Source organism: Protomyctophum bolini (assembly GCF_963924005.1).
Source record: "Protomyctophum bolini genome assembly, chromosome: 21".
NCBI lineage: Eukaryota > Metazoa > Chordata > Actinopteri > Myctophiformes > Myctophidae > Protomyctophum > Protomyctophum bolini.
Window position 1 is genome coordinate 23,893,678 of NC_137882.1, and position 125,422 is coordinate 24,019,099.

At 43.6% G+C, this 125,422-nt stretch overlaps 1 protein-coding gene across 8 annotated transcripts; it reads right to left on the bottom strand.

Annotated features, from left to right (window-relative positions):
* Nucleotides 1-17,630: 17,630 nt before the first annotated feature.
* On the bottom strand, nucleotides 17,631-114,157 carry svila (supervillin a). Of its 8 annotated transcripts, XM_080793906.1 has the most exons (43): nucleotides 114,029-114,157; nucleotides 109,712-109,780; nucleotides 76,019-76,082; nucleotides 73,938-74,026; nucleotides 72,535-72,598; nucleotides 71,410-71,555; nucleotides 69,486-70,236; nucleotides 63,968-64,873; nucleotides 63,265-63,435; nucleotides 62,230-62,264; nucleotides 60,189-60,253; nucleotides 59,589-59,725; nucleotides 57,592-57,681; nucleotides 56,524-56,857; nucleotides 56,077-56,151; nucleotides 53,411-54,050; nucleotides 52,128-52,275; nucleotides 47,626-47,758; nucleotides 45,250-45,303; nucleotides 44,286-44,360; nucleotides 43,652-43,708; nucleotides 42,905-43,076; nucleotides 41,665-41,751; nucleotides 40,194-40,280; nucleotides 39,019-39,196; nucleotides 38,281-38,453; nucleotides 35,819-35,974; nucleotides 34,187-34,323; nucleotides 32,948-33,095; nucleotides 32,168-32,313; nucleotides 31,841-32,016; nucleotides 30,897-31,050; nucleotides 29,796-30,075; nucleotides 28,756-28,910; nucleotides 27,438-27,543; nucleotides 26,046-26,253; nucleotides 24,989-25,122; nucleotides 23,885-24,040; nucleotides 23,456-23,599; nucleotides 22,819-22,940; nucleotides 20,523-20,678; nucleotides 19,748-19,771; nucleotides 17,631-18,505 (listed from the first exon to the last, which is right to left on the bottom strand). In XM_080793906.1, the coding sequence occupies exons 5-43, from the start codon at nucleotides 72,540-72,542 to the stop codon at nucleotides 18,419-18,421; spliced, it is 7,011 nt and encodes a 2,336-aa protein (XP_080650032.1). In that variant the 5' UTR covers nucleotides 72,543-72,598; nucleotides 73,938-74,026; nucleotides 76,019-76,082; nucleotides 109,712-109,780; nucleotides 114,029-114,157; the 3' UTR covers nucleotides 17,631-18,418. The 8 variants fall into 8 exon arrangements, with proteins under 8 accessions (XP_080650032.1, XP_080650033.1, XP_080650026.1 ...); XM_080793907.1 differs by lacking the exons at nucleotides 109,712-109,780; nucleotides 114,029-114,157 and adding an exon at nucleotides 97,721-97,860; XM_080793900.1 differs by lacking the exons at nucleotides 109,712-109,780; nucleotides 114,029-114,157 and adding an exon at nucleotides 81,746-82,124.
* Nucleotides 114,158-125,422: the final 11,265 nt, after the last annotated feature.

The following is a 125,422-nucleotide window of genomic DNA, read 5'->3' on the forward strand; positions in this document are numbered from 1 at the left end:
AGAATGCTACGAATGGCACTAGGTGTCACATGGACGGACCGCATCAGAAATGTGGACCTCTATGGGGACCTACCACGGGTCACGGACAAAGTCAGAGAGAGAGAAGGATGAGGCTGGCAGGGCACTGCGTCAGGCACCCAGAACTTGAGGTAATTAAGTAAATTGACTCTATGGGAGCCAACCCAGGACAAAGCCAGGAGGGGAAAGAAGTGTACCACCTATATGTCAGCTTGGCTGACAACACTGCAGAGCTCAAGAACCTGATGTTGGATAGGAATATGTGGAGGGCAGCGAACCAGGAATCCCGAGTTGGTGTTGGCTAGAACTCACTCTCACAGCAACTACTAACTATATATATATATAGTTTAAAAATGGTTCCATGACCCCAAAACGGGTCTCTAACTATTGTTTGGGAAGCACTGGATTAAGCTGCTGGGTCGGATGTGGTCACAGCGAAGTCAACAACACCCCTAGTTGCTATGCAGTGACATGATGACCACCAATACGTTCATTCATAGTCATGTAACGGTACACGAATGCCAGAGATGCCATGGCCAACATAATTATGCTATTAGATTCACACACAGGCCGTAAGTCATGCATGAAGAAAACCACACGCACACGCGCGCACACACACACACACACACACACACACACACACACACACACACACACACACACACACACACACACACACACACACACACACACACACACACACACACACACACACACACACACACACACACACACACACACACACACACACACACACACACACACACACACACACACACACACACACACACACACACACACACACACAGCTGGTTTAACCCAAACCTACAGCTTTCCGTTCGCCCCCTCATTGTGGACCCTTTGCCAGGCAGACCCTTGGACGGAGGTGGTGTCGTCCATAAGGTGTGTCTAAACAGAGACGACATGTGGATGTGGACGTGCTGGCAACGAGGACACAGCGCTCAGAGATCCACACCGCGGCTAACCCTGGCCAAAAAGACTACCTCCACACCGCGGCAAACCCTGGCCAAAAAGACTACCTCCACACCGCGGCTAACCCTGGCCAAAAAGACTACCACACTTGTTTTCCTTGACCCTCCACCCCACCCACCACCCACCCCCAAACGAAAAGTAGCTCTCTGCACTGCCTTCTGCCAGAGAAAACAAGAATTCATGTTATTGTTATTCCATTCCTCTGGTCTAAAACACAACCTTTACTTACAGATGTACAATATATACAGCATAAAGTCTACATACAGCGCTAAAAATGCACGATGGATTTGACAAATGGATGGAGTCAGTGACGGTTACGTTATAGTTAAGGGTAACGACGTTGCTTCTCCTGCCCGTGGGAACTTTCTCTGTCATTTCTCATTAAATAGCTTCGCTGCCCGATTGAAATATTTGTGGAAATAATATCCCCCGGTGTTATTCCCCTCATAACATGACACCGTTGTGTTTATATAATGTATCACCCTAAGATCACTCCCAGGCTAAACACCTAATTACACGCCGGGGGACGTGTGCAATAACAAAATACCGTACCGTAAATTAGTGGGAAAATGTTTTAAGACAACATGCAAGATGTTGTGATTTCTTATTGGCACGCAGAAAGATGAAATAAAGGCACGTCGCTGTGTGTGCATGAGGTATGTTGAAACTGGCTGGTTTCCCCATGCGGGAGGAATGATTTGTGAGTGACACCTTCCTGTCAAACAGGATGTCTGCGTTAAGAATGTGAGGTATAAGCAGCAGACACCACAGTTCACTAAAGGCCAAATTCCAATACCCAAAAATCTCGTCCACTTGCTCACTCACACTCGGTCACTCACACACTCACACTCGGTCACTCCAGCAAGGCGGTGTTACGGTGAGATTGGTGACCTGCCAAAATATGTGACCATCTTGTGGACTTCAGATGGAGGTCTTTAACCCATTTTGGACTGAAAAAAAGGCTTCTAAATCCTAATAGCCATGTTTCTATGTCAGTTGTGCTCAACCTTTTTCATGTCAAGGACCTCCAGAATTATCTCTATTGGGCCACGGACCCCCATCTCAAAATATGTTGTTTCAGGGATCCCCCAGAAGCCAATATTTTAGTTAAAAATGTTGAAATATATATTCAGAGATTTGCACCACATTTTCACAACTTTTCAAAAATAGCAGGTGAGCTTGTAGATCTGCTTGCTTGTAGATCCGCCCAAAATGGGTTAAATATGGGGCCTAAATAGCGCTAGATTGAACTCGGCTAATAAAACAAACCACAATGATTTACGTTCGGACACTGACGTTATGTGATACATGTCTATAATTATGATTGTCACATTATTTCAGCAGGTCACCAATTTCACCGTCCGTAATAACACGGTGTGAGTGAGCAAGTGGCCGAGGTTTTGGGTATTGGAATTCAGCATTATATGATCCTCATTGCTCAGTGATCTATATTGTCATGAGCATATTCACCCAGTGGCCATTTTATAATTACTGCATGAAGAGCCACTCATCGTGGAACGAATCCATTACTTGCGAGCCTTATATATTTAAAAAAAAAAAGAAAAAACATTTCTTGTGCACCGACTGAAGGTCATTACGCTACACATCCTCTCAGACTCTGTGGCTCCGCTCATGTTTAGAATATTCACAAAGATTAGTTTTAAGCCCTTTCTGCTCCACTGAACTGAACGCCACAACAGCGGAGAGGCGGGAAGGAGCGAGCAAATAAGAGGGACGACATCGACACGCAACACAGCTCTCACACAGCCGGGTTCAGAACCGGCCGGGATAGCATCATTATGAAAAGCACACACAAACCAACCAGGTCGACACAAACGGTATAGTCATTATCCCATTTTGACCTGGGAACGATTCTGTAAATGTCTTCTACATCCTGACAGTTTTCTGAAAAAGCTATGTTTCTACGAATTTCAGAACGAAATTAAGGAAGGATCAGCTGTTTGCGATCACTTTATAAATGCCGTGGCGACGTGGGTGTACTACGAAACCTTCACTCGAATTTGGGGCAGATTTTACACTCAATTGATAAATGAGGGCATATGTTTCTATGTCAGTCGTTCTTCGATTTAAAAAAAAATAGCAGACCTACAAGCTCGTAGCGCACCACTCGGAAAGCATAACATAAACACCAAAAAGGGGTTCCCGCCCAGAATGCGTTATTCTGATATGAAGAAATTAATCTCTGCTCTTCTCTCTAGGCCATACCACATTTTTTTTAATCCAATATTCTAATGCGGAAAAACCACTTACAGGGTTCTCCACCAGTGGCTCGACAAGTGGGAGCGACATGGCAACACGGTCCTTCAATTTACCATTTAGGCGTTTAGCAGAAGCTTATCCAGAGCGACTTCACCCACTTACAAGTGCGAGATGGGAGTAAGCATGAACTGTAGTGAATAAACAATAAGGTAGAACACACATGAGTAGTAGTGCAGAGAGAGAACAAGGTAGTGGGGGATCCGGAACAAATAGATGACCCCTAATCTAAGTGGCTGCATATACCCTTAGAGTAAATAATGTCTATTGTGTAGACAGATGCTATGCCATTATTGACTTGGCATCCTATAGTGTTTATAGTTTCAATGCACAAATAATTGACTTTCTTTGATGATAGTTTCTTCTTGATTGATGATCCTAGATGACTATGTATTTGATGTATTCTTGCTTACTGTAAAATAAATCACTCTGGATTAACAGCGTTGGCTAAATGTCTAAATTGTAGGTATAGGCACAATATGTCTGAAATCCCAGGGCCACAGATGGGTTACAGTAACATGGAGTTAGGACACAGTACAGAAGGCCCCCTCTGCAATCTATTGTGTTGTATGTACAGTACTCTACAGTCCATAAATAAATAGTCCAGACCCCACAGGTACTGTATGTATACACATAATATCCAGGCCAAACGCAAAAGGGATATCAAGTTAGTCACAAAGCTCCTTAAATCCATTCCCATTCTGGTTTTGATTTAAGGCATCCCTGGAAGGCCGCGCGGAACATCACCTGCATCTGGTTTGCACAAGCAAATCAAAGCCAGTCGCGGGAGGGCACCGAGTTAACCAAAATAGGCACTTTAATCATTTTTATGGATGGTAGGAGTTTACAGGCATTAAATATATTATTCATCTACTCTGGCTCCAAGGAATGGAAGATAAATCATTCTGGGCCATCAGCCTGGAAGAAAGAGAGGTTCTGACAATGCAGGGGAAGACTAACACCGGACCAGAACAATACAGGGAAGCGCTGACCAGGTACAGTATACAAACATCAAAACGTACAGAATATGGACATGAGGGAGTAGCAAACAAGAGGTCATCGAGGACATCAGGTTTAGGAAGGTTTGATTATAATTATGGTATTCAGGTACAAAATACTTTAATCTTTAAATTTAGATATATATTTATTCATAAATAATCTGTATAACTTTATTCAGAAAAGGTCATTTAAGGATTGAATATTGTATGTTCCAAGCTTTTTCCACTTTCTCAGCATGTCTCCACTTGCCTTAGAAGTCTTAAACTAATAAGGTCAGAAATAGAAAGTAGTTCCAAGTTCCAACCTTATCTTCATTATGCTCATAATACAATGACACAATTTCCGTCTCAAGGCTATGCACAGTTCATAAACCTACCCGAAGTTAATCTTGTTTGTTTGAAATTAACAAACCTTCTAATGATGTCACTGTAGACATCACCGCAATATATTATATATTCTATAACCTCACAAAAACTATGCCTAAACCTAACTCTAACCTCACAAAACCTATGCCTAAACCTAACCCTAAACCTAACCTCACAAAACCTATGCCTAAACCTAATCTCACAAAAACTATGCCTAAACCTAACCTCACAAAAACTATGCCTAACCCTAACCTGTAAAACAAGCGCCCCCTCAGCGACTTCCAGGCTCCACCAAAGACAGTGTCCTGAACTGACACTCTAGGATCCATTCCAAGCCAAGTTACTCAAGGCATAGCTAAGAGGGGAAAGTTGCACTAAATAAAATGATCGATGTATTGTCGATCGATGTCGAAGGACATCGACATCAATCGTCATTTTATTCTAAAGACTATGAAATCTAAATAAAAATGTGCTGTCAAAATCTACACTGCAGTACAAAATGTGTTATTCTAGAATGACGATCGATGTGGATCGTCATTCATCTGAAATGTTTTACCACAGTTGATTTACACTTGGTTGCATGCTGAAAATAGCCGATCTACAAGCTCACAACGCCTCGCAGCGCGACGTGTTGTGAGATTGTACTTCGGCTATTTTCATAGCACAACACCCGAGTGCAACCAAACATAAAATGACTTGTCTTTTAGTTCTTCTGAATCTCTTCTCCATTAGTCCCTCCCTGACATTTTTGTTAATTGTCAGTACATTTTGTCATAGTTTTAGTCATCATAGCTTAGTTCATTTAGTTTTTGTCAGTGAAAAAAAGGGAGTCGCTGAACATTTTTCGTCATAGTTTTAGTCGACGAAATCAGCACCGCTGTAGCCTACAAAGAATGACAATTATGCTACCACTCTCCACAGGGTGACGTCACTGCAGGGTGACGTCACAGGGTGACTGACACAGGGTGACGTCACTGCATGGTGACGTCACCCAGGGTGACTGACACAGGGTGACGTCACCCTGTGTCAGTCACCCTGGGTGACGTCACTGCAGTGACGTCACCCTGTGTCAGTCACCCTGTGTCAGTCACCGCAGTGACGTCACCCTGGGTCAGTCACCCTGGGTGACGTCACCCTGTGTCAGTCACCCTGTGACGTCACCCTGCAGTGACGTCACCCTGTGGAGAGTGGTAGCATAATTGTCATTCTTTGTAGGCTACAGCGGTGCTGATTTCGTCGACTAAAACTATGACGAAAAATGTTCAGCGACTCCCTTTTTTTTTCACTGACAAAAACTAAATGAACTAAGCTATGATGACTAAAACTATGACAAAATGTACTGACAATTAACAAAAATGTCAGGGAGGGACTAATGGAGAAGAGATTCAGAAGAACTAAAAGACAAGTCATTTTATGTTTGGTTGCACTCGGGTGTTGTGCTATGAAAATAGAGTACAAATTAGAGTAAAAAAGTACAATCTCACAACACGTCGCGCTTGAGGCGTTGTGAGCTTGTAGATCGGCTATTTTCAGCATGCAACCAAGTGTAAATCAACTGTGGTAAAACATTTCAGATGAATGACGATCCACATCGATCGTCATTCTAGAATAACACATTTTGTACTGCAGTGTAGATTTTGACAGCACATTCTTATTTAGATTTCATAGTCTTTAGAATAAAATGACGATTGATGTCGATGTCCTTCGACATCGATCGACATCGATCATTTTATTTAGTGCAACTTTCCCCTCTTAGCTATGCCTTGAGTAACTTGGCTTGGAATGGATCCTAGAGTGTCAGTTCAGGACACTGTCTTTGGTGGAGCCTGGAAGTCGCTGAGGGGGCGCTTGTTTTACAGGTTAGGGTTAGGCATAGTTTTTGTGAGATTAGGTTTAGGCATAGGTTTTGTGAGGTTAGGTTTAGGGTTAGGTTTAGGCATAGTTTTTGTGAGGTTAGAGTTAGGTTTAGGCATAGTTTTTGTGAGGTTATAGAATATATAATATATAACCCCACCCTACTAGTAGTAGCCGGCACTGTAAAACAAGCATCCCATCATCGCCCATCGAAATCACAGTAATCTATTCATCAAATTCTGACATTGCCCAAATCCAGCGTACATTACAGGCTGACTTTTGATGCAGTTCAAAGATGGTTCTATCTTAACAAGCTGATATTAAATAAAAATAAATCTGTTAGCATGCTCTTTTCCACAAGACCAACTTCTTTGCCTCTAGCAATTACATTTGCTGACGGCTCACAGCTCAAAAAGGTTGACAAATTTAAATACCTCGGGCTCTGGCTCGACCCTCAACTCACATTCGAGCCTCACATCACCTCTGTTATCCAGAAAGTCAATTTCAGCCTGAACATTCTCTATCAATCAATTAACTGTTTCACCCTTCAGGTCAGGAAAATAATCATCTCGCAACTAATTCTCCCTATCTTAGACTATGCTGACATTGTTTACCAAAATACCTCCGATACACACCTCTATCCCCTCAACGTAACATACAACAATCTCTGTAGATTTATACTGAGGTGTCCCTATATGACCCACCATTGTACCATGTATGAGTCCCTCAACCAAAAGCTCGAAGACACTCTCACTGGCTATTGTTTATCTTTAAATGCATATACTTTAATTACCCGGAATATCTAAAACAATATCTACGTCCCTTCAGCTCACCATACAACCTGAGGCACACAGACCATCTTTACCTTATAGTCCCCACCAACATCAGAAAAGTAGTTGGTCGGCGTGCTTTTAAATTTAAAGCTCCTGTCGACTGGAACAATCTCCCCAGTTCCCTCAGATCCATTAACTCCTTCAATATTTTTAAAGTGTCTATCATTACTCATCTCCAAACACCATGCTCCTGTTTCTAATGCCTCCGATTGTTCTCTCTTTCCTTACATCATGCGGCAAATTGACTATTTACTACTTACTATCTACTATTTACTATTTTCAAGTGCATGTTTGTACTCGGTCATGATGTATTGACAATGTTGTTAATGCATTGGCATGTCTGTCATGATGCTCGGCCTGATGTTCTTCCGGTGTATGTTCATCATCTTGTATACTTGTATCATTACTATATATTGACTTATTGATACAATGTTGTGGGTGAATAGGTGGGATGGGAGCGGCTAGTTTTGGGAGAGCTTTGTTGTTTGTTTTGTCCTGGATTATGTATGAATGTACTTGTATTGTCTTGTATTTGCTGTATGTTGCTGGACCCCCTCGAAAACGAGATGATACATCTCAAGGGGATATCCTTTCTCAATAAAGGTTCATATAAATCCAGGCTCTGCAAAAAAAATAGACTCCTGTGTCAGTTCACTCACCATCAGTTCCGGGTGCCTCATCCATCTCCCTTGTCCGTGACCCACAGGAGGCCTCTGTAGTTCTGTTCTGATGTGCTCCTCCCATGTGACACCATCCAAGGTCGTCCCTCCGCAAAATTCACAGACAAAAAAAGATTACTGAATCTGACTACTAAACGTGGGAAGTTTGGAAAGTTCCTTTACCCCCACAATATGGGTGTAAACAGCTTAGTGAATCGGGCCCAATGAGTGTGTGTAGGCCTACCATGATTATAGTGCATCTAATTTGATCAATAGCCGTTATACATTATCATTATTGTGGCCTCGCCTCAGCTTTTAACTGTAAAAATAATACTCAACATTTAAAATTACCATTTTAATGTAATCCCCTTTTTATTTTGTATAATGTACACTCCAATCTTCCAGGTAGGCTACTTGTAACTACAAACCATTAAAAAATAAGCAGAATTACCCTTTAATGTTTTGCCATGCTCCTGCCTGGTGCCTCAATAAACAAGGCAAGCAGCATGTTAGCATCTTGGTTAGCATCAAACTTATTCATAAAAACCGCTACAGTGTCGCACTAAAGTACAATTAAAACACCAAGACAACATATTCTCACAACCCCTGGTTGGTTTTTATAAAGTATCTGGACTCAAACAAGCAAATAAAGTATGTTATGACATGGTTAACATTAGCAACACGCTTGGGGCCTAGTGGTTTCACAAAAACACTAAACTAAACACTAAGCAATTCTCATTGCTTTAGGATCACAGTCTAGACTCCAACAACAGAATGGCTCATAAACCGTTATGTACTATGGAAATAATCAACAATAAATATTTATTCTGTGTATTCTTTTCATACCAGTGTCCAGTTAGTTGTTCACAGCTTGTTCTCAGGTGAAGTTTACAGAACAGGAAGTGGTTTCTGAATATATATAGTGTACAATTGTAGGGCTCCCTCCGGTGGGAACAACATGCAATGACACCTCCAAATCACAGCAATGATTAGGCTACTATCAGAAATTCACTATATAACTTTGTCTTTAACTTAATAAAAAAGAGGGAGATTAATCAAAAATACCACTTACAACTCCTTTCAAATAACCAATGTTGAAAGGAATAACTGCTACACACACACACACACACACACACACACACACCCACACACACCAGTAATGCAGTACAGTACAGTACAGTACAGTACAGTACAGTACAGTACAGTACAGTACAGTACAGACAGTACAGTACAGAAAAGTATGGTACAGTATTGTACAGTACAGTTACAGTGTGTGTGTGTGTGTGTGTGTGTGTGTGTGGGTGGGGGAGGAGACCTACTGTACCTGTGCCGCCTCCTATCAAGCTGGACCAATCATCAGAGGAGGGCTGTCCGTCATAACACTATTTAATAAGTGTAAGCACCTGTGCTCAGTAGTGCTCAGTGCTCACCGTGCTGTGCTCAAGCTGTCCAGGCCAGGGTGCTGCTGCCGTGTCAGTAAGGTAAGGAAAGGTACTATGTTTACCCAGGGTTATTACTTTTGTAATCTACCCCAGTATAGGGACAGGGCGAGGGAGACGATGGACACAGAATTTAAGGGGATATTTCACTTTCAAACATGTTAGGAGTCATTTGAACGTCTACTCATAAGCTTTTGCGTAGACCCGACGAGGCAGTTGCTTGTTGCAGTATTTAGATATTTGATGAATGGGTCTAATATGTTTAGGCTACAATTTGAAGTTGCAATGCGGGGGCTTGTCTGATACAATTTCTAAATACTGAAGCAACTTGAAATTCATCTGAGGGCTGGTGCACACAAAAGCCCGAATAGACATTTAAAATGACCCCAAACATGTTTGAAAGTGAAATAACCCTGTAGCTTTAAGGACAGCTCAGGCTGTTATCAGTGAATTCACACAGCCAGACTTTGTTGATCCCTCCCCCCCCCCCCACGTACACTTAATGTCATTATGGAGTGGCAAAGGTCCTTATTAGGCTGTTTTATTAGCCGCTAATTACGCTTCAGACAGCACACAGCTGTTGGCATTATCGCAGCAGCACCCAATCATTCTCTCCTGTTTTAGGAGGAGGGAGTGAGATAAAAATAAAAACTAAACAAGTCTGTTTGTCACCTGAGGGTGAACAGAACAGGGGTGGTAAACGCTGCGCTAAGCGTGGCGTGCCATACTTATTAGCTCTCCCCGCATCTCTTATAGAAGCCAGTTCTGAGTCACAGTCGTGTTATACCCGCAATTTGAGAGCGCATTATAACCTAAATTACGTTATTTTCTTTTTCCTTTCTCTAAATAAATAGGCCGTGGTTGGAGTTACAGCAACTAGAGAGGGGAGGATGATGTTTTTGTTTCCCTGGCTTTTGGGGTTTGGAGAGCGCTGGCTGCTAGGGAGGGAGGGAGTGATCCCAGCCTGAGTCACTCTCTCCTCATGGTTACGAAGCTTTGTGTTTGTGTTTGGATCTCAAATTGTACACCTGACTCGCCTCTATTCCCAGCTAACACGCTGCCGAAAGCCTTTGATGATGCCAGGCAGGCTCATTTGGGGAAACAGCAAAGATCATGCAGATGTTTTCTAAATGACACAAATAACCTCCCTCCCTCCTCGTCAAATCCTGAACTCCATGCAGGCTCCAGTGGGCTACTCTATAAAGAACATCCTTGCCACAAAATATTTTAGAGGAACAGAAAAGAACCCATGGGATGGGCACCATTTGTTTCCTTTAGGTTTTCCTGATAAATAACAACCTACATTGTAATTCTATAGAATTCTTCTCATCTTCACTTCCCCACATGCAACGATGTGTTGCACCCCACACACATCTAGCCAGCACCCAGCCAGAACCGCGGGGAAACCTGCAGGGTGGAGAGAGGTTTGGGAAAGGGTGGATGGATGGTTGAAGATGCTGCCTGGAAGACGGGAGGGGATCCATTTGGTTGTGTTGATTAGAGAATCAGACTCATCTATCTAATGATGCCAGGTGGCAGAGGGGAGCCTCTTGACAGGAGTCCAACGGGCTGGATTTAACCAAGTGCACATGTAACCGTTACAGTGTGCTGCGGGGCGCTCAAACACTGAAATACAAGAGGCACTGAAGCTGGACCTTGACAGACTTTATAGAGCGGGTTATTCTCAACAAGCTTGTGCTTAATAATGAAGGAAACCAAAGTGATGGTAGTTGATTCTGGGAGGAAGAAGAGGAGTGCAGAGGGGATGATAGAGTAGCTAAAGGAGAACAAAACTATACTGGGAATACATCTGGATTGGATGTTTGTCTCGGACATGGCATGTTTCTCGTCTGAGCAACGAAAGAACTGGAACTGCATGTATGCGTAACACGAGGGATTTTAATTTAGGCCTCCCGCATGAAAGTCCAACATCTTAACCACTAGACCAAAGGGATATTCCTATGGACCAGGGGAGATTTTGAGGCCATCAGGCAGAGGCTCTGAGCCACTCGACTACACATACACAACATACAATACATGCCAAACTGTGTCAGATTATCTCCCCAGAAGGATTTTAAATCAAGTATAGCCCAAGCACTAATACAAAGTCAAATGTGTTACCGCGCAGAGGTTTGGGGAAATGCAAGGAAAGGTGAAATAAAGAGGCTATAGTCACAAAATAAAGCTGCTATAATTGTGCCCATATTATGACACTCATCACGCATCATAATGCTTTCTGCTGGTCACCTGTTAGGGATACAATTGAATTGCAATAGATCTTCTACACAAACGTATTTTATCAAATTAAAATGATGAAGAGGACAAGACATTTGAGGTTTCACTTGGTGAGGAGTTGACACCATTATAGTCATGTCACACATTATATGCGCAGTCTGCGCGGGCGCACGCACACACACACACACACACACACACACACACACAAATTAAATCTACACTCCCATCTAACCTATCAGATATCATGACCCCATTTTCCACACACACACACACACACACACACACACACACACACACACACACACACACACACGATGGTGAAGTGCTTGACAGGGGTGCCCCTATGAAAGATGCATTCGATGGGTTTGGTAATTGGCACACTGCTGGATCAGGATCATTCACCCTGGAACCTGACTGGATGGAATCGAGCAGACTGTGAAAAAAACGTTCTTCTCTGTTCCATTCTGAAGCAGTAGACTGTTGTGCTCTCTAGTAATCATGTATAAAAATCGTTTTTAATTATTCATATTATACAGTATTTGGTTTTTCACAGTAAAATCTGAATTGTTTAATTTATCTCGTAAAGTGTAAGGACATTAAAGGGTGACTTATAGTTTGTTGCAGGTGTGGTGTCACATACTGAACATAGCACGTAGTGAGCCATTTTCGGTGAGCGACACGGCACACAATAAAGTAAGGCATAACACTACAGATTTTACTGTGTACATAAATAAAGGTGACTGCTTGTGTGTGTGTGTGTGTGTGTGTGTGTGTGTGTGTGTGTGTGTGTGTGTGTGGTCCCTTATCGTGTCCCGTCTGAATAGACCCATATGTCTCTGAAGCGAAGGTCCAAGGCTGAGCTGGACTAGAGACACAGAGTAACAGGGCCTGAGCCGCGCATGGAGCTATCCACGTATTATAAATCCACACCACTTTTATGGGCTCCTCCAGGATAGAAGACTAAATCTGGGTTAATAAGCACAGCTCACCGCTAAGAACTCAGGGCAGCAGAAAAGAGAGAGAGAGAGAGAGAGAGGGAAAAGGTCCCCTTTCCAAAATTCATTTCCCATAAATCATCAAGGACTGGGGCCTTTGAAGTGGCTTTCTTAGTTTCTGGACAGGAAACCTGGGGCTTAGGGCTTTTTCCAACCAGAGGAGAGAGGGAACGTGAGGTAAGAAGAGACCTGAGCGATGTGAGTAGAGAAGAGAAGAGAAGAGAAGAGAAGAGAAGAGAAGAGAAAATCAGGGAAGGAGAGAGAAGAGAAGAGAAGAGAAGAGAAGAGAAAATCAGGGAAGGAGAGAGAAGAGAAGAGAAGAGGAAATCAGGGAAGGAGAGACATAGCCCAAAACCCTCACAGTTCTTTGTGATGCCGAGCGCTAGCGATAATCCACACATAAATAGAAACTCATGAACAAAATGGATCCACACAGAAGAATATGTGCTAAGCCTTATTACGGCTCCCATTGTCCGTGCTTGTCATCTTCTCTACGAGGAGGAGAGAGGGAGGGGAGAATAGGTACACTCACTGTTAGGTTGGGCATTGGGCCAAATGCAAATACCGGTATACGGAATTGTGGATTTATTGGTGCTAAAGCTCAACGGTGTCACTGTTCTAAGCCTGTGTGTTGAATAAACACTGTTATAAACATCAACACTGACAGATGGTTGTGAGCATTAGGATGATCTATAGCCACTTTTCACCTTCAGTTTATTTGGCATTTCACGAACAAATCACGCTGAATTTCCTTTTTGTTCACAACTGAGCCGATACAAAATGACATGTGTACCTGAATAGAAGCCATGTTGCTTTGATCACTTTTTTACCTGAGAATTTGACTCTGTGAAACGCCCTAGGTGTATTGTGTACTGTGTGTGATTTTGCATTTGTGTCTGTGATGGCTATAACAGGATTTAAATGTAAAGAACTGGCTCTGGGCTCCCAGTCAAACCTGGCACACAAACCGTATGCTGTATTATGCAACTGGCAACCGACGACTGTACACCTTCATCTGTGTGTCTGCCTGCAACACAGAGATTGAGACACACAGGGAGAGGCGAGGGGGTTGAAGGAAGGGAGAGAGCGAGAGAGAGAGAGAGGGGTGGCAGACACACAGGGAGGTTGAAGGAAGGGGGAGAGAGAGAGAGAGAGAGAGGGGGGTGGCAGAAAGAGACACACAGGGAGAGGCGAGGGGGTTGAAGGAAGGGAGAGAGAGGGAGAGAGAGAGAGAGAGAGAGAGAGAGGGGTGGCAGAAAGAGAAGAATTACAGGCATGGAGGTTGAGCGAGAGGAGAGGGAGGGAAAGGTTGGAGCATCTTGCAACGAGTGGGTTGTGTGGAGAAGTGGAGAAGTGGAGAAGTGGGCGGACGGGTTCACGTTGTACTTGCACATCAAACATTACACCGCCCAGTCCAGTCCAGAGGGTTCTGTAACCTCATACCGCACCAGAAGAACCACAGCATCCATCCGTCCGCCTATAGCGTGCAACGGTAGCGAGGAGGAGGAGGAAGGAGAAGAGAACAGAGGAACAACAGCACAGCATGCAGCGAAAATCACACAACCTTTTGTGAAAGCAGCTTTCACAACAACAGCTTACATTATATACTGTAGGTACAGTTCCTCTGTGTAAGCTATCAGTGGGTAAAATGGTTAATTATGCATTTATATAGTGCCTTTATCCAAGGTGCTTAACATAGATTGTGCATTACATTCACGCACACATTCATACACTGATGGCGGGGGAAACCATGCAAGGCACCAACCTGCACATCAGGAGCAATTAGGGGGTTCTTGATCAGAGTCTTTGCTAAAGGACACTTCGACACTAACTCTGGCAGAGCCTGGGATTGAACTGGGAACCTTCCAGTTGCCAAACGGACTGATTCAAAAGTAATGCTGCCATTATATTGATATAATGATATTTGTTTGCAATGCATACAAATAGCAATTATTTACAACCTCACAAGGAATTTTGAGCTTGGACATCTGCTATTTTACGTGCACAACACTGGCTGGCAACCAAACATAGCATTCAGTCAGTCAGTTTAACAGGCTTAATGTTCGTTCAAACAACGCCCAGACTCTTGGATGAACACAGCATGTCCCCTTGTGTGTGGGGAGCAAAACCATGCGGTGTATATTGTTCTTCTGTGATTGCATGTAACTCCCTTCTAATTGCCCTGGTTCCTCTCTCAACACACAGTCCAGGGTGATACTGAGAACATCTGAGAGCTCTCAGTAGTTAGTGTGAGTGTGTGTGTGTGTGTGTGTGTGTGTGTGGGGGGGGGGGGGGGGGGGGGGGCGGGGGGAAATGGGGTCATGAGATCTGATAGGTTAGATGGGAGTGTAGATTTCATTTCACCTGTGCGTGTGCGTGCGCGCGTGTCTCCACACGGTGTAATTGACCTTTTAAATCCATTTAACGGAATCCATACATTTGCCTGGCATATGGAGGTCACGCAGACTGCTTGGTGGGACTCTGCTAAATGTAAAAATCTCAAGGGGATCCAGTGCAAATGATGTTGATGCACAGATTGATTTCTCCATCTATAAAGGTACTGCTAATGGCAACGGCATAGCACAATCACAGCCAGCACCTTACTCCATGTGATTGCATATATTAGGCAAGTAAATGAGAACTAATAGAGAAGCATTTTACCTTGGTTGATTGTCGGCTGACCCATGGGTGTTCTTTTCTAATGTTGCGTTTCATATTCATACAGTGACATTCATTAACTCTATATAAAAGATTCAAGAGGGTTGCATTTGTTGCTCACTCACTCATTACAGGTGCAAGCAGTGAAATGTTGGTGTGATGTTCTGCAAAACAGAAATACAAGATAATAGTGGAAATACTGGATGTAACAAAAACAAATAGGTCAATAGTCCAGGTAAAATAACATTAGCATGCAGATCATTTTATTTAAGTTGGCAGTAAGTAGTACAGGTAAGCTATACCTTACTTGCATTGAATGTGCAGAATATGGGGGATTTGTAGAATGTGGAGTTAAAATGCTACACAGTACACTATAGTCAAAGTGCTTTTTCTGTCCTTGTCCTTGATCTCTGACAGCAATTGATTGAGGCATTTATTGAAAAACAATGCATGAGAAAATACATGAATACACATGAAATATCAAAGGGATAAAACACAACAAAGGCCCAAAGGCTTATTAATATTTCCATTGTGATCCCTTGAAAAGTGGAGAAAAACCTCACAGCTCAGATTCTTGCCAGTTACGTCACACACAGTTTTCTACTGGGGTGACGTTTGTCCTTCATAAGCCTTTTCTCCCGCATCAAGCACCTATTGTCCTATGCTTCCTCTACCACTTTCATCGGGGCTTACAGGTCCTGGGAAGAATTACTGAATAGTCCCATCCCATACCAGGCTCCCGTCAGGATGCTCTGGGTGGTCGCAGAGTAGAATGATTCCAGGACTTTCTCGGAGACTTCCTTTTCTACCGAAGCCAAGGTGAACATAGCCTATAGGAGTTTTCTGGCATTCTTTGCCACCAGTGTCTCTGTGCGCATGCATGCATACTGACTCCAGGTCAGGTCCTCTGTGATGTGCACCCCCTGAGGTACTGTACATGTACTGTAGCAGCATACTCCAGGTCAGGTCCTCTGTAATGTGCACCCCCTGAGGTACAGGTACATGTGGCAGCCTCAGCCCCACAAGTCACCACTGGTGTCCCGTTTATCAAGAGAGGCGTGAAGACCTCCACAGAAGTAAACACTCGTTTCTTTATTCTTTCCGACATTCAGGGTGTTTTCCTGGTTGAGTAGAGTCCCTCTACTACTCAGTCACTGAGGAGCTCAGCTGGAGAGAGGCTTTTAATGGGCTTTTAGTGCCTTGCGCAATACATCCGTAGTGGTTGTTTAGTGAAGTTGTTTTATGTTCTCAGCTGGTCTGGTCTTTTTAGTTTAGCTATTTTCTGGATATGCAGTAGGGCTGAGGGGACGTTAGCACCCATCACTTTGCACTAAAGCATTGGGTGAGTTTGCAGATATATGCTATAATGACATTTGAGCTCAGCATGTTGGGGTTGGAACTTTGTTGCAGAAGCCTGCATCATACATCGTGGTCATAAAACGCTGGCACAGATTAAGGTGGGTCGAGTGTAATATATACAGGAATTGAACATGACTCAACTATGACTCAGTCCATTTCATCTCCCATTGCGGCTGTCACATCTCTGGCTCATGGAAAAACCATATTTGGTACTATAATGACCTCTAGAGGATGCTTGGGGAAGTACTTCAATTGATGCAATTGTACACTACTTCCAAAGAGTACAAAGGGTACATTAAAACAATACTTATTAGGTTATCGTTATATTATGAGTTTCACAAAACCACAATAAAGCATGAATCACCTGAATCAGAATGAAGCTGTATGGTTGTCTGTAGATTTTTCATAACTAATAAGCGTGAAGATGTGGCGCGAATATTTGAATATATATTCTTTCAGGGCGAGCGTTTTTAACTCAAATCTTTGCTTCTGGGGGTGCATTACATTCTGATTATAAACAATGTGCTATTATGTTAGCCTGGAAAGCAGACGAATGTGCCAGTGCAAAAAAATATATATAGAATGATATTAGTCTGGCCATGCCAGACTAGAGGCTATTATCGTGTTGCCATGTACGTATGTCATTAAATTGAAGCTGCAGTGTTCAAACACGCGCACACACACACACACACACACCCCCCTTTGTATTACTATATTTGTGAGGACATCAACATTTTAGGACGGTGATGCTATTCTTATGAACGCCACAACGCGTCGAGCGTGCAGATCAGCCATTTTGTCGGTGTGCGAAAATGTACTTAATAATTTGTACTCTTGATTATTTACTTGAGTATATACTGTGTCCGCCGCTGGCGCTGACTCGGCAGGACGGCCATCGCACCACTCGGCTCATGCCTGGCTTGGCCCGGCCCACTTCTGCCTTGTAAAAAAAACACATGCTTTTGTTGAATTAAAAAACATTCTTTATTTCATCCAATATTTTCATGGCACATGATATGGGGCACATGTTATGACATGATTGAAATGTTAGCATCACTGGTGTATTACAAAACTAACGTAACTAAAACTCATGAACGTGCAACTCGGAGCACGTGTAGCCGAGACGGCCATGACGGATGGGGCTCGCCGAAGCGTACGCCCAACGATGTCCTGCAAAAACCACGCCCATCCAGGTGAAAACACCTGGTTTTTAGGGAGTCCTATAAGGGGCAATGGTTGGTCTGTATAGTATACACATATGTACAATATGACATAACTACAGTCGATTCAAAAAAAGTGCCACATTAACACACTCGCACGCATTCACAGTACACACCCCTCCCACACACATGTACATATTTATAAGAGCATCCATTTACAGCTAGTCCTACGCAGAGAAAACCCAACACAAAAATAGGATAACGATGGAAAACCGACACGAGAGGTTCACACACCTCCGCTTAGTGACCGCTTCTCCTCTTCTCCTCTCCTCCTCATCCCTCCATTATTAGTTTGTTTTTTCTTTTCTCCCAGCGTTTGTTCAGTAGAGAGGCAGAACCCCGAAGGCTCTTGTTCAACCTTTGCAGAGGTTGAACAAAGAGGAGGGAGATCCGAGTAAGTCCAGAAGCGGTGGCCCGGCCCGGCCCGGCCCGGCGAGTCCTGCTCCTCCAGTCCAGACAGAACATAATCTGCACATCAGTGGTCTGTGATGTCGTCATGGTCAGTCTCGACCTTTTAGAACAACCCTTTGACTTTCTTCAGCTTACCCTGCTTCCAGCTGGCCAAACTTTCATAGTCCTCTCTCGTCATCTCCAAAGCTTTCTGTGGGAGCAGAGACACACGGGAGATATTCAGAACCCGCTGCACTAAGACACAGGGTCTTAACCCATTTTGACCTGAGATCAGATTCTAAAAATGTCTTAAATGTTTTCTGAAAAAGCTAAGTTTCTATGTCAGTCATTCTTCGATTTTTCAAAAATAGCAGACCTACAAGCTCGTAGCGCGCCACTCGGTGGCGCGCTATGAGCTTGTAGATCTGCTATTTTTCAATAGCTAAAGCATAGCATAATGCTAACACCAAAAGGGGTTCCCGCCCCAAAATGGGTGAAACGATTCATAGGATAATCCATAAAGTATTTGATCAACTAAACAATCGGTTTAGTTATGCATTATGTAAAGAAGAAGGTTCACCAAAATATGAACGCTTGTCTGCGACTCTGCGTTAAATTATTCTATATAAAATGTATTTAGGTTTTTGACTGCTGGGTAAAAAATATTAAGCAATTTCAAGATGCCCATTTGGCTTCAGATTACTATAATTGTGTAGTTTATAACCAGAGTTTATCATCATTCTATGGTCTACATAATGTACGTCGTACGATAATATCAGATTCATTGATTACGTTAAAAAATAGAGTTAATTACATTACACAATAACACAGGTGTTATGGATGAGTATAGTCTGTCTTTTTAATACCGTATTTCACAAACCTAATTTGGGGAATGCTTCCCAAAACTTGTCTCTCATCTCCCAGATGAGAAATGCAATGATGTCTAGTGTCTACGAGAATACACTCATGCAGATGAAAACCAACACGTCATTCTTTCCAACAACAACGTCCCGTCAGCTTGGACCAAATGATCACACATTCAAAAAACTTAAACCACACAACTTGTTTTGTAGCCTGGCTGTGAGTGAACAACATGCCGAAAAAACAACATTCACAAGTGAGATGTCATAACCAGTAAGCCCTATATCTTACACGTTGTCATATGATGGTGGTGTTGTTTGGCACAAAATACCCCATTTACAAGCCCCAGCTTGTAGATTGGCTATTTTTGCCATATTTATGAATATTTTTTGAAAATGTTTGCCTATAATGACATACCCAAACTAGAGACAGCAGGTTGAAAGTGCTTAAAGGTGTTTTATGGCAGAAACGTAACGAGTACGTTAAGATTTGAGAGAGAAAAAAAAAAGAAGAGAATTATGGGTAATGTAGTTGAATGACTAGTGCGGATGCTTGTTGTCGGGCCTGGCCATGCTCATGTCAGAAGACTCACCTTCCCATCAGCCCCTACAACACCCTGGAGGGTGGAGTGAATGGAACAGGGTTAAGTATCAGAGAGACAGGCAATGGAGAGAAGATGGCTGAAAACATAATGAAATGTGTCACGTGTGAGGTGGTGTCCCATGATCCGACAAAGACAAGAGGGAGTCAGAAATGAAGAGAGAGAGAGAGAGAGAGAAAGGGGATATTTTTGAGGAAAGGGTGTCCAGTCCACATGAGACAGCAAAGACATGTTCATATCATATCATAAACTGTTATCACACGTTTGACACATGTACACAGGGAGCCAAAACCACACCAATGACTCGCCACGCAACTCCTTGCAACCCAACGTTTGCGAGTAGTTGCAAGCTACCACAGTGCCGGCCCACCATATATGTAAACTACGCGACTACCTACGTAGGGCCCCGGCAGTTGCTAGAGGCAAACATGTCCTCAAAAACAAGTTTGAACTGAGCAGATTGGACTTTCCGTTCCAGAGATAACAGCCACCTTCACAGATATTTGAATGAGTTCTGGACGTTTTTATTTAATAACACAGGCTAAGGTCAGACGGTGATAAACTAGATACCCGAGTAATGTTCACTTTGAGCACCCCCCCCCCCAGCTTAGGGCCCCCAGATGGGAAGGGCCGGGCCTGTGCAACCATTATCCCCAATGGCAGTTGCAAGGAGCTGCATTGGTGTGACATGTCCTTAAAACATTGGTGTGGTTTGGGCCTTACTGTAGGTTACATCAGTATCAGTCACCAAAGTGCTGAGTCTCACCTGAAAGTCCTCGTCGGTCAGATAGACCTCCAGGCGGAGGGGGTCCACTCCCTCAGGCAGCGGCCGAGCCAGCAGGTCTGCCAGTGGGTAGGTGGTCTTACACAGCCTGGCGAGGACGTCTTCTACCAGGATGATCTGGTTACACACCTCTGCCTCCTGGTAACGCACATGCACACACCATTGATATACAGTAGCATACTTCAGACATTAAAGACTAAAAAGAAGAAAATAAACTATTTACACGCTTTTAGAGCATATCCATGGTCATAATGAATATATAATTAATTAACAATGTATGTCACTTTTTTCTTTAGCAGGGACTTAATGCTGATTTTGATGTTGCACTTCTGATGGTTCATTCATATGGTTTCAAACTAGAAAGCAGTTCCCTACGGAAACTGTGTGGGCTCGCCAAAAGACGCAATGTATATAATGTACAGTAGAAAATGTATTAAAGCTGAAGGAAAAGTAAAAAAAAAGAATGTATAAAAATGTGTAAAAAGAATAAGCATAAATAACTGCATAAAGCGGAATAAAGTATGTGGAAGTTGTAGAAGTGTTTTTAAAAGTTTTTCTTTAAATGAAAAAAAAAAAATCTTTATTAAAAAAATTCAAGTTTTTTCTTTTAAGTAAAAAAAAAAAAAAGAGGTTAAAGTTTTTTTTTTTTTAAGTTTTCATTTTTTTCAAAAAATTACTTTTTTTTCAAAAAATTACTTTTTTTTCAAAATACTTTTTTTTCAAAATAATACTTTTTTTTCAAAATAATACTTTTTTTGGAAAAAATACTTTTTTTGGAAAAAATACTTTTTTTTGGAAAAAATACTTTTTTTCATTTTTTTGCGTGCGTGCGTGCGTGCGTGCACTTGCGAGAGCTGTGTAAAGGCCAGCCAATAGGAAGACAGGGTGTGTGTGTGCGTGTGTACGTGCGTGCGTGCTCTTGCGAGAGCTGTGTAAAGGCCAGCCAATTGCACAAATAGCAGACCTACAAGCTCACAAGGTATCGCAGAGCAACTCATTGAGATCTTGTAACTTTAATGTCAGCCCTGTAATTAAGCCCTTATATGTCTCAGCTGTGGAAGTAAAAGACTTCCAAGTTCTATGCCAGTACTATGACTGGGAGATTAGAATGGTTCTGAATGGGGGAAAACTATGCCCGAACAAATTGCTCTATCGCAAAAAGTAAAAGTCGAATGCAAATATTTTTTTCGCTGTGAGTGGCCTGAGATATTGACGTACACCATGTGCGATTGTGGTGTTGGTACGATTGAAAATGTGGTTATAAGAGCGAGTTAAGAATTGTCTGCGCGATAATATCCTCGTAAGAATTATACAATGGAGGTCAATGAGCAGATTTGCTGTTTTTGTGTCACTTAAAAGGCCGTAGTTCACATTCTGTATGTCTCTGTGCTTTGGTGGTCACATTGTGTGAAAGAGGACATGTGTGGCTACAAAATGACCAAAGAACATGCGTGTAAAATGAATACTTTGGCCGGGACGACAATTTGTTTGGTAAATTTTCAAGGAAAGAATTTCAGTCTCCACACTCTAGTCAAAGAAGGCCCGCACTCTAAAATGGCACTAATTACACGAAACGGCCTGCGATTGAACTGCGATTTCGGAAAAACCGTTTAACGTATTCGAATATGGTTTGAACCACGGAAAAGTCCAGAGTCGTGTGAGCGTTCTAAAGTTTAAATCACGTTTCTACGACAAAGTATGCCAGAGTAATGAGGCTGCAAAAGTGAGCTTGATTTAGAGATAAATCCCATACATTGTCAATGGGAGGGAAAAACTATGAATAAAGTTAAATATTTTAAAAAGTATAAACTTTTTCAAAACAACTTTTTCACCAATGAAAGTTCAAAGATAGATGAACATTATAAAGTTTGAATGAAGTTTCAAAGTGAAAGTATGACGGAGTAATAAGAGCTCCAAAAAGTTAACTGTGAAAAATGGGACCTTTCTTCCATCGACTCTCATTATAAAGGATGTAAAAAAAAAGTTAAAAAGTTAAAAAGTATAAAAAGTATAAAACTTTGTAAAAAGTTGTATGCAAGCACACATCACTGCAAAGAGCTGAACAGTTTGAAGTTTGAACTAAATTTCTAGCATAAAGTATGTGGAAGTAGTAGGGTGTCAAAAAAACGGCGGAATAAAGAAGTATAAATATAGGCTGGCAATAACTAGTGTGTGCTCGCTGTAGCGAGCCCACAATAAATCGATGGACTGTTTACAGATCACCTACAAGAGAACACATCCAGTAGGCTATAGCCTGCAGTGTTAGACACCAACCTACCCTTTCTGTGATCTCGGCGATGTCCTCCCTGTGCTCCCAGCAGGGGAACATGTTGGTGAAAGTCAGAGGTTCAAGACCAGCATGGATGAGATAGGATTTGGGAGGCTTCTTCTCGTTCTTCTCTGTGGAAGATAATAACAAGGATTGTATATAGCACATTAATTGAATGGCAATTCAAAGTGCCTTACAAAACAAAACAAAACTGGGGGAAAAAAAAGAAGCCGACTAAGACAAAGTGCAACAGAAACACATTATAAAAGGAAAACAAGTGCATATTTTTTTTGGTCTTAGACGGAAACTGTTCACTTTAACCTTTCACTGTAATAATCGACTATAACGTTTCGAAACATTTCAACATTTCGAAAAAAATATTTTAGAAAAATCGAAGAACCACTGACATAGAAACATAGCTTTTTCAGAAAACTGTCAGGATGTAGAAGACATTTTGTTTCACTGCAGTGTTTGACTCAAACATGTCATTGTAACGTATCAACTGTGTGTTACAGTGACTGTATTTTCATTTTGTCATGCCTGCCACAGACAGCACGTCTCTTGGACAGTAGTGTGACCCACAACGTAGTCTCTTGGACAGTAGTGTGACCCACAACGTTGCCGTTGGCCATGTTGCGTACTGTACCTCTGCAGTACTGCAGCACGGTCTCCATGGCACACTTCCGGTCCTCGTCCCAGCGGATGCGTGCCGATCCCGTGCTCTCGCTGTCCTGAGGCCACCAGCCCTGCCACAGGTACACCTCATGGTGGTTGTCCACCAGGAACAGGGCTGGACACGGAGAGAGAGACATGGAGACGATAAGATCAACCTGATGATGCATATATACGACTAGGCTGGTCAGCATTTGTGACCAAATTTGACTGAGAGACTGCCATTGCGCAAATTTCAGCTTTTCACCAGAGGAGAAAAACTTTTTTTTTATTATTATTGTGTGTGTGTGTGTGTGTGTGTGTGTGTGTGTGTGTGTGTGTGTGTGTGTGTGTGTGTGTGTGTGTGTGTGTCTCTGCGTGTGTGTGGGTCTCTGTGTGTGTGTGTGTGTGTGTGTGTGTGTACCTGGTTGTGAGGCTGTGTACAGGTCTTCCTGGAGGTAGGGCAGGGAGTTGACCAGCTGGGGGTCTCTGGCCGGGTAGAAGAACTCCACGGCTGAGAACTCCCCCGAGCTGCTGCTCAGCAGGAAGAGGCGTGGCGTGAAGTTGAACCTCCCGGGGTCTAAAGGGTCAAAAAGGTCAGATTTTCAAATGTATTTTTTTCTTTATGACCAGATACAGGGAGACACTTAATGACGCACTGACGGACTGTAATGGACACAATTTGTTTTGTTTTTTACCTTCGTTTACCATCGCAAGAGACATGCAGTCTGTGGCAGGCATGACAAAATGAAAATACAGTCACTGTCTGTAACACACAGTTGATACGTTACAATTACATGTTCGAGTCAAACACTGCAGTGAAACATTGACGGTGAAATGTTGCAGCGAGATGTCGCTGTGAAACGATATAGTCGATTATTACAGGGAAATGTTAAAGTGAACAGCTTCGGTCTAAAGTTTGCAATGAATCACTGTAGTGACACATTTGAGTTTTTTGACAATGTGTATAGCAGAATGCACCCAATCCCAGCCAGGCCACAAGACAACAAAATATGCACTTGTTATAATGTGTTTCTGTTGCACTTTGTCTTCATTGTTTTACCCAGATTTTCTTTGTAAGGCACTTTGAATTGCCATTCAATTAATGTGCTATTATTATCTTCCACAGAGAAGAACGAGAAGAAGCCTCCCAAATCACCCATGCTGGTCTTGAACTGCATTGTATGTAGTCATACGTCATAGTACATATGACTATGCCTAAATTGTAAATTGTAATTATACACAACAGTACTTTTTCTTACTCTTACCTGGAAGCTTGTAAACTGTGCGACGCGTTGTGAGCTTGTAGATCGGCTATCGGCATGCAACCATGGCCTGTGTATTTTACTTATACTGTCTGGATCTCTTGTCCACTAGTCCCTTCCTAACATTTTAGTGTAGTTTTTATTTGTTGATGAAATTGTCAATATATTTAGTCTTAGTTAAAGAGAGTCATCATAGCTTAGTTTTCATTACATTTTCATCAGTGAAAGAATGTAGTTTATAAATCCCCAGTGGCTCCACCCACCTTGCAGCATGCAGTCGTAGGCCTTGCGGTCTCTCCTCCCCAAGGCCTCCCAGAAGCCAGAGGACTCTGCTCCCTCGTCAAACTCACGGACGGTCACCTTGCTGCTGCTGTGGAAGCCGGTTTCTAGCGGACAGCTGAAACAAAGACAACAGCGTCACTCACACTGAATTATAATAAATGCTAATAAAAGACATTTAATCCTTATCATCGTCATAAAGGCCCCTAGACTCTGGAACAGCCTACCAGAGGAACTCGGGTTAAACAGATCATTAACGAGTTTTAAGTCCCTCTTCAAATCCCATTTCTACAGGATGGACTTTTATCTCCTTGATATAGTTTGTAAGTTCAGACACAAGATATATCTTAACATTAAAAGAAGAGGATCCAAGGCACTCCGTTCCAGTGAGGTAATTTAAGAGGCATGGCAAAGAACATTACAAAACAAGACCAACGTGTTTCGGCATTCAGCCTTATATCTTTGTCAAGATATATCTTGTTTGTTATTGTCCTGTTGTTTTTCTATTATTATTGCATTATTGTTGTTTTATTACCGTTTTGATTGTTCAAGCACTTTGTAACTTTGTTTGTAAAAGTGCAAAACAAATAAAGTTGTATTATCATTATTATCAGTTTCTCACCAGTAGATACTTTTAGAAGTCTGGATGGATGACAGTTTTCTAACCCACACCACACAGTGTGCACGTCAAATATGTTTTTCTTTTTTGCAGAGGGAAAAAAAGTATAGCCGTGTTCTACTCTCACTGCTATACTACTTATTGGCTGCCGTGCGTGTCCTATACTCACAGTTCTTTGATCTTATTGGCTGCCGTGCGTGTCCTATACTCACAGTTCTTTGATCTTATTGGCTGCCGTGCATGTCCTATACTCAGTTCTTTGATCTTATTGGCTGCCGTGCGTGTCCTATACTCACAGTTCTTTGATCTTATTGGCTGCCGTGCGTGTCCTATACTCACAGTTCTTTGATCTTACTGGCTGTGGTGAGTGTCCTACTCACAGTCCTTTGATCTCATTGGCTGCCGTGTCGTGTCCTACTCACAGTTCTTTGATCTTATTGGCTGCGGTGCGCGCCACCTCCCGTGTGTGCGCCTGGGACTTGCAGCCGTGCCAGACGTAGATGAGAGCCTGGCTCACACTCAGCAGCAGCATGGAGACCCGCGACCGCAGGCTGTTGCAGTGACACGCCACCTCCAGCAGGTGGCCCTCTACTGCCACCTCCCCCCGCACGCAGTACAGGCGCCAGTCATCTGCAGAGGGACGGAATTTAATATGAATACATCTCTGAATTAATCGACCAGACAGATAAATGATAAAACTTATGGATCAAACAAATCATTAAAAAGAAATGACAGACGATCATAATTTTTTTTGCAGATCTACAAGATCTACAAGCTCATAGTGCGCCACCGAGTGGCTTGTAGGTCTGCTATTTTTGGAAAAATCGAAGAACGACTGACATAGAAACAGCAAACTGTCAGGATGTAGAAGACATTTTTAGAATCTGATCTCAGGTCAAAATCAAATGAAGTGTCTCACCTAGATGGGGAAATAACATTCTGCTGTTGTCACGCTGTTCAATTGTGCTTGAAATGTAATCATGTTAGGAAGTGCAACATATTGTGTGCAGGACAAAAATGAACAGAGGGCGTTCACCTCATAGAGTACTTGCAGGCTAGATTGTGCATTTGTTCCTTCCTTCCACAATATATGACAGACTATAGGGCCATATTGTTTTCTATGTCTGCGGACTCTGTGCTCTACGTACTGTAACCTCAACACAAACATTCATAAAGCACAATTACGTCGACCAAGGTCAATTTCAACAAACAAACTAACGAGAATGAGAGAAAATATTCAAACATGAAGAATTGAAAGAGGCTAACACACGTAAAACATTACACAACTGGAGTATAAAAAAAGGCTAGGGTTTACACACAGTCAAGCAGCGATAAAGCCTGGGGTAAAAATTGTTGTGAAAACAATTATCTTTATTTAAGAGAGTTCCAGAGTCTCGGTCACCTCTGGTCTTGTATCTGGTTCTGGCCAGTCGACCTCAGGGCTCTGGGCTGGGGTGTGTGACTGACTGTATACATTCTGATTATGGGGAGGCAGACCATATTGCTTTAAAAGTAAACATAATAAAATCTATTCTAAAACAGACCGGGAAGCCAATGGTGTGATGGGAGGACCGGGATGATGTGGTCGAGCTTTTTCTTGCCAGTGCGGTGGTGGGGGGGCAGACCTACAAGTTCGTAGTGCCGCGCTATGAGCTTGTAGATCTGCTATTTTTCAACAGCTAAAGCATAACATAATGCTTAAAAAAACCAAAAGGGGTTCCTGCCCAAAATGGGTTAATAGCGACACACCACTGCTGAATTGACAAGTCATAGCCTTCATAAATCCATGCATTCAAATCATGAGGTGCTCTTACTCTGGGAGCTGTCCTCCTCTTCCTCTCTCTTGCCCGAGTGGATGACCATCCCTCCTTTGAAGCACTGAAGATAACATGGTGGCTCCTTGCCCTGCAAGACCTGCACCTGAAGGAGGTAGAGAGGTCACACACATGTTCATGAGAGAGACACACAAACTTAAACAAAAATTATAGACAACTTCCATTTCAGTTTATTGCCACGTCACAAGTAAGTAAGTAGCCTTGCCGAGCCATGGGGCCCATAGGGGCAGGAGCCTATATCCTGTTTCTGTAGCGTGAGGCAGCTTGATGTACAAGTACACCCCCTGGACATGACGCTAGTATGTCGCAGGGACTTACCCCCCAATCCAACCCTTGATGCTGAGTGTCAAGCAGGGAGGCATTGGGTCCCATTTTTACAGTCTTTGGTATGACCCGGCCGGGGATCGAACCCCCGACCTCCCAGTCTCATGGCGGACACTCTAACCACAAGGCCACTGAGCTTTCACACAAAGTGAGTGTGAAACTATTTTGTCCAAGCTTCCCATTAATTGCAGTTACACTATATACAGTGTAAGAGTAAACATCCGTGTGTGTCGACTGTACGTCTGTAATCCACGGAACTCGAGAAACGTTCGCCCCACCTACTTCAGATTCGACACACGCGTTCCACACGCCCCACAGGGAGTGCAGTGCCCGTTGTCGAGTCGGTCGGACCCACGGTTGCTCTAGTAATATACCAATATGAAATGTAAAAGAACAAATCGAATATAACGTTTGTGACAGTGTTTCACAGTAAAGTAAGTTTGTAAAGTATTTAAGCCTTGCCGAGCCTTGAGGCCCATAGCAGGGCAAGAGCCTATCTCCTGTTTCTCACGTGTCTCAAGTGTGCATGGGAATAATAATTCATGGAGTAATTCCATGAATTATTACTTAATTGGTAGTTGAAATGAGCGAGTACCTGAGATTGTGCATGTAAGACTGACATCTAGTGGCCACATTCAGTAACATAACAGGTTTTAAAAAAAGTAGTAGAGCAGTACATTAGATCAGATATGGTTCCTTCACCCATTCTGGGCGGGAACCCCCTTTTGGTGTTAGCATTATGTTATGCTTTAGCTATTGAAAAATAGCAGATCTACAAGCTCATAGCGCGCCACTCGGTGGCGCGCTACAAGCTTGTAGGTCTGCTATTTTTTTTAAATCGAAGAACGACTGACATAGAAACTTAGCTTTTTCAGAAAACTGTCAGGATTTAGAAGACAATTTTAGAATCTGATCTCAGGTCAAAATGGGTGAACTTCCTTCGGTCAGAAACCCTGTCTGTGCAGCTCTTTACCTGCGCTCCCCTCTCCTCATCCAGCTCCACTGTCATCAGAGCCGACGTCCCCTTCTCACTGACGGTGGAGTTTCGTCCTTGCCAAAAGAAATAGCAGCACTTCTCCTTGCCGGCTCCCGCTGTCCTCATCTGATCTGGATTATGTCTCTTCCCCACTGAGAGAGCAGCAGGAACAGGTCATTAGCAAACATCAAAGAGCATTGACCAAAAAGACAAGAAAGAGACAGAATGAGAGTGCAGTGTGGTAACAAGAGAGATAGTGTAGATAAAAAAGGAGAGGTGATTGACGTTACTATAATCGCTAGCCAAGCTCTTATATGGGGACTAGATCACAGGAGGATAGGTGCCTGCAAAGACCAAAACTCAGAGAGAGCATCTGGTACACGTCTGTGTTATCTGATTTTCTTATATTTTATATATAAACAGCAAGCTTTCGGTCATCAGAACGGCCTTTTAAAGAAATATTCTTTAAAAGGTTATTTCCCAGCGATTGTCCTCTGTAGGGAACTCCGGAGTACATTTACATTTTTTTAAATGGCTTTCGGCAATGTGACCAATAAGTCCCAGAGCTACAGCAGAGGGGTCAGAGGTCACAGATGGGGCTAAGATAGGTCAGGTAGGTACAGGCAATGGGAGACATTTCACTAAACATAACATAACTCTACTTCACCATGTGGGAGGTACAGTATATCCCTCAAACTGTGTCAGGCTATGGTAGACGTACACTGACCTACTACACTTTACCATGTCTTGATTAAGCAGTATTGATACCTTTACTTTAGCTATTGAAAAATAGCAGATCTACAAGCTCATAGTGCACTACGAGCTTGAGCTACGAGTGTGTAGATCTGCTATTTCCTTTTAATCGTGAAAATGTGGCGAAATCCGTAAGTTTTTAACTCAAATCTTTGCTTCTGGGCGGGGCCGGGGGGTCCCCGAAAAAACATATTTTCAGATGGGGGTTTTAGAAGACATTTTCTTTTAGAATCAGTCCTAAATGGGTTAAGGAAGTACTTCTTCCTGGTAGCCGTGTCACTGACCTGCGGTGCTGACCATGTACTTCCACTTCACCACGTAGGTGTCTCCCTCGTGGAACTGGCCGATGCTCTGGCGCGGCAGGCGGCTGTAGTCAAACTCCAGGATGTGCCACACCTCCACGGCCAGCGTGCTGATCTCGTAGTTCCGCCTCTCCTCGCCCTCCACCAGGCCGTAGCCCCGCCCCACGTTGACCCCGTCCAGCACGGTGCGGACCGGCGCCTGGCGGACGGGCAGCATCAGGGAGGCGTTGTAGGCCCGCGGCTGCTCCGAACACGACTGCTCCTGATGACAGGGCGAAGGATTTAAAAACGTGGTGGATATATTGACCATATTACGTATATCAAGACATAGGAGGGAGAGGGAATGAAATGTCAAATAGTGGGGAGAGAGAAAGTTTTTTATCCAATTCTGTTGCATCCTGTGTCCCAGTCAAGAAGACGTCTACACATTATATTATTACATTATTTCTCCCCAGGGAAGAGATACCCTTTTCATTCTGTTTGTCAATGATGCTCCCTAGATCAGTGGTTCCCAAAGTGGGTTCCGGGGACCCCCAGGGGTACCTGAGGGAGTTCCAGGGGGTCCCCAGCTAAATGATAGTTTGGAACCAAATGGTCCATTATGGGTCTGTAACTCTGAGAGTGTACAAATGGACCCGTTACACTCAGAGTTAAAATAACAGTTATTTTACAATATAAATTGGTCCCAGAGATAGACATGCCATTAAATGGAGGTTCGTAGTCCCGTAGCCTAATGCATGTCAAACTGGGGGTGGTCCTTAAAATTTAACGGGTTGAGAATCACTGCTAGAGGCGTTAAAAAATCTTCTCTTATGGGGGTCGCTGGGATATCTTTTCAAATGGGGGTCCGCGGGGCTAATAAATGTCAATTTGGGGGTCCTTGACATGAAAAAGTTTGGGAACCACTGCCCTAGATTACCTGGTTAAATTCAGTAATTGGGTCAAGGTCACACAAAAAAAGGCCAAAATCGTTCAGCCATAACCTAACTTCTTCATAGATCGTCTAACTTATGTCAAACTAAGAACTAAATGGGTTCTGCCCCCACATCATCACCTATACTAGGAGAAAAGTCAGAATTATACCTTCTGTTCATTCACATGGTCGGTGCCGTTCTTAGTGGGACTGGGTGTCTTCCTGGAGTCACTCCAGTCCAGGAACTTCTCCTTGAACAGGGTCGTCTCGTTGTGTTGGGTTAGCCTGCCGAACACGGCCCAGTCGGGACGGCCCTGGCCTTTCCTACAGGTACAGAGAAAACGAGAGAATGGTTACGCAACTATACAAATTCATTCAACAATTCAACCAAAGGGGTATTTGATTGAAGCACCAGGCACACAGATAGTGGTTCTGTGGTGTGCATAAAGTAGTGTATCTGGTTACTGTTAAATATACATTATTGTATTGTTTTCTTTTTCTGTAGCCAACTAGGAGCTACGGACCGGTACAAGTTTTATATGGATCTAATAAGAGAGAGACAGTTTTCCTCAGTGGTGAGATGAAGCCTGCCCATTTATAGCTTGTGATGCTGTACATGCTAAGCTGTTTACACAGCAGCTGTTGTACAGCCATGTACAGTAGTAGATGACCACCGACACTGTGGGAGGGAAGAATGTAACATGGGAATGCACAGCCTCTGCTACTAGCTGCCCTTGGAGTAGTTGATGGAAACTTACTGTATGCATTTCTCCAAGTAATTATGACTTGACATAAAAGGACCTGGCATGTGTTTGGGTTAACTGTATGAATCAATTAATGCACTTGGGAATGCGTGTGTGTGTGTGTGTGTGTGTGTGTGTGTGTGTGTGTGTGTGTGTGTGTGTGTGTGTGTGTATTTTTAGTATGGCATGAATGACCTTCAGTAGTGTGCGTGCGTGTGTGTAATGTAATGTAAGATCTGTTGTAGTTTGTGTCTTTCATACTTCGGTATGAGCGAGTTGCATTCTCCAGGGTGTGTAATGTAATGTAAGATCTGTTGTAGTCTGTGTCTTTCATACTTGGGTAGTTGCATTCTCCAGGGTCCAGTACATACTTGGGTATGAGCGAGTTGCATTCTCCAGGGTCCAGGGGGTTGATGTCACAGTTGGTGTAGTCAAACGTCCCGTTCCACAGGTGTTTGGCCAGCTGGAAAGCCACCTTCCTCTGAGCCAACGTCACTTCCTTCCCATGCCATATGTACATCTCACTGCCAAAGTCAAACACCAAAACCTGCATAGGAAACGTGTCAAAGTGTCATGTTGATTAGGTGATGTAATGGCACTGGGTCAACCCACGTCTCTGAACCACTTATACAGTACGAAATTAGTGTTGAGACCATTTGGGTCCAACCTGGGCTTTTCCTCCAGAAGTGTAACAGTACCTCTTTGGAGCTGAGCAGGGAGCAGCGTGGGACCTTGGCCCAGAAGTCATCGTCAGGGACCAGCTTGTCGTCTATCAGACGGTATATGCAGTTTGTCTCCATGATGGCTACCTCGTACAGTTCATCTTCGTCTGGTGTTCCTGCTGCTACAAAAGGTGCAAAGAACAAGGGTTTATTGATTGATTTGCAAGAAGACAATTTCTGTAAGGTACACCTGGCCGCACACTGTATTTGCTCGGTACACGAGTAGGTTCTTATTTAATTCCTCAGGCATGCCTGAGGAAGTTCCGGAGGGACCGAAACGTTGCTTCATTAAATAAGTAATATACTCATGTAGCGAGCAAATACAGTGTGCGGGTGTACCTTATTGCTTGCTTTCATTGATGTCCACTGGCCTACGCACTTGTTGTGCATGTACGCCTAATTTCTGTGTGCGAAAGTTTTCTCCTAAAGAAGACAATTTCTAAAATTTGGTTAATATAGCATCAAAATCAGTTTAACCACTTTAACCATTATGAATGGCTATTTGAAAATAGTCCATCGACAAGCTCAACGTGTCACAATGCAATATGTTGATGATGTAGATCCATTAAAATATTTTCAGATGGGCATCAGTGGCCAATACTGTATGCCCTTCCCAAACATTAATTTGGGGGTCCTTCACATGAAAACGTTTGATAAACAAAGGTAGAGGCGTCTAGAAAATTATAGTAAAACAGCGTACTTGTTTCAAGCATGTTATGTCTATACTGTACGTCTGTTACAGGCTGAAATCCTTACACTGGTAGCTGCCCTGTCCTCCCAGAATCTTCCAGAACTCCTTGGAAACCTGACTGTGTGTGTTGATTCCCTCCTCCATGACCTGTACGTAGTTGGCACGGCAGCCCAGGTCCCTTTTGGTCTGGATGAAGTTGGCCAGTTCTTTAGCCTACAGAAGATAAGACTAACTTTATTATACATTCCTCACATAGTCCTCCTATAGCTTTCTCTGATTCCATTAGAAGTAACTTCAACGTAATTACTTAGTTGAGTAATTAATTGATTGTCTAGCAGTAGTAAATATTCAGACATGCATTTGGAAAAGCCTTTGGAGTGATTTCCCACCGCAGAGCCTAAAACCAATAATTGAATACCAGATCGTTAAAACACTTAAACCCTATACATAAAGTTGACCGGGTTCCCGACGGCTCTCTATACTAGGCCGTCTCTTGTTTTCACTCTACACTAAATATCTTTGCTGAATGTTAGCCCCCAGAATAGCCATGCTGGGGTTCATTTGGCAACCGGTGTGTAGATAGAAATACAACAGTTATTTAGCGTTCTCAGAACCATTCTATGGTGCAGTGGAAAAGAGGCTTACGCTCAGATAGAGGTCAATGACCCTCTCAGTCATCTGGGGGCCATCGGGCCAGCCAGGAAAACTCTGAACAATAGCCTTTGGTCACTATGACAGCGTAGAGCTTCCTGCAGCTGTTCACTTCCCTCCACGAGAGACAGACACACACACACACACACACACACACACACACACACACACACACACACACACACACACACACACACACAAAGCCCACCCACACACACACACACACACACACACGAAGCCCACCCACACACACACACACACACACACGCACACTTCCTGCACGTGAAGCCCACCCTGAACAACAACAGAGCATTTAAAGCAGTGTCAGAGTGGCTCGGCATTGAACACACACACACACACATGGTCACAAGGCTGTGAAGCAACGTTAGGGCCCTTCACCAACATCAGGGCCCTTCACCAACGTTAGGGCCCTTCACCAAGTGTGTTGGTGAACCAAATACAAAGACAGTAATTATCATAACATGGTGGGATGTCTGTCAGTAAATGAGGTGGTATTAGGGCGTGTTTGTTTGTGTGTGCCTCGATGGAGCACGGCGGTAGAGTATCTGCTATCTGCGTGGGGGTTGTGGTAGGTAGGCCGGTCTCGGCCCAAATGTCAGGGCCGCATTATTGACTTCTATAGTCAGACTGACCTTGTTCTTCTCGATGACGTTGGAGAACTCTCCCGTCCAGACGAAGCAGTGGTGCGGGGTCAACAGCAGAAAACAATCCCCGCTGTTCAGGGACGACGCTCTGGGCTCCACTAGCCTGGTCTGGACATGTCGTCGGCCTGGTGTTCCACAGACACAAACAAACAACCACAGAGAGACAGACTTAGCACTTGATGGATCATCATCACAAGTCAGGAGGAACTGTTTACTACAATAGTTAAACCCCCCACAACAAAGAGGTAGCCCCCTCCCGATTTAGTGGATTTCATCTGGGATTATAGATAGCAGGGAGGCTGGATCAGCCAGGATCCAGGAGTGGTTGGGCATGATATATCGGACTGCAGCTGTCTGTCGCCCACAGAGAGAGAGAGACACACAAATAGACCGTTTCTCTCATCTCCCATTTTAGACATTCCTCTGGAGAGCACACCCTTGAAGCAGCATCCTCCACAGCTTTGTAAAAAATGCCAATTACCAGGTTTTGCGACAAGTAGCTCGATGACCCCTATAAGCAACAGGCCCAGTATGATTTGCTATAGACTAGCTTGGGTTTGCCAGACAAGGGGAATCCTTGTAAACATCCGAGGGACATTAAGCTGATCCAAAACATCAGCATTAAGTGAACAGATAATCTGATCTGCTTGGTTAGATTTACAGAAATCTACTGATCCATACAGCAAACAACAAGATGCCCTTTCTAGTATGTCTCTTCCAGGGGACGGTCCTCAATTTCCCTTTTCTAGGGCAGTGCAGGAGATATTTCTCAGCAGTGTGTGACAGCCATTTATTATCAGTATGCTAACAGATAATTAGCACTCGGTCCTCTGAGTGTGTGTGTGTGTGTGTGTGTGTGTGTGTGTGTGTGTGTGTGTGAGCGTGTGTGTGTGTGTGTGTGTGTGTGTGTTGCAACAACAATCGGTATAAGGCGTGCGATCATGCACCACTGCTTCTTCAAACACTGTTCATTATCCATGACTGAAAAGACAGCCTATCTTTTCCAAGCAAAGCCTTGGCAAAGATAGAGAAGAGGTGACAACAGTTGGAATTACAGTCTACTCCTAATTTAGGAGTATACTGTAATTCCAACTGTTGTCACCTCCTAAAAGGGATCACGCTTGTCATCATGGACTGATTTATGCCCACAGCAACAGAAGGAATAATCCTATCCTACAGTATCTTTTATCCTGAAGCAGAGGTTCTCAACCAGTGGTCCTCGCGGAGTTCCAGGTGGTCCCTAGCTAAATGATGGAGTTGGTAGAGATCTCTAACTATTGAGCGTAAAATGAAACCAAATATCATTATAATGCTCTCAAGAGTGAAATTATTGTTAAACATCTGCATTACTTAATTTACAAGAGGTCTACACAATTAGAGAATGTAGAAGAATTGTTATTTTGACCAAAGTTTGCCTGTGATCTATCCTATACGACATCAATACAGCATGGAATTGTGGACAAAATCTTATCTTTAGTTTTGGGTCTGCGAGGCTAAATCCCATCAAGCGGTGGTCCGTGGCTCAAATGTCAAATAAATAATAAAAAAAACTCACTCACTCGCTGTATAGACAATACCCACTATGGATCCCTGTGTGTCTGTTAAGTCCCGTGGACTGACCTTTGACCTGCAGGAGCATGAGCTTCTTGTAGGGCACGGCGCTGTTGTTGGACATCTGCTCGGAGATGTTGACGCTGCGCAGGTTGACACTGCTGAAGTTCTCCTTACTGGCCAGGCCCGCCAGAGCCACCTCGGAGAACCCGGAGTTCTTGTTCACTGCAGCACAGGGAGAGAGAGAGAGTGGGTCATGCACAGATCAAATGACACACACACACACACACACACACACACACACTTTTCCAAGGTCTTTCTCAGCCACATACAGAATTGAACTGGAATTAATTTTAGTACCCAAAAGACACGTTGGGCCACATTCCACATTCTATCACCTCTACACGATATAAATAAATCTGTATGCATAATAATTTATAATGGAAGGCAACAGTCAGCCAACAGATAAAACTTTGCACAAAAGTGTGGTAATTCACAGCCAGCACAACACTCTCTCAGGCCAGAAAGCTTCGGCCTTCATTTTGTCAGCGAGAATCACTGGCAGAGTAGTTTGTTTTTTATTGCTCTCACCGGAGATGTTAGAGGAAATTGTGAGCAACACGCCTTTGACATTAGTGACTCTAGTGATGATGTCACTCTCAAAACAAGCCCACAGACCATGGTCAGCTCACAATGGTAGAAAACCAAGGGCAAGCTTTTGAGTATTATGCATAATGCACTGCATAATAGCAGGAAACTGACAGCGGTCCCAAATGTAGGGCAGTTTAGCAGCATTTATATGGGTTTTACTAGTACAGAGAACACATTTAAAACAATGTGCAATGTTCAGTATGATAATGAATGTTGAGGCCTGGTCCATGGCAAAAAATGGCCAAAAAAAAGAAAGAAAAAAATAGCCCAAATGCATATCTACACATGTGAGCTTATACGTATACAGTATCTACCATTATCATCTTTTCATCTTTTTATTTTTATTGTCAGGTTAAAATTTATTTAAATATTTTATATTTCTCTCCTTTCCAATAGGCCCCTTGGCCACACTCTGAAAACGTTTGTGCTATACACACAGTTACTGTATTTAATGATGCATGATTCTGAACCTGATCAAGGGAATTATTACACAAAGGCTCTCAATCATCTTATTTGTGCTGTGTCAAATCTCTATAGCAGACATTTAACACATTTTGGGCGGGAACCCCTTTGGTGTTAGCATTATGGTAGCTATTGAAAAATAGCAGATCTACACGCTACGAGTGTGTAGGTCTGCTATTTTTGAAAAATCGAAGAACGACTGACATAGAAACATTGTCAGGATGTAGAAGACATTTTTAGAATCTGATCTCAGGTCAACATGGGTTAAACAACGCTTCCAAATGCTGAGTAACCTCTCACAGAACATCAGAGAGCAGCAAAAAACGGAAAATGACCGACTAAAAGCCAAATGCAAACAAAACATCTGTTACAGTTCATTGAAAATGTGTAAATTCTGTTCCCTTTTGACTGGAAATGAATTGAATGAATGAAGTAAGAAAACAGAATTATAAACAATTATTGTGTGATTTGGCCAGATTCAATGAATTGATTAATAGTATGTGACTGTGAGGTATTCATAGAACGTATATTTCCAGGTTCTGCTGTGGCGGGTGATGTAATTGACAGATGCAATAGCTGTAAACAATCAAAAACGTCTCTCTAATTACACAAGATTGCTTTTTGCCAACTCTGGCAGTGATTTCAAGCAGTTTGAAAAGACTGCCTGCTTTTCATTTACATTCCTCTGTCAAAAAATATTATACAAAACAAATAGCAAATTAAACGTAAACTTGAGTATTGCTACTATACATGAATGAACTGTGTGAGTTCATTCATAAACATTTTCTAGACTTGATCTTGGTGTCATTACATCCGGATGGCAACCGCAAGGTTGCCAGTTTGAACCCGGGCTCCCCCAGAGTTAGTGTTGTTCTGTTGTCCTTGAGCAAGACACTGAACCCCAAATTGCTCCCGATGTGCAGGTTGGTGCCTTGCATGGTTTCCACCGGCATCGGTGTGTTGAATGTGTGTGTGTGAATGGGTGAATGTAATGCACAATCTCTGTAAAGCGCCTTGGATAAAGGCGCTATATAAATGTACCATTTATTTACCATCCAATAAAGAATACGTCCAATCGAGAATACAGCCAATTCATCCACACCATAATCCATACAGTCAAGAATCCATCCCCCCAATTTATCCAGTAAAGAATTTGTCTACTCCAGAATACAGCCACTCAGCCCAGTCCACTCGAGAATCTAACCTGTAAATAATTAATCTACTCCAGAATACAGCCACTTGGCCCCAGTCCACTGGAGAATCTAACCTAGAATACAGCCACTTGGCCCCAGTCCACTGGAGAATCTACTCCAGAATACAGCCACTTGGCCCCAGTCCACTGGAGAATCTAACCTGTAACTAATTAATCTACTCCAGAATACAGCCACTCGGCCCAGTCCAACTCCATCCTCACTCACTCTTCTCAGCCTTCATCCTCTTGCTCTCCAGCAGGCCGACGTTGAGTCTCTGCTCGACGTACTCGTGTCTGATGTCCTCTCTGGCGGCGAGCTTCTTCAGAGGGTTCCTGGACGCCTGGACGTTGCGGGACGGTCGCACCGCTCGCCTGTGCTGCACCATCTCCGAGGTCAGCCTGAGGACGGGGTCAGAGGTCAAAGGGTCGGGTGAAGAAGGTCATCATTGACAGAGAGCAGGTTTTAAGGACATTGACTTATAACCGTACGCTTGGAATACCTCATGACGTTGAAAGGAGCAGAGAAACTCATAAACTTGAAAAACCGAATGTTAAAACAAGTCAAACATTGTATTTATTTGTTAACCCATTGAGACCAGATTCTACAAATGTTTTCTAAATCATGACAGTTTTCTGAAAAACCTATGTTCTTATATCAGTGGTTTTCAAATTATCTCATGTCAAGGTCCCCAAAGATATGATGTAAAAACGTTTGCTATGAAAGAATATATTAGCCTAAAAGATTTGCACACGTTTTCACGATTTCTCAAAAATAGCATATCCAAAAGCTCTTAGCGCGGCACACACATGAGCTTGTGGATCTGCTATCTTTCAACAGCTAAAGTGTGAAATAATCGTTAAAGTGGTCAAACGCTAAGGCGACACAGATGCGTTCCAGATCTTAATGGTACTATAGCCCAAAGCATGCGAGCACATCTTCAGCTTTTAGTCCCGGAGTACTCACTTTGGCATCTGAGGACCGAAGATAGCATCAAAGTCATCGTCTATCTGCACCTTGCTGGTGGGGGTGGGGAGCTCGTCCACGTGGCGGTAGAACTTGGAGAAGGTCTCGTCTTCCAGGATCATCACCTCCTTCACCTTCTTCTCAGTCACTGTGATGGTGGCCTCAGGCAGTCCTGGAACTGGAGAGAGAAAATATACGGTTAAAACAGTGGAATGACTGTACTGTACAGTGCCTGTACTACCACCACTAGTGCCTCTCAGTAAATACATAATTTTGCACAACCATTGCTGTGTGTGTGTGTGTGTGTGTGTGTGTGTGTGTGTGTGTGTGTGTGTGTGTGTCTCGACATGATCCTAATCTCAGTGACAAATCATTAGTTGTCTAAAGGGCCTTGCAAACGTGAAGCGAGGAACGCAGCCGTTGTTGCCTGGATCAACACAGGTCTCCTCCAGGTCTGTTGAAGAGGGGCGTGACAACGCAAGCGTAAAAAAAATAAAAAAGCTAAACTGAATCCAAGTCTGGTGAGACGCGCAACAAATTCACGGGACCGCGCTCACGTAAATACGCTTGCGTTGTCGCACCGCGACTTCTCCGAGCAAAAACGCAGGTCTCATTGAAAATGAACTACAGTATAGGCGCGTTTTATCGCTCCCCGTTTGCGAGGCCCTTTACACCAGATGTATAAGTAAGTAGCCTTGGGAACCAACCGAGCCATGGGGTCTTTAGGTCTAGAGCCCATCTCCTGTTTTTGTAGCTTGCTTGAGGCAACTTGATGTACAAGTACATCCCTTGGACATGATCCTAGTATGTCACAGGGACTCAATCAAACCCTTGAAGCTGAGTGCCAAGCAAGGAGCATTGTGTACCATTCTTAAAGATTATTATAGTCTTTGGTATGACTCTGCGATGGAATCCGACCTCCCAATCTCAAGGTTGAGACTGTTCAGACTGCAGATGGAAACAAAGTTTAATGGTGGTCACATTCTACACGTTGGCACAGCCTGGACTTGAACCAAGAACATTCTGCTCACCAAGTCCACATGATCACAAAATGTGGGACACTCACCATCACATCCTTTCCACCGCCTGACAAATGGCGTTGTGGAAAATTGAACCAAGGGTCACCTTTCCAGCGAGGAGCTCTACAACAACTACACTACACAGACGTTACTGACCTGGATTGTTGAGCTTGCCCAGGAAGGATTCCAGTTTGTCCAGTTTTCTGTCAGTTTCCAGGTTTAAGTCTGGTATGGCTTTGATCTCTGCACGCACACACAAACACCCAGACACACGTTAAACCCACATTGATGCAACACATTGTTTTTTTCACTCAGACCTCACACAGGTATGATGATATTTGATTGTTTAGAAGTCATGTTTGACACTAGTGCTTCACCAAGCAATGAATTCTGAACAAGCATTGAGAATGGGTCGACTGGGTAGACTCTTCACTTACATTCAAATGAATGAGATCAAATTTTATCTGCAGGCGATTGCTTGATTAACTTGATTGATTAACTGTCACAAGCATGTCACAGTCACAGTTAATCACTTTCACTTTAATACATTCAATAGTTTGCTGGCTCATGCATTTTTATAGGCAAGACCAACAGCTTTAATATTCTATCAGACATTAAGTAGCCAGATAGAAATATCACTATTAGTGATTTATGATGTTTCATTACTTTAATGATGATGTAAAATGCACACGGTACAACACCAAATGAAATTAGAATACACCTTCAATTTGAGAGATCTCGTCCACGTCTTAAACAAAAAAGGGCAAAGACAACACATTACATACGTGCCAAAATGATGTTTAGGAACCACAAACATACTGTAAGATATTGGCTTCATTCACAAAATGCGCTCTGTTGCTATGGTGCTAATGTTTTTTAGATTAATCTCCGTCCCGGGCATCAAACATAATTAATTAATAAGGCAGAGACCTCCAGTCTCTGGCTTTCACTGCCTTGTATGGTGTTGAAAGGATGTCCACTAATGCAAATCAACATCAGCAGGCATGATGCGCATCCATTTTAGGAGCAACTGGCGTTCATAATCCGGTCCACCTAGGGTTCATACTCCAGTGCATGTTTCATGAATACTATGTTGACCTTCCGTGGGTTCTTTTATAACAAAAGTAACTAGAATTGAAAGAAATTGGTTTTCGTGAATGAGGCCCATTCAGTACATCAGAGGCACACCAAACCTGTGCACAATTATAAATGAAATTGGAAGATTGAATTAGGGACCCGTGTGTAAAATCTGTTCTGGCCAATGGTGACAGTGAAGTACTAAAGTCATAATAGTTAACCACTTAAACCCTATATATACGTAATTGAATTGTTGAATTGTTGTTCCATGAAATATTTGTCTATTATTAGAGTTCTACTGGTGACTAACTGTCCGTGACATTCCTTCAATAGAAAAACATGTTAAAATAAAAAGAGTTCAAGTGCTTAAGGGAGGGACAAGTTAACCTGTCCGCCTGTATTCAATTATCACGTGACGTAGTTGGACAGTGGCAGGAAAAGTTAAAAGTGGACAGTGGGAAACAAAAGTGAGAGGAAGTAAAAATAAATAAATAGCTACAAATAGACAGTGTGGGAAAGTTAAAGATAAGAAGAGAGAGATACTACTGACCATCCAGAGGCTTGGAGATGGCCGGCGTGTTGGTCTTGGGTTTGGATGGAGATGGAGACGGCTGGAGGGCCGAGGGGGCAGCCAACCCTGGTACACAAACAGAGAACTACGATGTGCTGCCGTGTATAACATTTCATACAATCATTCATTGATGACAAAAAGATCAATACCTGCAAAATTCACTCGGAATTAAGTTTAATGAATTAGGACGGACATGAGGGTCATTAAAAGATTGGGGTGACCCCTGACATTTTGTTGACCACGCACGTGGGTGGCAACAGTGAGCTGTGTGAGGTCGTTGGCCGCGCACATGCGCCGCCACAATGTGGTGCGTGGTGAGCTTGAAGATTTTTTGCAGATTTTAAATGTTTTTAAAACGTCAAGCTCCTTAGTGGATCCTGCCAGCCCGGAATTGAACTAGTGTGTCAGTTTTCCATTAGCCATGCATGTTGCTAATTCCTTTGCTAAGCCCACGAACCAAACACCCATACAAAACCCACCACCAGCTGGGCCTTCTCTCCTGGACCCTCGCTAATAGGATAACAGGCCAGCCATGAAAGCATTCACTGTCTGAGTAAAGACCACACAGTGACCACTTCGAGCTGCCTGTTGGAGGGGGGGGGCAGTTGATAAGGGGGTCTCTGGGTAATATGACTGATCTATGGACCAACGTCATGGTCACTAGTGTACTGCGGTAGTGGGTTTATTAAAAACAAATATATAAAAAATGATGTTGCTATGAGGCACAGAGGTAGCTCCCGGCATGAAAGGTATAATAACCTCCTATAGACAGCTGTGTGTGTGGCTGTGTCCCTGGGTCTGTCCCTGGCTGTGTCCGAGCACGAATATAGCGTTATCGCATTTGTTCACCACCAAGTGTCACTGTTGCACAGCCGAACACACAGTCAGACACAGAAACACAGGCCAGGGAGGAGGGCTTGTACAGTACAGTACAGTACAGTACAGTACAGTACAGCATCGGTAGATTGTGGGGCTCTCAAGTGGTCGGTAGGAGGGCATTCCACAGGCGCGGGAGGGCATTTGTTCACCACCAAGTGCCACTGTTGCACAGCCTAACACACAGTCAGACACAGAAACACACAGGCCAGGGAGGAGGGCTTGTACAGTACAGTACAGTACAGTACAGTACAGTACAGTACAGTACAGCACAGCACAGCACAGCGTGGGGGCAGTGGAGCAGATGTCATCAAAGACTGTAATGACTGACCACCACACTGACCTTTCTTGACCATGCGCGCGGCCACGGTGAACTGCGTGGAGTCGTTGGCCGCTCCCTTTCCCCTGGACTTCCAGGACTCCTCCCGGGCCACTATGAGCTGCTTCCGGTCCTGGATGGTCATCTGGGCCTCGATGTGCTGGCTCTCCTCCACGTCCTCCGCTAGTATCCTCTGCTGAGGTGAGGAGGAGCAGAGGAACAAGGCACTGTCGTTAGACAAAAACCCTCCGGAAGAGAGACGGCAACACAACACTTCCACAGTGCAGGGCCACGCTCACAGGACTCCACAGTAGCCAAGCAGCACAAGGGCATTAATAACATCTTAACCACATCTTTTCCTGACACAAACACAAAAGCATTCCCTTCCCAACATTCAGAGAGCATCACGCCTGGTTTAGAGTTCTCTGCCGGACGGTGATGTCATTCACAACACCAAGAGCCAGACGTGTAAAATGAAAAGCAATCAGTCACACCAATTGTACGAGTTGCTGTTTTATTGCTTCACGTCAAGTTTTTTAAGTGAGACAAAGCAGACAAAGTATGACACAAGCAGACGAGTTCTGACAAGAGTGACAATAACGTCATTTTAGTAACACAGTGTGAGCACAAACACAAATCGCTGAGCAGCTAGGGACTTTCGATTCATTGTATTAATAGGACTGCAAGAAGGGCGGGGTGTTAACATTGTTTAACTTAAATCTTGTTAAGTTAAATAACAGTGCTGCGTTTTGGACAGGTGTGGTCGGTCACCTTCCGCCTCCAGGGATGTCTCTCATCCACCTGCGGTTGACTGGGGGAGACGTCGGCCTTCACAACCAGAGGGAGGGACACGGGACGAGGGATGGAAGAGAGAGGGGTCAGGATAGAGAGAGATAAGGAGGAGGGATGGAAGAGAGAGGGGTCAGGATAGAGAGGAGAGATGAGAGAGCAGCCCTATATCGTTGGCTATATAGGCAATGAAGCCTATAAGTCATGCTACGTAGATTCATAGGCGTGTGTCAGAGCTTTGATAGAGTGAGGAAAGAAAGCAGTGAGCAAGGCTGGTGAGGAAATATAGTATGGGTGGTAAAATATACAAGAACACCCTATATTTTAAAGGAATCTTTGGCATTTCATAATATTTTGACCAAAGGAGCTGCTACGTGGATTCTTGTCACTATTTCTGTATCAGGAATGTCAAATCTATTGTCCTTGGAGTGTGCTCGACATGTGCCCATTATTTCAAATTCTACAGACACGCCTATACTAATATTTTGTTTCTTAAAATAAATAAACAGAGCATGTTAATAATAAGGGTGATGATCTATGGATGTCAGCTGTAAACTATTAGGGGTCCGAGCGAGCAGGCAGACAGCAGACAGCAACACCTGATCCAACTGCCTACCTGGCTCAAGGGCTCATCAGGGAGAGAAATATGAACAGGGGGCTCAGGAGAAAAAGTACAGGCAAAGACAGGCTCCTATTGATGCATGGCCATAGAACGTGGAATAACACACACCCACACACAGACACACACACACGCAAAACATACACCCACACCAAAATGGGGACGGAATAAACAGTAGAAGTGGCTGGAATGGAAACAGAACAGGAAAGAAAGCACAAGTGTGCCAGACTGTTGGAATTAGATGTCACTGATCCACAGCAGGTATAGGGAAGAAGGGCTCAGTCCTTGAGGTTTGTTAATGAAAGAAGGGAATGTTGCCGTCAGTGCATCCAGTCTCATACATTACAACAACACCCACATTCTTTATGTTTATCAAAGTCATGCAGTTAAGAGAAAATCTGAACAGAGACGGAGATGGCCTTGGCCATAGTAGGAGAGTTAAATATCATCACCACTGAAACTCTGATTTAAGACCATTTATTTCAAACGCACGCGCACACAGACACACACATGGATACAGACCACACACACACACACACACACACACACACACACACACACACACACGAGAAAGCCTTGATAAAAGTCTGATTTTGACATTTTGATTAGAGCACTTAAAAGCTCACACAACAAACGTCAGTGCAACACCAACACCACCATCACCATGATTGTAAGCCGGGACACACACACAAACACCATAGCGCCACGACTTAGTTGCAATACCTTATCTACAGACAAGCAAACATACACACAAACCACTGCCGGTGGGTATCACAACACCGTGTTACACTGAGGGTTGTATTTATCAAGGGATGTACTGTATATATGCTCTACAGAAAACTATTGATTGTGGATTGATGACTTTGAGCCACTTGATAAATACCCTTCCTCTGTGTTGAGTGAGGGTGAGAGTGTGTGCCTGGGTTCTGGCCTTATGAAACCGGTCTTCTTAAGTTCTTACCCAATGCTGATCGGACACATCATACTCATCGATCATCATGGGCACTTCATCGTCCTACAGAACCGTGACCAGGTGGGGGGAGAAAAGGTACATAATGTTCTGAAGAGCCCGGTCCAAACAAACAGCACCGAAGATCCGATCGGCCCCAAACTCACAATCATCATCATTCATCATCTCTATTTGCAGCTAATTAGTAGAACTTCAGGAGCAGCAGGACCACACCTCAAACACATCACTTCTGTTCTCCTATACTAGCCTCTCGATCTCCCTTCCGTTTGCTATTGCATTCATCTACGTTTCTTACAATAAAATCTACTAAGCGCATCTTGATCACTGGTGTGGTCCTCGCTAGAGAAACATCTCACTCATCTCACTGTGAGATTCCTTTCGTCTGAATGCCCATTATTACACTACTAGGGCAAAAACAACAGATGACTGTATTTACTGTAACCTCTCAGCATTCTGTTCCAGTCTCATTAGCCTGTCCTTACTGTCCTTTTCCTTTGATGCATCGCAGGAAATTATGGAAGTGATTGGGTTCACTGGCTCCGCTGAATGGGAGGATGAGAAAAGTAGAACAACAACTTCCTAATCTAATTTTGAACCCTAAGCCAAGCCTTGAACTTGATTAAGGAGACTTTTCTTATGCTCTTTGATTAAAGTATTGTGAACTATTCCCCCTGCACTTTTGTCTTTTTAATCATGGCCAGGAAAAGGACTGCTCCAAGCCCAATGTGTCTGATATTCCACCAAAGGGGAGTCGACAACAATACAAAACCCATCGGAAAACATGTTTCGGAGCCCAAAATTAATTACACAAAGTAAAAACAGAAGTTGGAAAAATGGTTGGAAAACAAAACACTCTAAGCTAAGCTGAACAAACTCGGATAATGAAAATGCCAAGCAAAACAGTTGTTGGATGGAAAGATACAGCAGGCGGTGTTGCGAATAATTCTAAACAGAGAGGTGTGTCATGTAGTCACAGTCCAACCCGCCCTTTCAGAAACAGAACCACACTCCACATGCAGGGATGGAAATGAGGTTTATTTTGAAAGGAGAAAAAAAGAACATGCAAACGGAGTAAAAAGGCAAACAAAAATGATGGAGAGGTTTACAGAAAACATGCAGTCTAATGAGATGTAAGGTTCAAATTATAGTCTGCTCTGAGTGAAAATATAGAGCTTAAGTTGGGTGAAGAGTTAGCCGTCATACAGTTGGTTAGCGAAAAACTAAACAAAAGCAAATTAAGTATATATAGCCATATCTTCTTATAAAGATATGAATTGAAACCAAGTAGGTAACTCAGAACCCACATTAAAGAGTACTGTGGACTATGTAAACTATTGAATGGTGCACTATGAAGGATTATCAAATCATTGCTGTTGGGCATTAACACTTTTCATGAGTTAAATATTCATAAAACCCTCGAACAGAGCTTGCAAATTGACTATTTTAGCTACTTTTCCACAACACTACCATACATATAAAAAGAAGGAATTAATTTATGCAAAAACACAATAAAAATATGAGATATAGAGAATCAACGCTTCTGCTCGACAGCGACAAAAAGCTACTGAATGCTGAAACCATTACTAGATACTACATTTCTGCTGTTCAAGAACATGCACATGACTTATGTAATACAACTGCAAGCACATGAAACAGGTGTTGCAAAAGGTGCAGATCAGAAGAGAGAAACAGAAAGACAGATCAGAGGACAAAAGACAACACAACCTCTCTGTTTAGATATATCCACAACTGGTTTGGTTTGAATCTACCTAAAGAACTATAATATATCCAACTATTTCAACAGATGTTCCTACAGCTCAAAAGGCAGATACCCTACAGAAAGCCAGTCTTTGCTATACACCGATGGTTCTCAAACTGAACCAGGGGGGTCCCCAAATAAATTTCAAGATTGTATTCTCACTCAACAGTAAACAAAACTACATACTGTACAGTAAAGTGTATACAATGTATCTGCACATTTCTAAAGTGACAGTTAAGGAGACCTATTCAATAACTCTAAAAGGAAACGGAAAAAAGAAAACAAACTATAACAAAGAATGGTCAAATATTGGCCAAACATTACTTATGAACGAGGCACATTTTCTTGAAAATGGCCGATCAACGCGCTCGCAGAAGATCGCCTATATTTTCACAATATTTATCTGTGGAACCGAGCCAAACGAAATGTTATGCCTCAACTCCTGCCTACGATTCCACGTGCTTGACCCGGGCAGGAGGTTCCCGTTTCAAATCACATTATTTATTATGAGGCCTGAAAAGCCTGAAAACTTTGAGAACCACTGCTGTTATACTGTACGGTACGGTACGTTCCCGGTCAAAGGCTGAAGGTGTGGATCAGGCGGTTACCTTCTTGTTGAAGCCCTGCTCCACCTCCCAGAGCTGAGCGTGGCGCTCGGCCACCGCCAGCTTCACTCCTTCCTGCTTCTTGTTGATCCTGTTCCTCCAGTCATCCTCACCGCTCTTCTTCAGCAGTGCCAGTCTAGACAGATGATGGAAAACAGAGATGTCGGGAAGAATACGTGAAGACGGAGACTGGAGAAATCTCACAGACAGACGGCAGCACCCGCATATTAAAAGGTGGTGTAAGGGATATAGTTTCTGTTGAATATTTATTCTGATAGTTATCATTGCTCTATAGAGTGTTCCGTAACAGCCAGGGGTCTCCTCGTCACCCCAACTCTTTAACAAAAAATAAACTTTTCAGGTGGGTCACCAATTTCCTCCAAATCAGGATGAATGAGACAGTTCTGGGAATAAGGAGTACGGACAGAGACCGGCGTTGAAAAGGGTAATTCGCTCCGCAGAGATCATCCTCGATGTGAGCTGCCTAGTCTAGGCCCTAGAGGACCTCTACATCCACGCTGCCTCTACAGATCACTGTAGATCACCAACGACTCCACCCACCACTACTAAAGCCTGTTCACCCCTCTACGGTGGAATACAAGAGCCTCAAAGCACAAAGGAAAGGAAGAGTTTTTTTTCCCCCACAGGCCATCAGACACTTACAGTAAATAATAGGAAAGAAAGAGTGACTGTGCACTATGCACTTTCGCTGTTATGTTTTCAGTGATTTATGATGTTTTATTGTAGTGGAATTGTGTATTGTGGAAGACTGTGTCCCAGGGATAGGGCTATACTCTCTCCCATGCACATGAGGAGCCACGCCGTTATAAGAGGAAACAACGGCTTGTGCTTGTCTACTCATCCATCGAATAGACGAGAGACTCTGTCATTATTGTAGTGGAGCTTAAGAGCCAAGTCTTTCACATGTACTATACTGTATACCAGCTGTATACCAGCTCAGTGGCCTTGTGGTTAGAGTGTCCGCCCTGAGACTGGGAAGTCGGGGTTCAATACCTGGCCGGGTCATACCAAAGACTGTAAAAATGGGACCCAGTGCCTCCCTGCTTGACACTTGGGGGTAAGTCCCTGCGATATACTATAGCGTCATGTCCAGGGGGTGTACTTGTACATCAAGCTGCCTCACGCTACAGAAACAGGAGATATAGGCTCCTGCCCCTATGGGCCTCATGGCTCGGCAAGGCTATTAACTTACTTACTATACTGTATACCTAACCAGTGCATCTACTAAGTGGCAATAAAGACCATCTAAAGTGAATCTAATCATTATCAGCTTCAATTTTATAGCGTTCCAATTCCATTTGTCTGCTCATTTGTTTCCCCGTTTCATCACTTCCTATTTCACTTGTTTATCCTGTAGGAGTTATCTTGAACGGATGAAATTGGCATCGTGAAACTGAACACGTACTTTCTGTTTAGTAAAGAGATGGAGAGACCGGCGCAAACCCCTGATGAGGAATCGTTGTTCTAGGAAAATGATTCATAACAGAATATAGACCTATTTAACGTGACATTTTAACAAAACAAGGTAATTTATGAGAGAGAAAACATTGGCTAGCCTTTGCATGCTTCTAGCACTAAATTGAATTTTCCCTAACCCTAACACAGTTACTTAGAAGTGAAGGCCAAAAAGATGTCATCACTTTGAGGGATGCACTCGTGTTTCTGTAAGACTGTGAGGACATTTTGGCCTCGATGAGGACAGGAGTACATCAGGTAATTTAATGAGAGAAAGTCACAGTACATTACCAGAAAACATAGACAGAGTCTATACTATAGCACACGGTTCATCTCTTCACACAGCTAGGGGATCTCTTTCACAACTAGGCTTGCATTTTTTACTGTAACAAGAATCTCTTTTCCCCCCATTAGCCTCTCTACTGTACTTCACTCTGTCACAACACTGAGGTGAACACAGAACAGGGTTTTCCAAAGTTTGGCTTCCAAACGAGCGTGTCCACAGGCTCTCTGCAGTGAAGCAACAGGACGCTAAACAGAGCCAGCAAAGCGTGTCATTTAGCAGCCACCACGCTTACAAATACTGTGACCGTCTGGAATATAGCTAAACACTAGTGACACATGAGCACGTTCATTCACACCAGACGTCACTTATGGGGAGATGTCAGTCAGTGTAACTGGAGCTGGGAGTAACTGTATGCCCTCAGTTCATTCAGGTCCCTTCATTATACTGTCCTGTTTCCTACACCCTGGTTAACCACATTAAGTACAGTATATCGACAGACACAGACAGACAGACAGACAGACAGACAGACAGACAGACAGACAGACAGACAGACAGACAGACAGAGCAGTACATTTAAGAATAGAAAGCTTTAACAGTAAAGCTACTGGTTAGTACTAAGCCTTATAGTTTAGTCTCTTGAGTCCACTACTATAATTATGAATCCATCCATTTATGGACATTTCAATATCCAGTTATATGCGTTTATAGAACATAAAGTACAGCACAGTAGAGTGTCTTTGTCCATTTGGGTCCCAGGGAGATAGATAACGGATTTAACTTTTGGCATCAAGCTTAAAAAGTTGAATAACTCAAGCTCTAAGAAGCACTACACTGAGATAATGTGATTAAAGCACTATAGTGGCTATGATTAACGCACGTACACTGGCAAAATGTAATTACACACAGTTATGCTGAATATGCACGATGAGATCACAGACAGTCATACTAAAACATGTTGCATAATTAAAGAACAGAGGTTCACTCATTGAGCACTAATTCTTAATAGTGGGAAGCAGACCAGCTTGAACAGAGAGAACCAGGGGAGGGGGACGCATGTTTGGATGGGTTTCTCTCTCTCCGTCTTACAAACCGCCTCACTGTGTCCCAGTGAGGGGACATGCTGTTCCGACCGGTTTTGTACCAAAAGACAGGATAAAAAGGAACATTGACTGGACATAGCCAGCTGTATGTCTGAGACAGAGCGCTGTGAGAGAGGGGGATTGTTGCGCAGACGCACAGAGAGATCTATTAACACATGAAAACGCCATGAAAGAATGTGAGAGATGTGAGAGCAGCATGTTACACAGACGTAGACATTTAGGTCTGCATCATGCATGCAATGTGTATTGGGCAGCAAAAAAAAAGGAAAAGAAACAGTGTCAGCGACGTGCGCTGCATGTGTGCGTGTGCTGCATGTGTGCGTGCCTGTCTCCGTAGTAGCACACACAAATCCATTACATCAATCAATTTGCAGCCAGAGTGTAGCTTAATAGCTCAGCCAGCAGACTGTGCTTGGTAACATTGTTGAGATGACATAACTGTACTTATGCAATCAATGCTGGACGTGCACGAGCAGCTAAATCCAGCACACCCAGTTACGGATTTATCGATTAGTATACTAGCAAACACGACAGAGATCATGGAACACATGCTGTACTGTAGGATTAAGCTTTTTAAAGCCCTGTTTTTAACAATGTACCACCTACGGTACCACAATTTGTATTTGAAGTATTCTGGGATAGCATTGCAGCAGATAAGGCAAATTGACAAACTAACCCAGATTCTCTGCTCCCAGCTGGGTGCAGGAAACTGGGACTATAGAACTATAATAGAAAAACACGATTGTCAAGCATGACAATGAAAAAAAGGTGAAAAGACCTGCATAATTACCAAGGGAACAACAATTGGACACAAAATGTCACAAATATAACGCTTCTTTCCTTCCTACTGTAGAAGCACAAGCAGCATTTAATGTTTGAACAGAAAAGTATGTTCCATCCATTCCAGTTCTCTACTATGAAATGCTCTGTCCTGCCGTCACTGACCACAATAGTACTGAGACTAAAACTGAACGGTTTGTTATCATTGTGATAAATCTTCTCATTCTCCTGCTAACCTACTTCTCACGAGAAGAGTTGAGGTGGAGGTTGTGGTGTGTTTTTCTTGGTCTACTGCAGAATGAACCGAGAACCTTAATTAATATAAACAGCTGTAATAACAAGGGAAATGATTGCAGGACAATCCATAGTCCCCCATCAGGAAAAGCAGTGATTGGGCTTTTAGGTTCACAGTGACCCACTTTTGGTAAAACACACACACAGTGCTTAACTAGATTTTAACCCAATAAGTTTGGTCATCTTTGGTATAGGGGCCCAGGATATGCTCTGTGAGATCACACAGCGATAGAAGGACGGAGGGAAGGCACAGGATGGGCGGGGGGGACAAAAAATAATGGTAACTGAAAAAGTAAAACCATATTTTTAAATACACAACTTGTCTGACGACCGAAACGTTGCTCGATAAATCTAAACTCAAGTGAAGACACTGTGCGGGATTCTTTTTTTCTCTACTTTTCAGTTCCAGTTATGCGACGCACCTGTCCATTGTAGGTGTGCAGAAGGACTTTTTCTTATAAATACACAACTTAAAATAATTCTCTCTCTCTCTCTCTCTCTCTCTCTCTCTCAAAAACAAACATGGAGCTGATTGAAGCCTTGCTGACACGCAATAAGAAGAGGCTCACCTGTCTTTGATGGACATCTGTCTGGCTGTCATTGCGTCTGTCGTCTCTTCTCCCTGTCCAAAGCCGTCGATGTATGTGTCCAACGCTGCAGGATGAGACACGCTTCTGCTGGGTGAACCGGACGCTGCCCTAGAGGACTCCTGCAGCTCTGTAGAGGGCAATACACAGAGTCAGAGAGAGGTGGAGAGAATTAGAGACAAAGATGTTAGTTAGTTTCAGTTATTGTCCACGTGTGGAAATGTCTTCGGTCTCAACAGTAAAAAACAGCAACAACACTTACACAATTATTTTCTCATGGCAAAAAAGTGCAGGACAACAGTGGCAAATACACCAGAAAAACAACAAAGTGAGACATGGTATAATGTAGTGCCTTAATGGCATTGAGACAGAATAGGGGAAAGAAAGATAATCAAAGACGGAAACAGTGAGAAATATAATGAAGAGAATAACAGTATAGGCTATCAATACACCTAGACTAGCAGCAGGTTGAAGCAGCAAGCAAGCAACAAACAACACCCCCACACCCCACACACACAGCTCAGAATCACAACCTCAGCAACATACAGAACAGCATGAGAAGCCTTTTCTCATCAAGAAGCTCTCAACAACTTCTTTTTTACAAGTCAAAGTAGGGATGCAAATCATGCAATTCACAGCCCTGTGAGACAGCAGCGGTGGTTAAAACTGTTCTCAACCTCTCTTGCTCTTTGTCCCTCCCCGCTTGCCAATGTGTGGAGGATAGAATTAGCCCTCTCTCTGGCGTGTGACATATTTCATCTGACTGTCATGCTTAATGATAAGCTAAAAAAGGGACGATGCACACAGACAAACCTAGGATGGGACTCTAGTCACGTCTGCCCACAGACCGCAACCTGACGTCCGTGTAAACATTACATTTCTCACAGAAGAGGAAATGTGGTTTCAAAAGAAATATAGTACAGTAGCTATTGTCTGTCATTTTCACTTGACAGCGAGAGTGATACTTTAGTTTACTCTAAAAATAAATACAGGCTATCTAAGGCTGCAGTGCTATTTTCTCTACTAATCAGATACACACAATTTTGACACCGCATTCTTTTCCCCCTGAAGTTTCAGGTGAAGATAATAAGATAATAGTAAATATATTCAGCTAGTTCAGTTTGTTCAAATTATGATAGCAAAAACAGAGAGGGAGATTAGAGAGATGAATAAAGTTAGCTGGTAGAACTATAGAACACAAATAACAGCAGACGTCACTGAACTCTGAATCCCTCCAAATCTCCCACCTGTCCCGATAGACTCACCTTCAGTGACCGCCCTGCTCCTGTGGATGTCTGGGTAATGGAGTTCCTGCGAGGAATTATACCTCTCCCTCCGATGGCCTCTCGGCTCCTGTCTGTCCACGAGAGGCTGGTTCTCTGAGCCATACACGGCCCCGTCCGCCCTCCCCCTGAGCTGCTGTTGCTGCTGCTCCTCCCCCACCTCCTCCCCCTCCTCCTCTCCTCCCCTCGCTCGTCCCGCCTGGGGGTGAGGGAGAGGGGCCTGCTTCACCGCACTCTCAGGGGAGGGCAGCCTCCTCTTGCCCCCTGCCAGGTCCCCTTCCTCCTCTCCTCCCTGAGGTAGGGCTCGGTTGACGATGTGGCCCCCCTGGTGGTCCACGGAGCTCCACCCTGATGGGCCTGAGTCTGTGGTCGTCTGAGGGGGTAGAGGCCTGCTGCTGTGGCCCCCCTGGTGCGCCACGGAGCTCCACCCTACAGGGCCGTCTGTGGTCTGAGGGGGTAGAGGCCTGCTGCTGTGAGGGGGGAAAGAGGAGGGCTCGAGCTGGGCAAGGTGGATGTCCCCGGCGTGGGCTGTGGAGACGGTACCTCCTCCTTGTCTCAAGGCAGAGGAAGAGGACGAGGAAGGGAGGTGGTGGCCAAGTCTGGCACCTGCTCCGTTGTGAAGCTGTGTAGTGTGTAGCAGAGAGAGAGAGACAGAGAGAGAGAGGGGAGAGGGAGAGAGAGACGAGAAAAGAGACAGAACGAGAGAGGAGAGTGAATAAAATTAAAAATTAAGAATAACAGTGTTAGAAAGAACGACTGACACAGACAGAGAGAGAGAGAGAGACAGAGAGAGAGAGACAGAGAGAGAGAGAACTGGGTCAGTTTGGGGAGGTATGGAAGCAGCCTAATCAGCAGGCCATCCTGTCGAACACAGAAAAGGGCCAGGCAAGGCAGACAGACAATGGCACAGAATCACGCTGAGTAATCGCTGCCTGACTGACTCACCGCACTTCCTGTGCATCAAAAGGCTGCCTGTTCACTCGGGTCAATCGTAGCCCACGTGACAAAAGCCATGCCAGCACACACCCCCCCCCCCCCCCCCTCTCCACACACACATAAACACAACTCCAACAGGCCACAATGCATCCAGATATAGCCAAATTACTCCAATGCAGACTCCGATAGGGTGCAAGTTCATAACCATTTCACTAGCAGTTCTGTTCTAAATCAAAACAGACTTTGGTTCTTGCATTCTGGGCACAACGTTTTGGAACCGATTAGGAATAATAAAAAGAAAACTTAATTATTTCTTTATTACCCAGCAGTAATTTGCCGTGGGTGAGGGTATGATTAGGTCGTGCTGAAGTGCCCACTGCCCAATCAACTGTCACCTTGGGGCGACGCAGTAGCTGTGGATAGTGTCTGTGACAGAATTCTCAACAGAGAAGATGTTGGAATTTAACTGGGCACAACGGAACCAAAAAACTGCAATAAACATTGACCTTCTACGGTTCACAGAATGGCTGCATACCAGCAAGGTCAAGGCATCGGCACCTGCCGTGTTCACGGCCAACTCCCTTCCCACACGGTTGGGAAATTCCAGTGGAAGGACATTGACAGTAATACATCTAGACTATAATAATACATTTCAGGTGTTGATCAAATGCTATTTTCTTGTTGCCTACATGTCGTGCAATAAAAAAAATCAAGCAAATATAATCTTGTCCTGACTGTCTCTGGAGTGTGCAGTCCCTTAGCTTCCTTTTACTGGGGAAGTTCTCTTCCACCTGGATGTGCTTGAGAATATATAATGTATATATATATATATATATATATATATAAATAATCAAATACATTATTGACGATCTGTATCTATACAATTGTGAAGAAGTCAGATTTCTTTATAAATCCAAAGTACAAATCCGTAACAATGTTTATTGAAGCTTTACAAAGCTGCCATTAAGTTCAACCATGCCTCCAAGCTTCTGTTTTCGACCTTCTCCTTTCCCACTCGCCGACTCAGACTGTGGGAATACCAAATAGAACACAAATACCCCATTTGTGGGCGAATGATGAATTACACTCCTCTTGTTCTCCGCTGCTTCAGCACAGAGGTTTCATTCATGGTCATGCCCAGCAGGCAGAAACACGGACAGCGGTGGTATCCACAATGCATCCACGATTCATCACGCATCACTCGTCCCCACCATGACACAGCAGGCTGATGAAGGACTGGCTTAACAGTACGTACGGTAAGCCACACGTGTCTCTGAATCACACGTTTAAAAGCGTGGGCCATGCAACGATTATTTTTTTTTGCAAAAACTATGCATCTCACTTAACCACTTGAGACCCAGCATCCATATTCTGGGGGGAGGGGGACGGACATAAGCCAAAAATAGCAGATCTACAAGCTCACAACGTGTCAAATTGCCAACACGTTGTGACATTGTAGATGGGCTATTTTTGGCGAAGAGATATGATTGTAGACGGAAAAAGCAGTCCCAGACTCCCAGTACAGAGCAAACGTATGTGCAATTAACTCTAGAGGACTCAAGTGGTTATTAAAACGGCCTCAGAGTCATTGCCTCGGTTCGGTTGTACTGTAACTGTACTGTAACTGTATAGGCCTCTGTGGTTCAGCAGTGACTTTGCGCCTGCCGGCCCGGCCGGCCACACTGTTGGCCCCACTGGGCGATCAAGCTTACTTGCAGGTGTTCTATTGGGCTGTCAGACTCAGACAGCTCCTCCTCATCACTGAGGTCCTCAAAGTCTGAGGCCTCCTGGAGCAGAGACAATCACATACACACACACACTGAGCCTTTGTTCAGACCTTTTCACTTTAAAATATAGACACAAGTGTTGAATCTCAAGCTAGCCTGAAATCTGTGCAAGTTGATTTTAATACAGTACCTTAAAAAAATGAAGAAAAGAAAAAAGTGATTTCACCATAAAGAAATAAAATAATGTAAAGAATAAACAGATCATCGATGTCATAATGAGATATATTGTATTTGTACATGTTTAGCATCAGTGTGACATACCAGTAGTGTGCAGAGTTCCAAGTTAAACAGAAGAAAACAGGAGTTGAAAACAGTTCTTTTTTTTGTCCGTTACTTGTAAGTAACACAATACAAGTATCTAGTTCCTCCTACCTGCTCCATATCGCCCAGTGTGATTGGCTGGGTCTGGTAGCGGGGGTTGGCCCTGCGCTGACGGAGGTCCCCTCTGGTCCGGGTGACTCTGATGGGGGGCTGCGCCAGGCGGTTGAACAGCGCCATCTTCTCTGCCAGGCTGAGGGCGCAGAGATCGGGTTCATGATCCGACACCGGCTGGCTCTGCTCCCGGTTGTTTCTTCTCTTCCCCTCCTCCACCTCCTCCTCCTCTTCCTCTTCCGGGGAGGCTCGCCTGAAGCGCTGGACCTCCTGGACATCTTGGAGCTGCCGGGCCTCCCGGGCTGCAGAGCTCTGCTTGGAGGACGCCTGCAGGCTGGGAGGAGGAATGACACGAGACACGAGACTTCTGGTAAAGAGTAAACACGGACAACACATGAGCGCATGCAGGCCAGCAAGAGCCATGCAGGCATACAGTATATGGGCACTCATTAATTAATGTGTTGCAAATCGGAGAACACGTGATCATCGGGAAGATGCTATTAAACAATACCGATGACATGCGAGGTGAGACATGCCCAATGCAAACAGTGTGGCATAAGTATGTTGCAATAGTAGATGGTCAAACACACGTGCACTGCACAGTCGCACACACAACCCTATGACAAGGCATTCATTATGGAAGATCATTCATAATATACATTATGCTCCACAAACACCATTATTAGAACAAGAACAACATCGCTGACAAAGATCCCCAACAGGATCAGAATGTGTCTTTTGCATTAATGAATGCAACGGTAAAGGGATTCAGTGTCAGTCATGTAGTTTCCTCCAGTCTCACACGAGGGCGCCAAACAGCTGTTTCCAAATCCTCTGAGACCTCATAATACCCAGTACTTTGAGCAGGACAAACAAAGCCTCAGTAATGCCATCAAACACACAAAGGCGTAGATGTGAGAACATATACATTCAGACACAACAACAACAACAACAACAACAACGACGACGACGACACATTCCAGAGTGAATGTCATCATGTTAGTCACCACTAAGGGTCCGTGGTGTGGGAGGTCTGGACCCTTCAAACCCATGCACATGTATGTATACCTGTATGGGGGCAGAGTACTGCTGACTAGCGTTGGACTAGGCACGCGTGCCACGGCAGTGTGCACGGTCACCGTTTGTGACACAGGCTCACTACAGGGAACGTAGTCGGGCACGGAGACAAAGTCACGCACACACAAACGATGACAGAGAGAGGACGACACAGCACAGGCGAGAAAGACATGAAGGATGGAATTAAAAAATATATACCTTCTTGCAATGGCATTCAGTTACTGTATGTACCATGGAGGCACAAGTGGTTTCTATAGCCGGACTTTACTGTACGATGGAGTATGAGCATAAAATATAGCCAATGTACTGCATACGCTCACAACGGTGTGACCGCTGTTAACTCCGGCAGATCTGCTATTTTCGGCATAAACTCTGTTGTACAACAAAGTATGAATCCATCAATTTAATCTGATAATGTAGTATTTTTTATTAAAAACACTAGAGCATTAGGTGAAATTGAACCAATTTGTTTCACACTTCATGGTTGAAGGACCCATTCATAAAAAATAAAATCACCCAGTGTAGTTCAGGGATTAAACAAACACCTGAAACCATTCAGATGTTCACTTTTACGGTTTGCAAAAAGTACAGAGGTAGTGTACAACAATCATACAATAATGATAAAAGGATAACATAAAGCCCTGAGGGCTTGTTTCCATTGTGGGTCCTATGAGTCTGTTGCAGCAGGCTACGACGACAAAAAGATTTAAAAACAGTTGGACAATAGATCCAAAATAATGTTAATTTCATTCAGATCCAGAACTGGAGAAAAAAAAAGCGATGGGATTAGATTTCAGGCAGACAAAGTGTGGAAACCGAAGACAGAGCTTTGAGCTTGATGACAGACATTTTAAATATTTACAGGACTTGAGGTGTGCTCAACATAACCTTCCAACCGCAATAGTGACTCACAGTTGATGAGGCCGTTCATAAATATTTATCGTGTGTGGTCAACTCTTTTTAACCCATTCTGACCGGGAACCCGTTTTGGTGTTTAGCATCATGTCATGCTTTAGCTATTGAAAAATAGCAGATCTACAAGCTCATAGCGCGCCACCGAGTGGCGCGCTACGAGCTTGTAGGTCTGCTATTTTTGAAAAATCGAAGAGCGACTGACATTTTTAGAATCTGATCTCAGGTCAGAATGGGTTCATCAGACCAGTGTGTGTCCAGTGGAAACCTCGTATGAATCTGATCTCAGGTCAGAATGGGTTAAAGACAAAAGAGAGAGTCTCACTCACGTGACACAGATGCCGTGCTATTAGATTCAAACCCGGGTTTGAATTACGATATAATATGTGGTCACATAATGACCATTCACGAACGGTGGAACAGGAGCGCACAGCTGTAGTGAGGAGGTGCTGACCACAGGAGATGTACAACAGCTCACAGCCATGCAATAACCTTTTTTTTATATTATATATATTATATATATTTTATATTTTTTATATTAATTTGACCAACGTTTCAACACAATATAAAACAGGTGTATAGTGTAGAAACGTTGGTTAAAAAAAAATACGTTACAACGATAATATGACTATTGACATCAATTCACACTTTACAATTTAGTGCATTAGGTATTTAGCAGACACTCTTATCCAGAGTGACTTACAATAAGCAAGTTAAACACATCAAATGCACAGTGTTGTGCCTAGAATCTGTCTAAACTAACTTTCAAAATAATACTCTGTACATTGAAACTATGTAGGGATACCAGGTAAACAATGAACCTAGCATCTGTCTAAATAGCATTTTAAGTTAACCCTTGCTGAGGTCTGCATGGTCGTCAAGACTAGGTCAAGTGCTAAGGGCTAAGGTGGAGAGTCTGAAGAGGTGAGTCTGAAGAAAAGAGACGAGACTTCAGATCACGGCAGAACATTGGGAGTGAATCTGCCGTTAGAATGAGTGTGATTGTGTGAAGGTGTGAAGGTGTGAAGGTGTGAAGGTGTGGCGAGACGAGAGAAGAGAACGTTGCGGAGGCTTACGTGGCAGCAATGACCACCTCCTCGGTGGTGACGGGCTGGGTTTTGGAACGATCCAGGCCCCGTCTCAATCTCCTCTCCACCGCCACGTTCTTGGACCGCGGCTGCGGGACTCCGCCATCTAAGCTCTTCTCCAACTCCTGGAGTGGGGGCGGTGGTGGATATGGAAAATCATCAAGAACGTCAAATCAATTTGCTGGCGTGGCCAGATTGTGAAATCCATGATCTCGACCGCAGTCGAAAAATGATGATGATGATTTGTTCATAATATAAAGTAATGTGGAGTATTAGGCCTACATATTATTTAGAGTAGACCCTTGTTGCTGTGGAACACGCCTGTATATTAATCAGATCGTTTTCTCTCATGAAAGTTTGTAGACGATCGGTCAATAGGGAAATCATACTTTGATGTGTCTTGAAGTGGAAAATTGCTGTGGGCTTACACTAACACCGTCTAGCATGAAGCATAGAGTCAAAGTGGAGGAACGTGTTTTTTACAGTGATCATGCACACGTGACTATGTGCGTGTTTGTGGGAGAGAGAGAGAGAGAGAGAGAGAAACTGAATGAAAGTTCAAAGGTTAGACCTGGTGTTGAATCTTACCCTGAAGAGCGACCGCTTGGCTGCCACACTTAGCTTGGCTCGTTCATCCAACTTCTCCTCATCAGCTACGGAGAGAATAGATACCACACAGTTAAGGACTTGGAGACACCAGAACATATACATGAAGCGAGGGTTCCCAACCTGGGATCCGGGAGACCCTCGGGGGTTGCCAAAGACCACAGGGGGAGGCACGAGGCCTTGTCAGTTGTCAACACAACATATTGAAAGAATCTTTCGAATATTCAAAAAGACTAAACATAAATAGATCCATTACACTTGCCGAGCTTGTAGATTCATTATTTTCACAATTCATCGTAGAAAGAAATATATAGTGTGTGAGCACACTTGTGGGGGTATCTCAACTTTTGTCAGATGTAAGAAGGGACGCTCCAAGCTAAAAAGGTTGGGACCCACTGCCCTAAAGCCCAGATGAATCCATAAGGACACTCTTTGACTTATGGGAGAAAAACACACAAAACCGTAAACAACCATATTTCTACATAAGACTATGCAATTTCCGTTGCAGAAATGTGGTTACAGTAGGTCTTGCAGTGACCATCATCTAATTTATGTTCATCATCCCCCCTAGCAGTGACACCTGGAAATATAGCCTCAAGCTAAACCACATTTCAACACTTGTGGTTGGAGTCACTGGGACCCCTGTGGACACAGACAGGTGACACACACAGACAGGTGACACACACAGACAGGTCACACACACAGACAGGTGACACACACAGACAGGTGACACACACAGACAGGTCACACACACAGACAGCGATGCTGCTGAGATGAGCTGATTCAATACAGTCTCATAATATCTCTTCTCTTTTGCATTGCATGCCCTATTTTTTACTGAAAATGCTAACATTTGGAAAAACGCCCACAATAAGGTGTTAAGTGTACAAGTACGTAAGAGTATAAAAAAACCTTTTTGTTTTGAGATGTGGTTAGGTATACGGCGCACATGGTTTCCAGTCGACAGCGACGATAGAGCATCCGGGGTCAGTGTGTGTTTATGAGAAGCAGATGAGACCGGGTCTGCGTTCAGCAGATCTGCCGTGCTGTTATGCTACTGTGAGCACCAGTAATGAGTCCATAAAACCTCTCTTCAAAATGTTGCGCTTTCCCATAAATTAACCACTTGAACCCCAGACCATCCATATTCTAGATTCAAAAATAGAAAAGGTACATACAAGCTCATGAGTCATGACAGCATTGTTAGCTTGTGGCTCACAACTCTATGTTTGGCAAAGAGATTTGGTATAGCTAAAGCTAGATAAAGCAGTCCAAGTACAGACTACAGAGCCAACTGAGGTTCAGTTTACCAAGTCTACTCTAGAGGGTTTAAGTGTAAAAGAGTTGAGTCTTGCCGTCTCCACCCTCATTGCGTCAAAGTTCTTGGAACTTTAATGTGAAACGACTGGAAAAAGAATAAATGTTAATTTACTTTTAGCTCAACTCCAATTTCGCTGAATCTCGATGAAATCATGCTGTTTTCATTGGCAAATATGACACAAAAAGCCAAACTCAAATTGACAGTCAAAATATTTTTTTGTTTAAGCAAGATTTTGATTGTTCCTAATGCCCAAAGCGCACCAAATGCAACTCCTTGCAACAAAACCGTTTTAACGACATGTCACATCAATGAAACTCCTTGCAACATTGGTGCGGTTTGGACCTAACATCCAATGTGTTAGGCCCATCCAAAAGTCTGGATGTTTCAGCCCTTTTCACTATTTTTGATAATGGGATCGATAATGGGATTGATGGATAGTCAATTATTATATTAAATGATTGATTATGTCCTCCCTTTTACTCCACTACAACACATTTCTATGCCAGAAATCGCCTTCAATAGCCGATCTAGCCGTGCCCATCTACAAGCTTGTACAGTGGCTATTTTCACAGAATGTTTGCCTCCAGAGGTGAATTACAATTATTGTGTATTATCAGTCTATTAAGTCTATACTCTATACTGTAGCTAGCTGTATTTATAAATAGAATTTCTATAAATTATTTGTTTCTTTGTCCTGCTTACCTTCAGTGTTGGCAAGGTCAGAGCTGGCACAGGACCTTCAAGATTAGGAGGAGACGGAGAACAAAAGACAATCAATTAACAAAGTGTTAACACACTAATAACATCCATGCAAACGTTACCTTATCTAGTGTATGGAGATGCCCAGCAGTTAAAGACAGTACAAAGGGCTAGTAGGTACTAGAGCCAGAGGTGATATTGAGCGTGAAATCAGTTCTCTCATAAGCAGAAAATGTGTATGTTGCTGATGTGACAGAGTCTTGTTAGATGGGGAAGTTACAAGCAGGAGATCTAGCGCAACGGCCTAATCTGGAGATTTAGACCGCATTACCGAAGAAGACCTCAGATTCTGTACACACCAACAACAGCTGATTCATTCATTCATTCAAACCCCACTGTGGTCAAGTGTGATGTGGTCAATGGCCACTGCTCAGGCCCAAATACAGAGACCTTTGGGCTTTAAGTTGCCTTCCCTGTTAGTTAGACCAAAGGATAAATTGAAGCAAAAAAAAAACAACTAAACTAAACCGCAGAGAAAGAGTTTGTGTCTGTAGTAATCTTTACTAGCTTGATGGTCAGACTCTGAGCCTCCAGCTCTTGTGTGCTCAGTCGAGTGGGCTGGAAACCAGGCTAACTCTTTACAGTACATTACATAAGAGTGTGTGACTAACTTTCTCACTGTAAGGGAGACGGAGAGAGTGAGAGATTGTTGAGTGAGTGAGTGAGTGAGTGAGTGAGTGAGTGAGTGTGTGTGTGTGTGTGTGTGTGTGTGTGTGTGTGTGTGTGCATGTGCGTGTGAGTGTGCGTGTGCGTGGCAATGCACACACTGCTGGATTGTATCCGATAATACTATGGTCTACCTCAGATTGCAGAAAGAAATGTGGAATAGCATGACGCTGATTAGCTTATTGATTAGAGCAGTTCATCATAAACCTCAACAGGATTTTCACTGACATGCATGGAGGTGATTACATTAACATAAGTGTTTCTCGTCCTCCGTTACAAAAAACACAGCCATGCATGTTCAGCAAAAAATACCTATCGGTCTCCTGGCGCTCAGCAGAGGTGATGGGCTGCGTCCTAAACCTCTCTGAGGTCTTTCTACTCTCCCCGGGAGAGATATACTGCCGGGTCCTGCGACCCCTCTCCCTCTCCCCTCTCCAGGGGGCCTCTGAGGGGCCCGCTGGCTCCCTGTCCACCTCAACATCCCTTTGGGGATCACCACCCAGGAGAGAGAGACCAAGGTGAACGGACAAGACAAGCCAAGGGGAAAGAGAAAAGACACGACAGTATGGTGAAATGGAGAGAACATACGTAGATCTTTAAAAAATAGAGGCATGGTTAGATTATTTTATTTATTAATATTGAACATTCCCAGATCCACTGCAACCACACCCCTGGTTTTTAAAATCGGTAAGCAGCCGGGGTCATGCTGATTGTTGGCCGTTAGAGAGCGGATTATTATAGTAGTTATAATGCCACAAATACACATGGGCACACACACACAGACAAACGTTTTGTTAACCATGAGACAAAGACCACAACCAACCACTGGAACGTGCTGTCTTAAGTGATGAACAGATTAGAGATCGTGCAGCAGAATCATTAAGTTCATGTTAAGCGCAGAGGATTTAGTCAATCATCGTTAGTCATTCATTAGCCAGGCCATGGTAGGCGACAAGCAGCGATGCGTGCTCTGTAGAAGCCAACCAGCAGGACATTGTTACTGTGTACCACCTACAGCTCAGGCTTGCGGGCGGCCGGTGGGGTGGTGGCGCTCTCGATGTAGGAATGCCTGAGCCGGGCCACGGAGATCCTGGCATCTAGGTGACTCTCCCCGTTACTGAAGCCATCATCACTGGCCTCTTTGTGGCCTGGGTCCTGGTGCTGAGCGGGTCTCTGTCTGGGCCTCCGTAGAACCACCACGTCCGTTGTGGACCCACTGGGCACCTTGTCGGAGACGGCAGAGAGCTCGTGAGTCTCTCTGGGCTGGACGTGGGTGGCGGCGAGGCCTCGCTGGACGTAGATGGCGTTCTCCCTCTCTCTGGCCCGGCTCTCGGCCGTCTGTAGGCGGGAGGTGTGTTCTACGGTTCTGGGTGAAGAATCGGCTTCATCCTCCCACCTGGTTCTGGATCTGCTTCCTCTCGTGAAGTCGTCCATCTCTGCTTCGGTCTCCCTGCCCTGGCCGAGGCTTCGGGCCCTCATGGGCGCTCCGTTGTCATCATCCCCCTTGCCTCTACGTGGGTCCTCTGTGCTTCTCTCTCTGCGGCGGATCTCTGAGGGCAGCACTGCTTTCCTGCTCTTTAGAAGGCCTGCTGTCTTTACCTCGTCTTCTTCACCTTCTTCCTGGGTCTGGGTCTGGGGCTGCTGCTGCTGCTGCAGGGCCTTGGGGCCGCAGCCAGTGGCCATGGACAGATAGCCAGGGTGGCCTCCTCCCTCCTGCACATCAGACTGCCCGGACAAGTGAGGCTGGGTGTGGGAGTAAGCCGACCGAGGGCTCGGCGGGTCCGGGTGGTAGCGTGTGGTAGATGTCTGGGGGTGGGACTGGTGGTGTTGTCTGCGGTACACGGGGGGTTCCATGGCAGGTTCAAACTCAGGGCTCCTCTGGTAGCCATCCTCCCTGGCAAGTCTCTCCCTAACTCGGATTCTTCAGGGAAAGAAAGAAATGGTTACCAAAATAAACATACCCCCACACACACACTAAGAGACCCACACACACACACACTAAGAGACCCACCCACACACACACACACACACACACACGCACACACCACACACCCCCACACACACCCGATAAGTTCCTACAGTAGCTGTAGTATCATTTGCTGGCAAACTTCCACATCTCTTTCATTTGTAGAGCCGTTACGTAAGGCTATTCTTCTCTCGCTGGCCCATTGGAGACAAGCCAAGCTGACTGCAGCACAACACACACACAATCTTTTTTAAGGATCTAAAGAGATGACTACGGGATTTATTCCAGCGCCCTTCCTTCCACACCCATTTTTAAACCATCTACCCTTCCTACTTCTGGGCAAGAGAGGGACCGAGAGAGACAGAGAACTGTTAGTGTAAGCACAGTAACCAGATACAAAATGTGAATAGCCTGGGGGGAAAATAATATACGAGTAGCACTGTGCAACATTACCACCCGTCTCCTGTGGGAGTGCTTTTGTTTAATATCACTTAAACATAGTCAGCGTACAGAAAGAGAAGACAAATTAAGATCAGTGTTAAATGGCAACACAGCAACGGGGGGGGGGGGGGAACTTGCTCCATGGGAACCAGTGCTTAGGGTGATTGATATGATGATGATGATGATGTCATCAGATGAGATGTCAGGTGAACACAGGTGAGTCTTGATATGCCAAACTAAAGCAGAGCTTCTTAAACTAGGACATGGTTTTCCTCAATGAACAGAGCCTATCCATTAGCACTGACAAACGACCCTTTATATAGCAGCGTCTTGTATTTTACTGTTACTTTCAGGGAATTTATGCTTTTATTAGACTGTCCAGTAGAGAGAGAGACGGGAGATTCAGAGCGAGGAGCATGTCCAAGGTTCAAGGTTATTTATTATTTGTCTCCCGAGGAAGAAATCTGTCTTAAGGGCCTGCATGCAGTCGTAGGCCTGGGGTTTGAGTCAAAGACTGAAACCCATTACGTAATCAATAGGACGCCAGCATTAGGGATGTAATACTGTGGCTGTAGTGCAGCTACATATAGTATGCGTACTGAAGACGTGACCTACAGTAGGTGTGTGCATTGGCACTGCCCTTACCATTCAATTCAATACCATTCACCAGCTAATCACAATTTTATATTACTGAACAACATGGCACATTTATCATAGAAGCAGTCAGAAATACTGAACAACATATATTTAGAATTATATAATATTATATACATAATTATAATCATAATATATATAATTACATTTAAGCTTTGATTATCGATTATGTCACGTTGCTGCATCGATGCAGAATCGTGCACGTCCAAATCACGATGCATTGCTGAATTGATTATTTTTGACACCACTAACGTCCGTGACCCACAGTTTGAGAAACACTGTACTAAGAGGCCGAGCCACCAGTTTGCCCCGTATACTGTAGCACCTTTAACAATAAATACACAAAGCCTGCATTTAAAAGCTTTACAATCATAGAAAATAATACGTTTCTTTTTTAAGGTTACTTTTTAAACAGTAAGGGCCGATTCATACTCCTATTTTACCGCTGTAGTGCCGAAATGATTCTGGCTCGTCAGAGCACCGAAGAGACGACTTTAGGACGGTACCCGCCCCCCCCCCCCCCCCGAACCTCAAATGACATCACAATGTAGGCTCTACAGAGCCGAACACACTTTTATTCGGCTCTAAAATAGGAGTATGAATCGCGCCTTAAATGAACTCGGCTTCACATAAGCCAGTCTCAGGCACCATCCCATACGTTTAAGAACCTCTGCTCAGAAGGGTCCATGATGTGTTACGGGGGGGTTCCAGTTGGATCATGGTGGAGAATGGTGGGTGATGTAGAGAGGGACACACACACACAACCACACACCGCTGTACCTGGATGGATCATGGTGGAGAATGGTGGGTGATGTAGAGAGGGACACACACACACAACCACACACCGCTGTACCTGGATGGATCATGGTGGAGAATGGTGGGTGATGTAGAGAGGGACACACACACACAACCACACACCGCTGTACCTGGATGGATCATGGTGGAGAATGGTGGGTGATGTAGAGAGGGACACACACACACAACCACACACCGCTGTACCTGGATGGATGAATGGTGGGTGATGTAGAGAGGGACACACACACACAACCACACACCGCTGTACCTGGATGGATCATGGTGGAGAATGGTGGGTGATGTAGAGAGGGACACACACACACAACCACACACCGCTGTACCTGGATGGATGAATGGTGGGTGATGTAGAGAGGGACACACACACACAACCACACACCGCTGTACCTGGATGGATGAATGGTGGGTGATGTAGAGAGGGACACACACACACAACCACACACCGCTGTACCTGGATGGCCAGTTGATAAGCGACTGGGTGTCGCCTTCAGCATCAGTCTGGAGAAACCAATCACTGCTCAGTTTCACTCCAGCACTGCACCAATGAAAACGTTGCAGGAGACAGCATAGGAGTTATTGTGTGTGGGTGGCTAACGTCAACGGACACTTGCCTTCTTGTGGAGTACAAGCAGCCAAGGACATACTTGTGAGTTCACATTGAGCTTGACCGGTATGATAATGGGCTTAGCGAATGGTTGACTACTCCCAAAATGGACGTTGAACTCTCCGACGGGCCATTTTTGTCGTTATTGCGGTACAGTACGTGGAGAGATGTCAAACGCAATGAAACAAGAGCAATAAATCTCCCATGGAATGTTCCATGGGAAGAAGAAATGGTGATGGTTACGAAAACAATGATCCCTGCTGCTATCGCTCGGTACGAGAATGCACAAGACCACCGTTCTGTACCTGCAGATAGCAGAATTATGGAGAGATGGGCACTGGTGGTGAGTCACGACAGGCAACTATACGCATCCGTGCAACAGCGGGGCACCATGAAGACAATGCTGTCTGTAGGCAAGGCCTTATCAGTCAGAGCAGACGCTCACTAGAAAGACCTCTGCCTCCAGCAGAGCCAGGAGGCAGGTGAGTCACGCTCGTCCTCAGACATTCAACAAAGAACACAGCTGTATTCTCCTCTCAGACCCAGAGTGATCTAAACACGGAACATGTCCCACACAAAGGGAGCATGTGTCAGAGCGAGAGGCATTCATCTCTTCCAGCGGAGACGGAGAGAGAGAGAAGGAAAAAGGACACAGGGTGGGTAGGTGAGATATGGAGGGAGGAAGAGGAGGATGAATGGTGAAGAGAGATGGACATACAGATGGAGGTAGAGAGAGGAGGCCTAGCTGGTTTTGATCAGGTCCAGCTGTGGTTTGTGGTCACAGTTTGAACCGCGGAGTCACACTGAGATGGCCTGCTGTAATAAAACACCCTCCCTCCAACACGCATGCATACCAAGACAAGTTATGAAACCTGAGAGACAGAGAGAGAGAGAGAGAGAGAGGGGGGGGGGGGGTGGGGGGGGGTCGGGAACAATAACCACATTACTGTGGTTATGTGATGCATAGTGTGGATTGAGCTCATTACGTAATCTTAATTATTTTATGTTACAGGAGTGCATATCATGTGCAATATGAAATGTAAGCTTACCATAAAACACAAAAATCATTGTTTATTTATCATCACTGAATTACCTAGACCCTATGTTCATGGGCTTGTCACTCCACATCAGAGTAGAGTGATGATGATTGTACATATACTTTACCCAGTTTACAGTTTTCGTTTCTAAGCCAAAATGTTAAGTCGCCTATTCTGGTAAATTATTTGAGTCAGGCGATGTGGGGACGTTGCCAAATTTGAATGAGGCATTATGCTGCATCTGTAGCCGGGAAAGCAGGGGCAATGGATATAGACAGAAGGACTGGTCGCCTGGTGGGTGATGGAGTCAGTCAAGTATGTCCAACTGATCTGTGTCAACATTTAGCACCAGCAGGGTGTGGAACTGTAGCCTGCATGGTCTCAGCTGGGTTGGGTTGGGTTGGGTATGGGTGGGATGGCCATACCCAAGTGAGAACATAACTTAAGTTCTATGAGTTACAGTAAACTATTGTCTTAGCTTGTCTTCTTGGCTGTACAAAATGTTGTGAGAAATGTGAGATATATAAAACGTTTACGTAATTCACAATTAAAATGACTCAACTCTCGAAAGGTCCGGTGTGTTCAGGGCATGACAAAACATGCCATTTTGAGTTAGATGAGATTGCAGCATGCATCCTGCTCTGAAAGATCATCCTAGTTACCTAGTACATGATGATCAGGTTGTTTGTCCTGGTGTAAATCTACAACATCAATTAAATACGGAGGAGAGAGATGGTCAGAGAGAGAAATAGGAATCATGGCAGGAAAGAATGTAAGCATAACTGATAACAGTTTGGTTCAGAGAATGACCAGAGTTGGACGACGGAGAACAGGAAATTTGATTTCCATGGAAGAACTACCTTTTTTCTTTTTTAAGAGTCTCTCATGAAATCAGATATACTATGTGTGCGAGGAGGTTCTGAGGGAAGAGATAAACAATCTCTTCTCGAGCGATAAAGAAAAGGACAGAAAGAAAGAATAGCACAGATATAAATCAGTGCTGTCCTCGAGCACTCACCCTTGTCTGCTGAGGATGTTGTGGGCCTGCTGTTCAATGAACAGGTCGCCGGGAGAGACTCCGTGTTTGGGCGAGGGGACGGACGGCTGCCTACTCAGCTTGGGTGAGCTGGACGGCAGGTCCTTGGAGGGCACCCTGGCAGACGACGACAACGACGGCACCACGTCCATGTAGGACGGTGGGTCAGACGGGAGCGCCTTCTCCTGTTGCTGCGCCCGGCGCTGGTTCTCCAGGTTCATCAGCCGCTCCTGCTCGGTGACAGAGTCCACCCTGGACCGGGACGTCTCGTGCCCCGGGTCAGGGAGGCTGTATTGAGGTGCTGTGCGGCCGGGCCGGGGGCTAGGGACGGGTGCGGTGGTGGTGGTGGTGGTGCAGGAGGTCAGGGTGATGTCTCTCCCCTCCTCTCCCATCGGCTCGGCCCTGCCGTGCCTCTCCGAGGCGTCGGCCGCCTTATTGCGACTGCGAGTATGGCTCGAGATATAGTCCCTGTCGGCCTCGTGGTCCAGGGAGATGCCGTAGCGGTCGGCTAGCTGCCGGCGCCGCTCCGCCTTGTAGCGGGCGATACGGGCGGCCTTTGACTCCGGTTCTGGCGCATCGGGGGCGGGTGCCGGGGCTGAGCTGTAGACGGGCTCGGTGTGCACGGAGAACTGAGGTTCGGGTCGGTAGTGGGCCCGACCCGACTGACGCTCTGTCGTGTTCAGATGCATCTCTGGGATCTCCATGTCCTCTGTGCCGTAATGTTGAAGGGTAACTAAAGGACAAAGAGAAAGACACACACAGAGGGGGGGGGGGAGAGATTAGAGAAATTACATTTTATGAGATTTATTTAAAACAATGGTCGTCGTGACTCGTGAGCCAGATTTGAAGCCACAACATTGTGGTTATAAAAATATTACAAACTTAAAGATGGAGTGCCAGGATTTTTGTATTTTTCATGTGTTTATGAGGTGACAGTACTTAACACTTATAGCGCCTTATTGCCGTAGATCTAGGTCAATTAAAGCCTATTATTTAATGCTATGCTTAACGCCATTGCCATAGATCAATGGCAATTGCGCTTTTATAGCACTTTCGATCGATCAAGCCATGATGCTACTTACGTATAGGGGTGCACCAGGTGGATCAAACCAGGCATACTTAATGAACTGGTGGGCGTGTCCACATAAAAACGTCATTTTAACAAATACTGATTTTTAGAAAGAATTCTTCCTCCTTATATAATAAGAATACCTGATGAACATGTTTTAGGTTGGAAAAAATCCTGGCACAAATAAAACAATTAACGTTATTAAAGCAAAAAAGTAAATAAAAGAAATAAAAGAAAACAGGGTCCATGTGTTTGTTGCATATACTGTATAAGTTATAACTGAGTAACTACCAACCATACAACTATGTGTCATTGAATCCTAAACATTTCCGATAATCTACCTGTAACTCTGTATGGTAATACTGACTAACGACTTGTTCCCACTAAGTTCTGTGGTATGTTCCTATTCAGTTTATTGTACAGTAGGCAATATTCCCTCTAGTGTATTTCATGCAATCAAATTTAAATCAAAGCAATCATTTTTCATTAATGTACGTATAGTGCAACAGCGTACCCTGAAAAGTGCTATATAAATTAATCCAGTTTTTATTAAACATAGTCAAGAAACTGAACTGAATGAAATAGCATGTGTCAGCACCGTTTGCTGGCACACATTGCATACGGAAATCCTCAAAATGTACTTTTTAATTCCTATGGGATCCTCTGTGATCTCCAATGTGTTATTTTTTAATGGACTAAACAGAATAACGGATATCACACAGAGCTTAGTGGAAACGAGGCATAAAAGAAGTCCAGTGAGTGCACTGGTATTCTCACCACCTCCACAGGGCTCAGAGGCGCAGGTATATAAAACATTGAGTGCTCTGGTATTCTCACCTCCGCCACAGGGCTCACAAGGGTCGGAGGCGCGGGTATATCGGGGTGTGTCTTCTTCCAGCAGCCGGTTGGCCACCAGGCTGGGCAACACAGACGGGTGTACCTCGCATTCTATCCCCTCCAACCGCCGGGCAATACGCTCCTTTCTGCACCAGGACAGACGAATAAAACAAACAAACAATTAATCTCCGTCCATGTCATCAACGTGGTAATGAGCAGAAACATCTGCGCCTCCTTTAGAGGCTGTGTTGTTAAGTGCAACAGTACGTTTTGGCATGCCCCAAAGAGCAGTGATGTAACTAGGTTTTCATTGTGTAATGAGTCCCGGGATACAGGGTCTTTTAGATGAGTCGCAGGGACATTTTATGAGTTCCACTTCAACGACGTTAAGTCATATTTCGCAATTTTTTACAAATTGCAGCATTTAACTCCCATTTCATTTTATATGGTTATTGATTGATTGATTGTTTATTTATTTCCGTGTCCTGCACACAATGTGCCCAACCCTCATGGGTTTATAAGACACCATTTCACAATTGCATTTACAGCATGTTTACATTACATAATTCACACATTTACAGCATGTTTACATTACATAATTCATTATATTACAACTCAGATTTATACACAGTACTCTGTCTTCTTTCCCAAACTTGACAGATAATGTGGTTATATTCATGTAGAAAACAGAAGAAGAAATGATTATTATAACTAAAGAATAAAAAAACAGTACAGTAGCACAGTAGTGCATTCCGTGAATGCAGAGGTCATTGTTTTATTGCATTCCCTTAAATATATGCACCCTATTTTAATCTCTGAAAGAGATTTTAAGTAAATCCCCCAGATTTAGAACGACTGACATACCGTAGAAACATACATAGCTTTTTCAGAAAACTGTCAGGATGTAGAAGACATTTTTAGAATCTGATCTCAGGTCAGAATGGGTTAATCATCAATCACGTCCACCTTCGAATGCTACTTAATGGAATTCCAAATAACAGGAAAATGCAGAGATTTCTGTCAAAACATTTGCCTACTGTTGTGCATAGTTGTGATGCAGACAGATCACACTGACAGCCATGCGTAAAACCCTGCATTGTACGACATTTATCCTCATCCTCTTACCTGTTCATCTCCCAATCGCTTGAGCTTGTAGTTATGCCTTCAAACCGCTTCCGTAATTCTGAGACTGGAAAAGAATCAAAAATAAATAAACATGTGCTGCTATAACAACCAGAAAGATAAATAGTATTTGTTGTATCCCGAGTCAAAATGTAGTACATTATACTATTGTATCCCGAATAAGCCAAGTACTACTGTACATCTTGCATTTTCTGTCCCAATATCTAAAGTAATCTAATCCAGTGGTTCCCAAAGTGGGGTCCGGGGACCCCCAGGGGTACTTGAGGGAGTTCCAGGGGGGACCCATGTTAAATGATGATTTGGAACCAAATGTAAACCCTTATGTAACTCTGAGAGCGTACAAATGGAACCAAATGTACACTCTCATAGTTAAATTAGCATTGATTTTACAAAATAAATTGTGGGTCCCAGAGATATGACAGAGAAATGTCATTAAATGGGGGTCCGTAGACTAATGCAGGTCATACTGAGGGGTCCTTGAAATTAAACGAGTTGAGCCATAAAAGCTAGAGCCATAAAAATCTTCTCTTTTGGGGGTCCCTGGCATATCTTTTCAAATGGGGGTCTGCAGGCTGATTAGTGTCAATGTGGGGGTCCTTGGCATGAAAAAGTTTGGGAACCACTGATTCTAATCTACTGTACTCTGAACTACACTGAGCTGTATAATTGTTTTACAGAGAAGTCACGAGTCTCCAGATCTGCCCATGCTGTGTCCACAGTATTTGTGTTCAGTAATGAGTAGAATTTGTCATGGGTGCTGCATAGCAACCCACATACTCAGCTCCTCAGCCCACAAATGCACGTTCCTTACAAATGGGGCACCATTAAAAAATCAGGACATCTCTCTCTCACACACACACACACACACACACACACACACACACACACACACACACACACACACACACACACACACACACACACACACACACACACACACACACACACACACACACACACACACACACACACACACACACACACACACACACACACACACACACACACACACACACACACACACACACACACACACACACACACACACACACACACACACACACACACACACACACACACACACACACACACACACACACACACACACACACACACACACACACACACACACACACACACACACACACACACACACACACACACACACACACACACACACACACACACACACACACACACACACACACACACACACACACACACACACACACACACACACACACACACACACACACACACACACACACACACACACACACACACACACACACACACACACACACACACACACACACACACACACACACACACACACACAGCATGGGTCATGTGTGAGCAAGCAGAACCAAAAAGCCCTTACTCACCTTTGGGGAGGTTGGTCAGGACACTGACATCTATATCCTTGGTGTTTTTGGCTGGATCGTCTTTCTCTTCAAATGAGAACTCTTTAAAGCTGAGGCAGGAAGAGGTGAAAATAAATTAGCTCTTACTGAAACAGTGCTGAGCTTCTGGGAAGCAGGATTCACTTATAGAATGAAAATATAAGCAATTATTGGTAAGGGCTCATTGACTTTTGACTCTTGTTTTAATTCCTGCAATCTGAAGAATTGTCATTAAGTCATTAAAGTCATTTAAAAAAAAACATTTGAGAGAAATAAATGTTTCTGGAAGCAGCTTCAGCTTGATGGATGTTCAAGAATCCACTAAATGGACCAGTTAGTTTTGGAGAAAGCCGTTAAAACAAGATATTACTCACTCAAATAAGCACACAGTGTTCACTTTTAGAAACCAATTGAAAGTATTACTCTATACTGCATTGAGGTTTTTGCAGGACACACACACACACACACACACACACACACACACACACACACACACACACACACACACACACACACACACACACACACACACACACACACACACACACACACACACACACACACACACACACACACACACACACACACACACACACACACCTTTGTTATTAACATTCTGACGCTGCTCCAGATTGGAATACAAAACCACAACCAGAGTTATTATGATACATTTATAAAACTCAATGAAACGATCAATTAAAGTAATGGTTATCGTGGTGGTGGCGAGGGTGCAGGGCATTACTTTGTGGTCTTAAAATCTGGCACGTGTAAACCCTATCTGATGATCTTAATATCATAACAGCGTCTACTTTAGCTGATAAACGTCTTACAGTCAGAGTCGTCCAACATCTAAAGCACAGCGTTTTGAGAGATGAGATGAGATGAGATATACTTTATTAATCCCCGAAGGGAAATTGAAGCGCTACAACAGCATAGAGTGACACATAAATCAAGCTGGACAAACAAAGAACAGTAATCACAAATAAACACAAGTGGACATAAACACACTAGACCAGGACCACACGCAAACTTTGGGGAGGCAGTTCTTATGCATTTTCATTATAGAGTCTGATGGCAGTTGGCATGAAAGAGTACTCTATACCGCTCCGTATGCATCCTCGGGGGGAAGGTGAGGGTTAGGGTGAGGCGCTCACCCTATTCTGCAGCATAACATGGAAGGGGTGGGAGCGTTTAGTTCCACCTCGGCTCACAACACCACCAACGCCAGGGTCGTTCAGTGTCGGGGTGTCAGTGCAGTTCTTGCTGCCGTGGGAGGAAAACCTTATATATAGCCGGGCTATAAGTATAGGTGGCGGGGTGGAGTATTTGACACCGAGCCAACAACGTGACGCTGCTGAACAATCCCACTAATGCTGCAGTATAGGTATAGCAAGCAAAGCAAGCAGCACCGTCCGTACGTGACCTTATCTCTCACTTTCTCACTAGGCTTGGACGGACGCCGGCCCTGTGTCTGATCATGATCCACTGTGGCTTTGTCGTCTGAAACCCTGGCTATGGCTGGATGAGCTCGCCCACACGCTGCACTCACAGCCATGCAAATACACTATGGGGAGGCGATTGAGGAGCTATTTATGGATGAGCAGAGAGACTGCAGTGTGTGTGTGTGTGTGTGTGTGTGTGTGTGTGCTGTATTAGTGCACGAAGTTAGGGTAAAGAAAACTAGGATCATGCCGTCGCTGTCGGGTGGAAACCTCATACTCTAGTTACTAGACTTATCGTTGCTCTCAGGCAGAAAACGTTGTATTTCCGTATGTCTTGTCTAGTGGCATTTAAGACCAATTCAGCCCTTTTGCGATCAAAAGCTGCTATGGCCAGATGGGGCTACAAAACCGGCCCGACCATCTGTGAATGTGGAGAAGAGGACCATATGATGCAGCACTGCCTCGTCTGCCCTCTACTACCCAAACCCTGCAGCTTAAAAGATCTCACAGAGTTCAACAATAATGCAAAAGACTGTGTAAAGAAGTGGGAAACTGTCATCTAACCACATGCTTCAAAGACACGAAAAGAAGAAGAAGAAGCCCTTTTTCTAAATGTCTTACCTTAGAGCTCTTTTCTGTAGTAGTCTGGGGTTGCTGAGTTTAATGGGGGTCTCACTCCCGAGTCCTGTGGAGAGAACAGAAGAGGTCAGCGTTCGTTTACAGGAGAGGTCACGGACGTCATGTAAAAAGGGTACAAGTAGAGGAGACAGGCAATCTCACGCACGCTGCTGCGAGTTCATTTAGTTTTTAAATGAACAAATTAAAAACCAAAGCGATGAGAGCACATTAAGAGGTCAAACAGACACTTTCTCCAGAGAAATTGGCACAAACTCACATTAATCAAGTAGATTTTGTCAAGAGAAATATATTTAAAAAAAGAAAGGCGGCTACACTGCCTGAATGAATCAGGAGGTGCAAAAATAAGTGACCGGCAAAATTGTTGTAACGAGAGCAACGTCTCAGCATGTTTGTAACTTTGTTTACATACAGACACCAGGTGAAAGTTCACAAGCAGCCTGTGCTGACTCACAGGAGCAGCCCGCATGCACGTGTGTGTGTGTGTGTGTGTGTGTGTGTGTGTGTGTGTGTGTGTGTGTCACACACACACACACACACACACACACACACACTCTGTGCAAGAGGCAATTGCAAACGCAGCGGACAGAAGAGGCCGTCTCTCCAGTGGTGGAAAAAGTACTCGCATTTATTTCTTACTAAAAGTATCAATACTCAATGTAGAAATACTCTTTTACAAGTAAAAGTCCGGAATAAAGAAATGTAATGAGTAAAAATACAGTATACACGGTAATACAGTATAAAGTATTGGTATCAAAATATACCAAAATGATAAAGTACTCATTGTGCAGAATGTGCCATTTAAAGTTTTCAAATGTATACGAATATTTTGAAAATAGCAGATCTACAAAATCACAATGCGTCACATCGCAAGTTTTCAAATAAATGTAGTGAAGTAAAAGTGCAATATTTGCCTCCGAGATGTATAGTGGAGTTGTAGAAGTAAAAGTATTTGATATTGGAAATACTCAAGCAAAGTACAAATACCTCAAAGGTGTGCTTAAGTACAGTACTCAAGTAAATGTACTTAGTTACTTTCCACCACTGACCGTCTCACAGCCAGAGACCGTCTGCTATAAAGTCCTGACCACATGTCAAGGTTGCGTTGCCGAGCAGCTCAGATGATGCCAGCGGTCACTGTCACAGAGGAGGAGGGACCCAACATTCACCGTGAATACAGTAAAACAGAGGCGACAGCATGAATAGAAATTATATTTAATAGAACGGCCGTTCTATTCTTTCACGGTCTGGTGTGCATTAGGGGAAAATGGTCAAGAACCAGTAAACAATGACTGTGTGGTGGTAAACACCTGCCCTAGGAGACATACAGTACAACCCCATTACCTCAAATGTGTGGCTATTAGGCATCATAAACATCCTTTCAGAGAATGTCACTTATCTGGAATATCCCCTTAAGGAACATCGGTGCCTGGCTGAGTTATTGACTCCAAAACCTCAAGCGGGCGGTTTTGGCTGCCCCCGCGGACCTCGGATTGGCCACAGCAGGCAATTCTGGGACAAACATGTGGTTTCACTTCCATCCGCAGAGAGAGAGAGAGAGAGAGACCACCCCTCCAAGTTCACCTCAGGGGCGCCTGACACACCCCTCCTTCAGAAGAACCTCCACAGAAAATTAACCTCCATTTCCAAGCTCCGTTAGTCCTTATTAGGGGTGTTTGCGTTGATGCTCAAATCCCTACGACTTAAGGGAAAAACAATAATTTGAGAAGAAGTGGGACTACGGTAATAGAGAAGGTTGTAGTGTGCTGGGATCTGTTTTGGATAGAGGCGTATTGTTTCAGCTGGGTGGAATTAACACCGGCTCATTCCATACATGTCTTAACTAATAATCCTGGTTATATGAGCCGATGCCATTATATTCCCTTGACAATTATGGACGAAAAGATCACACTGCTGTAACAGATAGCTGGCGCATACAATGCAATGCATGGATACAAAAAGTCTAAATAGACACGCGCAATTTACTGTAATAGGACAATTTGGACATTAAAGAATTATCGAAGATTAGAGATACATGTTGGCAAGGAAAAACCTCAAACTCCAGAGTCAGCTGTGAAATACTGAGAAAATACAAACATTTTAACAAGGTTCATAAGCCCCAGTGTACAATGTAAACGTTGCATTTAATAAAGTTCATAAGCCCCAGTGTACAATGTAAAACTAGGGCTGGCTATCATTCAAAAAGTTTCGATTAATCTTTTTAAATATCATTACAGCGACTGTACTGTATGTGTAAGAATGTAGATAATTAGTTTTCTCCTTTCCCTCCACTTCTTACCTTTATTTTGTATTTATCTGGAAATAACGATACAATGGGAACGAAAACTAATTTAATTTCTTTCAACCACGTTTTTGTGATGTGACAATAAATTCTGATTCTGACCAGTGGCTTCCAATGTAAAAGATACCGGATAGGATACAGACTGCAATGTACAATCTACAATATTGATGCACCTAAAATAATATAGCGTCCTGGATTGGCAGATGTACTGTAGTACTGTATGTGCATGATTCCGGCAGGATTATATTTTTGTTGTTATTGTTAAACTTAATTTTCAAATTAAAAAAAAATTGCCAAATACCGGTATTCAACTTCTATTCCAAAACTCCCATAATGATTGGGCTCTAATATGACCGGCATATATCTATCTGTCATACAGCATGCTTTAACCCAGAGCTGTGTGTTCGTTCCTCCAGCACCTCATATATAGCCCGTGAATACCGGCATGTGAGCACACGTATGAGAGCCCGTTAAGAGGAGTGACCTTTTGAAAAGCCGTGGTCGTTGCCTCCTCAACACATTCGTCATTCCAGACGTGCGCGTAAAAAACCTCCACAATGATCACAGATGTCGCTCAGCCCTTTGATGCCAACAGACACACTACGTATGGTCTAGCACTGTACAGCCCCAGGGGGGGGGGGGGGGGGGGGAAATGGTGCAGAGCCATTCTTCAGCACTGTGTGTGTGTGTAATGTGTATGTTGACGATGCTGTAAAAACAGCTTGACACTGTTAACGCATGGGAATATACGATGGTTTCATGACTCAGTGGAGCTTCACTCATCCTCTGAAGTGAGTGCAGTCTTTAAAGTGACATTATCACATTTCTTGAAACACCATAATGCGGACAGATCATTTTTAGGAGGCCCGTTTAATAGCCGAGTGTATAGAGAGGCCTTCTGAAAACAGGAAGTTTGACGGTTCGAGCCTCTGGCTATGCCCAGTCTACATGTCAAAGTGTCACTGAGCAAGACACTTTTGATTGATTGATTACTTTATTAAGTATGAAAACAGTACAGCAGAACAGTTGAAAGAAGCCCCCGGGGGGCTCGTTTCCATAATGTACTCAATTCATCATCATCATGCAATACACACATTAACAACACATTACAAATCAGCAACAACACTAAAAGTTTTTTTACAGCTAAAAGGGGTGGGGGCAGAGGATGCTCCTCCCATATGGCTTCTTAGAGCCATATGCCATTAGTCCGATCCAGCCGGGCAGCCATCTGCTTGGTGAAGCAGGAAAAGTAATTTCCCCTCCCCAGAAAATACTCCCTTTACTTTCATTTAAAAACGAGAAGATAGTGGTTCTTTGGGAATGGACAGTTCTCCCTTCTCTTATGAACTAACAGCGATCTGTGTGACTGAAACCTACAGGTTTTTATCCGGGGCGAAGATGCATATTAGTGCCGAAACTGCCGATGATGTCAAGCCTAATTATAACCACACACACACACACACACACACACACACACACACACACACACACACACACACACACACACACACACACACACACACACACACACACACACACACACACACACACACACACACACACACACACACACACACACACACACACACACACACACACACACACACACACACACACACACACACACACACACACACACACACACACACACACACACACACACACACACACACACAATAACACCGTACCAAATAGGCATCCGGGGTGACTACTCGTCGTGAGCATATGTCTAAATAGAGGTACGGGATTAACTTCCACGATTGGGATTACAGCAAAGCCAAAAGGAAATGTGTCACTCCTAAACCATTGGACATTACATCACACTTGCGGAGTGCATGTGTGAGTGTGTGCCGGGGGGTGTGGCTGGGGCAGCTTAAAGCCCACCCACCCTGCCCTGCCCCATGAGGGACAGGGGGGTGTGGGGGGGAATCACAAGGCGAAGTAGTCAAGTAGTCCCAGGAACTTTGTGGTAAAGTGGCGTCAACTGACTCAACTGCTAACATTGCGTTAGCTTGTAGAGATCTGTTCTCGTCAGCGGTGCAACACATTGTTAGGTTGTAGAGCTGTTCTTCCAAGTTGTCTGAAATTGACACTGTCACACGATGGAGGACAGATCAAGGTGAAGACAGGCCGTCCAACGGAAAATGGGATACTAGGGGGATGCCATACTGTGTGTCGTAGGCTCCCCAAAAAATCTAACCATGCCGGGGTGGTTAGTTTCTTTTTTCTGGCCTTAGTTCACAGCCCATATACATCCAAACAGAAAAGTCCTATCTGATTGTATTAAACAACATTAAATGACGTTAAACTCACTTAAGTTTGCTACTCAATTTTGCCATTCACCTTATGCATGTGCATAGTGCATACCCTCTATAGTGGGGAAAGCTTTCCCAGACAATAGCAGATGGACAACCTGCCGAAAATAGCCAATAGACAATAACAGAACCAGACAATAAGTCAATAACAGTATAGACAGAGCCCTGAGGGACTCCGCTCAACCATATTATGTGGGGTTTAAGTGGCTAACGACAATGTGTGACAACAATGACACAAATGGCTCATCTCAGTTACCAGTCAGTCTCAAGTCCGGGGGGGTGAGGGGCGGGGCAGACAGCAAAGGAGCAGATAAGGGGAACGCTTTGACAGTCATGTGTGGTAAATAAGGAATGACAACACGCACGCACTCACAAAGAAGCTTCCTATAGGACCAGGCAGTAGGACACCTGTTGTGGTTTTCCAGCCAATATGGAAAACTAGATCACGCAAACCATCCATCCACACTTTGGAAATAATACTGACACTAAAGAGAATGATGTGAAATGCTTGCACACCAGGACACACAGCCCTATGGCAAGGCAGACACTCGCACTATGCACAAGCACATTCTCCTGCTCTCTCTCTCTCACACACACACACACACACACACACACACACACACACACACACACACACACACAGAGGGTACGCACGAAATGGGCAGATATAAAGCCTAAATATGGCCATAGATTTACAGTCCACACCAGATAACGGTTCCATAAATAAGTCCAGACAAAGTAGCCGTGCGGTCCAGGAATAGCTCGTTCTCCAACCTGCCTTCTGCAGCGTTAAGAGTTGCTTATCTCTGGTGCCTGGTCGGCGTGTCCTTGGAGGCTACAGCTGCAGCCTGCAGCGCAAGGACAGCTGGCTGGAAACGAGGGCAGTGAGCAGAGTGAGAGAGAGAGAGAGACACTGCAGTTTGCACAGCATGCCAACTCCTCACCACCACACAGACAGACAGCACCAGGCTCAGCCTGTTGTAGTCGCTCACACACAGCTCTGCTCCGCTATAGCCTGTCCCAGCAGAAGCTTAATCTCCAAAACCCCCCATCCCCTACTCCATCCATCCCCCCCCAGATTGCGGGCTCCCTTACCTTGGCTGCAGAACTTGACATGGCTCAGGTAATTCGAAATCCACGGGTTGCGATACATTTTGGCAAAACGTGTACAGAACACACACACACACACACACACACACGCAGGAAGAAAGGGAGAGAGAGAATGAAGCTGAAATGAAGGGAGTGAGAGAGATGGAGAGAGAGGGGTTTAACGGACCACAGACTGGAGGGTGATGATGCAGATATACACGCAGTGAGTCAGTGCCCCAGGACAGTGAGCGAGAGAGATAGAGAGAGAGAGAGAGGAGGGAGGGAGGAAGAGGAGGGGAATCAGGTAGAGCTGGAGCAAGGAGTGGATGGAGAGGGAGGGGTGGAAGGAGAACGAGAGAGAGAGAGACAGAGAGAGGCAGCCGATCCACGTCCGAGAGGCAGTGGCAGTAAAAGTATAGCGCTGATCCCTGCAGGTGGAGTAGAGCTGTGAAGAGACGCTCCCCCTTCGCCCTGGCCCCTCTCGCTAGCCTGCCGCTATTAAGGCTAACTGCTGCCCACCACCACCACTCCAGACTGCTTGGAAAGGCTAAAAAGCCACTCAACGCAGGCTAAGCTCATTAGCAGAGGCGAGGAAATTAGGCCCCATCCTCCTCGCTACACGCTGACAGATGGGAGCCTTAAGAAGAGTTCCTTTCTGCATCCTGCAGAATGACACCCCACGGGGTGGCGAGGGGAATTGAGGGAGAGGGAGATGGAGAGAGAGAGATGGTCAGGAAGTCCCGGGAGTGTGCCGCTGTCCCTTGGCAGGCGGACAAAGAGTTTCTGAAGCCAAAAAGAAGCCGGTGCAGAGCGTCAAAGAGGCAGCAGCGAACGCAGCAGCGATGGAGAGAGGGGCGGTGAACGGAGTGAATACAGAGAGAGAAGAGAGCGGAGCATGAAGTCCAAAATGACCCTCTCAGATGGATGAGAAATTCCACTCATCTCTCAGTGGTGACAAAATATGAGGAACGGCGTGCGAGGAGAGAAGAGGTGGAGGGAGGGAGGAGGGAGGGACAGAGGGGAGAAGAAGGGACAAGGTGTGTAGGAAAAAGTGAGAGAGAGAGAGAGAGAGAGAGAGAGAGACAGAGAGAGAGAGAGAGAGAGAGAGCCTGCGCAAGAAGACGATAGTGAAAGAAAACAAAGTAGAGGGCGGGAAGAAGCTATGAGGAGAGAGAGAGAGAGAGAGAGAGAGAGAGAGAGAGAGAGAGAGAGAGAGAGAGAGAGAGAGAGAGAGAGAGAGAGAGGAATGCAAGCAAGTGAGAATGAGGGAACCAGAGAGAGAATGTGAAGTCAGCTGTGCTCGTGTGCTGTGGGGGCTTGTGTGAGTAATGGTGTTGGACCAAATGCTTTAGCCATCCACAGAACGGTCAAAAAAAGAAGCTACCAGGGGACAGAAATAGACTGATTTATCGCCATCTCAGAATTCTCCATTCTCTTTAACACACTCATCAAAAAGTCTGTGCGTGTCAATAATATTCCCTGAGAGTCAGAAGGCAAATTGCACCTTCATAAAAAGCGCTGCACCCTGAAATGATTATGCTGTAATTGGATGCCATTGTGTAAACTCTAATCCCACTCACGCACACGCACACACGAAAGGTCAAGACATGCTTATCATTCTACTGATAGGGTAAAGGGGTTGGCACTTGGCACGGACCCCAAGATGGCTTTCAGTTGCAGGTCTGAAAAAGATAGACAGCTCCTCTTATCTTGGCAGCGACATACAGACTTAACAGACCAGAACATGTCACCAACAAACACACACAGGCTTCAACATGAACCAGTTCTCCTTGGAAATGAGATTAGGTCACACGCGCGACTGTATATTGAAAACCATTTGCACCTGAGAATTAAAGAAATTCAAACCACATGCATGCATATGTGGCTCTTAAGTAACATAGAAGCCCCCAAATGTTTTGTTCTTCGCTTTATTACTGAAGATATAGAATAGCATTCCAGTATTCAGTACTTTATTACTGAAGATATCGAATAGCATTCCAGTATTCAGTACTTTATTACTGAAGATATCGAATAGCATTCCAGTATTCAGTACTTTATTACTGAAGATATCGAATAGCATTCCAGTATTCAGTACTTTATTACTGAAGATATCGAATAGCATTCCAGTATTCAGTACTTTATTACTGAAGATATCGAATAGCATTCCAGTATTCAGTACTTTATTACTGAAGATATCGAATAGCATTCCAGTATTCAGTACTTTCTGGTGCAGTCTGACTGGGTGTGTGTTCATAGTCAAAGAGGTGGCATATTATTTGTCTGCCTCTCAGAGGTGAGCTCATCTGGTCTCCCATGCAAAGCTCCCACTGTGCGCACACACTGCTAACGTGCCAATTCACGCTGGAGGCGAGGGGAGCTATACCTCCACACAGCGCTCTACCACGCTGCTATGTGCAGCCTTCACCCTGCCTGGGGAGGTCCGTCCGAGCCTGGGATTTCTTCTTCCCAAGTAAAACAATACACTAAAAACAAATGGTTCTGCAGTGTGCAATTCATAGTTGTGAAATGGAATCCAGATTGAAAGCATGCACCCACAAGATAGTTTTTCACACAGCCGCATACTGTACTGGCTCACCTCATTTAGAGTAGGAACTAATCTTTTTTGCAGAGATTTTTTGATTATAAGATATAGTGTTGCAATTGGACATTTTTGGCCCCCAAGGGTGTCATAAAAAAGGTTGTGAGGTCCACAAAAAAATTAAGTTAGGCATGAATGTGCTCAGCAAGTTTTACGTAATCAAGCCATTCGGTTTTGAGATATCTTGTGTGGTTGGTAAGAGTACAGTAGCATGCTTAATACTGTAGGTATCTTCAGTCAACTAACACTAACGTTGTACCTAAGCAAGTTACTCACGTTAACAAGAGATGGAAATTGCTGAGATCCCAGAATTGTCCAATAGTGCCTGTTGAGGGAATTTTGTGGCCGCTACTCGCAACGTACGTATGCTCTGGAGGAACTGACGCCGTCTCTGGCGCACAAATGTCCCCCGTGGGATCAATAAAGGTATCCATCTACAAAATAAAGCACGGCCGCGGCTACATCGCCATAAAGTTGCAGTTTTAAGTGTTGCGGGTGCAGTACTTAGTTTAGATGGTTTTTGGTTTAGACTAGTCATTGGTTAGACCAGTCATTAGTCCTACAACTACAACCTATCTCAAACCCTCACCCTAAACCTAACCTCCCACGGGGCAGCACACCTAAACCTAACCTTAAGCCATGTCTAACCAATGACTAGTCTAAACTAAGTATGCACCCCAGTGTTGATAAAGTCAAAGTGTGTATAACAATGAAAAGGGTATAGGGTTAAAAATAACAGAGACCTGGGTTGACAGCAAGAATGAGTTTTAGTTCCATTTATAGAACGGAGCACAAATTGTGGGGACCGGGGAGAGAGAGAAAGGAGAGTAGAAATGGCGAAACAAAAACATGATTGATGCTTCGCTGCCTCATTGGAGGCTTTGGAGCGCAGAAAAACATTACTTTGTTACTTCATGTTGTCTGACTTTCATTGAAAATGATTTGTAGGCTAGTTTCTTTGTCACGGCTATGAACACAACATCATCATTCCTCTGCAGTGCCTTAAGTGTTGTTCTCTGTCAGACACTTAACATTCATGACCATGTCTCCACAGCAGCACCACTGAGCCCAGATACTGGGCTCTGTCACCAGAGAGATGTGGTGCTGATGGGTCCCTCTGGGAAGAACAGAGGGCACCTGATTTACTTCCACTCCTTGGCGAGAAAGAAAAGTAATCAGTTAGATCAGTGGTTTTCAACCAGTGGTACAGGGACCACCAGTGGTACTTGAGGGGGTTCCAGGTGGTCCCCAGCTAAATGCTGGAGTGTTGGTAACTAAATGGACCATTATGGGTCCATTTGGTTTCATTTAAAGCTCTCAAGAGTTACACTATTGTTAAACAACTGCGTTATTTAATTTACAACAGGTCTACACAATTAGAATGTAGAAGAATTGTTTGCCTGTTATCTCTCCACATCAATACAGCATGGAATTGTGGAAGAAATCTTATCCAACGATAACTAAATAGTCTTTAGTTTTGGGTCTGAGAGGTTAAATCGCATCAGATGGTGGTCCCTGGCTCAAATGCAGAATGAATAATGGTCCTTGATATGAAAAGGGTTGAAAACCACTGAGTTAGATGCAAGAAAAGTAAAAGGCAGAAGCAGTTATATTAGTATTGGAACCAATAAAATAGTAGTAATAGAATTATTAATAAATGTGTAGGTATTATAAGTATAGTAGTATTTGTGTTAATAGGCATATATATTAAATAATCACTGGAACCAATAAAATAGTAGTAATAGAATTATTAATAAATGTGTAGGTATTATAAGTATAGTAGTATTTGTGTTAATAGGCATATATATTAAATAATCACTGGAAGAGGCCCTAGATCAGGGGTGTCAAACTGCTGACAGGGTTAAATCTGGCCTGTTGGATGAGTTGGGTAAAAGGAAATGAAGGTCAAAATAAATCAAGAAATGTCCCGTCATCATCTTTCTGTGTGCCAAGTGACCTGCTCCTCTCTCCCCTTGCCATTCAGTGTGCATCGGAAACAATGGAGGCAAGTGAAGTGACCCACCTGCTCTGTGTAAGCACTGCAGTGCGAGCGCCACCCTCATGCTGTGTTCACACTAGTGGTGACAAACTAACAGGATACAAGGCTAGTGACATGAAGGTACACACTGACACACACGCACTCACACACAATGTGATGCACTACAAAGTTGCCCTCACTTGGGTTTTTGTCGCAGGCTTAACAAAAAAGCTAAATGACTGATGTAGCTCTATTGTGGTTGGGATATAATTCATTTATGGTGTTGATGGCATGCAATGTCACCGAGTTGGTACTGTTACATTGTGCAGCAAAAGCCTGAAAATGGACAGTGCTACTATCAAAACAGATAATTTTGGACTCAAACATCAATTTGATGCTTTTTTTGGTCTGAAACGAATGGCCTACCCTGTCAGAGACCAGTGGCTTTACTCAGATGATGTATTAAATTAGGCTTTATGTACGGAGATAGGACCATTCATTTATTAAAAAGGGAAGCCGTTTGCGTCACATTAAATCTAATCACGATGCAAGTACGCAACTATGCATGTTCATTTGAACCAAACTGTCATCGTGTCACAACAAGACACAACAAAGCCACAGCAATAAGTAACGCCCATTTCCCACACATTCGACCTACCATACACAAAATATATATGATCAGATTTGATCATAAAGAATGTTTCCACAAAGATTAACGTATTCATAAGTTTCTTTATCATCTAAAAATTTAAATAATAGTAATTCTGATCTGTATATAACCATATTAACAGTGCCATGCGCCCCGGGCTGTCACTCAATCTGTCATTCTGTAGACAGAGCACAATGTGTTTGCCTGAATGACCACTGGATACTGGACACTGCAGACAGTACTCCAATAATAGCAGTAGTACAAGAGAGCCTGATACAGCAACTATCAGACTGCATTGTGCCCGTTATAGGCACAATGCAGGACCCACAACAAGTAGTAGGGATGCTCCGATCAGGTATTTTGGGACCGATACAGATTGTTTTTCTCATGATCGGCCGATACCGAAATGTTGCAAAATTGTTCCTGTGTGTGGGCACTGTGGGGTAAATCACAGATAGGGTAAATGCAGATTACCGATCAGAGTGAATATCGGTCGATATGACCGAACACCGATCGCTGGCCGATTATCGGAGCATCTCTAACAAGTAGCAGGCTAGGTTGTAGCAGGCTGATCCAGTCTGACGATGAGGACATGCCTGAGACTCGTCTGTTCAGGATTCATCAACAGTCACAGTGTTAATCACCTGGTTGTCCAAGCACAACACTAGCCTATCAAATATCACAGAGCCTGAACAATCGAGTCATCGACCTTTACGACATGAAACAGGATCACAGTATAGTCTGCCTCCTCATTTCAAACCACAATACTACTGTTGCTATCGTCACACTATCACTGTGCTTATCACCGTCAGCTGTCTGGCAGTTTGGCAGTCAGCCTGCAGCTGAGGTTTGTTTTGTAATGTATGACTCACCTGCAGCTACAAGGATGAGATCAGTGCTACAAACGAGCCCTTCTACCCCGTCATTAACCCATTTTGGGCGGGAACCCCGGTTGGTTTTTTAAAGCATTATGTTATGCTTTAGCTATTGAAAAATAGCAGATCTACAAGCTCTGCTATTTTTGAAAAGTCGTGAAAATGTGGCGCAAATCTTTGAATATATATTTCAGAGCAAAAGAAATTAACTAAAATATTGGCTTCTGGGAGGTCCCTGGAACAACATACTTTCAGATGGGGGTCTGCTCTGCGGGCAAATACAGATAATTCTGGGCGTCCTTGACATGAAAAAGGTTGAGCACCACTGACATAGAAACATGGGTTTTTCAGAAAAAAATAAGCCTTTCAGTCCAAAATGGGTTAACGATGACGACTCTTCGCTTGCCAAGGATGGGCAAGACCGTGCAGGCCGCTCCGCTGCAGCTGTTGGGCTCTATAATCTTCGAGGGTGCATTGTTGTAACTAGGGGGGTTTATTGAAAACAGTAATGGGCCTCGAAAAGAAAAAAACCCACAAGATACCGTAGGCAGAAACAAATGGTGCACGGAACAGAAGCATGGCAAACAAACACACAGATGTTTACAGACGTAAAGAGGGGGAATAATTAGTGGTATTTATTTGACAACCCTTCCCGAGTTCACAAGAGGAGCTCATTAAAAGGTATGCTGATGCACATGTGGTGATTACACAAAAGCGTGTAGTGTTGTTGCATTAAGAGGCATTACTTCACACGAAGACAATTAAAAAGGTTATATAAAGGTTATATAAGCATGCCAATACACACAATAGTTAAAAATAACAAAAGCTCTCCAATCACACCACAGATGTTTAAGTTCAATTAAGTACTGGGAAAAAAAATATCTGCTCACAATGAATCACGTTCGTGGGCTTGTATAGATCTGCCATTTGTGACACTGGATGACATTGTCAAAAATAGGGGAAAAAGTGTTCAAAAACCAGGACACATCGGCTGCATAATTGTGTCGTAATTGTGTTTTAAATAATTGCAGATATTATTGTCCAGACCGATATATATATATAGGTCTGAATATCTGAGGAACCATATTAATAACAAACAGACCCAATAACAAACCTCTTCTACACCAAATCATTTATCAACACAGATGTTGAAGTTCAAAGTCTAGCTCGTTATGGCTCTACAATTTCACATGTGCAGTCATCAATGGGTTCATTTTGAAACATAACTATTACCAGATCGTCGCCATTTGCACCGAAAATGAACTCAAGCTCAAGGGGGCTACCCAGTAGGTCTGCTATAGTGGCAGAAATGAGAAGAAACAACGAGAAGAGAAGAGAGAAGGTCTGGGCTCCTTCTTAGTACTCAACTAAAATAAAGTCCAGATTTACAGCATCCCACAGGAAAGATATCTGTCTTTTCTGGCGAGAGAGCAGCACAGTGGTCCAGCGAGCTGGCCTGGCCATGCAGTCTCTGCAGACGCATAACAGACCTCAGGCCTGCTCGGCACGGCCATAAATTCAGCTGGGAGGAGGGCGGGAGAGGGGAACGAGAGGTAAAGATATTCATGCTGCTCACGCTAAATAGAAAAGGGGGCATTTAACCCATTCTGACCTGAGATCAGATTCTAAAAAATGTCTTCTACATCCTGACAGTTTTCTGAAAAAGCTATGTTTCTATGTCAGTCGTTCTTCGATTTTTCAAAAATAGCAGACCTACAAGCTCGTAGCGCGCCACTCAAGCTTGTAGATCTGCTATTTTTCAATAGCTAAAGCATAACCTAATGCTAATACCAAAAGGGGTACCCACCCAAAATGGGTTAAAGAGGGCGGTGGCGAACCAAGACTAAAACTCTAATATTGTTTTGATGTATTTTTACTAGCATAATGGGAGTTTGGTATAAAGCAAAAAGATTTGCAAGTGCATTAAAAAAACAATACGTTTTCATCCAAACACATCAGTAGGACTCGGTGAAATATGGTCTGGGGTTTTGATGCGAACTCGTAGTCAATAGTAGCCTAAGGCTACTGTATTGTTGTGAAATTCCCAAAAGTTCACTTCAAACAAATATCATTCAGATGAGAACACAAAAACACATTATGTTAGGATTGTGTGAGTGTTAAGTGTAAGTCTAGATTTACTGAGGCAATACCCTGGACTAAACAGCGAAGGTCTTAAATGCTGTCGTCTTTTATGCACTTTGAAGGTCGGATAAACTGCGAACTTTGAAAGAACATTCCTGGTTCCAGAGCTTCGTACATTATAGTTCCTTTCATAAGGGACGTAAGTCTTTGAAACGGCACACTGTATCCCTTCTGAAGATGGATAGGGCCAAGATAAGACATCAGCTGTGGGCCAACACAGATGCACATCAGCATGGGTCTCCTAAAATAAAGCAGATAACAGTGTCCTATGAAGAGTGGAATGCTTCAAGGAGCCGGGCAGAGATAGTGCCTTCATACTGTAGGAAGGCATACCCTCAAAATACATTGTATGACCTATAATGTTTATATATATATAAATCAGACCCGTCTGAAGTGAGTGGTGTACTGTACAAGCCCTCCTCCCTGGCCTGTGTGTGTCTGTGTCTTAGTGACACTTGGTGGTGAACAGACGCTATAACGCTATTTTTGTGCTTGGACAGACCATGGGAGGGACACATAGCCGTCTATAGGAGTGGTTGCACCACTCACAAAATTACAACACCATATATCTAGAGGTAAACATTACAAACATCGCCGATAAGGTTACTGGAGGTAATTATCTTGAGTTAGGGTTAGGGTATTTCCTATAGATTAAAATTACTGTAAAAATGGAGATATGTTTTGCCAAAGGGACTTTTGTTGTGTCAAGCTTCATGGGAAAGAAGACAGAGTACTCTGTATAAATCTGAGTTGTAATATAATGAATTATGTAATGTAAACATGCTGTAAATGCATGAATTATGTAATGTAAACATGCTGTAAATGCAATTGTGAAATAGTGTCTTATAAACCCAGGAGGGTTGGGCACATTGTGTGCAGGACATGGAAATAAATAAACAATCAAATCAAATCAGTATTCAGGTTGTGGTTGGATGAGATTTTATCACTGTTGACTCTTACTAAAGTGCAAGACCACTTTGGTAGAGGTTTGGGTATAGTTATGGAGCTGAGTGATTCACAAATCACTCAGCTCCAGTCCATAGATGGGCACAAAGGGGACACACACACACAGACAGACACACAGACAGACACACAGACAGACATGATCTGCTAGGTCTCATAGTAAGTGCTCACTGCGGTCGCAATAAACAGTTAGTTGATATAAAGCATCACCAAACCTCGTACTGTACCAAAGAATAATCCTATGTTATCAACATAAAACTTAACAGTTTGCGGTTGGAAGCACCCAATAATGATGTGATCTTCAACTAGGGCATTTGATCTACCGTATATACCGCACATGCACAGCCAGTCTGAACAGTGCCCTGGGGAAAATGTCCACACTCGAGAGAATTCTCACACTCGCCACCCTCACACCTCATATGTTTGCTCACATAACAGCGTAGAGTAGACTTGGGGTGTGTGTGTGTGTGTGTGTGTGTGTGTGTGTGTGTGTGTGTGTGTGAGAGAGAGAGTGAGTGATTGACTGACTGATGACTGAGAGTCAGACAGAGACGAAAGAAAGACAAAGACAGCCAGCGAGCTATAGAGAGAGACACAGAGCTAAACAGATTACAGAAAGAGAAAGAATTTGAAGCGAGAGCACATCTGGTGAGGATGGATCTATCTAGACTTAGAGCACCAGCAGAAATGTCCACCGATTCCGTTTGCCAGTGAATTCCTGGTGCCGTTTCCATCTGGGAACATCTTCCCTGGAACCTGTCATCCAGCTTCGTTTAGAGAATCGGGAACACAAAAGTGGAATGGAGAGAGACGCTGCTGGAAAGCTTGTACTCATTTCATTTCTCTCCAGAAATGTGTTGGGGTGGGGGGGGGACAATCGAAAGAACGTTAACCCATTTTGACCTGAGATCAGATTCTAAAAATGTCTGTTTGAAAATGACAGTTTTCTGAAAAAGCTATGTTTCTATATCAGTCGTTTTTCAAAAATAGCAGACCTACAAGCTCGTAGCGCGGCACTCGGTGCCGCGCTATGAGCTTGTAGATCTGCTATTTTTCAATAGCTAAAGGGGGTTCCCGACCAAAATGTGTTAAGTTGGCCAGAGGAGAAGAGGCTGCCATTGGCCCATTAGCGTACTCAAATCCATCTGTAACATCACTATGGGAGCCTGGCAGCAAACACCTATTTCCACAGAAACGGACTGGGAAGAATCAGTGAACCACGACTTCACAGTGGATGTTTCTGAAATATTACCAATAACAAACATTTATTACAGGGTTTAGAGCCATTCATAATAATGACTTTTGCACAGGCATAACTATAATAGTTACATAAGTTACAAGTAGACGAATATAGCATTGGTAATTTATGGCTCCCCCCTCGATCTTCATCTCTTTAGGCTATGAATTACTTTTTGGGGAAATAAAATAATAATTGGACGTTCCAAACCATTGCATAGTGCATACAGTATGTATACAATGGTTTGGTTAATAAGATGTCTTATATATTTGTGGGGATTTTCTAGATTTAAATCTAGATTTCTAGATTTAAAAATGGAGATATGTTTTGCCAAAGGGACTTTTGTTGTGGCAGATGTTATTTGTCAAGCTTGGGAAAGAAGACAGAGTACTCTGTATAAATCTGAGTTGTAATATAATGAATTATGTAATGTAAACATGCTGTAAATGTGTGAATTATGTAATGTGAACAATGAACATGCTGTAAATGCAATTGTGAAATGGTGTCTTATAAACCCATGAGGGTTGGGCACAGGAAATAAATAATCAATCAATCATATATTCTATTAAAACAGATTTTCACTAGACAGAGATGCCTATGGCCAACTCATAGTCCAGGAATTGCATTTGTGAATTTGCATTTGTCAACTACAGAAATGGTTTTTTTCCAAAATGGCCAAAGTTGGAAGTTGATGGAGAAGCCATTTCACAACTGTACTGTACTGTACAATGAAAAGGCAAAAGAAGGCAGACTGTCCATCTATGGTCTGTCAGCACAGTACAGTGCACCCTGTACTTATATACTCCATCAGCACCCATAAAGTGGCCACAGATTCACGGCACGCTCTCAACCATACTCTCTTCTCCCAACCAGACCTCCTTCTGAAATGCAAATATAAAGCATCTGAAGAACCATGCTGCACAGAATCCAAGATTTAAGAATCCCAATCAGCGTTGAAGCTTATCGCAGATGCCTGTTCTTTTTCTTTCAGAGCTCCAGCTCAGTTTGATCAGAGCTGATGATTCCCGTTAGCGGGGGGATAAGTACTAGCAGACACGCGACCAGGCTCAAGGGATCATATGGGGTAATAGATTACAATCAAAGTTAACTTGGTCAGGTTTTAATTTGCAACGAGCGTGTTCGTGTCTCAAATATTTGAGTCATTACTCAAAACATATGATAAATTGAACCGTTAATTATTTTGTCTCAATTGCATTTTAACCTTGGGACTGCCACCACAATAGCAGCTTTTCAGTGCCTTCTGCCAGCTCTATTCATATTTTTAATTCATCATTTTAATGCCAATAGAAAAATCCGTGATATAGACACTATATCTCATTTTCACGGGGCAATCATATAGTATTAGACAGTAGACACCCAGTCTTGATGGTGGCGGTAACTTCACCCTTATGCCGATTTTGACCGAATAGAGCTAATCTGGTGTCGTCGTTTCTGGTTAAACGGGTATCAACATCCGCTATCTTTCTGCACTGTGTTACACAGTCATCTGTCCCCGGTGCTATGCGATCATCGTTTATTTTCATATCCAAGTCAAATTAAGCTCTAATCAAGCCCTGAATATCGCATTTTACGCAGCTATGCACATAAAAACGTGCACATGCGTGTGCGAGAGTGCACGCGAGGATTTCGGCCGGTTTTAGGTAGAGGACATACGCCGTTAGCCAAACATGCTAAAAGCCCCCTATTACAGGGAATAAAACAATTACGTCAACGGGAGGTTTGGATTAATTAATTCACTACTTCAAAACCGCTACCCATGGCTATTCCTCCAAGCACCACCCAATATTCTTTATTTATTTTTCCTGGGCACAGCATACGTTTTCAATGGGAGTGCTGCATAGTTACAGTATGCTATGCTAGAAACACCAACAGTGTGATGAGGCACTGAGTGTGAAAATGTGGGCTTTTGGATGAATGTTTCAGAACATTGCCTTGCTATGGTACTGCTATGTGCTATGGTGGACACTGGACACATGGCCATAAACCACAACAAGTTTATTAGATGAATCCACAAAACAGCACGGTAGCAAAACATTTACAAGCACTCCTATAAACACATGGGCAGAGTAGCTATATATTTGGATAAAATCGAAAATGGGCAGTAAAATAAGAAAAAGAACTACCATACATGGGCGGCAGTGGCTCAGGGGTAGACCGGCCGAGTGCCACTAATTAGATTTAAAAGTGGGAGTTAAAATAAATGAGACATAAAGCCATTTGTAAGACCCTCAGGGCAGAAACAACCCTGGAAGGCATTGGGGAAGAAGTCTTCAGTCTCTTCCTCCATGAAGATATACAGTGTAATGTCGATGAATGTGGACCTATAGACAGCATGTTTTCCCCTGTTCTACCATCTCTCGTTGAGGAGCAACAGACAAGGAGGATGTTTAAACTCAGCCATCTCTTTTACAGCCACCTCCAGAGCAACACGTGACACTCTCTTGGGCTTATAGTGTGTGAACCACAGACCTCATTTTCTGCAGAAAAAAACCCTAAAGCATTTGAAATCTGGCAAGGAGGGAACCCACTGTAAACTCATTACTGTGTTTAACACTGTAGCACTCTTGTGCAGATACAAAAGGCGTGAACATACGATAAGAGGCCAAATAATTAGGCCAAATAATTGGCCCAAGACGTTACAGTAGAGTAGACAGACAAGGTGTGGATATTATACTGCATGTTCAGGAAATCTGTGTGCATTGAGTTGACAGGCATTTCTGAAGTGTTGAGAGCAGGGAGGACTCCGATACATACACACAACAGTTGTAATAGAATTATTGGAATTCATTAGATAGGAAACTTCCATTCGCAGAACTCACAAATGGTAAATTGGATGAGTGCTTCTACAGTAAGCTAGTCTCTGGCGTTCACTGTCGGAGGCTTGCACTTGCAGATCTACGGTGACTGACCGTCACCTAGCAGAAGGGCAAACAAAATAACATGGCCTTGGGACATCCTCTGCACCACTTTAACCTGTGAGTCCTATGTTCAACACAACCCTCGGTGATTACGGTGAGAACACATACTGTACGTCCAGAAGAGTACAGTAAGACTTTTAGCAACGGGATGAGACATGTGTAGTAACGGTGTCTCTGTCCACACTTGGCTAATGAACGCGTTCACAATGAAACTGGAAACTGGTCAACTGATGAACAGGGGTCAGCCAGCAAATATCTGAGCTGACTGCAATTGTTTCCATTAGCGTCGCTGTCAAATACTCACAAGCTCCCAGTGGTCAAGTCAATAAATGTACTACTGGCGTTTTTCAATGATTTGGTATTGCATGGGGGATATGCTAGATCAAGACCAGAGCATATTCATACAAGTCAATAAACGTCAAAAAGTGTATTCTGTTGACAGCGTAAATGGTGAATAATACATTAGCATGAGATAATGAAATCAAATTTCCAAATATAGAAAAATGTTATGCACTCTCGACAAGATCGCCTAGCCTCATGTCAGACATCTGCTGGACAGATCATACCTTTTCTAAACCCACACATATAAACACAGTGTACTTCCTCTGGCTGGCTGGCTGTCTGCCCACTAATCAACGCAATACACCACTTACCCCTTATCCTTAAACTAATTAGCCATTTTTTACTATTTTAAAATCCACCACTTATCCCTTATCCTTAAACTAATTAGCCATTTTTTACTATTTTAAAACATTTTAAAATAGTTCAAGTAGCTGATTACAAGCTCACAACGTGTTGACGTAGATTGGCTAGTTGAACTATATTTTAAAATGTTTTAAAATAGTAAAAAATGGCAAATTAGTTTAGGGATAAGGGGTGGCACAAGATAGGGCCCTAAATCTCCAAGTCTGGCTGACACAGTGACAAACAGCTGAGAAAGGAAACGTGACACAGCAGTGACACAGTGAGCCCAACATAACATAACACTCAATGTTTCACAGTGTCTAACACGGCTCTACTTTGCTAAATTAGATCATCATCTGCCAATTAAGTAATATGTTTAGTTGAGAAGCTGTGAAAATAAACACAGCAGCTAGCTACCCCACACACACACACACACACACACACACACACACACACAGAGTTTACAAAAACAAATGTATACTGTTATATGAACAAAAACAAAACTACAGTGTCAACTCATACTGTAGTTTTCCATACTTTTGGACATGATTTCACTGCCGTGAGTATGTGTGTGGAAGAATGCCAATGAGCCAGAGTGTACATAGCGACTGTGTGTATATATATGTGTACATTTGTGCAGGGTTCGATTTGCAGGGGGATGTGGGGAAATCAATAATTTTGATATCTCCCACCATTTTTTAATTGCCAATGGAGTGGACAGTATTTAATTCCTTCTTCTGGTCAGAGTGATTTAAATATCATGCATTTCCTTTTGGGGAAACGTATACTGTGAGATATATTTAATATTAGGTTTGATAATATCACAATTTAACAACAAATAAAATGTACCACACATTTTTCAATAATAGTGAAAATAGCGTGTTGTACGACTAAGCATATAGCTCTTTATTTTTTTCTTACAAATCGAACCCTGTCTGTGTTCGTAGTGTCTGTCTGTGTATGTGTCTGTGTGTCTGTGTATGTGTCTGTGTGTCTGTGTTCGTAGTGTGTGTGTCTGTGTTCGTAGTGTGTGTGTGTGTGTGTGTGTGTGTGTGTGTGTGTGTGTGTGTGTGTATGTGTGTGTGTGTGCGTGCGTGCGTGTGTGCGTGTGTGCGCGTGTGTGTGTGTGTGTGTGTGTGTGTGGCCCTGTTAGGCACCACTCTATTTGTGTCTGAGGATCCTGACAGAGGGAGAGCAGGTGCTGCACAATGAACAGCTGTAGTTCAGTGAATGAATCACACACGGAGAAGAATTCTAGACCCCAAAATCCTAATCCCCACCTCACCCCATTCCTGCACTCCTCCTCAATACTACAGACTACAGAGACAGTAGATCAAATAAACTATGGAAATATGAACCGGATTTGTATCGATTCCTGTTACAAGGGACTGGAACCATCACGCCATATCAGCCGTTAATACACAAAGCATCAACACACTGTGGTGTTGTTGAACCCAGGATATCAGAACATGCGATCGATCACTGAGAGACGGCACGTTAAGAAGTCCCATACGGACGGATATAATTTGTTGCCGGGCAGCTAGTTGTCAAAATAGGTAGTGTAGGATCTAAAGTGGAGACCTTAAAATGACTCGGAGACCTTAAAATGAACCCGACAGTTATATATCAACATCTCATAAGTCAAAGTCACTCCCTTCTCAGGGACACTCAGCCAAATTTACTTCCAGTAGAAAATAAACACAATGCGATGAGACTTCCGTATGGTCTTCTACATCTACACAAAGATCATTTAACAATTTTCAAAAATGTTTCTTTGTCCAAGCTGACGCATCATTTCATCTGAATATCTACATTAAAAACATAAACCTTCCCCACAAAGGTGAAATATAACAGTCAGGAAATCTCTCTGCAATAATAAAAAACTTTGGCCAGTGATCAAAGAAAACCTACTTACTTCAAGGTCCTCTTCTCAGGCGGGACTGAAAGCCATTGTGTTTGAAGGTATATACAGCACAAGTCTTTGGGGGAACGTGTCTTTTGGGGTCTTTATGGGGTCTGCTATAGTTCCACAGTCCAGGGGAAGGTCAGATCTCTGGAGTCTGGAGGAACTAATGGGACGTTCTACAATGTGTGTGGCTGGCCCTGAGGCATGGCCACCCCCCCAGGAGAGCATGTGTTGCATCTGTAGCAGGCATGAACCAGGGGGGTGGGGGTGGAGGGGAGAGGGTCACTGGTAAATTTAGAACGGTGCTTTCCCACTCTAGACTCTACTAGCACCAGGCTACATCAATTGAATACAGAGTGATGGGAGTGGATGGGCACATGAGATCACAGGGGGAATCAAGTATCATGATTGAACCATGATAGACTCATAAGGAAAAGCAACAAGAGGACAAAGCTAATGAGAGGTAGGGCTGGACTGGGACAACAATTCGGCCTGGTCATTTTCACGTGAATTTGGCCCAGACCGGCCCCACCACAACCAGCGCGCAGATAGCAGAAACTCTACCGCCCGCTCCGTTCGGGGCACACACAAACAAACAAGCCCTAATACCACCACCTTTACAGAACGACATGAATGATACAAACCAACAGACAACTACACAACCCTTTGTTGCTCTCACAAGAATGATGCTGGCAAAAGCATTCAAGATAGAAGAGGGTTTATTTGTCACTCACTGTATTTTGTTATATCATAACTTGAGCGACCCCCTAAGGTCGAGGCCCACCGGGAATATGCCCGGTACGTCCTGTGGCCAGCCCGCCCCTGATGAGATGGGGCAGAGCTAAGATGTACTTTTCAAAAATACTCCAGACACCTTTTTACGTTGTCTAAAATGACAGGGTTTTTTTTTTAACCACGCAAACAGCTGCTAGAAAGATTAATTGACCTAATTAAAGTTCTAGAATTGGAATGTCCAGTGAATGTTCCAGAGCAGAGGGCCGGGGCAGCGTTTGATTGCTAGCATGGCATGCTGGGTATTCCTATACCGAGGTCCTGGGGAGCCAATACCTGAGGAGGCCCCTTAAGTGGACCTGGCAATGTATGGAAAGGTAGTCAAAACGAAGCACTAGTGGCTAACTGGAGAGCCGCTGAGTGAATGCCATTTACGGCCGTGAACACCAGGGCTTTGATAGCACTCAATCTCCCCGAAATAGACTCTGGCTACTCACTGGGATCAAATCAGCTGTCAGACAAACAATCCCTCTAGACGGGAACGTGAGTTATAATCCATTTGAGTGTGGTGACAGTCACTGGTAGGCAGGTTTATGTCCAGTCCACAAACAGCCCTCTTCTGAGACACAGTGAGTAGACAAAGGGTGCCATCTTATTATAATGGGCATTAGTGAGATATGAAGTCGTCCTTTAAAATATGCCACACATACACACACAGGGGTGCATACTTAGTTTAGACTAGTCATTGGTTAGACATGGGTTAAGGTTAGGTTTGCTGCCCTGTGGGAGGTTAGGTTTAGGGTGAGGGTTTGAGATAGGTTGTAGGACCAATGTCTGGTCTAACCAAAAACTGTCTAAACTAAGCACGCACGCACGCACGCACGCACGAACGCACGCACGCATGCACGCATGCACGCACGCACGCACGCACACAATCTACCCATAGAAACAGAGTTATTTTTGGGTGTCTCTTAACTTCATGGACCAAGTTAAAATGACGTGCAGGCCAAATAGAGAAGTTCTGCTTCCCACTGAACCCTGTCGGGGTTCATGACAACAACAGTCCGGGTCAAGGTCTACCTATAAGGAACAGTAAGTAAATATCATGAGGACACTATTTAAAGAAGTCATAACAACAACAAACCATAAAGCTTGGCCTAGTGACTAGTCTGTAAGTTGAAAACCATACGGGGTGTGGGTAATGTGAGCTGTATGGAGAGGCTGGGGCCTCTCCATACGTTGATACGTTATGGATATATCTAGAGGATGATGCAGCTCTACTGTATGAGGTGGAGCTGTGCTACTGATTTAGGGCAGCACAACCCTCAGACGCAGCAGGAGCCTTTAGCTAAAGCCGCTGGACATGCATGTGGATGAAAGCTATCAGCCACACACACCTCATCTCTGATTAGATGGAGACCAGGGCACTTTTCAAGCACTTCAAAGCTGTACAATGTACGGTATGATGTACGATGAGCCTTACATGTCCTGAGCATATAAGGTCCTGAACGTCTCGGTTACTGGTTCCCAAAGTGGGGTCCAGGGACCCCCAGGGGTCCTTGAGCGAGTTCCAGAGGGGGTACCCAGCTACATGATAGTTTGGAACCAAATCTACCCTTATGGCATGTCATGTGTACGCTCTGAGTTAAATTAACATTGATTTTTACATCATCAATTGGAGTCCAACAGGTAGAAATGGCATTAAAAGAGGGTCCGTAGCCTAATGGCAATGCTTGTCAAAAATATTGATAACAAGATTTAAATATCTTAGCAGGGTGGGGGGGGGGGGTGAAGGAAAAGCCATGACTCTGCTTTTGATATCCCTACTTGTTCATATTTATGGGTATAGTCATCCCTGCTTCTGGTTTCTATTTGTAACAATACTGAATCTGTGGCACTATTTTGGGAACATTTTCAAAAATTAAAAAAATATAGATTAATAAAATTGGCACACAGTATATTAAGTTCACAAAATGTCACATTTTGTTACACAAACTAAAAAGGCAGCCGCCAATATCATGAAGGTGCCAGCACAGAAATCTCCACGGCATTAATTTTTTTCTCCTAATATTGTGCAGCCCTAGAGAATTAACTGCTAGCTTGGCTGGGGTGGCATCCTCAAATCCTGCTATGTGGTCATTGAGATCCCATAGGGAAATATTTCTTGAAAGTCGCAAATGAAACAATTGTGTTTGGAATGTCCGTTTTGACCCGTGTGAATGAAGTCCAAGACATGACAGGAAAACACTGACTGAAACAATCAGTTGGACCAGCAGACTGAACACTCATTCATCATTCTGAATGATTACACGTTTAGACCGTCCAAACCCCAGTGAAGGAGAACATTAGCCAGCTGGACTGGAGAGGAAGGAAGGGACTTGAACGTGCACAAAGAAGACCCTACGATAGGCACAAGGGCTGTGTTACAGCTGGCCAATGAACAAAGGACAGACTGGGCAAACGCAGGAGACACTGGGGCTGATGCCAGTCTGTAGGTCAGGATGAAAGTGAAATAGGGCATCTTTAGTGGCTCCATCGGTGAATGCGCTGACCACAAACATTGCAATGTCCTGACATTGCAATGTCAGGACAAATGGTGCTGTACTCGGTACAGCACCATTTGGCTGCACTCTCCACCTTCACTTTTTTGCCTTTTTATTGTTCCTTAGCTGTTCTATGCTTAAGAGACATTAAACAAATGTTTTAATAATAATTTTGGTAGTTGGTGGCATTACATGGGCTGCATTAATACACTGGTACTTAATTTGTAAAAAGATATACGCCCCTGAAAATTCTAAATGCCCCTGAAATCAGAGAGAGGGAGGCAAGGGAGAATGACTCCAATGAGTTCTGCAATATCAATCTCAAAACAAACAGCACCCTCTAGTGTCCACAACCAGAATCCCATTCTCCTTGGCTCTTGTTCTTCTGGTTCTACTTACTCGTCCAAAACAACACCCCCATTGATTGGTTTATTGCCGTGCTGTAAATTGATTCATGCTTTCTCAGCAGGTTGAGTAATGAAAGTAGGGCACCGTTCCAACTTTTGTGATTTTGTCAGTGAAGCCTGTGGAGGCGCGATGGGGGGCTTTTCTTTGTGCTTTCCACAGGTTAACACTGAGGCTTTGAAGGCAAATAAGTGTTCAACTCACCCACCGCGTAGAGGCTAATTAGTGGCAGAGAAGCATCAGTGCTTTAACAGCCAACAGAGAGACATACGTGGCAGCGAATGTGATTTCAATTTAGCCCTCGTTAGTCTAGGACTGAACGTTAACGTGGCCCAGACACACTGTACTGTCAGCAGAACTGAGAGCAACCGTTTTTCCATAAACAGCTACAAATAGACCACAACAATGTCCCGGCTGGGATGCAGACAAACTGGAAATATTTGTATTTCTAAAACCCACCTCCCATTTCTCCCTACAGTACATGCTTTTACTGTACTTAGACAAAGGTCAGCCACGTACCGTAGGCAAGCTCCACCATCTACTCATTTACAATATTTGATACATAACACTCCATTTAGTTGGTGGGCCAGCTCCATGTACAGTAGTCGTCACTCCCACACAGTCAAGCATTGAGGGTCCCATTGTCTTCTCCTGAGACTATACAAGAGACCAGAGACTGAGCAGCTCGCTCAGGCCTGACACGCCTTTCCATCAGTTTACTGAACACCAGCCAACGGCCTGGGCCACCATTCATTCACACAGAGCGCTGGGGCGTGAGCTGGCAGTGCCCAATTAAAGTGAGACACTATAAAACCACTGTTAATATGTCTAAAAAAAACTGTTTGGAGAAAATAAATGGTTGAGAAATAACAGTAAAATAGGCTGGCCTAGTGGAAAGAAAGAAAGTCACTGCGTTGAATAGTCATTTAGCATCATCTGTAAACTATTTTCTATCATACAATATTTTTACTTTCAGGTCACATAGAGTAGCCTACCCCTATACTGTATGTCAAAGGAAAGAGGGGGAAAAAGAGAAGAGGATTCAGTAAAAGATGCCTTTTAGACTGGTGACAGTGACCAGGGTTCTTAAAATCAAACCTGCCATCTCCTTCACGCACATGTAGTGCATAATCAAAGTTGCCTCAACCAACTAAAAGACACACTCACAAGCCGATAGCTAAGCGTTCGCTGAACCCCAAAAACACCGCTCCTCTCTCGCTCAACACTTGATTAGCTTGCACGTCAGGCCCACACACACGCACAGCCTTTCCTACAGCACAACAACACAGATGGTGTTCACATTGGATACAAATATAGACGAGTGAGACAGCAGATTCAGACAGGAGAGAAAACAAGAGGGTTAGTAGTGACAGTGGTAAAACCGTGTGTGTCTGTGTGTGTGTGTGTGTGTGTGTGTGCGCGTGTGTAAAGTAGAGACAGAAATCAAACAAATGGAAAAAGATGAGTGGAATCAGGGGACAAGGTTGGAATAGATTTTACAGATACTCATTACTCTGAGAGTTAACCACATGAACCCCTAAACGTCCCTATTCCATTCCGGGCATGTCATATTAGGCGAACATTCTATTTAAAAAAAATGTGCACTGTGAGCTTGTACAAAAAGAGTAGGAAGCCAAGCATAGACACCTGGGGGACCTCAGTCAACAAAATAAAAAGGGTTTCGGTGGTTAATATGAACAGTGTGCTGAAAGTTTCAGCCTCTAAACTCCCCTCCATCCATCCCTCGTCCCCTATCAACGAAGTCCCTCCCTTCTCTTTGCTCCCCTCAATCCCCCCCCCCCCCCCCCCCACCGTACCGTACTTGATGACCTACATGTCTAGTCAACGGAGACTAAATGGCTCTTACACAAACCAGACCCCACTTCCCACCGTGGCCCCACGGCAAATAAATGAGCCTTCAGACAGAGTGCGTTAATGAGCAGATGTCCATGCAGTGAAGAAGAGTGCACGGTGCGCTCACAACAAGAGCACAAATCAGCCAAACGCCAACAGACTAATGGTTCGATAAGACAAAACATGACAAAACAAAAAAGGTGAACAGAAACGTACCTGTCATGGGGCTTTGAATTTTATTGGGAGAACGCATCTCTGATTGTGGGTTATTATTTCCTTTATGAAGCAGTATCTTAATCAGCCATGTCAAAAGGACAGATGGTTAAAAGACAGGAGAGGAGAAAGTAAAGGACATACACAGAAAGAGCATGAGAGAGAAAGAGACAGAATGAGTGTGAGAGGGAAAGAGATGAGTGTGAGATTTCAAAAGGGTAGGAGGACTGAAGACACATGAGTCACGTGGTGACGAGACTGGATGCAACTGGCGGTTCACCAGTAACCTCAGCCCACAAACCCACAGGGCGGGTTTGGCGGTGACACCAGCATCGGCCCGCTCAGCCAGCCAGCACTCGACGGGTGACACTGAGGCTGTCAGTCTGGCGTCTGGCGTTCGGGACCAATCAGGGTCCTCGCCAGCGATGCTGTCACCAGTCACCACAGAAGAGGAAGCGCACCTGGGGTACCGTCTGAGTGTGGTAAACAAACTTATCTAGGGCAAAATTATGATGGCAGTAAATAGAAACGGCCGTTTAGTCCCAACGAGCTCCAGTTAAAAGGCGAAGGATGGAGGGGGATCAAACTGTCTCAGATAGAAGGAGAGGAATCCCTCTGATCCACTTCCAAATGACACCATGAGCCAAACGGAGGGACAGTAAAACAGCAAGGGAGAGAGACGACTTTCCCACACGGATGAGAAACTGACAAACACAAACAAGATTTAAGTTTGTCCTCTGAGAGATAAACTGGGAGTGTTCCATCACTCCCCCTGACAGTTATTTTTCTCTTCCAGGTCAAAAGATTAAGAACACCCAGTTGCTTGTGTGAGTGCGCATCAGACAACACAGCAACCATTTATGTTTATTAGACGGCATTGAATAACATTTCATTTGACATGCCTCAAATGGAGAAGGTATATTAGAATTTCAAACAATTTCTTCCTCATGAAACTTGGTGAAATAATCCCTTTGTTACACTACTCAGCCAGGCCTAAAATGATTCAATAAATATATTAAACAGCTCGTACTGTTGCTCTCAGTGCTCCATTCTGAACACTAATGTGATTATCGTGTACGTGTAACACGTGCATGGAGTGCACTTTATGGTCTCAGACAATCTGGTCCAGTAGTCCTAATAACAGTTTAAGGGGTCAAAGCTAATCAACTCAGAAATGGGGGACAGGGTAAGGCTGCTAACATGATAACACAAACGGCAATCACTGGTCATAGGTTATTGATAGACAGTTTCTGCTAGTTTTGTCCAAAATATGGCTTTAAAAAAAATGTGATCACGTGGGAATGTTCGCCCCAGAATAAAGTGGTTCATGTTGTTCATTTATGTTAGTTGAATGAGGTAGCAAAGACACATTGTTAACAACGCTACGTAAAACAACAATACATATCAACTGGCTGCTCTGATAGGACGAGAATCTGTTTTCAGGAATTTACTCAAGGTAATTTGACACGTTTGCACACACCGACAATTCTTCAACTACTACAGTACATGGAAAACAACACACACAGCTTTACTATAAATGGCATGTTGTCAGCCAGGACAAGTATATGGCATTGGCATCGTACCAAGGACAATGACGAGCAGGACCAGGTGTGCGGGGTGTTTGTGTGTGTGTGTGTGTGTGTGTGTGTGTGTGTGACGTGCTACGTCTGAGTGGATGTCGTATCAACATTCCGCTCTTCAGGATCATGACTCCGTTTGAACTCATCACCTACTTCTAATAATTGCTAACAGACTAGACATTTGGAGAGCGGGGGAGCAACGCCATGCAAAACCCAAACTAATAAGCCCTTTCTCAACCACACACGATGACCTCACACAGTTGAATCCACTACGTTAGTCACTCAGGCCAACGTCAAACAGGACTTGGAAATCAAATAATAGATGACAATTCTATCGGTGAACTACACTACAGCATCCTCCCGTGTAAGCACTAAGCATGGTGTGCATCGATCTAATTGATGCACAAAAGATGAATCAGTCATCCCCACACACACACACACACTGTCATTACAGCAACTCCATATACTTTTAATTGCTCTTTCGCTAATGTCTTTGAACATCCACTTGACCTAGACCCTGTGTCAAAGGTACCCACGCCACAGAGGCGGCTGGTAGCACCTACTGTAACTTGCTACAACTTGATTTTAAATGTATTCAGACTATTCACTTAAAGCCATATATTTTTTAATTCAGCATGCGATGGTGTCACGTGGCGAAAATCTACTAGATCAAAATGCATCACATTGCGATGTGTTGAGCTTGTAGTTCGTCTATTTGTGTGTCTGTAAAGAGTTCAGACATTTAATTCGCCTAAAATTCACAAAACAGGGATACCGGGTTAATACAGTCTCAAACGTCATTATGCCAATTAAGCCTCACTTGCATGTAACACCAAGTAGATTAAAACAAAACCAGATTATTTGCTAATGCCGTTGGTCTCAGGTTTGCTGTAGGAGTGAGTAAACAGGTCTCAGGTCTGCTGTAGGAGTGAGTAAACAGGTCTCAGGTCTGCTGTAGGAGTGAGTAAACAGGTCTCAGGTCGTGAGTAAACAATATCTGACTTTAATCTAACATGTGCTACACGTAGCAGAACCTTTATCAGGAGCCAACTATTACACATGTGACATGTATCTCTCAATGCAACACACACACACGTGTAGGGTTGTAAAAGTACACACCTCAGTCCTCTTAAACTGATGGGTAAATGTCATAAATCATGATTAGGGCACATTATGTGACACAAGTCACTCGCCAGTAGGGAATGCATGTGGGTGGATTCTGTCATTGGGTCTATATGTGTATGCTGTGCATGTCTGTGTGGACTCAGCACTGCAGTGGACTGTGTGTGGTACGTGTCAACAGTTATCACTTAGCTCAAAGACCTGTTGGTCTGGATGAGCATTGTAGAAGCTTTAACTCCATCTAATAGCCTGCTCAGCACTGTTGAAAGCTCCAACAGTATCATCATCATGCCATAATTTGAATGAGTTTTATTCAGGGTGGGACTAGTCTCACGTAGCCAGACAACTATTGAACTACACTTCCTCCGAGTAACGGAAACTGGCATTAACGTTCACGAAAATATATTTTATCTTTACATTTTATTTTAAGGAGCAAGTTATAATATATGATTAGATGATTTAGATTTATAGAAGGATAGATTTGCGCGACTGTAAAGATGAAACAGAAGTGGGGAGGAGGCTTCACTTCCGCTTTGCTCATGATCAGAGCTTCAGCTTCTATTCTGCAGAATGTATGACGGAAGCATTTTAAAATTGCGAGAGGCAACAATCTGGCAACACCAGACTAGGATGGGACCAAAAGTGGGTTTCACAAACAAAGAAGTGAAATTTTCTAAATATTTGAGCAATATTACCAAATCAGCCATGGGTCAAATCAGAAGTGTTTGCCAATAGCAAATCATGTGAAACTCATTCATGCTTTTTCACCGATCTACATCTTGTTTTTGTAGTTCACATTTCTTGGGTCCAGATTGTCCCAGAAATTAATAAACAGCCTCCAAATTGCTCAAAATACCACAACTGGGGGGTTCTTACAAGAGCACATTACCCCTATTCTTTTCAATCTTGCCCCATTTTTAGTTAGTTACACGTGGCAAACTGATTTTAAAATGACTGGGCCTTGCAACATTATATCAGAGATTATAGTCAGAGAGAGAAGGATGAGGCTGGCAAGGAACTGCGTCAGGCACCCATAACTTGAGGCAAGTAAATTGACCCTATGGGAGCCAACCCAGGGCAAAGCCAGGAGGGGAAAGAAGCGTACCACCTATGTAGACGTGCTGCGGCGCGACAGCTTGGCTGACAACACTGCAGAGCTCAAGAACCTGATGTTGGATAGGAATTTGTGGAGGGCAGCGATCCAGGAATCCAGAGTTGGTGTTGGCTAGACCTCACTCTCACAGCAACTATATCTCCGACCTTCTCTACCCTAGTCTTAACCCAATCTATCTTGCCCTCAGTCCCCAGGACAGAGGGTAGAAGTGAGGACATTTTGCTGGTCCTCATATTTCAAATGAGTTCTGAGTCAACTGAGTGTTGCGGTTTAGGAGTTCGGTTAAGGTTAGACATGTAGCAGTATGGGTTACAGTCAACATTAGGGCTTAGTTTATTAGGGTTTAGTTTTATAGAGTGTATGCGATGTGACAGCATCATCATACGCGTAAGTTATGTGGGAACGCCTACTGACTGACATACATCCAAACAGAAAGGTTTCATCTGATTGCATTAGTTAAACGACATTCAGTTAAACTGAATGTACAGTAACTCTGCAAACTGTTAATAAATATTTCAAACAATCAATCTCACTTTGCCATTAACTTTGCCATACCCTCTATACTTTGTGTGCCCAGGGCACACCAATTGGCTATCCAAAATCTCAGGGCACACCTGTATTCAGAGCAAAAATAGTGAACATAGAGAAAAATGTATAAATCCCCAAATAAAACCCACAGAAAGTGGTTAAAATATATATTTTGCCGGGTATAGAATTCCCATCTGTACTGGGAAATTGGTGCACACAAAGTACAGTACAACTACAGATAGAGTACATTCAAACATAACTCATAACTTTTTGTATATGACAGCAATCAAAGGTCCTCACATGCATGGTTGTGTGTGTGTGTGTGTGTGTGTGTGTGTGTGTGTGTGTGTGTGTGTGTGTGTGTGTGTGTGCACTTTCCAACAAACTACTGCCTGTTGTGTCAACACAACAGCTGCTCCAATCATCATATCAACATCTCTAGGAAGACAAAACAAACAAAGGAAAATGTGTCCCCCACTGCCTGCCAGCACATTATTAGGTTATTGTAATTAAGTCAACGTTACTCACACATTTGGACACAGACTTACTACCCAAATCGTGACAAACACATGCATAATGTGATGATATGCATATTGCCACACCCCATTATGTATAGTGGGATTGGATATGACATCATACATTTGAACTGGTTAAGTTGATTTGCATCATGGCGTGTGTGCAGGCAGAGCAGTGGAGAGGGGGAGACTGCCAATTAAAAACTAACGGGCAACTGGACTCAGGTTGTTAAGTCCAGCAGACCTAAGTGATGACAGTGAAATGTGGTGGTCCTCTGGCTGGAGGCCTGCAGGGCCGTGCAGGCATAGATGGAGTCCATTTCACCCCATGGAGTCCATTTCACCCCATGCCAAGGGTCTGAATACTGGCTATACTTTTACTGGCCCTGGAGCTACACTGGAATTTACAATTATGATACAGTGTCATCTTTATATTGTCCACCGTTTTCAATATTGAAACAGTACAACCTAGAGTTGTGCATAATTGATTCATGTGGTCCATTCATTGCTAGATGACCTCTGTGTCCTATGGCTTCTACACCACACCGGATGTCCTGTTGAAGGATATCTAACAAAGCAATAGGAGGCTGGATCCAGTAAGACTTTCCTACTAAGTTCCTGCAGCATTATAGACACATATCCATGGATTACTTACACTCCTTGATAATAACAAGTCCCTAATCCAGAGGCGAATGGTGGATAAAAAGGGGGGCTTGGCAAAAGCTAGTTCTAGCTTTGGTGCTTGGGGTGCGCATAGTTTGGCCAAAGAGGAGAATGATAGACCCAAAGGACTCACGATAATTGAAAAGGCATGTGGAGCAGGAGGGATGGGCCCTTCTGTGAGCAAACAGTGAGTAAAGACAGTCCTCCTATCATCATGCATGGAACCACGTTGCCATGACGAGGAGGGTAAAGTTTGAGGCTGTCGACATAACGTAGCAGAGGTCTGTTGTTGATTCACCACCACATCACAGACCTGACATACATGATGATGTCACTGACAAATGGTTACCACGTCTGACTGGTGGACACAAAACAGCAAATACACAGAGAGAGGCGCCTCGTGGAGGTCAAGCCAAGCGTGGCTGACCCCAGGAAGGCACCGATTGTGCACGTGCATGCCTGTGTGTGTGTGTGTGTGTGTGTGTGTGTGTGTGTGTGTGTGTGTGTGTGTGTGTGTGTGTGTGTGTAAAAGAAGGGGCTGTTAATAACCACTTCCTACTGTGGTAAATGGTGCATTCCCACTTCATAGTGATCCAGGATGCATATCTTCTTGGCAGCAGGTGGTGACCCCAGGAAGTCCCCAAGAGAGTGTGTGTGTGTGTGTGTGTGTGTGTGTGTGTGTGTGTGTGTGTGTGTGTGTGTCTTGGACATGTGGCATTAGACGTACTTACAAGTCAGCCATACAGATGTGTTCTTCGAACTTCTTCCTCCGTCATCTGATCTGGGCATGAAAACAGGGCCTGCAAAACAGAAAGAATGTCAACATTCTCATTGACTAGAGTAAATATGAAATGCAAATGTCTAAGCAAATCCAAACTACATCAACAGTATCAGACGTGCCCTTCCTTCCCTCATACAGACTATTTGAGGAAATATAGTGTACATGTAAAGTGTTAAGATATCCTGGTGAAAGTAAAATCTAATTTAAATAAAATGTAATGCTCATGTAGAGTGATTCTTTACATGTTCCAAGCCTTAATATTTCACAGCAGATCGGTTCATTTTTGGAATTTAACTGCAACGCTTTCCTCAAGTGTTCACTTCAGATATTTATTTATGTGTTTGCATGTTATTTGATCTTTAGAATGTACACAGCATAAACGGCTCACTCCCCGAGTATGCAAACACAGCTGATTATTTTGTCTAGATAATAAACAAAGTATGAAACTTTATCGGAGTACATTAAACCTAAACATTGGTGCATGGCGCCGATAGCGGGCCATCACCACATAAAGCCAAACACACATTCATTTGGCTACGGGCACTACCCGAACTCTCATTCCAGTTGCCAACCACATTTGGCAATTAACAGACAATACTGTAGCATTGTCTCTGTGACCTACTTTGGCCAATGTTAACCCTATAGAGCACCATCCTCAGTCCATCCTCCAGTACTGCATTCTACAAAACAAACAAGTAGCTACAGCCATGTACAGTAAGATATCTGATCCCGACAGCCTTGTAGTCCTGATATTTCTAGACAGAATGGACTGCTGTCCTATAGTGTCTACCTAAACAAGACATTTCCATAGCTTACGGTGAGTGACCATCCAAGGTCCTGGTTTGACCAAGATTGGCCCGTTTCAAACTGGGTGACCTTGAAGGTCTGACAAATATCTCAAACACTAAAAAAGTCCAGCCATTAAAAAGCTTGCTGTTTGCCAAAGTGTCAGCCAAAGTGGCGCCTGCACCTTCATGTTTCCTCTGTCGTATTTATTCAAGGGTTCCGCAACAGATCACAGATGCACTATATTCTGCTCCTTAACTTCTACAAGATCAATGTCATACTGTAAAACATTGGCTTGACTAGATTAGAAACTATAGTCTCTTTAGTAATGCAGGCTACAAAATTGTAAAAACCTGTAAAATATTATTTGCGGTTATGATTCCCCTTGAATCGATGTGTTTTCCTTGAATATCATGACCATTTTGGAGGCCGTTTTACTCTTGGAGAACAAAAAGAGGTGGGGCCGTTTGTGGGAATTATAGACCAATAAATCAAGTCTTCTTTTACATGTTATCCTTTGGACACCATGGCAACAAAGCCCACCCAAACAAAACCAAACATCCATGTCACTCAATCAGGACAGAATTAAACAGATACAAGCCACAGAAAGAAACACGTGCAGTAACTCTATTCTTCTCCGTTACAGGTGGGGTCCCCGTCTTCATCACAAACACTGAGTCATGATGTCTCCCAGCGGGTTGAGAAACACCCAGCATCTGCTTCCAATAGTGCTCAGCCTCCCCTCCGACAAGGGGGGGGTATGGGGGAGTCAGTGGCCCCAACAGACCCATCGCCAAAACCCCGGCCCCCCAAAACAATGATGTAACCGAGGGCTGTAACACAAGGCTTATGTAACTGACCTCCTCTAGTTAAGTTTCTCACTCTGAAATAGAGCTTTGGACACTTCTTGGAAAACAAGTCGGAGCCTCAGAGGCGAGCATGTTACTTCAGCGAGGGCACAGAATACCCCATGCCAACTTTCTACACACATCACGTCATAAGTATGACTGAATGTGAATGCATGTGTTACACACACACTGACGCATGCACTCCTGGAAGCCCTATCGACACTGGCACACAACCGTGTGCTAACTGCTAAGCTTACACTGTGTTTATACAAAACATACTGATCAATGCATCAGACAGAGTCAGTACTGGGATCATTCTCTAATAATAATAATAATCCAACTATCTCAGGACATTTTTTATATTGACTGGGGGGCTGCCAGTTGCCTCAAATGAAAGTTGTACTCAAACAGTGACCTGGGGATCAGTGTTAGTCACAAAGAGGAATAGCCTGGGGGTATGTTTTTCTTCATTTTCGAGGGCCCCCGGGCCGGCAGCGACGTCAATCTCGCGGTCCCACTGATAACTCGATACCTCGACTCGGAAAAGGAAACGCGCTGGAGCTTTGAAAACAGCGTGTGTGCCGTCACGAGTTCAAACCAGTCATCAGTCAGGCTCCGAGGCTCGAGATAAAAAGAGGTGATGTTTTGCTTGTGGTTTGGAGGAAAAGGTTATCTGCACAATGGAATTGAACATGCTGACATCACCCGAGTGAGGCACACGTTTGTAAAAAAAAAATATCACACCCGTGTGAAGTGAGGGGCGCTGTTATCATCTTCCAACATCGCTACCAATGTATATATATATATATATCTTATGATGTAATTATCAGACAAAACATCGGACAAAAACAAACTCTGTCCATTTCAAATGGCGTTTTTAATATTTGTTTAAGGAAAAACAAAGAACAAAGAAATATAGACTCAGACTCAGTTAATGCCTGCAGGTCGCTGAAACATCACCAGTATCATCACCAGATCATTTTATGAATGCTGTAACACAGAAAACCAAGAGAAACATAATCTTGAGTCCCTATTAGGGAAATGTTCCAGTGAGGATCGAGTCATCCTTTTCTGGGGGAACAGCCAAGACAGGTAAATTAGCCATAATTAATCTCCTGCCCCTCTGTCCATTACCCCCAAGCAGAGTATCTACACGGCACTCGAGCCTTCAGACAATCCCTCAGCGTTCACTGACAGCACATCTAAAAACTTGGGGGAGGAAATGGGCACCGATTAGCCTCCACCCGTACTTCCAAGTTTCAACAGTGAAAAAACTGCAGGGCAAAAAGAACAGAAGTAGCCTTCCCTAATTGCTCTGAAGGTATTTGTATTGGCAGGTGATTCATAGGTTCTCTACCTGCCAAATATTAAAGAGGAAATGGAACAACGCTCAAGCAGTGAACTGCTCCCTACCTTTACATTTGGTTTTTCTAACCTTTCAACCTGGCAGCCATATTTGACATGCAAAGGGGTGTTTGTTTTTATTTGGCAATATCTGAAAATAGCCTTAAAATAGTCATTTTGCTATTTTTTTAAAATTGTGCCCTGCATGTGTCTTTGATCCAGTGTTCGACATGTACAGTATGATCAATTTTGAGAAAAAGGACGAGATGCCATATTTCCAGTCAGCAGTCTTTAACTTTCTGCTGCATCCTATTTGCCCTGCAGCAGAAACAGTATTACAGTAAATGTACAGTAAATAGAACAATGAAATATGTTGTTAACCAATAACCACACACTCCACCTCCACCACTCTCTGTGGGCAACAGAGCCACCTACATAGTACTGAAGAGCGACAATAAAACATCAAAGGGAGACCACTTGAATGAATTCCACAGCGCCCACAGGCAGGGAAAGTCAGGTCTGTTGCAGCAGCAGCTACAGTAGATATACCATCGCCTGCTGCTGCTATAGACAGCCAAGACATGGTATTGGATAACATGTAAAAAGGTAACTTAATACACACCGGGGCCGCCGAAGCCTTTATTCGGAGATAATAAAGTAGGCTCTTAATCTGTCCTGGACTGCCAGGTACCACAGCAAGGGTGTTCTGTTTCACAGCAACGAGTTCCAACGCAGACACCGACAGCATCGTCAATTTACACGTTACTTTCTGCATGCAGGGATGAACGCAGGTAACTCATGGAGCTTTAAAACATCTTACACCTGGGAGGCTATGGACCAGAGCTAACACATGGGCTGCAGGTATACATGGGGTATCTGTCCTGCATTCGTGCACGCCCTTCTTCAACCATGCAGTGGGGCTATACACAGTAATTAACGTCAAAGGTCTAAAAGGTTGTATACCGGTACATAACATAACAATAAAGATAAAGATTACACATTTCATTTGCTAATTCTTCAGCAACAAAACGCGGGACATGACTTTTAATACCTGAAATTCGGTAGGATATTTAACAGTGAAGGTGGCTTTAATGCGTAATGAAACGAGAAGACTATTTAAAATAGTTATACTTATCTATAGTTATGTGAACGTGTTTATATGAAAGTTTCTTCTATTGACATATTTAGCCTACTCTCATTCGCCAACTTAATGGTTTTTAGCCAAACAAACCAGCTTGTTTCAACTCACACGCGGTACAGTTTACAAATAAACTTGGTATTAAACTTACCAATGTTTTGTTCCTTTGAAAGAAATGGAACCCATGCGTCTGCAACGACAAGCGCAAAACAATGCAACGCCCAAATCCTGTTCCACCGGGACACACACGACCTAAACACACACGAGTATGACTGTTTATTAAAAGGCTCCCCTTCTCCTGCTTCTCAAACTTCTCTCCAGTTGGGCTGTGCAGTCAGAGCTCACATCGGATGGGAGTGAGCTCTTAAAGGAGCAGTCAGACTTCTTCTAAAACCCAAAACCTAATCTCTTCTTGCTAACATCACCACCTGACACCACCTGTATACTTATACGTACACGCGCGCAAGAACACGCATAGTACAGTAGCCGCTCTACACGCAATGCACACGCGCGCGCACATTTTTTCCTTAAATGACTGACTGATGGGGGTCACTCTTAGTCCAATGGACAATTCATTTTAAGCCTACACTAATAGCTTAACAGTGTGGAGTCATCCTCTTGGTTACAGATAGGGCTCAGTTACACAGACAATAAACAGACCTGCCTGCCTGTCTTCCTCCCCAATACCAATAATACATTCCTGGTTTGTAAAAATGCTGATTATTGGACCACCTTGTTGGTCACAGCCAGGCTATATTAAAGTGGAACCACGTCATGCAACCATGCTGTCTGTGTTAGGATCCCCCCACCCCATCCTGTTTATTGGTATATGTTTGTCAAGGCCTACTATTGAATGAGAGGATGTGTCTACATTTGAATACAGGACACACTTTCCTGTCAGATATCGGTCACTGTCGGACAGATGTCCAAACCATTACTTTTCAGGAAATGTAAAAAAAAGAGAGAACTGTACTTCCCTGTGCTTTTTCTGCACACTGTTAATAAAGTATTCAATCAATCAAAATCAAACCTGTGTTCCGATGGATTCAATGTAGCTATAATTTAGTCACCTTCATATATTATATATATATATAAATATAGTCACGCCTTGTGACATCATGCCTCGTGACATGACGCCTCCATATGGTCACGCCTCGTGACATCACACCCCCATCTCCATATACAGTATGGAACTGACCTGTCGTGACATTCCATGTTGGTCCTACCCTATCCTTCCTCTTCGATGTCCACCTTTTGACTGATACCTGTCCATTCAATTTCAAACTCTAGTCTAGACGGTATTTTTTTTAAAGTATATGCCTTTTGGCTATTCAAAAAATAGACGACCCCATATAATATATGGGTTTCAAGTGGTTGAACACATTTTTCTGGGGACTCCCTGGGGCCCCAAGGACAACGGGAGTCCCTGGATCTCTCTTTGAGAGCCACTGTTTTAAGGCATGTTGCTAGGGGCAACAGGCTGGTGGCCAGGCCAACAAATGATCCCCATTGTAGCAGGGGGCCGCAGTCAGAATGGAATGGTTGATGAGTTAACATGAACCTGAGCTATAAGACACCGGCCATATGGACAGACTCTTGAGACTGAGGAGGCGTGACAAAAACAGATACAGTATACAGTATGTTGGGCAAGGAAGGATAAGAAAGTACAGCACTTCAGTGTATCCACTTTTGGTGAAATTATACATAATATATTATGGAATATTTTGCTTGTAAATGTTGTGTAAAAATACTGCTTTGACAATGATGAAAAGATGATTGATGGTGATTATGTAAAACAGACAAACAGTACATCCTATGAATACCAGTAAACCCAAATATGACCGCTAACTACTTGTAAATGAGACATATAGAGAAGACTGCACACATGTTATGATCAAAGTGACCTTCTGTTGTTATTTTGCTGATTCCTTTCTTGGTCGGATGTCCCTTGTCACCAGAACCCCCAACACGGTGCCTCAGGCTAAAAACGGAATGCCTCAGATCCATATCAGTTACCTCTCTAGATATATCAGCTGAGCTCAGACAATCTCATTATACATTTCTCCTTTGTCTTCCTTTGTGAATCAACTCTATAAGGTTGGCTTTCTTTTCACCAGTGGTTGTTATATGGGCATATTATATATCTCGGCAATACAGTATGAAACTCCATATATGGTGCTCAGCATTGTGGCAAGTTTTGTCAACCTTTATACAAGATAATATATCATATGAGTTTATTTTACCCTCTTCCATATCGGATTTCAGACTAGACCAGAGCTATACTTTATGAATGTGTGTGTGTGTGTGTGTGTGTGTGTGTGTGTGTGTGTGTGTGTGTGTGTGTGTGTGTACAGTACACATGCATGTGTTTAGCGACGTGTCTGTCTGACACATCGCTATCAACCATATAACCTCTAATGATTTCTTGGAGAACGATGAAGCCTCTGATTTCTAAATTGAGCGTTGGCTTTTTTGACTCCCAACATCGCCTGTCATGAGATCCACATTGTTGTTTTACATCTAGCCCTCAGTTTGAGATACAAAACGGCCTGTTTTGTGCTCCAAAAGAGAGACTACACTACAGTATGCTTGCCAAGCTACACTAGTGGTTCTCTGCGCACTCCAGGAGCAGTTTGAGTGCTATTCCATTTGGCATTTGATACACAAGAAACATGTGTGCTTCAAGCAAGTCTTTGAGGTTTGTGCGGTGATAGGGTGACGTTGCACACATGGATTCAGCATCTACAGTCAACAGGACACAAGTGGGACAGCACCACAGTCGACTATGTGGTCCTTCAAAAGTCTTTCAAAACAAGCAATGTTCTTGAGAGGAACGCCATCTGAAAAACATTTTGAATTGTAGCTGAAGCGTGTAGTCATGTTAAAGCAGGGGACAAATGGGATTTATCCTTTCATTGTTGTCATACAAGATGCAAATCTCGAACAGCCGCTGCCTTATAGTACTGCCAGTAAAATGTCTTAACATGCAAACACACTGATCCTTATGTCCTCAACAAGTCATCTACTGTAGCATCTGTCTGTCTTTGCATAAACGCAGAGTTGCCTGAATAATTGTGACACTCATCGTTATCATACAATGAGTCTGTTGTGACAGTTTGAATGTTATGCTTCTAACTTTATTCAGGCTCACTAGTGTCTTGATCCCAAACTGACACATTAGCCTAGAAACCTGACGAATCTGCCAGGGTGAATTTCATGAATGAGCGTTAGTCTGACAATGTCAGGTATGCCAGGCTAGTGACACATACATACTGTACCTCTGACAATTAACTTGAGAGGGCCTGAAGGGATTCAGGCTGCTTCCATGTCAGAGCAAACAGTTCCTGACAGGAGGCTTCGGTCAGGTCCACATGTTCTCAAACAAACAACATTCAGAAAATATATCACAGCAAATTAATATCAGAATAATATAACCTTGCTCCAGGGTTGAAAAAGAGAGTGCACCACTAAATATGACATTTCTGTAACGTGATAAATCAATATACTTATATGCCTGAAATGAAAAGCATGCAATCAATCTCAGCTCAATACAATGTTGTTTGCTATCATTATGTTTATGAGGGTTCTTGACTAGCTTGGAATGTGTGGGCATTTATATTGCTGTTAGCCAAATGAGTGGGCATTCTTGGCATGGGGTTGTCATGTGTATAACTGCACAGCTCAACCCCTTGTTGCCGTTCTGTTATTATAAGCCTCCATAATGAGTTCAAACTAGCGTTGGACTCTGACTAACAACAACTCCTTTATTCTGTTGTTCTCTTACAATTCTTGGGAGCAGACTGGACTCTGTTGTTGTTTACATTGCATTGGAGTGGAAAATGATCTTCATATCTCATCAGAGATTTTCTTTAAAACAGCAGGCTGTAAGGTCAAAGTCGTTTTAGACGTGATTGTCGGTGGCAATAAACAGATATTTCCCCACACCTCAAAATGATTCCAAATCACTTAAATAAGAGACACTTTAAGTGAGCCATGCAATTTTTGAAGAATGATTTTCACAGGTGGATTAGCTTAGATTGCATGAAATGTATGTAATGTCCTGATTGATTGTGTCTTTTTGTTATGGCGAGACTGATCTAACACATCTAAGCACACTTGCGCCAAGCACAGATGATGGTCTCAGCAGGGAAACAAGTTTATTTCCATGCACAATGATGGACTCTGCCCAATGATGGACCAAATGACCCACTGAAGTGGCACTGAAGTGTCAGTCGTAGAGAGCTGTCAAACGATAAACAATACAAATGCCAAATAACACAGTATCCATCCAACCCATAGTGTATGTTACAGTATGTTTTAAGTACAGCAGATGACCAAGATAGCAAAATGAGATGTCATTCATGGTCTACATGGTACCTTAATGAGTATAATTCCATACAATTTAAAGGCAGTGATTATACAGTAGTATGCAACAGCAGCAGTTCTCTCTGATTCAGACTTTGCTGTTCTAGTTATGTCTGTCAGACTAAACTTCTGTATTTCCGCTGAAGAGTGAGGTCGCGCTGGCACAACACTATCTTCTGTCTTAGGTATCTCATAGCTTAGTGTCTTCTTACAACAGAGCTTCTGAACTGACAATGATAACTGATAATACATTTTGTTTCAAAATACACAAAAGAGTTATTTTCTTCTGGTATGTTATATATTGGTGTGTCACATTGTGTTATGTTATTTCATTGTCTTACCGTATACCCTGAAATCTTGAATAAAACCGTAAAAAAAGGAAAAGGAAAAACAATAATACAGGAAAGAGTATTCTTTTACCAAACTGAAGGATTTTGTGCTTCCTGCATGGCGGATCTATAATGTTTGTGAGGAAGCATAGCTGGTCTTGCTGTTTATAATGACTTGATTAGTTCAGCCTTCCTTTCATGAGGATCAAGCGACTGTCTGTGGGTGGAGTTGTACAGCTCACATCAAGTTGATGGATCTCGGTCTTGTCACTGGGATGGAAAGGTCATGTTTGAACACGGTGTAGAAGCTCTGGAGCAAGCTGCGTGACCTATTGCAGGATGGACGGGAGCCTGGTACAATTAAGACCCAGACTGCCTCCATAAATTTCTCCCCTGTATTATAAAACCTTGATCAAGTGCATGCCTTTCGTTGCCTCGGAGTCGGGTTCTGCCTGGCCTGGCATGAGGGGAGCCTAGCTCCAGCATTATTTAGCAGTGTTAATTTTAACAGCAAAGTTTGATGTAGCTAGTCATATTTTAGTCTATATGGAGTTGATTGTACCTACAGAGGTATATGTCAAAACACTCAAATGGACTGCATGGTATAGCACCACCATGAGGCTGTGTTTAAAACCTTTGTTTGACTGTCTTCCTTGGCCTACTGGCAGCGTGAACTTAATCTTTGCCTTTTTGTGCGGTGCACCCGCTTCGAATGTTATCAGCCTATAATCAAGAATATGTCCGTGATCAGAAGCTTGGAATAGAGCCAATGGGCTGTATTTTGCGTTTCTTAAGTACCAGGTCTTATTACCTAACTTGAGTAAACTAAAGACCTGGACCATTTGGCTATTCTGATTGGCCAAAGAGCATTGATCACGCCTCCAGGTCTTTAGTTTACTCAAGTTAGGTAATAAGACCTGGTACTTAAGACACGCAAAATACAGCCCATGTGGTAATCAGACATACTTGAGCCACGTGAGGCACCGCCGAGCGAGTCGGGGTGCCAAGCGCTGAGACGGCCACCAGAGCCAACTCAGCGCCGTCCGAGTTGCGTACAGATAGCCACAGAATTGTGTTTTTGTTTATTTTTAACCCTGCACACGCTCCAAGTGAACACAGCCGAGCGCCATCGCTGAAATCAACGTCAGTATGGCCATATTGGCCATATTGGCTGTATTCCAACGTCTTGATAACGGTTTATGATAACGTATAATGCAGTGATAACATATGAATCAGACAAAAATACTCGCCTACAGTATAATAACATGCCCAAAATAGAGACACCAAGATTACATACACCCTGTAAAACAGAGTATATGCCTACAGTAGATATATTATATTGGTCCTCTAGATTAGAACATTATGATCAAAACTGAGCGAGGAAATGAGAAAATTGCAATGCGACCTCAATTAGACTGCCATGTTTCTGTGTATATGTAAATACAAAACAGGTGTTGAACTTTTATAAAGACTTATATGCCATACAGATTCAAGGAAACGTATGTTTTATTTTTGTAAGATTACAGAGACCCTGCATGATAAGGCCAAAGAACATGAGGCACTCACAGCTGCATTGGATTACTGTGAAATAACAAATGACTATATGAACTGTTTGGACACCGGCCAGTGAAAATTATATATTGCACAGGTTTCCAATGTGGGGTCCACGGTCCCAAACGCTGAGGTGCCAGGCTAAAGGAGAGGAAAAGAAGAAAGCTGTGTCTGTGACCGAAGGGAGTGCTGTGCCATGTGTCTGTGTGAGGTTTGTTGGATCAACAGTCCTCCAACAATATCTATAAATCCATAAATCCCATATACTGTATGTTCTCCAGTGGTTATGCAGAATAATGTCCTTCTACAACTCAAAGACGGCGATGCCATTATTTCACTGCACTTCTTGTACAACATTTAAAGCCTCTGAGCTCATGCCTCCTCCGCCTGCTTGGATGGATCATGTGTTACAGTGTGTGCGTGTCTGACTGTCATATCATGTCAACTCGTACATTATCCCTGCACGGGGATGCCAGTCAGAGCCTGGTCTGAGGGATTATGGATTCAGGTGCACCACCTCAGTCCTCCCTCCCTCCTCTTTATCCCTCAATCCCTCCTTCCTCTCCTCCCCTTTCTTTCTTGACGCCACTCGTGGCATCCGTTCAAATGCCCCTAATTTTCACTAATGTCTGGGCATTTGGCGCTTTGCGAGAGGATAAGATTCCTTGCCTGACTCAGATAAACAAATGAACAGGGCATAATAAACCGAGTCTTCAGCAGATATAAAGTACTGGTAATGTCTGAATTATTTAGTATAAAGAATGTTTCTAGTTTATGATAGCCAATTAGCCAAAACACGATGGTGTATCTTGGGAAAGGCTTGTGTTATACAGTACTGTGTGCTGCTTAACAGGTGTAGTTTTGGCAGTGCTTTCGAAAGCCTTTGCCTAGTCACGGTAGACTCTGGAATATTGCTGATTGCTGAACCTGACACCGGAAGTCTAATGTATGCCACGTGGTATGACTGCATCGCTTCCCGACAAGAACTTTCTTAACTTTAGGAAGTTAAGGAAGAGTTATAACTCTTAGCCAAGTGCTTTCCTTTGTCTGGGGAGATATAGACTCTTGGCTGACCAGTATTCCCTGGCTGAGAAGAGAGTGGAGCCACAACTAGGGAGGTCAGAGGCGCCATGGCAACTTAATGGCGGCTCAAAGAAAGCCTAATGTGGTCAATCCTGGGCAACAGCTGACTCATGATTGCACCACTGAGCCGATTCTTTCCACTGATCAACTTCAGCTGGTAGCTGAATATAATGGTAAGAAGGGAGGCAATGTGTGCAAATGTTTATTTCAGAGATGACGTTTGAATAAAGAATATTGTCTGTAGGGAATTATATCCAACAATGGGCGTGGGAAGTTGCCCTGATGAAGACTCTCGAAACATGTTGGCTTCTTTTAACTTTTATAAATAAAGTATCTATTTTTATCCACCCTCTCCTCATTTTTAACGTTTTGAGTGCTCGACTCGCCGCCTTGTCTTTAGTATTCCTGATCTTCCTATTCACTGATCTTTGAAGCACCAGCCCTACTTTACAGTATTATATTTTGCATCTCCATCGAGCACCTGGTACATTTTCTTCTTGTCGCAAGTGGAAAGTGTATTTCTAATATAATATGTAATCATTGTCACAGTGTTTTGTTCAGTAAAAGGGGTCTTCCTGTTTCATTTTTCTGGGGGGGTTGCCAATTTCAGAAGAGAGTGCCCAATTATAAACTTTAATTTGATAGTGTCCCCGTTCCAATCTTGTCTGCAATTTTTTTTGTATCAACACTTCCAATGTCACTTGTTTATCCTGTATCCGGTGTAAGTTCTCTCTCCTGATTGGATCAAATTGGTATCCCAACCTGAAAATGTGTTTTTCTGTATTCTGTTTAAGAACTGGCGAGATGGGGAGACTCCCCACTCAATAGCAATGATTACCAACCGGATATAAAGCTATTTGACGCAGATTTGAACACAATAATATTACTTACCCTACCTTTAACTGAAGCCAATTAAAAACACATGCACTTTGAGCTTTGGGGTTTCATGTGAGCTGAGTGCAGCAGACAGGAACAGGTCATATGATCAACATGAGGAAGGGGTCAAAATGTTAACGCAGTCAATGGTCAATTATATGATGAAGCAGTCGATGTAAATCATTTTCTCTGCTCTGCTGGCAGAGAACCAAGCAGCCAGACTATTATGAATCAAGGGCAGATACAACAGATGATATATTTTAAAATACGATTATACATTCCTTCTCTGTATCGTCACAGTCCGGCGAAAAGCTTGTATATGTCCAAAACCATTGCTTTTCAGGATTCAGGAAATGGAAACCTGTGTTCTAATGTCGATCTAATTATTTAGTCACAATTCTTGTTAACACTTTTCATTTATAAAATTCACACACGTTAACACTTTAACTTTCAATATTTTTTGAGAACTAGAACAAATCTGATCTACAAAAGCTCACAACTGGTCGTGATCATAGACGGGTTGTGAGCTTGCAGATTTTCGCTACTCATGCTTGTAGATGTCGCTACTCAGATGGTGTCTGAAATATGGAGATACAACGATATGAAACAAGGGCAGATACAACAGATAATCTATTTTAAAATAGTGTATTATACATTCCTTTTGCTGTATCTAATCATTCTGTTGCAAACTCTCACTCTCACACCCCATCACTCTGAAAAGTGATGGGGTGAATTAACAACATCAACAGGCGAGTTACTGTAGTGTGTACTATAAGGGTTGATACTCAAATATCAAGTGTTTTAACCACCCTTTAACCATTGGACAGTGGCCAAAACGGACAGTCCATTAGGGTGTATATATAAAGTCCAGATACAGTGCCTAAAGTGCATGAAAACTTGCAACAAATCAAAGGTACAGATTTAAGAGAACTGGAGTAATCTGTACTATACCTGATTACCTGTACCAGTACGGCAACCCCATCCCAACCAAGTGACAAGAAATCCGGTAATCTGTTCAAGTTTTTACCTTGATTGTGACCCTCCCTCACCCTTTGATCTTTTCAAAGCTAAAAAGTTAATCTCTTTGAGGCAGCCTACTGATCATCAGTTCCATGAAAATCCAGCCATCTGTTGTTAAGTTATTTTGCTGAAAATCAGTTAAGCATCTCTTTGGGGAAGCCATAGCCTACTGACACACGCGCGCGCGCGCACACACACACACACACACACACACACACACACACACACACACACACACACACACACACACACACACACACATGCAGGCACACACACGCACACACACACACACACACACACACACACACACACACACACACACACACACACACACACACACACACACACACACACACACACACACACACACACACACACACACACACACACACAATACCCTCTCATGTATTACTGTGGGTAATTAGGGGCACAGGGAGCATTGTGAACGCATTACATATAGCTATTGAAATGTCCAAGAGAATGATAAGTAGACCATAACTGACATCATGTGGAAAAAAGGGGCCCCTGTTATTATCCTAAGTATTAAGATGCACCTAACTGTATCACTGCAGCAGTAGCTCAGCATGACACTTCAAGCGGTTATTCACATAAAATGTGTGTTTCAATGTGTTTGAAGATTGTTGCTCTTTATCCAGCTTGCAAAAATTGAGCAATATTCAAGAATTTACGGAGCTATGAATGATGGCGTCTGAAACCACAGCTGTACAGTATTTGCTTCATTCCTAGGGGTATACTGTATGAATTCTTTCTGACTTTCAAAGAAGAAACTCCTTAAACAAAGTCACATGGACTATGCGACAAATCCGAGTATGGCCTACAGTAAAGTGTTTCTCTATTGCTGAGGATATTATTTGAATAAACGAGATTTGAACACATTTCAAAATATAGCTTACTCAGTAAGCTATATTTTGAAATGTGTTCAAATCTGGGCAGTAACCTTGCAGTAAGCCTTACTGCAAGGTATTGAGCAGGTATTGAGCAGCAATGCTGATGAGAAAGATAAAGCTACAGTTTAAGAGACAGCCACTTGCTGACCAGGTACTTTGGTGTGGTTTGTGCTTTAAGAGACAGCCACTTGCTGACCAGGTGCTTTGGTGTGGTTTGTGCTTTAAGAGACAGCCACTTGCTGACCAGGTGCTTTGGTGTGGTTTGTGCTTTAAGAGACAGCCACTTGCTGACCAGGTGCTTTGGTGTGGTTTGTGCTTTAAGAGACAGCCACTTGCTGACCAGGTGCTTTGGTGTGGTTTGTGCTTTAAGTCAAGAGACAGCCACCTGCTGACCAGGTGCTTTGGTGTGGTTTGTGCTTTAAGTCAAGAGACAGCCACCTGCTGACCAGGTGCTTGGCAGAGAGTGAGTTCCTACCGCAGACATTTTGGATCTCACCATTTCTCAGCCTCTAGAGTGATAGTGGGCCTGTACACCCCTTCATATTTAAACTGTGGACTATGGAGAAGTGTTTTGGGCCATCCCATTAAAGCACTTTCACAGGCCTGCAATGTGTAAGCTCAGGACAATTTCCACCTCCTCACATTTCTCCCCATTTCAAAGTTGTAAGTTTAAATGACAGGTTGTGATTCCTGCCAAAACGTAGTGATTATTAAGATTGATGGAACATTTATGCTAACCCTTCCACTATAGTGCATTGGCTGGTGTTATGTCCTGTCACTATGCCCACCTGTAAGTGGAGCTGAAAAACACCAGGGTGGAACAAGGGGCAGGTATGTTGTTGCCACTAAACTCACCCAAATACACCCAGGAAACTACGTGATCCAAAACCTTCCTTTGAGAACAGTACTTTATAAGTCCTTATTGGCAAAGACCACCTGCTGCCTCAGTCAGGCGGCTCTTTCCCAGGATCTCAACTTACTCCACCAGTCCTCCTAAGACTCAAACATGACTCACCAGCACTTTGTGTAATATCTCACTAAGGTTACAGCCCCTTTACCTCAAACACTGCATGAAATTTGTCAGTCACCTAATACTCACAACTGGCCATCACCACCATAGACTTCCAACACTATACCAATGCACAGAATCAGTGGTGCCGAGTAACATCAGAGAGAGAGAGAGAGAGAGTATGGGGCCCCTAGGGGACATTCAATTTTTGAGAGAGAGAGAGAGAGAGAGAGAGAGAGAGAGAGAGATTTCCATCAGTCTAGATGGAAGAAAACATTTGGTCTTCTGCTCATCTGCTGACATCATGTGGATGAAGCAAGAACTGCAGCTTGTATTACAATTCAGAATCCCTGATTTAGATTATGCAACCTACTAAATTTACCAGCCTAAAGAAAAAGAAAAAG

Bases quoted from the DNA above. Each gene is read 5' to 3' on its own strand.
- svila (XM_080793900.1), bottom strand. From the start codon at position 81,803: ATGTATCGCAACCCGTGGATTTCGAATTACCTGAGCCATGTCAAGTTC. The intron at 62,265-63,264 runs GTATTTTTTGCT...CTAATCTTGAAG, and splicing joins GAGCGCCAGGAGACCGATAG to GTCCTGTGCCAGCTCTGACC. The intron at 27,544-28,755 runs GTAAAGAGCTGC...TACCTCCTTCAG, and splicing joins ATGAGGAGAGGGGAGCGCAG to GTGCAGGTCTTGCAGGGCAA.